The 138,027-nt window shown below is 27.4% G+C and overlaps 9 protein-coding genes across 16 annotated transcripts; 3 read left to right on the forward strand and 6 right to left on the reverse strand.

The window, feature by feature from the left end:
• The first annotated feature begins 21,053 nt into the window (after window positions 1-21,053).
• LOC119610839 (farnesol dehydrogenase-like) lies at window positions 21,054-22,056 on the forward strand. Its single transcript, XM_037966226.1, has 2 exons — window positions 21,054-21,669; window positions 21,731-22,056. Exons 1-2 carry the CDS (start codon window positions 21,097-21,099, stop codon window positions 21,902-21,904), a joined length of 747 nt encoding a protein of 248 aa, XP_037822154.1. The 5' UTR covers window positions 21,054-21,096; the 3' UTR covers window positions 21,905-22,056.
• An 8,773-nt stretch (window positions 22,057-30,829) lies between these two features.
• Window positions 30,830-31,831, reverse strand: LOC119610836 (farnesol dehydrogenase-like). Its single transcript, XM_037966223.1, has 2 exons — window positions 31,205-31,831; window positions 30,830-31,138 (listed from the first exon to the last, which is right to left on the reverse strand). The coding sequence occupies exons 1-2, from the start codon at window positions 31,775-31,777 to the stop codon at window positions 30,962-30,964; spliced, it is 750 nt and encodes a 249-aa protein (XP_037822151.1). The 5' UTR covers window positions 31,778-31,831; the 3' UTR covers window positions 30,830-30,961.
• Window positions 31,832-34,596: 2,765 nt separating this feature from the next.
• Window positions 34,597-36,194, reverse strand: LOC119610838 (farnesol dehydrogenase-like). The gene is made up of 2 exons (XM_037966225.1): window positions 34,976-36,194; window positions 34,597-34,912 (listed from the first exon to the last, which is right to left on the reverse strand). Exons 1-2 carry the CDS (start codon window positions 35,546-35,548, stop codon window positions 34,736-34,738), a joined length of 750 nt encoding a protein of 249 aa, XP_037822153.1. The 5' UTR covers window positions 35,549-36,194; the 3' UTR covers window positions 34,597-34,735.
• A 1,897-nt stretch (window positions 36,195-38,091) lies between these two features.
• On the reverse strand, window positions 38,092-39,082 carry LOC119610834 (farnesol dehydrogenase-like). The gene is made up of 2 exons (XM_037966221.1): window positions 38,398-39,082; window positions 38,092-38,336 (listed from the first exon to the last, which is right to left on the reverse strand). Exons 1-2 carry the CDS (start codon window positions 38,968-38,970, stop codon window positions 38,160-38,162), a joined length of 750 nt encoding a protein of 249 aa, XP_037822149.1. The 5' UTR covers window positions 38,971-39,082; the 3' UTR covers window positions 38,092-38,159.
• Window positions 39,083-41,772: 2,690 nt separating this feature from the next.
• Window positions 41,773-42,714, forward strand: LOC119610832 (farnesol dehydrogenase-like). The gene is made up of 2 exons (XM_037966218.1): window positions 41,773-42,397; window positions 42,462-42,714. Exons 1-2 carry the CDS (start codon window positions 41,822-41,824, stop codon window positions 42,636-42,638), a joined length of 753 nt encoding a protein of 250 aa, XP_037822146.1. The 5' UTR covers window positions 41,773-41,821; the 3' UTR covers window positions 42,639-42,714.
• Window positions 42,715-44,697: 1,983 nt separating this feature from the next.
• LOC119610835 (farnesol dehydrogenase-like) lies at window positions 44,698-46,105 on the reverse strand. Its single transcript, XM_037966222.1, has 3 exons — window positions 46,034-46,105; window positions 44,985-45,941; window positions 44,698-44,917 (listed from the first exon to the last, which is right to left on the reverse strand). The coding sequence occupies exons 2-3, from the start codon at window positions 45,552-45,554 to the stop codon at window positions 44,741-44,743; spliced, it is 747 nt and encodes a 248-aa protein (XP_037822150.1). The 5' UTR covers window positions 45,555-45,941; window positions 46,034-46,105; the 3' UTR covers window positions 44,698-44,740.
• A 2,509-nt stretch (window positions 46,106-48,614) lies between these two features.
• LOC119610833 (farnesol dehydrogenase-like) lies at window positions 48,615-49,646 on the reverse strand. The gene is made up of 2 exons (XM_037966220.1): window positions 48,913-49,646; window positions 48,615-48,851 (listed from the first exon to the last, which is right to left on the reverse strand). The coding sequence occupies exons 1-2, from the start codon at window positions 49,486-49,488 to the stop codon at window positions 48,675-48,677; spliced, it is 753 nt and encodes a 250-aa protein (XP_037822148.1). The 5' UTR covers window positions 49,489-49,646; the 3' UTR covers window positions 48,615-48,674.
• Window positions 49,647-59,549: 9,903 nt separating this feature from the next.
• On the reverse strand, window positions 59,550-62,741 carry LOC119610837 (BTB/POZ domain-containing protein 9). The gene is made up of 5 exons (XM_037966224.1): window positions 62,329-62,741; window positions 61,763-62,247; window positions 61,595-61,702; window positions 60,575-61,337; window positions 59,550-60,509 (listed from the first exon to the last, which is right to left on the reverse strand). Exons 1-5 carry the CDS (start codon window positions 62,405-62,407, stop codon window positions 60,058-60,060), a joined length of 1,887 nt encoding a protein of 628 aa, XP_037822152.1. The 5' UTR covers window positions 62,408-62,741; the 3' UTR covers window positions 59,550-60,057.
• A 1,065-nt stretch (window positions 62,742-63,806) lies between these two features.
• Window positions 63,807-98,620, forward strand: LOC119610841 (protein yippee-like CG15309). Of its 8 annotated transcripts, none has more exons than XM_037966228.1 (6): window positions 63,807-65,032; window positions 85,970-86,284; window positions 86,605-87,159; window positions 89,012-89,628; window positions 90,548-90,619; window positions 92,538-98,620. In XM_037966228.1, exon 6 carries the CDS (start codon window positions 92,589-92,591, stop codon window positions 92,931-92,933), a length of 345 nt encoding a protein of 114 aa, XP_037822156.1. In that variant the 5' UTR covers window positions 63,807-65,032; window positions 85,970-86,284; window positions 86,605-87,159; window positions 89,012-89,628; window positions 90,548-90,619; window positions 92,538-92,588; the 3' UTR covers window positions 92,934-98,620. The 8 variants fall into 8 exon arrangements, with proteins under 8 accessions (XP_037822156.1, XP_037822157.1, XP_037822158.1 ...); XM_037966229.1 differs by lacking the exon at window positions 85,970-86,284 and having other exon boundaries at window positions 63,807-64,306; window positions 64,757-65,032; XM_037966230.1 differs by lacking the exon at window positions 85,970-86,284 and having other exon boundaries at window positions 63,807-64,306; window positions 64,851-65,032.
• The last annotated feature ends 39,407 nt before the right edge of the window (window positions 98,621-138,027 follow it).

Below are 138,027 nucleotides of genomic sequence, written 5' to 3' on the forward strand. Positions count from 1 at the left end.
ATAATTTTTATATAAAAAAAAATATTTTTTTTTGTTATTGAACAATTAACCTTAAGTAATTGCAAGGATAATGTTATTTTATATCAAATCATAAAAAAACTATATTTACTTTATAACCCTCATTAGGGGGTACTCTCTACTTGACAGAGTTTTTTTAAAATATTAAAACAACTAACAAACGTTACTTGTTTCTTAGCTCTTTACTCGATTATTTTCCAAAATAAAACAAACTTCATAAAAACAAATATTTATTTGCTGAAATCATCTATATTTATATAAACTTAACAACTTACTTATATCACCGATTTTTAAGGAAAATATTAGTTTGCAGTTCACTAACCCCTTTTGACCATGTTAACCCATTTTATTGTTTATATTTATTTAAGATTTGTATTGGCATCATATTACTTGGTTTCTAAACGAATTGAAAGATTTTTCTTATGATTGCTAACCTAATGTTAGTCTTCATAACAAGTAGAGAGAAAAAAGCTGATCAAGCGTACAATTGCATTTTGAAAAACTTATTCAAGCACAAATTCTAATAAAACAAATATTTTTCGTATTTTTCTACAAAAAACAGATGGCTTTGAGTAAGTGATTATGGCTGTAAAAGGAATTTAAAGAAAAAATTCTTTAAAAATAAAACTTCAATGAAAAGAAAATTTGCTTTCAAAAAAAAAAAAAAAAAACAATACATGTAAAAATTTAACGAAAATTTTCTATGAAAAGAAATTTTAACGAAAATTTTCTATGAAAAGAAAATTTAACGAAAATTTTCTATAAAAAGAAAATTTAACGAAAATTTTCTATAAAGAAAATTTAACGAAAATTTTCTAGAAAAAGAAAATTTTTTATTAAAAAAAAATTTAACGAAAATTTTCTATAAAAATAAAGTTTAACGAAAATTTTCTATAAAAAAAAATTTAACGAAAATTTTCTATAAAAAGAAAATTCAACGAAAATTTTCTATAAAAAGAAAATTTAACGAAAATTTCTATAAAAAGAAAATTTAACGAAAATTTTCTATAAAAAGAAAATTTAACGAAAATTTCTATAAAAAGAAAATTAACGAAAATTTTCTATAAAAAGAAAATTTAACGAAAATTTTCTATAAAAATAAAGTTTAACGAAAATTTTCTATAAAAAGAAAATTTACGAAAAATTTTCTATAAAAGAAAATTTAACGAAAATTTTCTATAAAAAGAAAATTTAACAAAAATTTTCTATAAAAAGAAAATTCAACGAAAATTTTCTATAAAAGAAAATTTTCTATAAAAAGAAAATTTAACGAAATTTTCTATAGAAAGAAAATTTAACGAACATTTTCTATAAAAAGAAAATTTACGAAAATTTTCTATAAAAAGAAAATTTAACGAGAAATTTCTATAAAAAGAAAATTTAACGAACATTTTCTATAAAAAAAATTTAACGAAAATTGTCTATAAAAAGAAAATTTTTATAGAAAGAAAATTTAACTAAAATTTTCTATAAAAAGAAAACTGAACAAAGATTTCTATAAAAAGAGAACTGAACGAACATTTTCTATAATTTTAACGAAAATTTTCTATAAAAAGAAAATATAACATAAATTTTCTATAAAAAAAAATAAAAAGAAAATTTAACGAAAATTTTCGATAAAAAGAAAATTTAACGAAAATTTTCGATAAAAGAAAATTTAACGAAAATTTTCGATAAAAAGAAAATTTAACGAAAATTTTCGATAAAAAGAAAATTTATCGAAAATTTTCTATAAAAAGAAAATTTACGAAAATTTTCTATAAAAGAAAATTTAACGAAAATTTTCTATGAAAAAATTTATTAAAAAAATTTCTTAATATGTATGTATGTATATCAGTGCAAACTTTCGTTATTAGTCAGTAAAATGTTTTGGCAATAAAAACATCAATACTTAGTTCAAAACTGTTTAAATAAGTGAAGGAAAAAAACATTGACCGAAGGGCAATTTAAACCCTTTTATTTAATCAAGAGATTTTCAGAAATAGTGTTGTAAGCATGACTAACCATAAAGTATTAAAATAAGTAGATTTAGCAGATGTACTCTATTTAACTTAAGGAAATATTTAGTATAAATGTACATATATAAATATTTTGCACCTAAGCGTATAAATATTTTTTAACATTAATATTCCTCATACGCTCAGTATTTCAAACAGTAAAATCTTTTAAAAGATTTTTCTTTTAATTTTTTGTAATTTTATCAAAACTTGTGTTTCAATTTTCGACTGCATTACCAACAACATGATGAACAAACAATGCCAGTAAACGTACATATAACCAAATATACCTCCCGGGTTAGTAAAATGCAGTCATGTGAGAATTTTCCAAAATGAACACACACTCGCTTACATTCTCATAACACAAACTATGATAAGAATACAGAATTTTTTTTTTCTGTTTCGTTCGTTCGTATTTTCACATATCCTGAGGAGTTGAACAAAGATAATTTCAAATGTGTGTAGCAACTAAGATTTTTTCTCTTTTGTTTTTGACATTGAGTGTTAATAAAATCACTCATACGCCATGTGGTGTCATTAAATTATTTTTCGATTCTGTTTTTAGTTTGTGAGCAACATTTTTGGGAAGAAATGGTCACTAATATAATATAAACGAAATTTAAAGGAAGGGAAATATGAAAAGGTTGTGAAAGAATCAAAATGTTTGGCTGGTTTGGTGTTTAAATTAATGCTTCAATGAAACTGTAACGAAATTTAATAGAAAATTTTCAATAAATTCTCTTTTATAGAAAATTTTCGATAAACCCTCTATTTATAGAAAATGTTCGATAAATTCTCTTTTTATAGAAAATTTTCGATAAATTTTTTTTCTTTTTGTAGAAAATTTTCGATAAATTTTCTTTTGTAGAAAATTTTCGATAAATTTTCTTTTTGTAGAAAATTTTCGATAAACCCTCTATTTATAGAAAATTTTCGTTTTATGGAACGTTTTCGATAAATTCTCTTTTAACAGAAAGTTTTCGATATATTCTCTTTTTATAGAAAATTTTCGATAAATTCTCTTTTTATACAAAATTTTCGATAAATTCTATTTTTATAGAAAATTTTCGATAAATTCTTTTTATAGAAAATTTTCGATAAATTCTATTTTTATAGAAAATTTTCGATAAATCCTATTTTTATAGAAAATTTTCGATAAATTCTCTATTTTATAGAAAATTTTCGATAAATTCTCTATTTTATAGAAAATGAAAATTTTTTTTATAGAAAATTTTCGATAAATTCTCTATTTTATAGAAAATTTTCGATAAATTCTCTATTTTATAGAAAATTTTCGATAAATTCTCTATTTTATAGAAAATTTTCGATAAATTCTCTATTTTATAGAAAATTTTTGATAAATTCTCTATTTTATAGAAAATTTTCGATAAATTCTCTATTTTATAGAAAATTTTCGATAAATTCTCTATTTTATAGAAAATTTTCGATAAATTCTCTATTTTATAGAAAGAAAATTTTAGAAAAATTCTCTTTTTATAAAAAGAAAATTTTAGAAAAATTCTCTTTTTATAGAAAGAAAATTTTAGAAAAATTATTTTTTATAGAAAATTTTCGAAAAATACTCTTTTTATAGAAAATTTTCGATAAACCCTCTATTTTCTCTTTATGGAACGTTTTCGATAAATTCTCTTTTAACGGAAAGTTTTCGATAAATCTCTTTTTATAGAAAATTTTCGATAAATTCTCTTTATATGGAAAATTTTCGATAAATTCTCTTTTATAGAAAATTTTCGATAAATTCTATTTTTATAGAGAATTTTCGATAAATTCTCTATTTTATAGAAAATTGTCGATAAACCCTCTATTTATAGAAAATTTTCTCTTTATGGAACGTTTTCGATAAATTCTTTTTATAGATAATGTCCGATACAATTCTCTTTTATAGGTAATTTCCGATAAAATTCCCGATAAATTAAATTTTTATAGAAAATTTTCGATAAATTCTCTCTTTAAAAAAATTTTCAATGTATTCTCTTTTTATAGAAAATTTTCGATAAATTCCCATTTATGGAAAATGTTCGATAAATTTTCTCTTTATAGAAAGAATAATTCTCTTTTCATAGAACATTTTCTATAAATTCTCTTTTTATTTCGAAAATTTTCTAAAAATTTTCATTTAATGGAAACTCGATAAATTTTTATTTCTTTGAAAACTTTCGATACATTTTCATTCAATATAAAACTTTGATAAATTTGTTTACTTCTGATAGACATTTCCAAAAACTTGAAAAATATATTCTTTACTTTGAAATTATTTCAACTAATCCTTGAAAACAGAAATTTACGCTGGATTAAGCTAAAATGCCAATCAGCTTATCTACTTAACAAACAAACAAAAAAAATTCTTCATCTCTATCCTTGTTTATACTTCGTAAGTAAAAATATGTGACTTTTATTTTTTCCTGCCACATTGTTTGAAATAATTGTGACCCTTTTTTCTCAAAAACTGTCTCAATTTCTAAGTGGGTGTTGTTGGGTTTAGTTTAGTAAAATCCTTGGTATTTTATTAGCTATAAGTAAAACATCAAGCAACCCATTTTCTTAGGTCTTAAACAGTTTCATAGAATTGCACAAAAAAGAGGCTAGTAAATGTAATGAATGTGCTTTTTTAACTTTAGTTTCCTTTAAAGGAAGTTTTGAAAAAACACGTTTTTTTCAATTTCTTATTATTCCTTTTGGTATTGGCATTGATTAACAATTGAATAATGTTTGTTAGCTGTGAGTGTGTTTTAGAGGTTTTCATTCCGGTTCGCCATCATTTGGTATGCGAAGTATACTTCTTTTTTCTAGTTTTATTTCTGCCGCAGTTTTCTTTAGGCCATTTCTATAGCGTTTCTTGTCATTTACAAAAAATAAAAAAAAAAATTTTGCATAAATTTTGTTTTTTTTGTTTTCTCCCTCCTTTAATGTGTCTGAGGGTTAAAGCGTGAATATTTTGCCGAAATTTTATTTATATGCATGCTAAAGAAATTTTCATGTTTAGTGTTGATTTAAAGAATTCTTTTTATAAATTTCCTACGTTTATTTTCTTTTTTTATGAAAAAATAACTTAACAAAATAAATATTTGCATAAATAAATAAACCCTTTTAATGGTTTTTATTCTAATGAATTTTTGTCAATTCTATTTTGTTTAGAATTTCACGCGTTAAAGTTAATTCGTTTTTTTATAAATGGTTTGGGGCTGTCTTGAAATGTCATTATATTGATTTGAAAATTAATGGCTTAATTATATTTTATTTTAGAACCTTTTAATTGTTAAAGGAAGTTTTTTATTGCTTTTGAATGTGTTCAGAAATCTATTGAGTATAAATTATGGCCGGATTTGTTAAGATTTTTAAAACAAATTATTTGGTTATTAATCAAAAGACAATAAATAAATGGACGTTTATAAATATTGATATTTGTAAAGGAATTTTTTTTAATATAGCCGAAGGGGTTTTGGTAATATTTGCTTATATTTAGACAAACAATAAAGGATTGCACAGTAGGGCTGAGTGATATTTTCATCCATGAAAACTATATAGTTATCTATAGTCCAGACTATCAATATCCAGTAAAATGGTATATAATCCAGACTGATTTATGTACAGTCCTTATTATACCGATTTATAGTCCAGACTATAAACTAATCTATAGTCCATGAAGACTATATACTAGTCTGTAGTTCAGATAGTTGATCTATAGATCAGACTATAGAAAAATAATAAATATTTCACAGTAGGACAGAATGAGATTGATATCCACGATGACTATATTAGTAACCCATAGTTCAGACTATAGACTTATCTATAGGTCAGTATATAGATTGATCAATAGGTCAGACTATAGGCTGATCTATAGTCAAGTCTATATATGATCTATAGTTCATACTATTGACTGATATATAATCAAACTATAGTCTGATCTATATTCCAGACTATAAAATGAAATATAGTCAAGACTGATCTATAAATCAGACTACAAACTGATCTGTAGTCAAGATTATATACTATTATAGACTGATATATAGTCCAGACTATAGACTGATATATAGTCCAGACTATAGACAGATCTATAGTCCATATTATTAACTGATCTATAGTCCAGACTATAGACTGATCTATAGTCATATTATTAACTGATCTATAGTCCAGGACTATAGACTGATCTATAGTGGACTATAGATCAGTCTATAGTCTGGACTATAGATCAGTCTATAGTCTGGACTATAGATCAGTCTATAGTCTGGACTATAGATCAGTCTATAGTCTGGACTATAGATCAGTCTATAGTCTGGACTATAGATCAGTCTATAGTCTGGACTATAGATCAGTCTATAGTCTGGACTATAGATCAGTCTATAGTCTGGACTATAGATCAGTCTATAGTCTGGACTATAGGTCAGTCAATAGTCTGGACTATAGATCAATCTATAGTCTGGACTATAGATCAGTCTATAGTCTGGACTATAGATCAGTCTATAGTCTGGACTATAGATCAGTCTATAGTCTGGACTATAGATCAGTTAATAATATGGACTATAGATCAGTCTATAGTCTGGACTATAGATCAGTTAATAATATGGACTATAGATCTGTCTATAGTCTGGACTATATATCAGTCTATAGTCTGGACTATATATCAGTCTATAATATAGTATATAATCTTGACTACAGATCAGTTTGTAGTCTGATTTATAGATCAGTCTTGACTATATTTCATTTTATAGTCTGGAATATAGATCAGACTATAGTTTGATTATATATCAGTCAATAGTATGAACTATAGATCAGTATATAGACTTGACTATAGATCAGCCTATAGTCTGACCTATTGATCAATCTATATACTGACCTATAGATAAGTCTATAGTCTGAACTATGGGTTACTAATATAGTCATCGTGGATATCAATCTCATTCTGTCCTACTGTGAAATATTTTATTATTTTTCTATAGTCTGATCTATAGATCAACTATCTGAACTACAGACTAGTATATAGTCTTCATGGACTATAGATTAGTTTATAGTCTGGACTATAAATCGGTATAATAAGGACTGTACATAAATCAGTCTGGATTATATACCATTTTACTGGATATTGATAGTCTGGACTATAGATAACTATATAGTTTTCATGGATGAAAATATCACTCAGCCCTACTGTGCAATCCTTTATTGTTTGTCTAAATATAAAGCAAATATTACCAAAACCCCTTCGGCTATATTAAAAAAAAATTCCTTTACAAATATCAATATTTATAAACGTCCATTTATTTATTGTCTTTTGATTAATAACCAAATAATTTGTTTTAAAAAATCTTAACAAATCCGGCCATAATTTATACTCAATAGATTTCTGAACACATTCAAAAGCAATAAAAAACTTCCTTTAACAATTAAAAGGTTCTAAAATAAAATATAATTAAGCCATTAATTTTCAAATCAATATAATGACATTTCAAGACAGCCCCAAACCATTTATAAAAAAAACGAATTAACTTTAACGCGTGAAATTCTAAACAAAATAGAATTGACAAAAATTCATTAGAATAAAAACCATTAAAAGGGTTTATTTATTTATGCAAATATTTATTTTTGTTAAGTTATTTTTTCATAAAAAAAGAAAATAAAACGTAGGAAATTTATAAAAAAGAATTCTTTAAATCAACACTAAACATGAAAATTTCTTTAGCATGCATAATAAATAAAATTTCGGCAAAAATATTCACGCTTTAACCCTCAGACACACATTAAAGGAGGGGAGAAAACAAAAAAAACAAAATTTATGCAAAAATTTTTTTTTTTATTTTTTGTAAATGACAAGAAACGCTATAGAAATGGCCTAAAGAAAACTGCGGCAGAAATAAAACTAGAAAAAAGAAGTATACTTCGCATACCAAATGATGGCGAACCGGAATGAAAACCTCTAAAACACACTCACAGCTAACAAACATTATTCAATTGTTAATCAATGCCAATACCAAAAGGAATAATAAGAAATTGAAAAAAACGTGTTTTTTCAAAAACTTCCTTTAAAGGAAACTAAAGTTAAAAAAGCACATTCATTACATTTACTAGCCTCTTTTTTGTGCAATTCTATGAAACTGTTTAAGACCTAAGAGAAAATGGGTTGCTTGATGTTTTACTTATAGCTAATAAAATACCAAGGATTTTACTAAACTAAACCCAACAACACCCACTTAGAAATTGAGACAGTTTTTGAGAAAAAAGGGTCACAATTTATATTCAAACAATGTGGCAGGAAAAAATAAAAGTCACATATTTTTACTTACGAAGTATAAACAAGGATAGAGATGAAGAATTTTTTTTGTTTGTTTGTTAAGTAGATAAGCTGATTGGCATTTTAGCTTAATCCAGCGTAAATTTCTGTTTTCAAGGATTAGTTGAAATAATTTCAAAGTAAAGAATATATTTTTCAAGTTTTTGGAAATGTCTATCAGAAGTAAACAAATTTATCAAAGTTTTATATTGAATGAAAATGTATCGAAAGTTTTCAAAGAAATAAAAATTTATCGAGTTTCCATTAAATGAAAATTTTTAGAAAATTTTCGAAATAAAAAGAGAATTTATAGAAAATGTTCTATGAAAAGAGAAATTATTCTTTCTATAAAGAGAAAATTTATCGAACATTTTCCATAAATGGGAATTTATCGAAAATTTTCTATAAAAAGAGAATACATTGAAAATTTTTTTAAAGAGAGAATTTATCGAAAATTTTCTATAAAAATTTAATTTATCGGGAATTTTATCGGAAATTACCTATAAAAAGAGAATTGTATCGGACATTATCTATAAAAAGAGAATTTATCGAAAACGTTCCATAAAGAGAAAATTTTCTATAAATAGAGGGTTTATCGACAATTTTCTATAAAATAGAGAATTTATCGAAAATTCTCTATAAAAATAGAATTTATCGAAAATTTTCTATAAAAAGAGAATTTATCGAAAATTTTCCATATAAAGAGAATTTATCGAAAATTTTCTATAAAAAGAGAATTTATCGAAAACTTTCCGTTAAAAGAGAATTTATCGAAAACGTTCCATAAAGAGAAAATAGAGGGTTTATCGAAAATTTTCTATAAAAAGAGTATTTTTCGAAAATTTTCTATAAAAAAATAATTTTTCTAAAATTTTCTTTCTATAAAAAGAGAATTTTTCTAAAATTTTCTTTTTATAAAAAGAGAATTTTTCTAAAATTTTCTTTCTATAAAATAGAGAATTTATCGAAAATTTTCTATAAAATAGAGAATTTATCGAAAATTTTCTATAAAATAGAGAATTTATCGAAAATTTTCTATAAAATAGAGAATTTATCAAAAATTTTCTATAAAATAGAGAATTTATCGAAAATTTTCTATAAAATAGAGAATTTATCGAAAATTTTCTATAAAATAGAGAATTTATCGAAAATTTTCTATAAAATAGAGAATTTATCGAAAATTTTCTATAAAATAGAGAATTTATCAAAAATTTTCTATAAAATAGAGAATTTATCGAAAATTTTCTATAAAATAGAGAATTTATCGAAAATTTTCTATAAAAATAGGATTTATCGAAAATTTTCTATAAAAATAGAATTTATCGAAAATTTTCTATAAAAATAGAATTTATCGAAAATTTTCTATAAAAATAGAATTTATCGAAAATTTTGTATAAAAAGAGAATTTATCGAAAATTTTCTATAAAAAGAGAATATATCGAAAACTTTCTGTTAAAAGAGAATTTATCGAAAACGTTCCATAAAACGAAAATTTTCTATAAATAGAGGGTTTATCGAAAATTTTCTACAAAAAGAAAATTTATCGAAAATTTTCTACAAAAAGAAAATTTATCGAAAATTTTCTACAAAAAGAAAAAAAATTTATCGAAAATTTTCTATAAAAAGAGAATTTATCGAACATTTTCTATAAATAGAGGGTTTATCGAAAATTTTCTATAAAAAGAGAATTTATTGAAAATTTTCTATTAAATTTCGTTACAGTTTCATTGAAGCATTAATTTAAACACCAAACCAGCCAAACATTTTGATTCTTTCACAACCTTTTCATATTTCCCTTCCTTTAAATTTCGTTTATATTATATTAGTGACCATTTCTTTCCCAAAAATGTTGCTCACAAACTAAAAACAGAATAGAAAATAATTTAATGACACCACATGGCGTATGAGTGATTTTATTAACACTCAATGTCAAAAACAAAAGAGAAAAAATCTTAGTTGCTACACACATTTGAAATTATCTTTGTTCAACTCCTCAGGATATGTGAAAATCGAACGAACGAAACAGAAAAAAAAATTCTGTATTCTTATCATAGTTTGTGTTATGAGAATGTAAGCGAGTGTGTGTTCATTTTGGAAAAATTCTCACATGACTGCATTTTACTAACCCGGGAGGTATATTTGGTTATATGTACGTTTACTGGCATTGTTTGTTCATCATGTTGTTGGTAATGCAGTCGAAAATTGAACACAAGTTTTGATAAAATTACAAAAAATTAAAAGAAAAATCTTTTAAAAGATTTTACTGTTTGAAATACTGAGCGTATGAGGAATATTAAATGTTAAAAAATATTTATACGCTTAGGTGCAAAATATTTATATATGTACATTTATACTAAATATTTCCTTAAGTTAAATAGAGTACATCTGCTAAATCTACTTATTTTAATACTTTATGGTTAGTCATGCTTACAACACTATTTTCTGAAAAATCTCTTGATTAAATAAAAGGGTTTAAATTGCCCTTCGGTCAATGTTTTTTCCTTCACTTATTTAAACAGTTTTGAACTAAGTATTGATGTTTTTATTGCCAAAACATTTTACTGACTAATAACGAAAGTTTGCACTGATATACATACATACATATTAAAGAACATTTTTTTAATAAATTTTTTCATAGAAAATTTTCGTTAAATTTTCTTTTTATAGAAAATTTTCGTTAAATTTTCTTTTTATAGAAAATTTTCGATAAATTTTCTTTTTATCGAAAATTTTCGTTAAATTTTCTTTTTATCGAAAATTTTCGTTAAATTTTCTTTTTATCGAAAATTTTCGTTAAATTTTCTTTTTATCGAAAATTTTCGTTAAATTTTCTTTTTATTTTTTTTTATAGAAAATTTATGTTATATTTTCTTTTTATAGAAAATTTTCGTTAAAATTTATAGAAAATGTTCGTTCAGTTCTCTTTTTATAGAAAATCTTTGTTCAGTTTTCTTTTTATAGAAAATTTTAGTTAAATTTTCTTTCTATAAAAAATTTTCTTTTTATAGACAATTTTCGTTAAATTTTTTTTATAGAAAATGTTCGTTAAATTTTCTTTTTATAGAAATTTCTCGTTAAATTTTCTTTTTATAGAAAATTTTCGTTAAATTTTCTTTTTATAGAAAATGTTCGTTAAATTTTCTTTCTATAGAAAATTTTCGTTAAATTTTCTTTTTATAGAAAATTTTCTTTTTATAGAAAATTTTCGTTGAATTTTCTTTTTATAGAAAATTTTTGTTAAATTTTCTTTTTATAGAAAATTTTCGTTAAATTTTCTTTTTATAGAAAATTTTCGTTAAATTTTCTTTTTATAGAAAATTTTCGTTAAACTTTATTTTTATAGAAAATTTTCGTTAAATTTTCTTTTTATAGAAAATTTTCGTTAAATTTTCTTTTTATAGAAAATTTTCGTTAAATTTTCTTTTTATAGAAAATTTTCGTTAAATTTTCTTTTTATAGAAAATTTTCGTTAAATTTTCTTTTTATAGAAAATTTTCGTTGAATTTTCTTTTTATAGAAAATTTTCGTTAAATTTTTTTTTATAGAAAATTTTCGTTAAACTTTATTTTTATAGAAAATTTTCGTTAAATTTTTTTTTAATAAAAAATTTTCTTTTTCTAGAAAATTTTCGTTAAATTTTCTTTGTATAGAAAATTTTCGTTAAATTTTCTTTTTATAGAAAATTTTCGTTAAATTTTCTTTTCATAGAAAATTTTCGTTAAAATTTCTTTTCATAGAAAATTTTCGTTAAATTTTTACATGTATTGTTTTTTTTTTTTTTTTTTGAAAGCAAATTTTCTTTTCATTGAAGTTTTATTTTTAAAGAATTTTTTCTTTAAATTCCTTTTACAGCCATAATCACTTACTCAAAGCCATCTGTTTTTTGTAGAAAAATACGAAAAATATTTGTTTTATTAGAATTTGTGCTTGAATAAGTTTTTCAAAATGCAATTGTACGCTTGATCAGCTTTTTTCTCTCTACTTGTTATGAAGACTAACATTAGGTTAGCAATCATAAGAAAAATCTTTCAATTCGTTTAGAAACCAAGTAATATGATGCCAATACAAATCTTAAATAAATAAATAAACAATAAAATGGGTTAACATGGTCAAAAGGGGTTAGTGAACTGCAAACTAATATTTTCCTTAAAAAAATCGGTGATATAAGTAAGTTGTTAAGTTTATATAAATATAGATGATTTCAGCAAATAAATATTTGTTTTTATGAAGTTTGTTTTATTTTGGAAAATAATCGAGTAAAGAGCTAAGAAACAAGTAACGTTTGTTAGTTGTTTTAATATTTTAAAAAAACTCTGTCAAGTAGAGAGTACCCCCTAATGAGGGTTATAAAGTAAATATAGTTTTTTATGATTTGATATAAAATAACATTATCCTTGCAATTACTTAAGGTTAATTGTTCAATAACAAAAAAAAATATTTTTTTTTATATAAAAAATATATAAAACTATAAAAACATACACCGAAGGTAAAATTATATGTTAAATAATAAAAAATAGGATGTGGTTACACGTTTTTACATTAGATGCGCCTTACGATATGCAATACTCATTTACATTATTTTCAAACAAATCTTAACTCATAGCTACGATCATGCTCTAAATTAATTCTCTTTTAACTCTTAACTAACTTAAAATTAATCTAATAAAATAAATTAGAACAAAAAAAATGGCACCGAATTAAAATCTAGAACATTAAAGCTGTTAATCATTTTGACTTCTAATGATTTAATGTTCCAGACAAAAAAAAAATAATTTAAATAAATTTACCATACTCATACAAACTCACTCTCACCAAGGACGAAAGAATAAAATAATCAACAAACAAACTTATTGTGTGATAATAAACACTTTATTATCATTATTCTACTTAGTAATCACAACTTCTCCCTCTCTTGCCTTTATCCCTCACGCTACATCTATGTCTTTTGTATGTTATCTATTTCACTGCAAACACATTTTTTTCGCTTTTCCTATGTCTTGTGCTGTGAGGATTTTTTTTTTTTTTTTTTGTATTTAGGTCATTTCAAGTAATTTGACATTAAAATTTTAATGCGTACATAATACAGTGATTAACGAGAACGTGACAGATTATTTTTACAAATGAAAATAGAAAAAGAAAATAAAATATATACAAAAAGAATTATTACAACAAATAACAATAGTTGAAGAGAGTGGAATGAATAGAGATGACTGGATACAATAAAGAATTGTAAATATGAAAAAGAAAGTAAGAAATTATAGCCACGTTTTAGTACAAAAAAATATAAAATATTTATACGCTTAGTTGCGTATGGAATAATACCCGGGAGTTTTGGGAGATGATTGTTGTTAAATTTTATACTTAAACAAAATTTTCGATAAAATTTTTTTATTACGAGATTGATTGGTTAGGAACTTGAACAATTTTCCTTTAAAAAAATTTGGATTGAATTTTAATTTTTTCGTTTTTACTAGTACGTTGCATATTTTTGTTTTATGAGCTTTTGACATATTTAATACTTAGAAAAGATTTTCGATAAATTTTCTTTTTATAGAAAATTCATACGCCACTAAGCGTATAGAAAATTTTTGATAGATTTCTTTCTTTTTATAGAAAATTTTCGATAAATTTTCTTTTATAAATTTTTTAAAATTTACGATAAATTTCCTTTTTATAGAAAATTTACGATAAATTTTTATAGAAAATTTTCATTAAATTTTCTTTTAATAGAAAATTTTCTATAAATTTTCTTTTTATAGAAAATTTTCGATCAAATTTTCTTTTTATAGAAAATTTTCGATCAAATTTTCTTTTTATAGAAAATTTTCGATAAAATTTTCTTTTTATAGAAAATTTTCGATAAAATTTTCTTTTTATAGAAAATTTTCGATAAAATTTTCTTTTTATAGAAAATTTTCGATAAAATTTTCTTTTATAGAAAGTTTTCGAAAAAATTTTCTTTTTATAGAAAGTTTTCGATAAAATTTTCTTTTTATAGAAAGTTTTCGATAAAATTTTCTTTTTGTAGAAAGATTTCGATAAATTTTCTTTTTATAGAAAGATTTCGATAAATTTTCTTTTTATAGAAAGATTTCGATAAATTTTCTTTTTATAGAAAGATTTCGATAAATTTTCTTTTTATAGAAAGATTTCGATAAATTTTCTTTTTATAGAAAGATTTCGATAAATTTTCTTTTTATAGAAAGTTCTCAATAAATTTTCTTTTTATAGAAGGACTTCGATAAACTTTCTTTTTATAGAAAATTTTCGATAAATTCTCTTATTAATGAAAATTTTCGATAAATATTATTTTTATAGAAAATTTTCGATAAATTCTCTTTTTAATGAATTTTTATAAAAAATTTTCGATAAATTCTCTTTTTAGAAAATTTTGGATAAATTTGTTTTTATAGTTATTTTCGGGTAAATTTAGTTTTTTAACAAAAATTCGGATAAATTAGTTTCTTTTAGAAAGTTTTGGATAAATTTTCCAATGAAAGAAATTTTGACAACATTGTCTTGTTCTTATCCTCTCGTTTCTTAATTCATAGTGTGTTAATGTGCATAATAAAAAACAAGTAAGAAATTATAGTCCGGCGAGGCCGACCATATAATACTTAAGCCATTTATTGTTGAATAAAATCGTGGACAGTTAGTCAAATTTTGGAGAGGGCTTTGTGTAGGAGCTAGGGTCAAATGAGGTCATATAATTATAATATTCATTAAGGCTAGTATAGAACTTGGTTTTGCAGCTTTTTGTCGAGATACGAGTATATTAAACATAACTATGAACTTAAATGCCCAATTTGGGGGCGACCTGTAGTTTGATTACAAAGTTTACAGGCCCTAATCAGGGGTTCAGTTGTATGAGGGCTAGGTGAAATAATGGACCGATCATAATAACCCCTTTCAATAGGCTTCATTTCTAGTGCTATAGAAGATAATTTACCAAATTTTATTGAATTATCTTCAAAATTGCGACCTTTAGTTTGAGTACAAGGTTTACATGGACGGACGGACAGACGGACATAGCTAAATCGACTTAGAAAATTATTCTAAGCCGATTGGTACACTTTATGGAGGGTATAGGACCAGTATTATTGTGCGTTACAAACATCAACAGAAACCCAATATACCCTCCCCACTAAAGTGGTGTAGGGTATAATAAAAATCATTTATTAAGGCGTTAAGACAATCAAAAAAATGTTAAAATTGTTTAAAATTCCTAACGAAACCATAAAATTGATAAATCTTCAAAGATGTTAAATCATATCTAAATTGGAATAATCACAAGAAAAAAAGAGAAAACATTTATTAAAATCTTTTTATTTTATTTATATACAAAAATGTTAAATGTTCTCTTTTTTCGCCAGCCAATTATTATTAAGACTGCCCCAACTCCTTAGCAAAAATACGCATAATTTATGTTGATTTATTTCAGTTTTTCTTTATCTGTCTGCAAGTCTGTACTTTTATAACATCTTCAACTTAATTTTTATAATCGTAATATTTTGTACTGTCCAAAAGTCAGTTAAAAGCAAAAAAAAAAAACGGAACGGAATAAAAATACAAGAAACTAATGGTGTATTACAATGTTATATTATTCTTGGAACATGAGAATTGTAAAGATATGCTGAAAAAAAGTGAAAACAAAATGGAAAAAAGTATGATTACAAGCATTATTTCATGGTCTCATTAATGAAGCTTCATTAACTTTAAACTGTTTTTTTCTTCTACGTTTTTGTTTTCTTTGTACTTCTAGTTTTTGTTTTTAATAAAAAAATTTTTCGTATTCTTTGAATCACTTTAGAAGTGAAATTATTTTTATAAAAAGTTATAAAAGAAAGTGGAAGGATTCCTTTACTTATGAAAAAGAAATTTCAAAGGGAATAGAAATCGTGAAGCTTAACATAAAGCCCAAATAGATTTTAAAGTCGTAAACAAGTTCGATGATCTCACCATCTAGGGAATACTATCTAAATGTTCAAAGCTAATTCTAGCTTACTTCCCCTCAACCTTCTCCTGAGAGAACAGGAACTATTAAATTATTGTGTATGAAAATATATGTGTGATATACCATAATCTTCTACTCTCAACAATATCCTTGAACTTTATTTAAAATACAAAATTCATTTCATCACAAGTAAAAGTAGAAAAAACGACTTGAATTCTTAAAATTCTTTGTTTGAATGCAGTAAAAATCAACAGCAACATATACAACTTCGCTATTTTACGCTTTAAGCTCTTTTATACTAAAACATGATTTTAACAAGTGATGGCTGCAGTTGCATCAGTTTCAGCAACAAAAGCCACCGCATTCACTACCACAAGAACGACAACAGTAAAATAAGTAACATTATTACAAGTTAGTTTCTGTTACTTATTTTTAAACTGTTTTCGTTGTTTATTTTTCGCGTTTTTTTTTTCTCTTGGTTGCGGTTACTTTAGTTTTAAAAGTTTTAACCCATTTTTTCACAAAAACACATGAGTAATTTTAACTGAAACAATTTTATTATTGTTTCGTTAAAGTGCACGAGAAGATAAAAAAGACCTTAAATTATTTTGTTAAGTTTATTTTTTAACAACAATGGAACAAAACAAACAGAAAGACAGACGTACAAAAATTAACGCTTTAGAAAATTTACTTAAAGTTGCTGACGTTGATGACTTTAGTGTTTGTAGTTGTTTTTCTTCCTGTTCAGTACCACTAAAGTTAATGTGTATTTTTATGCCCCTACATCACAAAAAAGGGTCTCAATTACCATTTATCTAAAATTTTCTATAGACTAAAACTCAATCGAAAATTTTCCATTAAAAAGTTAAATTATTGAAAAATTCTTTACAAAAAAGAAAATCGTCTACAAAAAAGACAAAAAATCAAAAATTTTAGGCAAAAAAAATTTAACAATTTTATCTATAAGAAAAAAAATTCAAAAATTACATTGCTAAACACTTCTATAAGAAAAAAAAATATCGACAATTTATCAAATATTTTCTATAGAAAAGAAAATTTATCGAATATTTTATATAAAAAACAAAGTTTATCAAAATGTCTTTACAAAAAGAAAATTTATTGAAATTCTTTGTAGATTTATCGTAAATTGTCTATAAAAAGGAAAATTTATCTAAAATTTTTCTATAAAAAAATAAATTTATCGAAAAATGTCTATAAAAAAAGAAATTTATCGAATATTTGCTGTAAAAAAAAGGAATTTTATCGAATATTTTGTAAAAAAAAAAGGAAATCTATCGAAAATTTGTCATAAAAAATTGAATTTATCGAATATTTTCTGTGAAAAAAGGAATTTTGGCGAATATTTTCTATGAAAAAGGGAAATTTATCGAAAAATTTTATATCAAAAATGGAAATTTATCGAAAATTTTCTATAAAAAAATGCACTTTATCGAAAATTTCTATAAAAAATAAATTTATCGAAAATTTTCTATAAAAAGAGAATTTATCGGAAATTTTCTATAAAAAGAGAATTTATCGAAGATTTTCAAAAAAAACGGAATTTATCGAAAATTTTCTATAAAAAGAGAATTCATCGAAGATTTTCTATAAAAAGAGAATTTATCGAAGATTTTTTATAAAAAGAGAATTCATCGAAGATTTTCTATAAAAAGAGAAATTTTCAAGGATTTTCTTTAAAAAGAGAATTTATCAAGGATTTTCTATAAAAAGAGAATTCATTGAAGATTTTCTTTAAAAAGAGAATTTATCGACAATTTTGTATAAAAAGAGAATTTATCGACAATTTTGTAGAAAAAGAGAATTTGTCGAAAATTTTCTATAAAAAGAGAATTTGTCGAAAATTTTCTATAAAAAGAGAATTTATCGAAAATTTTCTATAAAAAAAGAATTTATCGAAAATTTTCTATAAAAAGAGAATTTATCGAAAATTTTCTATAAAAAGAGAATTTATCGAAAATTTTCTATAAAAGAGAATTATATTGTATAAAAAGATAATTTATCGAAAATTTTGTATAATAAGATAATTTATCGCAAATTTTGTACAAAAATAGAATTTATCGCAAATTTTGTACAAAAATAGAATTTATCGAAAATTTTCTATAAAAAGAGAATTTATCGAAAATTTTCTATGAAAAGAGAATTTATCGAAAATTTTCTATAAAAAGAGAATTTATCGAAAATTTTCTATAAAAAGAGAATTTATCGAAAATTTTCTATAAAAAGAGAATTTATCGAAAATTTTCTATAAAAAGAGAATTTATCGAAAATTTTATATCAAAAGAAAACTCATCGAAAATTTTATATCAAAAGAAAACTCATCGAAAATTTTCTATCAAAAGAAAACTTATCGAAAATTTTCCATAAGAAGAAAATTTATCGAAAATTTTCTATAAGAAGAAAATTTATCGAAAATTTTCTTGAAAAGAAAATTTATAGAAAATTTTTATAAAATAAAATAAAAAAATAAATATAAAAAAATTTCCTTTAAAAAGAAAATTTATCGAAAATTTTCTGTAAAAAGAAAACTTATCAAAAATTTTTATGGAAAATTTTCCATTATTTTTTTTGTCATAAGTATCTACGAATCAAATCATTACATTATCCTGCGTATTTAGAACATTGCTGTAAGATACTCTGTGATCGGTCACGACCCTCTTTTACTACTTACTTGTTATTCAATTTTTTTCTAATTTTTATGGTGTTACATTTCGTAGTTTTTTTTTTCGTTTTTCATCTTCATCCCGGGGAAAAACATCTAAACATTTTATAACATTGTTGTCATTGTTGGAAGAGGATTCTGCTGACATCCTTCCTTCTACGTGCGTAAATACACTCATTAAATTATAAAAAAAAAACTAAAATTAAACAGAAATGTAAAAAATATATTAACTATAGAAAACCATAAAAAGGATTAGGGGTTAATATGATTAAGGATCGTGGTCATTTAATAAAAAAAACTTCACTTTTAATTTAAAACATTCCAATTTATTTCATATAAAATTTTGTAAATTTTTCCAAGTGCATCCTCAACAATTCACTAATGCAATGCTTATAAATTAAGAGGGCGTGTATTTGGCCACTATTCATTCCCAAGCTATTCATCGTTAAGGTAAATAAAGATAAATAATGTTGTCTTGTTTCTTAAGTTTCCTGTTGAAAAAGATGGCAAATGTGCCAGCCATTGTTTAGTTTTGTTGGACGGATGCAAACAACGACAACACTGACATCCACACAGCAGTTGCACTTAACTAATGTTACAGATAGATGGACAGACAGACCGACATACACAAAACATAAATTAACGTAAAAAATAATTAAATTTCTTTTTTTTTTTTGCTAAACATACAACAACTGAGTTTTAATGAAATTGAAATTTAGAATTGAAAAGAAAAACAAACCATGAGAGATATGGTTTTTTGCAACACAACCACAAGACGCCACATACAACTTGTTACTGAACACTTAATGCAATTAGAAGTTTTTCTTTCTATTTTTCAATTTAATTTAAAAGAGTAAAAAAAAGTAAGAAGATGAATAGATAAACTTTTGATAGTATTAAGTTTCTATATCTCAAAATTTGTTTAAGTTTCATAAACAGAAATTTTTTTTAATTTCTTTCATAAATACAGTTAAACACAAATGTTAGAAGAATATTCCTCGAAAATTTTCTATAAAAAGAAAATAATTCGAAAATTTTCTACCAAATGAAAATTAATCGAAAATTTTCTTTAAAAGTATATACCTCAAAAATTTTCTATAAAACTAAATTCCTCGAAAATTTTCTATAAAAAGAAAATTACTCGAAAATTTCCAATAAAAAGAAAATTCCTCGAAAATTTCCTATAAAAAGAAAATTCCTCGAAAATTTCTATAAAAAGAACATTTATCGAAAATTTTCTATAAAAAAAAATTACTCGAAAATTTCCAATAAAAAGAAAATTCCTCGAAAATTTCCTATAAAAAGAAAATTCATCGAAAATTTTAGTTTAGTTTATTCATTCTTATACAGAATCCTAGCCAAAGGCCATAATCGGATCCAATAACACTACTTAATTAGACAACATTCAATTTTAATAAAATAACAATAATAATAAAAGTAAATAAATAAAGAATATAAATTAAAGTTAAAAAAATGTAAAAAAAATAATTATAATAATAATATAGGACATTTTAGCATATAATGAGATGAGCTGAATGAAGTATATGTAAATTTTATATTTAATGGTGTATATAAATAAAATCTAACAAGCAGTCTTTTTTAAAGCAAAAAAAAAAAAAATACTAAATTTAAAGTTAATACAAATAGAAATCAACAAGCATATGGACAAGGTATCATTTAAACAAGTTATTCAACGCATATATATCAATAATTATAGAGTTTTAAGTATTTGAAAACAATTACCAACAAAAAAATTTAAATCACTCAGTTAAATATCATTAACAAATTACTCCTTATTAACAAATCATTTCAACATTAAAAAAAAAAAAAATTACAATAAATTACCTATAAATGCTATTCTATAAAAAGAAAATTAATCAAAATTTTCTATAAAAAGAAAAGTAATCGAAAATTTTCTATAAAAAAAAATTTATTTATGTTCTATAAAAAGAATATTTATAATACTTTATACAAACATATGTATGTACGTATGTACCTGCACAATTATAATCAAAAGTACCTTATCTTTAAGAATACTTTCATGACCTACAGATAAGTAATAAACAAATGAAATAATAAAAATAATATAATATTTTGTAAAAATACTTAAAATTCGACAGTATTAAAAAAACGTTCAAACTATTAATAACTAAAAAAATAAATCATGGAACGTTGGCAAAATAAAGTGGCAGTAGTTACAGGAGCCAGTTCAGGTATAGGAGCTGCTATTGTTAGAGATCTCGTCAAAAACGGTTTACAAGTTGTGGGTCTGGCTCGAAGAGTTGAGAGAGTAAACGATATAAAACAACAATTGCCCGTAAATTTACAATCCAAACTAACGGCTTTACAATGTGATGTATCCAGTTGGAAATCGGTTAATAAAGCTTTCGATCAAATCATCTCCCTTTATGGTGGAGTTGATATTTTAGTCAATAATGCTGGCTGCATGAGTAAGGGAAAATTATCTACAGGAAATCCTGAAGAAATACAAAAAGTTTTACAAACCAATGTTATGGGTGTAGTATATTGCACCCAGAGAGCTTTTAAATCAATGAAGGAACGCAATTTTGATGGTCATGTTATATTGCTTAATAGTATATCGGGACATCGTGTTAGATGTTTACCCAATTACTTACCCGACAATAATATATATGCACCTTCTAAGTTTGCCATCACAGCCATAACAGAAATTTACAGGCAGGAATTTAAGGGATTGGGTACTAGAATAAAAATAACTGTAAGTTCAGTTAAAGATTTGTTTTTAAAATTCTTTATCGATTTGTATGGTTATTTTGTAGAGCATAAGTCCTGGTGCTACTGAAACTGAAATTATACCCGATAGCATGAAACATACTGTGGCAGCTATGTTAAAACCAGAGGATATAGCACAAGGAGTTGTATACGTGCTCTCCACACCACCTCATGTTCAAATACATGAAATGACTATTAAACCAGTTGGGGAAATGTTTTGATTTATAAATTCCTTACAAATACAAAATCAAATTATTATTATGTTTCCAATTTGTCATTAGTTTGTTAATCGTGGTTCAGTTAACTATTTTTTAAATTAAATAATATAGACAAATATAATCTATTATTTGAAAAATATATATTTTAAAAAGTTTCTTTTGTTTATATGTTCTTAGAATATTAACAAGCTGCTTTAATAAACGTTGCCGCCATTAAGCTTAACAGTAAACAAACCAAACGTAATGAAACTTGAAACGAACAAAATCCCCCGGTTACAAATAAATATGAAGTTTAAAAAAAAAAGTGAAATAAAAATGAGCAAATTTATTTTTACGTGAATTCATTGGGTATGATAATAAATTATCTAAGCTTTTTATTACAAATACATAAATGTTGTGTAACCCTACAGCATAGTTGTAAAATTGCATGTCGATAGGCGATTAAAAATAGTTATAGATAGATAGATAGATAGATAGATAGATAGATAGATAGATAGATAGATAGATAGATAGATAGATAGATAGATAGATAGATAGATAGATAGATAGATAGATAGATATATAGATAGATAGATAGATAGATAGATAGATAGATAGATAGATAGATAGATAGATAGATAGATAGATAGATAGATAGATCGATAAAGAACTCGATAGATAGATAGATCCTAGATAGATGATAGCTCCGCTCGCTCGCTCGCTCGCTCGCTCGCTAGCTCGCTCGCTCGCTCGCTCGCTCGCTCGCTCGCTCGCTCGCTCGCTCGCTCGCTCGCTCGCTCGCTCGCGCTCTCTCGCTCGCTCTCGCTCGCTCGCTCTCGCTCGCTCGCTCGCTCGCTCGCTCGCTCGCTCGCTCGCTCGCTCGCTCGCTCGCTCGCTCGCTCGCTCGCTCGCTCGCTCTCTCGCTGCTCGCTCGCTCGCTCGCTCGCTCCTCGCTCGCTCGCTCGCTGCTCGCTCGCTCGCTCGCTCGCTGCTCGCTCGCTCGCTTCTCGCTCCTCGCTCGCTCTCTCGCTCTCGCTGCTCGCTCGCTCGCTCGCTCGCTCGCTCGCTCGCTCGCTCGCTCGCTCGCTCGCTCGCTCGCTCGCTCGCTCGCTCGCCTCGCTCGCTCGCTCGCTCGCTCGCTCCTCGCTCGCTCGTCGCTCGCTCTCGCTCGCTCGCTCGCTCGCTCTCGCTCGCCTCTCGCTCTCGCTCTCGCTCGCTCGCTCGCTCGCTCCTCGCTCGTCGCTCGCTCGCTCGCTCGCTCGCTCGCTCGCTCGCCTCGCTCGCTCGCTCGCTCGCTCGCTCGCTCGCTCGCTCGCTCGCTCGCTCGCTCGCTGCTCGCTCGCTCTCTCGCTCGCTCGCTCGCTCGCTCGCTCGCTCGCTCGCTAGCTCGCTGCTCGCTCGCTCGCTCGCTCGCTCGCTCGCTCGCTCGCCTCGCTCGCTCGCTCGCCTCGCTCGCTCGCTCGCTCGCTCGCTCGCTCGCTCGCTCGCTCGCTCTCCTCGCTCGCTCGCTCGCATCGCTCGATAGATCGGGTCGCTATTCGGTTGTGCTAAGAGGTTCCCTTTTTCCATAATCTCCGAACATCTGCTTTTCGGAAAACTGAATCGGTCACCAAAATCATCTATCTCTGTCTTTATGCACCAATTATTAGCAACATATTCGACTTATGCCTTCAAATCTTGCATCTCTAGAAAAATACCACCAACAATGGAAACTAAACAAATATAACTTGTAAAGTGATATAAAACAAAATATTATATGAAAAAAAGAAATGTATAACAATAAGGAAACGGCAACAAACATTTGTTAACACAATTATATTGTGGCTGTGATTAGGGACCCCGCATTTATTTAAAATTCACCAAGTCAGGCCATTTAAATCTATGTCAGAGTGAATATTGTTGATGCTTAGCAGCCCGTACTACCATTAACGAAAATATGTAAGTCTGGTGGTGTATTTTACAAAGAAACCAAAAAAACATAAAAAGTAAACGCGAAAGATTACTTTAAAAGAAAGTATAGGAAGTAAAAGCGAATTTTAAAATGAATATAAAATGTACATAAACAAGCTTTATTTATATATGCCGTCATTCAAATTTACTTGAATACATATACTTAATAATATGTTCTTTTTTTTTTGGTTTTTGCAATGTGTGCAGAAAATGTAATGTATTTTTCCTTTAAATGTCAAACAAACATATTGTCAAAAAAATTTACAAAAACAAAAAATGAAATAAAATGAAATGAAAACGTTTATGAAGAAAGGGGCGTTAAAATTTAAGACGTCTTTACAAACAACTGAAAATAACAAACATGATGTGCGTTATTGTTAAGGGAATATTATTTACAACTTAAATATTATTTTATAACTTAAATAAATTCAAATTACTATCGATTATGGAAATGTGTTATACTAAAACGAAAATGACAGCAAATATACGAAAGAAGACGAAAATAATAACATGTTGATATCTTGTAAACCATATTAGTATTATAGCTCATATTAAGTTTAAAATATGTAAACCAATTGGAAAAACTTTCATGGTTAAATTAAAACTCAATCCAAAATGTTGGAAATCTGGACTGATGCTATCTAAACAGGATGTTAAGTTTTTAAATGTCAAAGGTACCAAAATCCTTCAAGTTTCTCTAAAAGACTTCAGAAACTTAAAATTCCTCTCAAGACTTAAATAGTTATTTAACACTCGTACATACAAAGTACAGATAAATTGCTTACATTTTGTTGTTTTTTCATTAAGTATATCATTATTATGGCACATTTGGCAACGGAAATTATTTATACATAAGTTAGAAAAAAACAATAAATTGCAAATAGGATCTTAGAAAAGGACATACATTCTTAGAGGCTTCCACATACTTATTACAATGTAAACCATAATTTCTAATGAAAGAAACAATAAAAATGTCCTTTAATTTTACTCAACACACACATACACTAACAATTTGACACTCCTCTTTATGTGTACATCTCTAGTTGTATGTATATCCGGTTGTCACACATGTTGTGGCATTTCTTAAGCATTTAACAGGAAAAAGGTTCTTTTGGAAAAAAGCTTAAATATGCTACAGAAAATATTTTATTTTCGGTTTTTGCTTCTTGATTTTACTTCTTCTTATACGTATTATTATAGTTATTATATTCGGCCATACTTTCGGGTTAATTTAGGAAATCATTGCTTTAGATGACATTTAATAAAGTCGTTTTCTAGCAACAATAAACAGTGGGACTTAAAAAGCAATAATTTATAAACAAGTAAAAGTATTACCAGATCTAAGTATATTGTTCAGTTCTAGGTTAGTTCTAATTTAGTTCTAGTTCAGTTCTGGTTCAGTTCTAGTTCAGTTCTAGTTCAGTTCTAGTTCAGTTCTAGTTCAGTTCTAGTTCAGTTCTAGTTCAGTTCTAGTTCAGTTCTAGTTCAGTTCTAGTTCAGTTCTAGTTCAGTTCTAGTTCAGTTCTAGTTCAGTTCTAGTTCAGTTCTAGTTCAGTTCTAGTTCAGTTCTAGTTCAGTTCTAGTTCAGTTCTAGTTCAGTTCTAGTTCAGTTCTAGTTCAGTTCTAGTTCAGTTCTAGTTCAGTTTCTAGTTCAGTTCTAGTTCAGTTCTAGTTCAGTTCTAGTTCAGTTCTAGTTCAGTTCTAGTTCAGTTCTAGTTCTGTTCTAGTTCAGTTCTAGTTCAGTTCTAGTTCAGTTCTAGTTCAGATCTAGTTCAGTTCAGTTCAGTTCTAGTTCAGTTCTAGTTCAGTTCTAGTTCAGTTCTAGTTCAGTTCTAGTTCAGTTTCTAGTTCAGTTCTAGTTCAGTTCTAGTTCAGTTCTAGTTCAGTTCTAGTTCAGTTTCTAGTTCAGTTCTAGTTCAGTTCTAGTTCAGTTCTAGTTCAGTTCTAGTTCAGTTCTAGTTCAGTTCTAGTTCAGTTCTAGTTCAGTTCTAGTTCAGTTCTAGTTCAGTTCTAGTTCAGTTCTAGTTTCAGTTCTAGTTTAAGTTCTAGTTCAGTTCTAGTTCAGTTTCTAGTTCAGTTCTAGTTCAGTTCTAGTTCATTTCTAGTTCAGTTCTAGTTCAGTTCTAGTTCAGTTCTAGTTCAGTTCTAGTTCAGTTCTAGTTCAGTTCTAGTTCAGTTCTAGTTCAGTTCTAGTTCAGTTCTAGTTCAGTTATAGGTTCAGTTTAGTTCAGTTCTAGTTCAGTTTCTAGTTCAGTTCTAGTTATTCTAGTTCAGTTCTAGTTCAGTTCTAGTTCAGTTCTAGTTCAGTTCTAGTTCAGTTCTAGTTCAGTTCTAGTTCAGTTCTAGTTCAGTTCTAGTTCAGTTCTAGTTCAGTTCTAGTTCAGTTCTAGTTCAGTTCTAGTTCAGTTCTAGTTCAGTTCTAGTTCAGTTCTAGTTCAGTTCTAGTTCAGTTCTAGTTCAGTTCTAGTTCAGTTCTAGTAATTATAAAATCATAACTGCTCCAGCCCCTATCATTTCGAAATACTTTTTCGATACCACTGTCCTCCACATAAGAATGCCATCTGAAAATAATAACAACTGTCCAACATAAATACACTTATACACATTCGTACTCACATCTAAATATTTTTTGTATGTATGTGCGTATGTAACTGTAAATGTATTTATAAGGTTTACCAATAAAATGCAGGACCCATCTATTGTACAACGAATACTCAGATTGTATTGTATTAAAATTGTAAGAAATCGTAAATTTTTCCCATGTACTTGTGAGACCTCAAGTGGGAGTTGGCGGGGGTGATTTTTGGTATTGTGAATGTATATGCGACCAATAATAATAGACTCTTTAGAAATTTATGTGGAAGTTAATATTTTCTGAAACATTTATGGTCGAAAGCTTAGACAATAAAATATCAAACAATACAAAAGAATGTGTCGTAACGTTATTTTCCTTTGACTTTTTTTCTCGTAACAATTGTCCTCGGCCTGGGCTGGTTAATCAATAAAAAATACTTGATGCATTATTTGCTTTACGAATTTGGCAAATAATTGTTTTTGGTCACTAGAGTTGTAGTAATAAAATCAAGTAGAAATTCAAGTCATAAATACGTTTCTAGAATGTATTTCTTAAACGTTTCATAAGTGCATTTAAGTGTGGGGTTTGACTAATGGGCGTGCTCATATGTGTACGGAAAATCTGTATTTAATTGCTGGGAAATATTGTTAAGTTTTGTTAACAAAATAGCTATTATGTAGGTTATGTTAATAAATTACTAAAACTAAATTTAGTAAAATAACACCATAAATAAAATCGTGCTAATTCATATATCAAATATAATGAAAATTCATATATCAAAATTAATATAAAATTAGTATAGAAAATATTTCTAACAAAATTTTAATATTTGCTAATTAATATACAGATTTATTATTCCATCTATGAGTATATTTAAAGTTATTTTCGTAACTCTCAACTATATATCTGCACAATTGTTGCTGTTACAATTATGGTCATGTTAAGTTTAAAAGGACTTCCAAAGAAATATACCTTGACCGCTGTACGCCATATTATGGCCACTGTTTAACTGTCCTATCTACATGCTCAATATTCCTCTGATCCTGTGTTTTCTCCCAGAGTACGTATCATTATATTAACCTTGGACTTTCTCATACTGAGAGGGCCTTTCATCCTCCTCCGTTTGGGACATCTCAGTTTAGCGGTCGACTATACCCCGATTTTTGTGCATAATCGTCCACCTTTTATATTAACTTTGAAAACGAAATCCACATGACTCCCATAACTTGTCTTCATATCTCTCACTTACCTGAAACATCAAAGACATTTTATACTAATTAAAAACTTCACTCAAATTTCTTTAATCAATGCAAAAATTTCATCCTTTGCTAAATAATTTTCCTCAAATAGACCATAAATAACTATAACAACAATTCAATGTTATTTAGTTACTTTAAAAGGATTCTATGTCCTGTTAAATGAAATTTATTTTTAAGTAGTTCTTTAATATATTAAACTTAATTTTAAAATGAAAATCAAGAGAAATTTCAAATATTTTGTTCAAATAACCATGATACACACAAGTATTTAGCAAAATAAAGAAGAAACTAAATACATTCACATTAAATATAAACTTTATACATACAAACATATTTAAGCAAACTGAAATAACATTTTCAATATACTTACTCGTTTATACTTAGATAAAATAGCAAATATTTTCCTTATAAACATAAATAAATAAATATTTTAGAGTTGAGTAGAAAATAAATTCATGTCGAAGTTAGGTGGGCACCAACAATGGTTGTTGAGCGTTATCAATTAATACTTCACTTTATAGACATTACCCGATTTATTCAAGATTTCCTGGAATACTTTATCTCTAGATTATTCTTAAATATTAAAAACCTTAAATCCTTTTACTTTCAACTAATGCAGTCACCCTATTGTGCGTATGAAAATATGTATATTGGTATGTGTTTGATTATTTTTTTCTTACCCCCATTTTCAACCCAAGGTCAGTCGGTAGTCTCTAGTCACCATAACACACTGGTACCCAATATAAATACTTTAGGGAAAAATCTAGTTAAATGCTTGAATGAGTAAATATGCAAAAAATAAATAAACTAATATCGCTCATTTATTACAATAATGTATTAAATCGAAAAATTAGAAATTAATTTTATAGAACAGTTCTAGTTCAGTTCTAGTTCAGTTCTTGTTCAGTCTAGTTCTAGTTCTAGTTCAGTTCTGTTCAGTTCTAGTTCATTCTTCAGTTCTAGTTCAAGTTCTAGTTCAGTTCTAGTTCAGTTCTAGTTCAGTTCTAGTTCAGTTCTAGTTCAGTTCTTAGTTTTCGTTCTAGTTACATTCTAGTCAGTTACTATTTCAGTTCTATTTCAGTTCTATTCAGTCAGTTCAGTCCTAGTTCAGTTCTAGTTCAGTTCTAGTTCAGTTCTAGTTCAGTTCTAGTTCAGTTCTAGTTCAGTTCTAGTTCAGTTCTAGTTCAGTTCTAGTTCAGTTCTAGTTCAGTCTAGTTCAGTTCTAGTTCAGTTCTAGTTCAGTTCTAGTTCAGTTCTAGTTCAGTTCTGTTCAGTTTCTAGTTCAGTTCTAGTTCAGTTCTAGTTCAGTTCTAGTTCAGTTCTAGTTCAGTTCTAGTTCAGTTCTAGTCAGTTCTAGTTCAGGTTCAGTTCAGTTCTAGTTCAGTTCTAGTAATTCTAGTTCAGTTCTAGTTCAGTTCTAGTTAGTTCTAGTTCAGTTCTAGTTCAGTTCTAGTTCAGTTCTAGTTCAGTTCAGTTCGTTCTAGTTCAGTTCTAGTTCAGTTCTAGTTCAGTTCTAGTTCAGTTCTAGTTCAGTTCTAGTTCAGTTCTAGTTCAGTTCTAGTCAGTCTAGTTTCAGTTCAGTTCAGTTCTAGTTCAGTTCTAGTTCAGTTCTAGTTCAGTTCTAGTTCAGTTCTAGTTCAGTTCTAGTTCAGTTCTAGTTCAGTTCTAGTTCAGTTTCTAGTTCAGTTCTAGTTCAGTTCTAGTTCAGTTCTAGTTCAGTTCTAGTTCAGTTCTAGTTCAGTTCTAGTTCAGTTCTAGTTCAGTTCTAGTTCAGTTCTAGTTCAGTTCTAGTTCAGTTCTAGTTCAGTTCTAGTTCAGTTCTAGTTCAGTTCTAGTTCAGTTCTAGTTCAGTTCTAGTTTTTTTCAGTTCTAGTTCAGTTCGTTCAGTTCTAGATCAGTTCTAGTTCAGTTCTAGTTTAGTTCTAGTTCAGTTCTAGTTCAGTTCAGTTTCTAGTTCAGTTCTAGTTCAGTTCTAGTTCAGTTCTAGTTCAGTTCTAGTTCAGTTCTAGTTCAGTTCTAGTTCAGTTCTAGTTCAGTTCTAGTTCAGTTCTAGTTCAGTTCTAGTTCAGTTCTAGTTCAGTTCTAGTTCAGTTCTAGTTCAGTTCTAGTTCAGTTCTTGTTCAGTTCTTGTTCAGTTCTAGTTCAGTTCTAGTTCAGTTCTAGTTCAGTTCTAGTTCAGTTCTAGTTCAGTTCTAGTTCAGTTCTAGTTCAGTTCTAGTACAATTCTAGTTCAGTTCTAGTTCAGTTCTATTTCAGTTCTAGTTCAGTTCTAGTTCAGTTCTAGTTCAGTTCTACTTCAGTTCTAGTTCAGTTCTATTTCAGTTCTAGTTCAGTTCTAGTTCAGTTCTAGTTCAGTTCTAGTTCAGTTCTAGTTCAGTTCTAGTTCAGTTCTAGTTCAGTTCTAGTTCAGTTCTAGTTCAGTTCTAGTTCAGTTCTAGTTCAGTTCTAGTTCAGTTCTAGTTCAGTTCTAGTTCAGTTCTAGTTCAGTTCTAGTTCAGTTCTAGTTCAGTTCTAGTTCAGTTCTAGTTCAGTTCTAGTTCAGTTCTAGTTCAGTTCTAGTTCAGTTCTAGTTCAGTTCTAGTTCAGTTCTAGTTCAGTTCTAGTTCAGTTCTAGTTCAGTTCTAGTTCAGTTCTAGTTCAGTTCTAGTTCAGTTCTAGTTCAGTTCTAGTTCAGTTCTAGTTCAGTTCTAGTTCAGTTCTAGTTCAGTTCTAGTTCAGTTCTAGTTCAGTTCTAGTTCAGTTCTAGTTCAGTTCTAGTTCAGTTCTAGTTCAGTTCTAGTTCAGTTCTAGTTCAGTTCAGTTTTAGTTCAGTAGATTTCTAGCTTTGTTCAAATTCAGTTCTAAATTAGTTCTAGTTTATTTCTAATTCTGTTCTAATTCTACTTAGTATAATTGTAATATGTATTGTTGTTTTAAGTTTTATAATTCTCTTTAATAAATCCGAATTTTGAATTAGGACAAGATTGAAGTAGATGAACAATATTACAATACTAATATGTTATTAGTTTTTTTTATAAGTACATAAGTAAGAAGGATAAATAATAAATTATTCTTTACTTTACATAAATAAAAACTAAAAATGCAATTTTGTGTTTTGCAGATTTAGATATTTTCTACTTAAAAAATTTTAAATATTTAAAATCAATAACATTTATAAATCATATGGGAAGTAGTCCCATACATAGCTTTGATCAAAAAAAGTGAATCCATATTCTTTGCTTTTTTTATTTATTATTAAGAGCAATATACTGCAAATTATCTAAACTTAATACATTTAAAAAAATTTTACTAATTCTCTTAAAATAATTCACCCACTGGTTTTATAGTCATTTCATGAATTTGAACATGGGGTGGTGTAGAAATGGCATACAAAACACCAGCAGAAATATCTTCAGCTTTAAGTAAGCATTCACCTAGAAACTCTTTAATATTATCGGGAACAATTTCAGTGTCAACAGCACCGGGACTAACACTCTAGAAAAATAGAACAAAAATAATTCAAGAAAAATGTTATTTAAAATAGAAAACCTTTAAACTTACCGTTACTTTAATCTTAGTGCCTAAACCTTTAAATTCTTGACGATAGATTTCTGTTATGGCGGTAATAGCATATTTACTAGGAGAATAAATATTACCATCTGGTGCTTGATCTCCTAAAGCTATCACATTATGACCGGCAATACTATTGATTAAAACAACATGACCATCAAAATTACGCTCTTTCATCGATTTAAAAGCACGCTGAGTACAATAAACTACGCCCATGACATTTGTCTGTAAAACCTGTTGTATCTTATCAACATCAGCTGTACACAGCTGACCACTTGTTAAACAACCAGCATTATTTACTAATATATCAACACCACCAAAGAGCGAGATGATTTTATCGAATGCGTCATTAACAGATTTCACATCGGAAACGTCACATTTAATAGCGGTTAATTTTGATTGTAGTTTAACTGGTAATTGTGCTTTTATATCCTCAACTCTATCCACACGTCTTGCCAGACCAACAACTTGTAAACCATTGTTGATAAGATCTTTAACTATGGCTGAACCAATGCCTGAACTGGCCCCGGTTACAACAGCTACTTTATTTTGCCAGCGTTCCATTATATTTTATTTTAAAGTTTTATTAATATTATATACGTTCTTTACACCTTGACGTCTGATTAAATACTACTGAATTTTTTATAAAAACTACTCTCTTTTTTATAAACACAAATAATTTTGTTAGAAAAAATTACTATAATGACTACATACTTTATTTGCCAGTCATACTGACGGACCCGCTATTAGATAAAAAAAAACAAAACCAATACATTTTAGTTAAACGAATATAAAATTTGGTATAATTTTGTTTAGTTTGAAGTTTATTGATTATTTTGTTGTAAACTTAATCGTCATAGTTGGTTTTCATTATCTAAAGATAAGCAATAAATACAATTCATTATATCAATAAATATTAAGGTAGTACTTCATATTCCGAATACTGTGAAGATGACCCGCAAATTTCGAAATTAAAAGATCCATATCTATATAAATAGTTGACACAAATGAATTGTTTAATTATTTTTAAAACAACCTAGCAAAAGTTTAAATTTTCGTAATAAGTAATATACCCAGTAAAAACTTTCATTACCATGTAAGGGATTAAAATGCTAAAATTCACTTACACAATAGCATTTTAAGTCATTATTTTAACATTGTCATGTCATTGGAGGCAAGTACTTACCACAAACGATTACAAGTAATTAGAAATAGTAGTCATTGTAAATCGCATGAAAAAAACGTATACAGCTTCTATATCTTTACTGGCAAGATTACTACTGAATTATAAATTACTTATATAACACATTATTAGTAAGACATTATCAGACTACTTCTATGTAATCCAAACGATATCTAGTAGTCATTGAAAAGTATATTGATAGGTAAGTAATTACAACTGAAAGCCATTACCCAGTTTTTGCTGGGTAGTTATTTGAAATAACTACTTATCTATCTATCTATCTATCTATCTATCTATCTATCTATCTATCTATCTATCTATCTATCTATCTATCTATCTATCTATCTATCTATCTATCTATCTATCTATCTATCTATCTATCTATCTATCTATCTATCTATCTATCTATCTATCTATCTATCTATCTATCTATCTATCTATCTATCTATCTATCTATCTATCTATCTATCTATCTATCTATCTATCTATCTATCTATCTATCTATCTATCTATCTATCTATCTATCTATCTATCTATCTATCTATCTATCTATCTATCTATCTATCTATCTATCTATCTATCTATCTATCTATCTATCTATCTATCTATCTATCTATCTATCTATCTATCTATCTATCTATCTATCTATCTATCTATCTATCTATCTATCTATCTATCTATCTATCTATCTATCTATCTATCTATCTATCTATCTATCTATCTATCTATCTATCTATCTATCTATCTATCTATCTATCTATCTATCTATCTATCTATCTATCTATCTATCTACTATCTATCTATCTATCTATCTATCTATCTATCTATCTATCTATCTATCTATCTATCTATCTATCTATCTATCTATCTATCTATCTATCTATCTATCTATCTATCTATCTATCTATCTATCTATCTATCTATCTATCTATCTATCTATCTATCTTCTATCTATCTATCTATCTATCTATCTATCTATCTATCTATCTATCTATCTATCTATCTATCTATCTATCTATCTATCTATCTATCTATCTATCTATCTATCTATCTATCTATCTATCTATCTATCTATCTATCTATCTATCTATCTATCTATCTATCTATCTATCTATCTATCTATCTATCTATCTATCTATCTATCTATCTATCTATCTATCTATCTATCTATCTATCTATCTATCTATCTATCTATCTATCTATCTATCTATCTATCTTCTATCTATCTATCTATCTATCTATATCTATCTATTATCTATCTATCTATCTATCTATCTATCTATCTATCTACTATCTATCTATCTATCTATCTATCTATCTATCTATCTATCTATCTATCTATCTATCTATCTATCTATCTATCTATCTATCTATCTATCTATCTATCTATCTATCTATCTATCTATCTATCTATCTATCTATCTATCTATCTATCTTATCTATCTATCTTCTATCTATCTATCTATCTATCTATCTATCTATCTATCTATCTATCTATCTTATCTATCTATCTATCTATCTATCTATCTATCTATCTTCTATCTATCTATCTATCATCTATCTATCTATCTATCTATCTATCTATCTATCTATCTATCTATCTATCTATCTATCTATCTACTATCTATCTATCTATCTATCTATCTATCTATCTTATCTTACTATCTAGCTATCTATCTATCTATCTATCTATCTATCTATCTATCTTCTATCTATCTATCTATCATCATCTATCTATCTATCTATCTATCTATCTATCTCTATCTATCTATCTATCTATCTATCTATCTATCTATCTATCTATCTATCTATCTATCTTATCTCTATCTATCTATCTATCTATCTATCTATCATCTATCTATCTATCTATCCTATCTATCTATCTATCTATCTATCTATCTATCTATCTATCTATCTATCTATCTATCTTCTATCTATCTATCTATCTATCTATCTATCTATCTATCTATCTATCTATCTATCTATCTATCTATCTATCTATCTATCTATCTTATCTATCTATCTATCTATCTATCTATCTATCTATCTATCTATCTATCTTCTATCTATCTTCTATCATCTATCTAGCTATCTATCTATCTATCTATCTTACTAACTAACTCAAAAATCTACGAATTTAACCTTTCACGATATAAATATTTGACCTTAGCTTCTTCGTCAAAAAAAAAACTGGTAGCAGTTTTGAAAATAAATCCATTAATTTTATTATACAATTTATCCTGAATTCAAAATCATTGAAAACACATTTTTAAATTTTGAAATATGTAAACGAATTAATACCAATATTTACAAATATTAATTACAAAAACTAGATCCTCTTAAAAGATTTCACCCACTGGCTTAATAGTCATTTCATGAATTTGAACATGTGGTGGTGTGGAAATGGCAAACACAACTCCTTGAGAAATATCTTCAGGTTTTAAAAAAGTATCACCAATTAACTGCTTAATATCATCGGGAATAAGTTCGGTATTAACAGCGCCAGGACTAACACTCTATTAAAATAAAATAATGACAGTCAACTAAAATTCCTTATTTAAGAAATCTTCCAAACTTACCGTAATTTTTATCTTAGTGCCAAATCCCTTAAATTCTTGTCTATAAATCTCTGTTATAGCGGTAATAGCAAATTTACTGGGTGCATAAATATTATTATCGGGAGCTGCATTTCCAACATTTTTAACCCTATGACCGGCAATGCTGTTAATTAATATTATATGACCATCAAAATTACGTTCTTTCATGGATTTAAAAACTCTTTGGGTACAATACACCACACCCATGACATTTGTTTGTAAAACTTGTTCGATATCCTTGAGATTTCCGGCACATAATTTACCATTTTTCATGCAACCAGCATTATTTACTAAAATATCTACACCACCAAATTGTGAAATGATTTTATCGAATGCATCGTTAACCGATTTCAAATTGGACACATCACATTTAAGAGCAGTTAATTTCGACTGTAATTTGACGGGTAATTGTGCCTTAAGTTCTTCAACACGCTCTACACGTCGTGCCAAACCCACAACTTGTAAACCATTGTTGAGAAGATCCTTAACAATGGCCGAACCAATACCCGAACTGGCTCCTGTAACAACTGCTAGTTTATTTTGCCAACGTTCCATTTAATAGCTTGTTATAGAACTCTACCTAACACCTGAACGTTTTCGTAAAAACTATTCAATATTTTGAAAATTTCTATTTATTTATGCAGTTACCCTGACTCACTATTTGATAACTAAAACTACATTTTATTTATATAAATATTGTAACATTTGATTATTACATAATTTCTATACTTTAAATTTATTTGAAAATAAACTACATATTGTGGGCTTCCAATATCTATAGATAAGAACTACTTAAGAATCATTATAAATAAATATGTAGGGAAGTAGTAAGTCACTCTGTCAGCTCATGATCTAAACTTATATTCCGAATAAAACTAAACTTTAACTACTTATAGAAAGTTTTTCGAAAGGTCAAAAATATGAACTACATTTATAGTTCACATGTTCTAGTGCGTGGCTTATATAGGGAAGCCAACCTACAGACCCCTCTAAAGTAAAACAACTCGAAAATACCTTAGCTCCGAAAGTATAACATTTCGTTACGATATGTTTAAAAATTCACGAAATATCGTTTTATTTTCAGAAAACCACGTTTTTAAACCACAGTGCAACAGCTATTTTATTTTGCAAACATTGCATTTCAGTTTTTAATTCTTTTTTTTTTTCAACTAAAGATAATTTGGGTCTTAACACCTTAACGTTTTTATAAACACTATATCGTTTGTGAAAATTTTTTTATTTTAAATAATGATTAGATTGCAGTTACACTGACCCACTATTAGATAAAAAAACTACATTTATTATATTTTTATAAATATTTACTTTACTTTTAATTTATTTGATTACTAAACATACTATATTGTTTACATACATTCGTGCATTTTAATTATATTTGTTTTTTAAAAGTGTGCGGTACATTGAGTCATATTTAACTCAAGAGCCTCCACATACATCATGTCCGTCTGTCTGACTAGCTGTCCATGTAAAATCTGGTGTGAAAGGTACAGATCCGAATCGGTCCGTCATTTTACCCATAAAAACGGACCCACGAATATAGCTTTATAGCTAGTCTCTGTACCAAAATCGGCAGAAAAAAATCTTAAATAATCATAGGCTTCATTCCACCTTAACTACCATAGAAATTCGCCCCACTCAGAAAATGACTTAAAAGTATTTACCTCATAATTAAACAACAGTATTACGATCAAATTCAGTATAACTTTTATATAAACATAAATGCCTCCACCAAATTTTATTTGAATCGGACCATATTTGACTCTAGCCCTCATGCATATAAAGCCTCTTTCAGAAAAAACAGTTTTTCGAATTTTTCGAATTTATTAAATACAAAATTCAACTAGTATATACTTAGACTAGGCGATAAACTAGTTCATTGAATACCCAGTCGACTAGTCCATAGACTAGATTTGCTATAGATAATCAATCGGTCAATTGCTAGATTCGTAGAGTAGTTAATAAACTTGTCAATAAACTACGGCAATACTGTACTCCATAGACTAGTGTTAGGAGTATTCAATAAACAAGTCAATAAACTTGTCAGTAACCCAGTCCCTAAAATAATAATTGGTAAACTTCATAGAATAGTCAGTAAACTAAAATAGTCGAATCCTTTTCGCAAAATGGACGTAAGCAACAGATTTTCGTTTTTTTTTTTTATCGATAATTTATTTTTATGCTATGTATAGATAATTTATTAATTATTATAAATAATTAAAAAAATAATCTCTTGTAAAATTCAGCATAATTAACTTTTATATAAACATAAATTCCCCCACCAAATTTTATTTGAATCGGACCATATTTGACCTTAGCTGCTAGTCTATTCGATTTCGAGATAGACCTTTTCGCCAAATAAACGTTAGCAACATGATTTTCGTTTTTTATAGAAATCGATAACATAAGTCCTAAGATAATTAAAAAAAATACAGACCTGTAAAATTTAGTTTTTGTCGCTTGCGTATTTTTTGCGAAAAGGGGTCGATATATAATAAATGTATGTGTGTATGGGGAATTTCATGTCAAGTGACTCAACTTAAAAATCGATTGTGAAGAAATGAAAGGTTAGTGCTATTGGATAGTAGTTCAAACACAAATTTTCACATCTATCGGTTAAGAACGGCCGGACTTAGAGGGAGTCAATGTTGGTCATTTTGGTCACACAGGGTTTTATTCAAATGAGTGTAACTTTTAACCTATTGGCCCTAGCAAAAATTGTCCAAAGGAGTTCAGATAGCTATTTCTGCATTCTGACTCCCTCTGACTCCGGCAGTTCTTGGTCGAAAATTTGTGTCTGGCCTACTATCCAATAGTACTAACATTGGTGCAAATTTCATTCAAATCGAAAGACATCGATTTTTAAAGTTGGGTTACTTGACACGAAATTACCCATATTTATGTATGTATTACTTGTTTCAATTCAAGAGTTTCATTAAAATGTGATATCCATCATTCCCTCAGTTAGATATAAGAGTAAAGTTTTAGAACTATGTATATCAGTATGGTTTTATGAAGACACCAGATATGTTCTGAATACAAATCTTGGACTTGAAACCAATAGAAATCAATCAAAATCGATATAAAATAGTTTGACTTATTTATTTAAAACAATTAATATAAAATATTTACAAATTATAAATTTTTTTTCTTAAAACATTTCACCCACTGGCTTAATAGTCATTTCATGAATTTGAACATGTGGTGGCGTAGAAATGGCATACAAAACACCTTGAGAAATATCTTCCGATTTTAAGAAAGCATCACCAATTAATTCTTTAATTTTATCGGGAATAATTTCCGTGTCAACAGCACCAGGACTTACACTCTATAAAAAGAAACATATATTTTAAAAAAATACCATATTAATTAAGTAATTTTAAACTTACCGTAATTTTAATCTTAGTACCCAAACCCTTAAATTCTTGTCTATAAATCTCTGTTATAGCGGTAATGGCATATTTGCTAGGTGAATAAATGTTATGATCTGGTACCTCATTACCCACAGCTATGACTTTATGACCGGCAATGCTATTAATTAATATAATATGACCAGCAAAATTACGTTCCTTCATGGATTTAAAAGCTCTCTGGGTACAATACACCACACCCATAACATTGGTTTGTAAAACCTGTTCAATATCCGCTAGATTTCCCTGGCATAGTTGGCCATTTTTCATGCAACCCGCATTATTTACTAAAATATCTACACCACCAAATTTTGATATAATTTTATCGAATGCTTCATTAACCGATTTCAAATTGGAAACATCACATTTAAGGGCGGTTAATTTTGATTGTAATTTAACGGGTAATTGCTTTTTAAGTTCCTCAACACGCTCCACACGCCGGGCCAGACCCACAACTTGTAAACCATTATTGATGAGATCCTTAACAATGGCTGAACCAATACCCGAACTGGCTCCTGTCACAACAGCTACTTTATTTTGCCAACGTTCCATTTTATTTTATTTTTTTTTTATAACTTGAGATAACTAGTTTGGATCTTAACACCTTAAGGTTTTTATTAACACTATATATAGTTAGTTGGCAATTTTATTTTTATTTAAAATATAAAATGTTTAGATTGCAGTTACACTGACCTACTAGTAGATAAAAACTACAATTTATTTGTATAAATATTGTAAAAATTTTATTATTAGTTTAATACTTAAAATTTATTCGAAAATGATTTAAACGTTTTAATTACATATTTTTTAATTGTCATTGTTTTCTTTCAATATCAAGAGATAAGAAAATAGAAATCATTATAAATAAATAGGGTGGCATTTGTTAAAAAAAAATTTAAATTAATTGTTGATTACACTCACTACCCTTTTAGGAAGTTGTTAACCCACCATGATAATAAAGTTTCATTTATAATTTTGCCAATTCATCAATATTTAACATACATATAAATAAAAATTTAATATTTCAATCTTTTAATAAAATAATAAGTGCAAAGTATATATTTTTTTAAAGAATCACTGCGACTTGCACTACCCTAATCTATAGTCATCATGACTAAGATTTTGTTATTTCATTAAAGTTTATTGATTCTTTCAAATAAATTGTTTAGAAAATTTTAAATTCTCACATACAATTTCCATTAAAATATTAAAAATTTTGTTCTAGATTTATTTACTCATCCGTACGTCCGTTGAACTTCAAGGCAGAAGTCCGAGCAATAACGAAATGTGTAAATTTGATTAGAATAAAAATGGCGCCCACGGCCCTTAATATATTCACCGACTGCCAGAAGGCAATTAGGGCGATATCAGGTGATAGAATTAAATCGGTATTGGATTGTAAGAAAGCTTTAATTGAATACTCTCCCACAGGTAAGATTTATATCTTATGGGTACCAGGACACTCGGGAGTAGTCGACAACGAAAGGGCGAATGTAATAGCTCGAAGTAGTTAAAAAAGCTGAATTAAATATATGGGTGAGAGAATCCCATAAGGCCTCTCGAAATAATGAAACGGTGGGTAGAACCACAAAGATCCTATTGGGTGACCCTGATGAGAACAAGACGAGTAATCTCCTCAAAATGAGCAAGTCTGAAGTTAGTATGATGGTACGTATACTGAGTGGACACACAGGATTACGAGCACATCTATACAAAATTGGCCGTGCGGATTCAGACGAATGTAGAGCATGTGGAGAGGACAGTGAAACTCTGGAGCACTTTCATTGCCACTGTCAAGCATTCGTCGAAGTTAGATCCAAGCAACTTGGAAGTGATGTTATTCCGGAAATAACATTCCTGACTAACACTGATTAGAAAATTCTTAGGAATTACGTCCAGGAAACTGAGTTTCTGAACATTGAAAAATAATATACACAGTGAACAAAATTTTTTTTCATGAAAAGGAGCGCACAACAGGCCCGATAGTGGCCTAGGTGTATTTCTTCAGATTTGATGTACTATACAATCCACTATCAACCTAAACTAACCTAACTGAACTGAGTAGTAAAAAACCTGCCCTAATGAGGATTAATCCACAATTAACCCTAGTCCCCATATAACCATTTATACAGAAAATCGATTAATTTTCAACAGAACTGTAAATGAACCATTATTTTTATGCCCCTCACCTTCGTGAGAATGGTATATATAAGTTTATCATTCCGTTTGTAATTTCCACAATATAATTTTCCGACCCTATAAAATATGTTTATATATTCTGGATCCTTATAGATAGCGGAGTCAATTAAGCCATGTTCGTCTGTCTGTTGGAATCAATTTTCTGAAGGCCCCAGGTATTATCGGGATCCAAATATTCAATAATTGTGTCAGAAATACTTTCGAGAAGTTTCCTATTTAAAATCAGCAAAATTCGTCCATAAATAACGGAGATATGAGTAAAAAACAATAAACCATTTATTGCATGCTTTGACAAAAAAAGCAACAACAACAAACGTATGTTTGGATGTGTGTTAGTTTAATTGCTTTGCGTATTCTGTTTCGTTTGGCGTTGTTGTTGTTAGTTTGTTTTGATTAGTTATTGCTAAAGTAATGATAGAGTCGGAAAAATGAAATAAGTTCAAATTTTATAAAATTGTTTTTTTTTAAACACTATTGTAAAGGGTATATAAGATTCGTCAAAGACGAATATAGACTTTGATTTTAATTCGTTACGAATTTCACAACAAAAAAGAAAAGGCTTGAAATTTTAAATAATTCAAACGAATTAGGGAGAAGTGAAGTTCAATTCATTTCCAATTCAAAAGAATTTGTAAAAATTAGTTGCAATTCGTTTTCCATACAAGTGAATCTGTAAAATGAGATTGCAATTTGTTTCCAATTCAAATGAATTTGTTGAAGTAAATTGCAATTAATTTCCAATTCGTTCGAATTGGTTTTGAATTAATTCAAATGAATTAAAACAATGAATTGCAATTCAAATGAATGAAATCAATGATGAGTTGCAATCAGTCCAATTCAAGAGCAGATCCGATGGTGGATGTATTGAAAATAAAATCTGTCTAGTTAATATTATTTCGTCAAAATAAACATTATCATTTCACCATTAAACACTTGTTTTTACTTGATTTAATAATTTTGCTAATTGAGCAAAATAAAAATAAATATTAAAAAAAGCCGGTCAAACTAACAACAATACGAACATAAATCTAGACTACCAATCATTATCTAATCTCTTTATCAATTTTCCTATATAAGATAACTTAACAATAAATAACACTCAGTATAAGAGAAATTTTACAAAAAAAAAACTCAATTCAAAAAATCATATAAATAAAACCACACTCCACTAAACACAACAGTCATTCAACCGTAAACTTTGAAAATGGAACGTTGGCAAAATAAAATCGCAGTTGTTACCGGTGCCAGTTCGGGTATAGGTTCTGCCATTGTTATAGATCTGCTTAAGGCAGGCGTACAGGTAGTAGGTTTAGCCAGACGTAAAGAACGTGTTGAAGAACTAAAAGAAAGTTTGCCGGCTGAACAAAAATCTCGGCTGACTGCCATTAAGTGTGATGTTTCCAATCAGCAATCGGTTAATGAGGCTTTCGATGAAATAATTGCCAAATTTGGTGGTGTTGATATACTTGTCAATAATGCTGGTTGTGCTAAAATTGGCCAATTGGTTTCAATGGATGTTCAAGACATACAAAATGTATTGCAAACAAATGTCATGGGTATTGTCTATTGTACACAAAGAGCTTTTAAATCGATGAAGGAACGCAGTGTTGATGGTCATGTTGTACTTATTAATAGTGTAGCTGGTCATAATGTTTTTCCGGGAGCAATGAGTAATGTGCCCACTACAAATATTTACTCACCCTCGAAATTTGCTGTAACAGCAATAACTGAAATCTATAGACAGGAGTTTAAAGGTTTGGGTACAAAGGTTAAAGTTACGGTAAGTGTTTTTTATCAAAAGAAAATAATTAGGATTTAATTAATTATTTTTTTTTAATTTATAGAGCGTTAGTCCCGGTTTAGTGGATACCGAAATTGTTAGTGACCCCTTTAAGCAGGCCATGAAAGATTGTATTTTAAATGCTCATGATATTTCAAATGCTGTTTTATACACCCTCTCCACACCGCCTCATGTACAAATTCACGAAATTACTATAAAACCAGTTGGAGAAATATTTTAATTACGCTTTTATTGAAATAGTTAAAAAATATTATATACTTTAAAATTATTTATAAATAAAATTGTTTACTACCTCGTTTTAATTGTTTCCGTAATTAGCCGCTAGATTTTTAATAACTTTAATTGTTGTTACCTTAATTGAGATATTGCATAAATCAGTAGAAAGTTGTTTGCCAATATCCTCAGTAATTTAAATCTGTCAAGAATCTACATATATGTATGTATATTTAAAAGTTTACGTTACTTACATAGTAATTGATTCATCAACGCACACCCTATACGTCTAAAACTAAAAAGTAGTAATTTCTTAGGAAAAAAGCTTGAGTAATTAATTTAGAAGCACAAGTTGGTGTCTGAAAAATTTTTGAAATTCAGCAATTTTAGGGAGAAAATCGGTACGAAGCAGGGATGAAAAACTAGGTATTATTGTACTTTTTGGCATCGCATAATTCAGTCAATAGAGTAGTCCATAATCAATAGGAAAGTCCGCTCCGGTAAGTTTTCAAAATACTATAGACTAGACTATAGACTAGACTATAGACTAGACTATAGACTACACTATAGACTAGACTATAGACTAGACTATAGACTAGACTATAGACTAGACTATAGACTAGACTATAGACTAGACTATAGACTAGACTATAGACTAGACTATAGACTAGACTGTAGACTAGACTGTAGACTAGACTAGACTATAGACTATAGACTAGACTATAGACTAGACTATAGACTAGACTAGACTAGACTATAGACTAGACTATAGACTAGACTATAGACTAGACTATAGACTAGACTATAGACTAGACTATAGACTAGACTATGACTAGACTATAGACTAGACTATAGACTAGACTATAGACTAGACTATAGACTAGACTATAGACTAGACTATAGACTAGACTATAGACTAGACTATATGACTAGACTATAGACTAGACTATAGACTAGACTATAGACTAGACTATAGACTAGACTAGACTACTATAGACTAGACTATAGACTAGACTATAGACTAGACTATAGACTAGACTATAGACTAGACTATAGACTAGACTAAGACTAACTATAGACTAGACTATAGACTAGACTATACTAGACTATAGACTAGACTATAGACTAGACTATAGACTAGACTATAGACTAGACTATAGATAGACTAGACTAGACTATAGACTGATATGACTAGACTATAGACAGACTATAGACTAGACTATACTAGACTATACTAGACTATAGACTAGACTATAGACTAGACTATAGACTAGACTATAGACTAGACTAGACTATACTATAGACAACTATGACTAGACTATAGACTATAGACTATAGACTAGACTATAGACTAGACTATAGACTAGACTATAGACTAGACTATAGACTAGACTATAGACTAGACTATAGACTAGACTATAGACTAGACTATAGACTAGACTATAGACTAGACTATAGACTAGACTATAGACTAGACTATAGACTAGACTATAGACTAGACTATAGACTAGACTATAGACTAGACTATAGACTAGACTATAGACTAGACTATAGACTAGACTATAGACTAGACTATAGACTAGACTATAGACTAGACTATAGACTATACTAGAAATTTAAAATTGATCTAAATTCTCAAATCTGGGATCGAAAAATGGAGAAAAATTTTAGAAATCCAAATTTTGTCATTTTCAGTTAAATTTTGGGAATTACAGGATTTCATGTGCCTCTTTAGACTTTCAGAAAATATACAAATGTTTTAAATGGGATGGAAAATTTTCATTCTTTTAAAAAGTTATATTTTTAAAATGTAGATGTCAAATTACACTCCAGTCGGACCAGACGTTTAGAAATTACCGAATTATTTAAAAAAAAAAAAAAAAAAAACAATTCTGTCCACAGTGCTGCATAGCTATTCCCATTAATTCGTCTAGTGAAAGCACAATAAGCCTACAGGGAAATTAATGAAATTATGCACAGATATTCTCTTTTGATTAGAAATGTTTGGTGTAGGTCGAATCTGTATGTTAAACATCCAAAATATTTGCTTTATATACAAACATCATATTATAAAATTAAATTATTATTTTATTACTTAATGAAATACACTTAAAAACTTTCTCCAACTGGCTTAATAATCATCTCATGAATTTGTACATGAGGTGGCGTGGAAATGGCATACAAAACACCCGACGAAACATCCTCAGCTTTAAGAATCGTACCATCCAAAGCAGTTTTAATATCATCATTTAGAATTTCAGTATCAACAGCACCCGGACTAATGCTCTAGTATAAAAAAAAAAATAAAAATTTCTAAAATTTATTCTTTACACTGTTAAATTTTGCAACTTACAGTAACTTTTATCTTTGTACCCAATCCTTTAAACTCCTGTCTATAGATTTCCGTAATGGCAGTTATGGCAAATTTACTTGCCGGATAAATATTATATTCCGGTATTTGAACACCACTTATAACTTTATGACCAGCTATACTATTGATAAGCACAACATGACCATTAAAATTACGTTCTTTCATAGATTTGAAAGCACGTTGTGTACAATAGACGACACCCATGACATTTGTTTGCAACACTTGTTCCACATCAGCCACATTCATGGTGGATAATTTTCCTAGTTTCAGACAACCAGCATTATTTACCAAAATATCTATGCCACCAAAATGCGAGACAATTTTATCAAATGTCTCATTTACCGATTTTAAGCTGGAAACATCACATTTCAAAGCTGTCAATTTTATTTGCAAATTTTTGGGCAATTCCTTTTTAATATCCTCAACACGTTCAACACGTCTAGCTAAACCCACTACTTGCAGGCCGTTTTTAAGCAGATCCTTAACAATGGCTACACCAATACCAGAACTGGCACCTGTTACCACAGCGATTTTATTTTGCCAACGTTCCATATTATTTCTTATGTTTTTTTTTTTTGTATTAATATTTAATAAAATATTGCAATTTAAGCTTATCTTGTTATTTGTGAATTTTTTAAAATTTTTTTGCTAGCACGTTTGTTAGGTTTAAAGGTTTTTACTAGACTAATAGCATTTCTCTTTGCGTAAAATGATTTAATAATTTAAATTTGAAAAGGTAGACGAGAGCCAGTGAGATTAAAATGTATAATAGACTTTTTTGCTAATATTTATAATATTTTGTTTGCAATTTTTTATATAGATAATTATTATTTATTTCTACGTGCCAGCCAGACTTTTTTAAAGTTATTTGTAATTTTAGATTCCAAAGTAGAAACGGTTTTATACGGCTGAGCCGAATTTAATATACCTTCCCATCATCTAAACAAACAATAATTAAAAATTTTATATCGTCAAATTTACTAAATATTTTGATCCAAAACCCATTTTAAAATATTTTCTATTATAAATACCTATTATAAAAGATCGCCCTGTTTTTTTATCTCTTCAAAACTGATACACTTTGCTTCCTCTAATCTCAGTCACTAAAAACGTACTAACAAACAAATTATTAATTGAAACTTATTATCTGAAATTTTATTAAATTTCTAAAATTGAGAATATTGGCGAATTAAATTCACACTTAGAATATATTCCAATCAAAAAAAATAATTAAAAATTTCAAAACAAAAATTCAAATTTCCTCTAACATTAACTTGTTAAACAATCAATTAATTATACCTTTCAACTGCTGCTAATAACAAAATTGATTGCCTTAAAATGCAACCTTACGAACTAAGCCTAATTTATAGAATCTAATATTTCATATATGTATAATAAAACGTATAAATTATAATTATTACACTCATATTAAAGGCAAAAAACAACAACATTACTGATATTCTTGTTACTAAAGTAGGTAATGGTCATTTACTTGTGTACTAACTTATACAGTTAATGCCCTTCAGTTTAGTACGATGATGGAGGGTGACTTCTTTGTCTGCTCTCAACAGCTCAACATTCTACACTTGCCTTTTGCATCAATGGATAAAGGCAATCTTTGGTGGTAATGTTGTCTTGATTAATGGCTTCTAATATACTGACCCCATTAATATGAATGTTTTATAAAAAAAAAAGTCTAACGCAAATAATTATATATGTAGTCAGTAAGTGAATACTTTGTAGAGATTAATAGAATTAAAATAAGAGAATTTATGGGTCTGGTTTTTAAGTTACAAATTTAATAGCGATTAAATGTTTTTATGAATTAATTAGTGCTTGTTTTGGCTCTTTGGGTTTTATAAGATTTCTATAAGGGGTTATAGGAATAATTGCAAAAATATGTATATAGTGGGACCTTAAAAATAACGATGCCAAGAATTAGTTCATAGACTAGAACGTAGACGATCATATGGGATTATCCGTTAGTTAGTTAGTGAGTTAGTTAATTAGATAGTTAAGTGAGTGGGTTAGTTAGTTAGTTAGTAAGTTAGTTAGTTAGTTAGTTAGTTAGTTAGTTAGTTAGTTAGTTAGTTAGTTAGTTAGTTAGTTAGTTAGTTAGTTAGTTAGTTAGTTAGTTAGTTAGTTAGTTAGTTAGTTAGTTAGTTAGTTAGTTAGTTAGTTAGTTAGTTAGTTAGTTAGTTAGTTAGTTAGTTAGTTAGTTAGTTAGTTAGTTAGTTAGTTAGTTAGTTAGTTAGTTAGTTAGTTAGTTAGTTAGTTAGTTAGTTAGTTAGTTAGTTAGTTAGTTAGTTAGTTAGTTAGTTAGTTAGTTAGTTAGTTAGTTAGTTAGTTAGTTAGTTAGTTAGTTAGTTAGTTAGTTAGTTAGTTAGTTAGTTAGTTAGTTAGTTAGTTAGTTAGTTAGTTAGTTAGTTAGTTAGTTAGTTAGTTAGTTAGTTAGTTAGTTAGTTAGTTAGTTAGTTAGTTAGTTAGTTAGTTAGTTAGTTAGTTAGTTAGTTAGTTAGTTAGTTAGTTAGTTAGTTAGTTAGTTAGTTAGTTAGTTAGTTAGTTAGTTAGTTAGTTAGTTAGTTAGTTAGTTAGTTAGTTAGTTAGTTAGTTAGTTAGTTAGTTAGTTAGTTAGTTAGTTAGTTAGTTAGTTAGTTAGTTAGTTAGTTAGTTAGTTAGTTAGTTAGTTAGTTAGTTAGTAGTTAGTTAGTTAGTTAGTTAGTTAGTTAGTTAGTTAGTTAGTTAGTTAGTTAGTTAGTTAGTTAGTTAGTTAGTTAGTTAGTTAGTTAGTTAGTTAGTTAGTTAGTTAGTTAGTTAGTTAGTTAGTTAGTTAGTTAGTTAGTTAGTTAGTTAGTTAGTAGTTAGTTAGTTAGTTAGTTAGTTAGTTAGTTAGTTAGTTAGTTAGTTAGTTAGTTAGTTAGTTAGTTAGTTAGTTAGTTAGTTAGTTAGTTAGTTAGTTAGTTAGTTAGTTAGTTAGTTAGTTAGTTAGTTAGTTAGTTAGTTAGTTAGTTAGTTAGTTAGTTAGTTAGTTAGTTAGTTAGTTAGTTAGTTAGTTAGTTAGTTAGTTAGTTAGTTAGTTAGTTAGTTAGTTAGTTAGTTAGTTAGTTAGTTAGTTAGTTAGTTAGTTAGTTAGTTAGTTAGTTAGTTAGTAGTTAGTTAGTTAGTTAGTTAGTTAGTTAGTTAGTTAGTTAGTTAGTTAGTTAGTTAGTTAGTTAGTTAGTAGTTAGTTAGTTAGTTAGTTAGTTAGTTAGTTAGTTAGTTAGTTAGTTAGTTAGTTAGTTAGTTAGTTAGTTAGTTAGTTAGTTAGTTAGTTAGTTAGTTAGTTAGTTAGTTAGTTAGTTAGTTAGTTAGTTAGTTAGTTAGTTAGTAGTTAGTTAGTTAGTTAGTTAGTTAGTTAGTTAGTTAGTTAGTTAGTTATAGTTAGTTAGTTAGTTAGTTAGTTAGTTAGTTAGTTAGTTAGTTAGTTAGTTAGTTAGTTAGTTAGTTAGTTAGTTAGTTAGTTAGTTAGTTAGTTAGTTAGTTAGTTGTATTGTGTAAATAAATTTTTGCATTTTAACTCCTTACTTTTCAATGTAAGTTTTTGCTGGGAAGTCATTAAATTCGACGAATTTCTTGGATTTTAAAAATATATTTTTATTTCATTTGAATTTCATAAAGAGTTAAAAAATCCACTTAAAACCTTTCACCCACTGGTTTAATGATCATTTCGTGAATCTGTACATGAGGTGGCGTGGAAATAGCATACAAAACGCCGGAAGCAATATCCTCCGATTTCAAAATAGTGCCTTGTAAAATAGATTTGAAATTATCATCTATAATCTCAGTATCCACAGCACCAGGACTAATGCTCTATAAACAATAAACAATGTTAAATACATACATATTCATAATAACTACTCTTCCAACTTACAGTAACTTTAATCTTTGTTCCCAATCCTTTAAACTCCTGTCTATAGATTTCCGTAATGGCGGTTATGGCAAATTTACTTGGTGGATAGATATTAAATTGTGGTGCTTGACCATCAATACTACTAACAACATTATGACCAGCTATACTATTGATGAGCACTACATGACCATTAAAATTACGTTCTTTCATCGATTTGAACGCACGCTGAGTACAATATACAACACCCATGACATTTGTTTGCAAAACTTGTTCCACATCAGCGACATTCATGGTGGATAATTGTCCCAGTTTCATGCAACCAGCATTATTAACTAGAATATCTACGCCACCAAAATGCGAGACAATTTTATCGAATGCTTCATTTACCGATTTCAAACTGGAAACATCACATTTTAGGGCTGTCAATCTGGTTTGCAAATTTTTCGGCAATTCCTTTTTAATATCCTCAACACGTTCGACACGTCTAGCTAAACCCACTACTTGCAGGCCATTTTTGAGAAGATCCTTAACAATGGCTACACCAATACCCGAACTGGCACCTGTCACCACAGCGATTTTATTTTGCCAGCGTTCCATATTATTTTGAGTTTTTTTTTGCAATATTAATTTAATAAATGAAATATTTAACTTTTCTTATTATTATTCAAATTTAGCGACAGATTTTTAATATTTTTATTCGCACGTTTGTTCTGTTTAAAGTTTTTTGCAATACTATTAGAAAAACTGTGGCTGTGAAATTATTTTAAAGTTTTCCGTTTGTTATTGTAACTATAGTTAGTTAGTAATTTGAAATTAATAATTTAATTATAGGTGTGTAATATTCGTTCGTGTATGTCTGGTTGTGCTTTTTTAATTCAATTATTATTTACAAGTTGTTGAAACAATTTAGTTTTGTAGATATGTATGATTTGGTAATTACTACTACTATTTGTTTTATTATTTTTATATATATTAGAGATTTTAGTAAAAATCTGATTTTGCAAGTCATTATTTTTTTAGTTTGTAAAGACCTACACTAACTTTTTGATGACAGATAATACTGATTGTTCAATTTGTTTAAAAAATTACATGATCAAGCATGATAAGGTATTTATATTATGAATATTAAAAATTGACAAATAAGGATGATTATTTTGTCCGTAAAATTAGCAAATAATATAATGCTTTTCGGGCATGCCTAAAGTTAGGAAATAGTGATCTTTAATGACCTTATATATCGGGATCTAACGTGAAAGCTAGGTCCTTTAATAAGACGATCCTCAAAGACTTCAACAAAATTTTTAAGAATCTGATTTCAGTTACCCAAGGAACAAAATTTTCTGGCCAACATTTCATAATTCCATAGAACTAATTCTTATCTTCCAAAAATATCAAACTCCTTGAAATATTTAATGAGTTTAAGTTAAAAGAAAAACTTCTATACAAATACCTAAACCTCCTAAAACATGTTAAAGGCAAAAACGAAGTAACTTACATTTAATTACATTCACTTTCAACTTTTTGCAATCATTTACACTCATTCGAAAAATAAACCTTTACACAAAAGTACATAAAATGATGGAACAATTGAAATTCTCATCATTTGAAAATCTGTTTAAAATTAGTTTTATTTCAAAGTTTATTTAAAAACTAAATATGTAATTTTTCGTAGTAAAAGTTGAAGGTTTTTGTTTTCTCACGTTTCTATAATATGGTAGTTGGTTAGTTGCTTCGTTCCGTATGTACTATAAGTAGCTATCTGTGTTTAACAAATACTGCACTTTACTTCCTGTGAAAACAACTGAACATTTTTTTAAATTCTAACGATTATACCAAAACTTTGACTATTATTTACACAAGTGTTGTCGTTTTTTCATCTTTACGAGATTTTCTTTTTTTTGCAATTTTTTTGTTCATTTTTTTCGTTATTTTATGTTTGAAACTTAACAATGATTTCCATTTTTTGTGTGAACACCTTAAAGTACAATCGTTTTTATGCAATGTTGAATATTTTGAATTTCTTTTGCATTATTTTTCTTACACTCACACAATGATTGCAATGGTCTTGGAAAGGATAAGGAGAAAAATGTGCCTTACGAACTGGTTTTTCTTGCCAATTTAAATACAGGATCTTTACAATGTAAAGGTTATTTTTAAAAACATTTTTAAAAAATAAAACTTTATTTAAAAAGAAAAATTTTAAGAAAATTTATATAAAAATAAAATTTTTCGATAATTTTGTCAAAAAAGAAAGTTTATTAAAAATTTCCTATTAAAAGAAACATGAATGAAAATTTTTGTGTTAAAAAAAAATGTATCGAAAAATTTTCTATAAAAGGTAAATTTAACGAAAATTTTCCTAAAATGAGATTATCTATTGAAAATTTTCTATAAAAAAGAATTTAACGAAAATTTTCTATAAAAAGAGAATTTATCGAATATTTTCTATAAAAAAAAATTTATCGAAAATTTTCTATAAAAAGAGAATTTATCGAAAATTTTCTATAAAAAGAGAATTTATCGAATATTTTCTATAAAAAGAGAATTTATCGAAAATTTTCTATAAAAAGAGAATTTATAGAAAATTTTTTATAAAAAAGAGAATTTATTGAAAATTTTCTATAAAAGAGAATTTATTGAAAATTTTTTATAAAAAGAGAATTTATCGAAAATTTTCTATAAAAAGAGAATTTATCGAAGATTTTCTATAAAAAGAGAATTTATCGAAGATTTTCTATAAAAAGAGAATTTATCGAAGATTTTCTATAAAAAGAGAATCTATCGAAAATTTTCTATATAAAGAGAATTTATCGAAAATTTTCTGTAAAAAGAGAATTTATCGAAAATTTTCTATAAAAAGAGAATTTATCGAAAATTTTCTATAAAAAGAGAATTTATCGAAAAATTTTCTATAAAAAGAGAATTTATCGAAAATTTTCTATAAAAAGAGAATTTATCGAAAAATTTTCTATAAAAAGAGAATTTATCGAAAAATTTTCTATAAAAAGAGAATTTATCGAAAAATTTTCTACAAAAAGAGAATTTATCGAAAAATTTTCTATAAAAAGAGAATTTATCAAAAAATTTTCTATAAAAAGAGAATTTATCGAAAAATTTCTATAAAAAGAGAATTTATCGAAAATTTTCTATAAAAAGAGAATTTATCGAAAATTTACTATAAAAAGAGAATTTATCGAAAAATTTTTATAAAAAGAGAATTTATCGAAAAATTTTCTATAAAAAGGAAATTTATCGAAAAATTTCTATAAAAAGAGAATTTATCGAAAAATTTCTATAAAAAGAGAATTTATCGAAAAATTTCTATAAAAAGAGAATTTATCGAAAATTCTTCATAAAAAGAAAATTTATCGAAAATTTTCTATAAAAAGAGAATTTATAGAAATTTTTTTATAAAAAAGAGAATTTATTGAAAATTTTTTATAAAAAGAGAATTTATCGAACATTTTCTATAAAAAGAGAATTTATCGAACATTTTCTATAAAAAGAGAATTTATCGAAAATTTTCTATAAAAAGAGAATTTATCGAAAATTTTCTATAAAAAGAGAATTTATCGAAAATTTTCTATAAAAAGAGAATTTATCGAAAATTTACTATAAAAAGAGAATTTATCGAAAAATGTTTATAAAAAGAGAATTTATCGAAAATTTTTTATAAAAAGAGAATTTATCGAAAATTTTCTATAAAAAGAGAATTTATCGAAAATTTTCTATAAAAAGAGAATTTATCGAAAATTTTCTATAAAAACAGAATTTATCGAAAATTTTCTATAAAAAGAAAATTTATCGAAAATTTTCTATAAAAAGAGAATTTATCGAAAATTTTCTATAAAAAGAGAATTTATCGAAAATTTTCTATAAAAAGAGAATTTATCGAAAATTTACTATAAAAAGAGAATTTATCGAAAAATTTTCTATAAAAAGAGAATTTATCGAAAAATTTCTATAAAAAGAGAATTTATCGAAAATTTACTATAAAAAGAAAATTTATCGAAAATTTTCTATAAGAAGAGAATTTATCGAAAATTTTCTATAAGAAGAGAATTTATCGAAAATTTTATATAAGAAGAGAATTTATCGAAAATTTTCTATAAAAAGAGAATTTATCGAAAATTTTCTATAAAAAGAGAATTTATCGAAAATTTTCTATAAAAAGAGAATTTATCGAAAATTTTCTATAAAAAGAGAATTTATCGAAAATTTTCTATAAAAAGAGAATTTATCGAAAATTTTCTATAAAAAGAGAATTTATCGAAAATTTTCTTTAAAAAGAGAATTTATCGAAAATTTTCTATAAAAAGAAAATTCTTTACAAAAATATTCTATAAGAAGAAAATTTGTGGAAAATTTTCTATAAAAAGAAAATTCTTTACAAAAATATTCTATAAGAAGAAAATTTGTGGAAAATTTTCTATAACAAAAAATTTGTGAAAATTTTCTACAATAGAAAATGTATATAAAATTTTTTATAAAAAGAAAACTTATAGGATTTTCTTTTATAAAAAGAAAATTTATAGAATTTTTTTATAAAAGGAAAATTTGTGGAAAATTTTCTATAAAAAGAAAACTTGTGTAAAACTCGCTATAAAAAGAAAATTTGTGGAAAAATTTTTATAATAAAAAAATTATTGAAAATTTTTTATAAAAAGAAAATTTGTGGATAATTTTCTATAAAAAGACAAAAACAAAAATTAACTTTGAATTTTTTAGTAGAAAATTTAAAGGGTTTTCTTAGAAAAGAAAATTTATCGAAAATTTTTTTGAATTTCCCAAAAATTTTTTTAGAAATTTAGTTTTAACCTTTTTTAAAACAGTTCATCTCAAAGAACCCTTTCTCACAAATTAAAGTAGAATTGGCCTAGTATTTGTATTACACAGCTACACACATATGTATGTTTGTAGTTTAGGAATAGTCTTTTGTTCAGTTTGCCTTTAACATCACTTTCCTTTAGTGTGTGACTATCTGACGTTTGGGCGTTTGGACCGCCTGTCCGTCCGTCAGTCTATCTATCAGCTACATTGTCTGCATTTGCTAACTAACACATTGGCTTACTTCCTTCCGATAATTCGGGTTACATTTTGGTAACTACTTGTATTATGTGTGTGACTTGGTGTGTAAGCATTAGTGCAAGTCTACTGCAACATCCAGTTCAAAATGTAAAGTGACTTTCTGTTTGCCTTTCCGATGTACCATGTTAAATGTGTAGAGTTATTCGTGCATATGCATGTGTATGCAAGATGTCTTGTAAAATGTACATGTTCGTTTAAGTCCCACAAAAAGAGAAAAAGACTTTAACTTAATAATCACTTTAAGTATTATTCTGTCGGTTAAGATTTCTATTTTTAGATTTAAAGATTTAAATCAAGATTAAATTGTTCAATTTTACACAAAACAAATGTAAATTGTTTAAGACATTTGAAGAAGAAAAAGACTGAAAAAAAGGATTAAGGTTAAAAACAAAATGGTTTCAGAAATCTAAGTAAAGTTATTTAAAATGTGTCTTATTAAAATAATACTAAATCTACCACTTAAAATTTTTCTTTATTCCCTCGTTTACTTTAAAGTTCAAAAAAATGCGCAAGGAAAATTTATAACAAACATTAAACGGAAATGGTATTCAACTGAAATGTTCTACTAAAAACTCCATAAACTCATACACACACTCACTTGCCATAAAACTCTGAAATAATTTTCCACATTTTGAACTTTGGCAGGCAGCAGCAAAATAAATACATACAATCCCCAAACATATGCTACATTCATTTATTATAAACGGAAATTAAAGGTGTGAATACAAGTTTAGAACACTCAAAACATTGCGACGAATATAATGGCAAAGCAAACAATGGTGAGAAGTAAAAAAGTGCACTTTTAAATGCACAAAACATGAGCAACCCAAAAATAAATTACAAAAATCATAAATATAACAGCACATATAGTAATTTTATAAAATGGTGCAATAATAGAATCAACTGAAATAATCACAAGGAAATTAAATTAATGTTAAATAAACCTGACACATGTTTATTTAATTAAAGTTGCTCTTTTGTTCAATTAAAGTTGCTCTTTTGTTGAATGCGTACGTATTTCACTAATAACTAAAAATTGTTTGTGGTTAAACCTGAAAATAGTATTTGAAAAAAATTTTGCTTCTTTTTGTAACAATCTCAGAAATTTTGTATAAATTCATGTAAAATCTGAAGTTTCTGAAAATTTCCTATTTATTTTTGATAATTTTTCTTTTAATAGAAAATTTTCGATAAATTTTCTTTCTTTGGAAAATTTTCGATAAATTTTCTTTCTTTGGAAAATTTTCGATAAATTTTCTTTCTTTGGAACATTTTCGATAAATTTTCTTTCTTTGGAAAATTTTCGATAAATTTTCTTTCTTTGGAAAATTTTCGATAAATTTTCTTTCTTTGGAAAATTTTTGATAAATTTTCTTTCTTTCGAAAATTTTCGATAAATTTTCTTTCTTTCGAAAATTTTCGATAAATTTTCTTTCTTTAGAAAATTTTCGATAAATTTTCTTTCTTTAAAAAATTTTCGATAAATTTGCTTTCTTTAGAAAATTTTCGATAAATCTGCTTTCTTATAGAAAATTTTCGATAAATTTGCGTTCTTATAGAAAATTTTTTATAAACTTGCTTTTTGAAAATTTTCGATAAATTTTCTTTCTTTAGAAAATTTTCCATCAATTTTCTTTCTTTAGAAAATTTTCCATCAATTTTCTTTCTTTAGAAAATTTTTGACAAATTTTCTTTCTTTAGAAAATTTTCGACAAATTTTCTTTCTTTAGAAAATTTTCCATCAAATTTCTTTCTTTAGAAAATTTTCCATCAAATTTCTTTCTTTAGAAAATTTTCCATCAAATTTCTTTCTTTAGAAAATTTTCCATCAAATTTCTTTCTCTAGAAAATTTTCCATCAAATTTCTTTCTTTAGAAAATTTTCCATCAAATTTCTTCCTTTAGAAAATTTTCCATCAAATTTCTTTCTTTAGAAAATTTTCCATCAAATTTCTTTTTTTAGAAAATTTTCCATCAAATTTCTTTCTTTAGAAAATTTTCCATCAAATTTTCTTCCTATAGAAAATTTTCGATAAATTTTCTTCCTATAGAAAATTTTCGATAAATTTTCTTCCTATAGAAAATTAAAATTGAAGACAAATTTCTTTTCATAGAATATTTAAGATAAATTTTCTTTTCTATAGAAAATTTTCTTATTTATAAAAAATATTTTCATCTTTTTTAAAGAAAGTTTTCCAAACATGTTCTTTTTATAGAAAAATTTCGATTGAAATCTTTTTGATAAAAAAAATCTCAATATTTTTTATAGAAAATTTTGGTAAAATTTTTTTTAAGGAATATTTTTTTGTTTGTTTGAATGCGTGCGTATTTCACTAATAACTAAAAATTGTTTGTGGTTAAACCTGAAAATAGAAAAGTATTTGAAAAAAAATTTGCTTCTTTTTGTAACAATCTCAGAAATTTTGTATAAATTCATGTAAAATCTGAAGTTTCTGAAAATTTCCTATTTATTTTTGATAATTTTTCTTTTAATAGAAAATTCTTGATAATTTTTCTTTCTTAGGAAAAATTTTCGATAAATTTTCTTTCTTTGGAAAATTTTCGATAAATTTTCTTTCTTTGGAACATTTTCGATAAATTTTTTTTCTTTGGAAAATTTTCGATAAATTTTCTTTCTTTGGAACATTTTCGATAAATTTTCTTTCTTTGGAAAATTTTCGATAAATATTCTTTCTTTGGAAAATTTTTGATAAATTTTCTTTCTTTGGAAAATTTTCGATAAATTTTCTTTCTTTGGAACATTTTCGATAAATTTTTTTTCTTTGGAAAATTTTCGATAAATTTTCTTTCTTTGGAACATTTTCGATAAATTTTCTTTCTTTGGAAAATTTTCGATAAATATTCTTTCTTTGGAAAATTTTCGATAAATTTTCTTTCTTTGGAAAATTTTCGATAAATTTTCTTTCTTTGGATAATTTTTGATAAATTTTCTTTCTTTAGAAAATTTTCGATAAATTTTCTTTCTTTAGAAAATTTTCGATAAATTTTCTTTCTTTAGAAAATTTTCGATAAATTTTCTTTCTTTAAAAAATTTTCGATAAATTAGCTTTCTTTAGAAAATTTTCGATAAATCTGCTTTCTTATAGAAAATTTTCGATAAATTTGCGTTCTTATAGAAAATTTTTTATAAACTTGCTTTTTGAAAATTTTCGATAAATTTTCTTTCTTTAGAAAATTTTCCATCAATTTTCTTTCTTTATAAATTTTCTTTCTTTAGAAAATTTTTGACAAATTTTCTTTCTTTAGAAAATTTTCGACAAATTTTCTTTCTTTAGAAAATTTTCCATCAAATTTCTTTCTTTAGAAAATTTTCCATCAAATTTCTTTCTTTAGAAAATTTTCCATCAAATTTCTTTCTCTAGAAAATTTTCCATCAAATTTCTTTCTTTAGAAAATTTTCCATCAAATTTCTTCCTTTAGAAAATTTTCCATCAAATTTCTTTCTTTAGAAAATTTTCCATCAAATTTCTTTTTTTAGAAAATTTTCCATCAAATTTCTTTCTTTAGAAAATTTTCCATCAAATTTTCTTCCTATAGAAAATTTTCGATAAATTTTCTTCCTATAGAAAATTAAAATTGAAGACAAATTTCTTTTCATAGAATATTTAAGATAAATTTTCTTTTCTATAGAAAATTTTCTTATTTATAAAAAATATTTTCATCTTTTTTAAAGAAAGTTTTCGAAAAATTTCGATTAAAATCTTTTTGATAAAAAAAATCTCAATATTTTTTATAGAAAATTTTGGTAAAATTTTTTTTTAAGGAATATTATTTGTTTTATGATAAATTTATTTCTTTAATTAAAAAAATCTAAAAATTCTGTTTAGCTAGAGAATTTTCGATAAATTTTCGGATATTGTAATTGAGTTGTTGTGTTTATAGCCCTTATTTGCAAATATTGTTTAAGTGTTATTACTGATAATGAAAATCCATTAATTATAAACATTCAAAATAATGTATAATTATCACTTTTATCGTTTAAATTTTTTTCGAAATCACAAAGATAAACATATTTCATAATTTTCAACTTAATAGCTTTTATTGTAATTTTAGCATTTTTTCATGATTTGCACCTATTTAAGATATAGCAGATATGAAACAGTTAAAACTTTTGACATATTCACCTTAGGGTTCACAACCAAATTCTTTCGTACCCTATAAAATTTCATACAAAACACTCTTTGCATATTTAATAAGCATATCCATTGAGTTTATAGGCCATAAAATAATATCCAAGTGGATATGTATGGAGGTGAGTGTATATTATAAATGATTAGCCTTAAGCCAAGTAGATACAAAAAAGCCTACCTCAACATTTATGCAGCTGAACGAACAAATTTATTTACACCTAGAATTTTCATTGTATAAGTTTAAGTTAATGTGAGTTTTTCAACTGTTCACTGAATGTGTTAGAAGGTTAATAACGCCCACTTTTACTTTTTTTCTTCCCTTAGTTTCTGTAGTTTCTATGTGGTAAAATAAACACCAAATGGTTAGTGAAAAGGTAAAACTGTATTGTATATTAAATTATCAAGATTAACCTAAATCATTTTCTATTACAATGAAAAACTTATTCACTACGTGAGTTTATTTTTGTGTTCTGAATAATAGCAAACAGAGTAAAAACTGAATATTTTTGAGGTTTATCATTTCAAAATGTAAATGAATTAGCATATGTATGGATATTTTTCCACATATCCTGGCGCGATGATAAATTACTTATATGATTAATTTTTATATAATTTTCTTATTCTTCTCCTTGTTATTTTAACTTTGAATTTAGTAGAACATTTATCATTTTGAAGAATATTCTCATACTTAGATAGAAATTTTTTATAATATTTACGAAGTGCTTTAACCAATCTGTGTAAATATTGACTTTCGATTTTGCTACAATATGTAGAAGAAAAGAAGATAGCGTGAAAAGACCAAAAAGCAATCACACTCTTAAATTTTTCTATGTTTATTTATGTATCCCCCAAAGATGTTGTTTGTTTTTAAATGGAACACACATATTGTACGTCAAACTAACCATAGAGTGAGGTCAAGTAAATAGTTTTCCTTGAGCTATCAAGCGCGTAAATAAAAACTGACACAAAAATAAAGCAAAAAACAAAAAAGTTATCGTTTTGCGTGTGTTTTTAAGCAAACTAGGATGAGACACCAGCTGTGCCATTTAAGGTAAGTTTGTGTACAGAACACAATTGCCTTGAAATAGATTTGCTCATATGTAGTATGTTACAATTTAATGAAACGATATTTTATACACAAAATAGAATTGATGATAATAGTCAAATAGCATTGAGAGTAATATTAATTGATCTTTAATTAAGATCAGAATAGTAGTATTTTTATTCACCAAAATTTTATTAAGAACAAAAATGGATAACTGGTTAAAAGTGTTTGTTTAGAGTAAAATGTACTCGTAAACTTAATATTGGAGTCTTAAAAATCAACTTTTAGCCACAATATTCAGCTAAAACTCTAGATTAGACGTCCTTAATACCTAAAAAAAATATACACAGACATTAAATACATATTTCATAAAAATTTTGTTTATTTTTAGCAAAAAAAAAAAAAGAACTGTGTAAATGGGTTAATTTATAATGTTTAATAATAATATAAATTAAGCAAAATATAATATTTTTTAAGTGTGAATGTTAAAGAATTATTAGCTTTACACAATAAGCAATAATGATAAGCATGCAAACAAGTGTATTTATCAAATTTGTACCTTTTACAACAAAATCAGAGAAAACATTTAATCTAACAGTTTAACTGCTAGACAAAATTGATTTTGAAAAATTTACATCTTAAATGTCAATTATTTTTTAATTTAAATCGAGCGTCCATTAGAAAACAAAAAAAATATTGCTTTAATTAATTTTGTAAATCATGCTGACAAAAATTTACAAATACTATTGCTTAAGATTTGATTCTTTTAAATATATAAACTTTATAAACAAGCTAATTACTAAAATAAAATCTTTTTGGAGATATTATTTGGTATTTTTATATTCGTATTTCTTCATTTTTAATGTTCACGTAATAATAATACTTAGTTGTTTTCTTCTAAATAACTATTGTCAAGTTGGACGAGTACACCTTCTTCTACTTGCGGCGCTTGGTCTAAATTTAAATTCAGGCGTGGCGTATTTTCTCTGCTTGAACTGGGTTGATTATCGGCAAGTTTATGTTGTTGTTTACGTTCTTCTACAGCACGTTGTTTTTCTTTTTCAATAAGTATAAAATTCGGATCCTGTGACGGACATTCCAAGTGGACACAATGAAAGATTTCATTGGCGGTATTACGTGTACCCACTATGCGTATAAATACGACTGGTAGGGGATTAAATGAAAAGTTTTGCCATGATCGGGCTTTTTCATTACGTTTATCTACTACCATAACCCAATCTTTGCGATTTGTTGAAGTTTCAATATAAAAACTGTAGTTGCGATCATCACAATCCCATAGCAATAAACGCATTGAACCAATTATATAGGGTTGTCCTTTAAAAAGTTAACAAAAGTTATTTAATATTTAAATTATTTAAATATAGCACACATTAACATACCCAAACGCACTAAAATTTCACCGCTATCCAGTTGATGACAAGTATAACCCGAATCCCAATCATAGTCAATATAATTGCCATTAATTAAAGCATTCCTAGTGCGGCTAACACCATCCACCACTACTGCACTCATTTCAATGGTGGCCACATTTGCTGTGGGCGCAACAATGCCATTAATTACTTTCGGTAGATTTGTAGTGTACATGGCCTCTAAAGCCACCACATGAAATACTTTATTTACGGTATTATGTGTGCCCACCAATTTAATATAACGCACCGGCCGAGCTTGAAAATATAAAAATTGCCATGAACGGCAGTGATATTGGGAATAGTCAATAACACGATCCCATTGTATTTGATTGGCAGAAACTTCAATGAAATATGAATAAGCACGATTATCACGATCCCAAAGCAGTATCTTGATGTGATTTATTATACAAGCAGTGCCCAGTTCTACAGTAATACCGCTATCGTTGGTATCTGTAATGCAGTGACGTGTATAACCCTTTTCCATGTCATATGTGGTAACATCGCCATTTAGAAGCTCTGCACGGCATTCTCCCTGTATGGTACGTGATACAAATTTTGCAGTCGCTACATTTTCCTCCGGCCACAAGGCAGCCCGATAAGGTAAATATTTTGATGTATTTTGTTCTTCTATGGCGTCTAGAAGCTTATCGGGTTCTAAGATGCCTGATGGACGTACAACTTGTAGTAGATGTTCGAGATTCATGAGTGGTAGGCGTACATAAGATACGACAGACTGAAAAATTATAAAAAAATGTATATTTTTTTAGATAAATTCGAACATTTTTTTGTAGAAAATTTTCGTTTAAATTTCCTTTTTATAGAAATTTTCGTTAAATTATCTCTTTATAGAAAATTTTTGTTAAATTTCCTTTTTCTGGAAACTATTCCTAAAATTTTCTTTTTATATAAAATTTTTGTTAAATTTTCTTTGTATAAAAAAATGTTTCGAACAATTTTCTTTAAATTGCCTTTTTGTAAAAATCCACTTACCTGTATATCAACATTTTTATTGTGCTTGCACCACTCCCATACGGCTACAAATATCTGTACTTCGGGAGCAAAAAAAGAATCGCGTCTCAATACCTCTTCTAGAGATTCCTAAAACAAATACAAACAACAATTAAAAATAAACAAAACTATTAACTGTGAAATTCATACTTTTGATAAATTCTTAAAAGATTCATGTTGTAATATATCGGCAGCATTACGATCCATAAATGTCAAACAAACTCTGGTCAATTTCTCTAAATTATAAAGACGTGCAGCATCCAAAATAGCACAAACATTTGACAAGGCCAAATATTGGCGCAAATAATCAGATATAGCCAATTCCAATTCGGAGAGACCATATTGATTGGCCAAACCCAATGTATCTAATATGTTATCTTCATCCATTTGTGTTAGCGACAAGTGACCGGAGTAAATATAACGCAGTAAAGCCTTAAAAGCATCTACAGGCACCTTAAGATGTATTTCCGACTGTTTCGATTCAGAGAGGCCACCATACAAAAGGGCACGAAAGTATTCACTGCGAGCAGCCAACATTACGCGATGGGCGGGCAGCCTTTGATTTTCCACAATAAAGGCGACATCAGAGTAATCGTCATTTAAGCAAAGTTGAGCCATTTGGGCGGAAAAAAGTTCTAGAAGAAAAACAACCAGACACACAGAGCGCAATGAAAAAATGTATACAAGAAAATGTATTTGTTTAGCTGTGACATTACCTGTAAGTTCTATTTCATCAGTTCGTGGTTTATTTGGCAAACGTATGCCAGACATTTTACGATGACTTTGGCTACTCATGTCCAAAAATATTTCGTAAATTTAATTTTACCAACATGCAATTAAAATTTATTTTGTTTCGAATATGTTTTGCCTTAAATTTTTCTGTATTTTTTCTTATCTAATTTTCTTTTTGTTTTGTCTTTAGTTCTTCTTTTTTCTATACACTTCCCTGTTTTTGATGTTTGTTTTATTGTCTTTAGTTGTTTATGTAGTTTTCATAATCTTATTGTTTATTATTTATTAGGTTTTTAATAGATTTGGCCCGATTTTGATCAAAATTATTCCGGTAAAACTGTTTTTATCTAATTCTACCAATTTTTGCGCTGGAATGGAATTTGTAGAATTTTGCATTTTGTGTTTTATTGGAAAGTAAAAGATGTTGCCATAAAAAAATACTTATGGGAAATTGTTGCCAGATTAAAGAAATAGTTCTATTTACACTGTAAAAGAAAAAATTAAAAAAAATAAACATTCAAATATTATTTTTAAACGAAGAAAAATTTAATTTCTTTCCTAACTTAACTAACTAACTACTAACTAACTAACTAACTAACTAACTAACTAACTAACTAACTAACTAACTAACTAACTAACTAACTAACTAACTAACTAACTAACTAACTAACTAACTAACTAACTAACTAACTAACTAACTAACTAACTAACTAACTAACTAACTAACTAACTAACTAACTAACTAACTAACTAACTAACTAACTAACTAACTAACTAACTAACTAACTAACTAACTAACTAACTAACTAACTAACTAACTAACTAACTAACTAACTAACTAACTAACTAACTAACTAACTAACTAACTAACTAACTAACTAACTAACTAACTAACTAACTAACTAACTAACTAACTAACTAACTAACTAACTAACTAACTAACTAACTAACTAACTAACTAACTAACTAACTAACTAACTAACTAACTAACTAACTAACTAACTAACTAACTAACTAACTAACTAACTAACTAACTAACTAACTAACTAACTAACTAACTAACTAACTAACTAACTAACTAACTAACTAACTAACTAACGAACTAACTAACTAACTAACTAACTAACTAACTGACCTGACTGACTAACTAACTAACTAGTGGAAAAGTAAGAAAATTTATAAATTGCAATTAACGTGAAAGTTTAACAAGCAATATTTTTAAAACAATAACTACAACATATTTATCTGCTTTTCGTAGTTTACATGCACGGCATTATCAACTTAATATAAACACATATTTACGGCTAACCGGCATTGCCAACCTTCCTTATTTCATTCAATAAAAATGGAATGACAACAGCTGTTTCGCTGTTTTTGTATATACACTTTTTCTCTCTTTCTCTCGTACTAAATAAACAAAGGTATATATAGAAGCAAGGTAAATACAAACAGAAAGAATAAGAAGAAAAAAAAACAAAACAAAGAAGACATCCAAGAATATGCAAAAAAATAATAAATATTGAACACAAAATCAACTAGTTTTTTTGATACTATTTTTCAAACATCAACCATCCGTGGTCATTATGTGTTAAAGTGATTTGTTGTGTGTTTTCAAATTGAGAAAAAATAAGAACGAATGAGAAGAAAAAATTTGTAAAATTGTGCTTGACGTTGAGTTCTTGGCTTGTGTAATGTAAATTTTTATAAAATTAAAACAGGAAATTTAACGAAAATTTATAATAAAAATAAACATGCTATGGAAAACTAAACAATAATATTGCAGAAAGTGAAAAAATTCTAGAAGGATACCAAGAAAGTCAAAGCTCAGCACAACAAAAAATATACATTTTTTTGTTTCAAACAAAGTAAACTGCGTAATTATTGTTAAAGTACAATATTGTAAAAGGAAAAGAAATTTTGCTTTCAAAGGGAAATTCCAAGTGGAAAATTCAAATTGAAAAGGTATTTCAACATCTAATAAGATTTCTGTGGTATAGCAGACATAAATTACAAGTTTTTTTCGCGAAATTGTTTTTGGTGAAAAATCGAAGTGTTTAGAGAGAATTGCAACTAAAGCAACAACAATAACATCATATATTGCAGCTGGCTGCAGTTTTGCCCTTCATTGAGAAAAAAAGTATAAAAAAAGAACGAAATAAATTAATTTGTAGTTGTTGCTGATTTTTTCATTCTTCATTTTCTTCATTGATTCGCTTTTTAAAAGCTTTGTGTGTGTGTTTGCCAGTTAAGTGTGGGTCAAAAGAAGAACGTAAAAGAGAAAAAAGTAGAAACAGCAAACAAAATAATAAACCGTTTAAGTTTTACCCTTGATTTGGCTTAAAAATTAAAAAGAATAATTTAATATTTTATTTAAACATTTATATAAAATTCTTGTTAATATTCTCTACAAAGCAGTGAATTTAATTTTTAAAACAAAATCTCTCTCTTCTACTTTGCATTGAACTGTTAATTGCTGTGCTTGAATTAAAAAATATGTACAAAAAAGAGTGCAAATGTGTGGGTTTTCATTTCTAACGGTTTTGTCTCGTAGTTAATAATTAAAAACTGGATTTTTTACTGAACTAAAAAAATTTATTAAAACGTTAAACCAATAACAATAAATTCATCTATAACAAGAACAACAAGAGTAGTTGCATTAAAACAACAAAATCAGTTCAAGGTCTTTTGGTAAGTTAAAGTGTGGTACTATTTTTTTAAGAACATTTACAGTGTCTCTCATAATTATTCGAATTTGGGTAAACTATAAAAAGAAACCAAATTTAATAATATATTTTGTGTGCAAAACAAATAAATTAATTTGTTATATTGTCTAGATAGTGCTTATGTTTGATATCACGCTTTTTAAAACTTGAAAAATTTGCATTGACTTAAATTAATTGTGCTTTTTTAAAAAAAGTCCATGAAATTGCCTCACAAAAGTATACGAATTTTTTCTGTATTGCATATTTGATCATATTATACGCAACACAAATAGAATCGAATGGTTTTTATGCGTAATATTGTTTTAAGGGGTTACTATCCACGGAAAGGATATATTTTTGGCCCATTTGGTCCACAATTTTGGGGAATTTGTACCCTCTTTTCATGTAATAGCATTAAAATGGCGATTTTTGGCCATAATTTTAAATTTTTCTCCTTTTTTCCAGAGATAAAAGAAAAATTTGATATTGGGACTTAAAAGACCCCTTGGGTTATCTAAAAATAATATTTTTTGTTACAAGAATCTGTATTTAAACGTTCCAAGATAAATTATTCGGATCATTCTTCTGTCGCTAATTCAATATATTGGAACTTAAGTCCATTTTTATAATACTAGGATCAACTGTTATCGGGGAAAGTTTTCTGGTATATATTCTTTTAGATATCAGCTTTTATACATTTTAAGTTTTCAATGTGTTGTGGAAGTGTACAACTCCAAAACATGTCGCGAAGAAACACCATTCAAAATAGTAAAATCATTATTTTTATATACCAATGGCCTCCATGCTGCATGGCACGATATCATCATGATCTAACTCAAAAATGTTGATATGTGTTTAAATATTATTTACTATGATCAAATTAAAACCAAAATTTTGGACTTACAGTGTTATTGTAACGGGCAACACAAGCGTGAAAGTTACGAGTAGTAAAAATTGAAATCTATTATATAGGATGACGTTTTGTTAAGGCATGTTTTGGGGTTGTATACCGCTATAATGTATTGAAAATTTAAATATATTAGTGCCAATATGTACATGAATATACACTAGACAACTTTGTCGGAAAATATCGTCCCCAGAGGTACGAAAAGGGATTTATGATGCAGATAATTCAATTAGAAACTGAAAAACGATACCTAAAATACATCTTGGAACGTTTAAGTACAGATCTTTATAACAAAAAATATTATTTTTAGATACCCTATGGGTTCTATTAAATTCCAATATTAAATTTTGGTTTTATCTCTGGAAAAAGGGTGAAAACATTACAAATATAGCCAAAAATCGCCATTTTAATGATATTACATGAAAAGAGGGTACAAATCCCCCAAAATTGTGGACCAAATGGGTCAAAAATATATCCATGCGGTTGATAGTAATCCCTTAAAACAATATTAAGCATAAAACCATGCGATTCTAGAATTTGTGTATCGTATAATATGATCAAATATGAAATACAGAAAAAATTCGCATACTTTTGTGAAGTAGTTTCATGGACTTTTTTTAAAAAAAGCATAACTAATTTAAGTAAATGTAAAGTTTTCAAGTTTTAAGGGGCGTGATATCAAAACTAAGGACTATCTAGACAATATAACAAATTAATTTATTTATTTTCCACACAAAATATATTATTAAACTTGGTTTCTTTTCATAGTTTACCTAAATTCGAATACTTATGAGAGACACTGTATGTTGTTTTATTTGTTTTTGCAAAAATTACATTCTCTATTGCCAACAATTGAATCGATTTTATTTACTATATCCATTTCTGGTTCCGTGACTTCCGTGACGAGCAAAATATTTCTGCAAAACTTATCTGATAAGGTAGCATCTTTAGATAAGGGAAAGTATATACAACTTTTTATCCCTGTGAATTGATTCCAAGGATACTCTAACAATGCCGACTTGGGAGCCCAGGTACCCTACAGGCTGACATCAAAAATATTTCAGCCTGAAAAACAATACAGTTGTTGGGATGGTGAGATGTACTAACCCCAAATTCTTCACAGAAGACACCTTGGCGTGTCCCTATGTTCTTTCGCATGAGTTAAGCCTCGCTGCGTTGCATGCAGATATGGCCATTATATGAAGATCTACATATAGTTAGGATTTGCAATGTAGTGTTCAGAACTTTTGAAGGACTAGTTCTAAGAGCACCTATTATCCCAATGCATGCTGATCTATAAACTTTGTATAGGTAGCTGATCTACAAACAAAATGTATATAAGAATAGGACGTACTATAACTGTACATATCCATTTAACTATGTTGGGACTAAGTCCCTATTTTATCCCAAACATCTTACGACAGGTATAATATGCGTCCGTTGCCTTCTTGACTCTGTTGGATGTTACGTTTCCATGATAGTTTGGAGTCTAGAATAATTCCTAGATATTTGGCATTTTCATAAGGGGATTTCGTAGTTCTTTAACAGCGGCAAGTTTAAGCTTGGAATCTTTGATGCACTTTGTAATATCATTGGCAAAATACCATCGGATCCTGGTGATTAGAATGGGGAAAAACTATCAATCGCCCAAGAGATCATTTTACGGGCAATGATATTATTATTGATTCCCAAAAGGCTATTCCATATTACAATTTTCATAAGAGAGAAAATACATTTATTTTCTCTGTTGTATTTATATTGCTAATGAAAACATTTATTTCCTTAATATTTTTCGTTTATTTTTAATTCATCTGAATTCCTATTATTTTTCGTAATACACGCAAAATTATCACCTTTTTCTCAAATTATTTATTCGTTTTGCAGACATTTATTTACATTAATTTATTATTATTTTTTTATATTTATTTTTATAAAAATCTTTTATATAGTATACATTTTTCATGTTTTTTGTACTTTTTTTGTAATTTGCTTCTGTTCTATAACAGAGATGGAAAAAGTAGTAAAAGAATATATGATTCCTTAAATATATAATGAAGATAATAAAATTAAATCCGAATCTAGCATTTACCAAGTATAAAGTAAAACAAAATACTTTTAGAGTTCGAAAACAACCAGCCTAGTGTAGAAAGGAATGTATGAAAAAATTAAATCATTGTTATTGTTGGTATTTTGTCAAAACTTTAATATTTTGTAAAAGATGCGTTTTGAATTCTTCTTGAGTTTAAAATAATTCTTTCATAAGATATTTCTAGTTTTCCTAAAATATTGAGAAAGGTTTCCTAATGAGGTGGCTTAAGAAACCGGCGAAAGGCGCATAGGAAATAACTTTGACACCATTAATACATTACAGTGAATTTATTTAAAAGTTAAAAAACTCTTTAACTTATTTGAGAATTTTTAAGATTTTTAGGAAAATAAAATAATAAAAAAACTTTTAAAAGTTCTTCTATATTGAAAACCAAATTTCCAATTTATATAAATTTGACAAGTTTTTGTACGATTTTCCATTCCTGTTCTGTGTTCTTCTAGCGTTTAGTTCACGTAGTTTAAATTCTTGTATGGTCATGTACTTATTTTGGCGTATGGCAAATGAATAACAATGAACGCAAATTTGTATTTAAAACACGGGTGGTCAACAAAAGTTTTAATTCCGCTAAATTAGATTTAAAAGTTATGTACATATTCATAGGAAGAAATCGATCTATCTCTTAATATTTACAAGGTTCTTGTGAAAAAAAATTAGTAAAAATGTGATGAAAATTTTTCATCAAAAGAATATTTACCGAAATTTTTTATATAATTAAAACTTATCGAAATTTTCCATAAAATTAAAACTTATCTAAAATTTTCTATAAAAAGAAAATTTATCGAAAATTTACTATAAAAGGAACATGTATCTAAAAATGTTCTATAAAAAGAAAACGTATCTAAAAATTTTCTATAAAAAGGAAATTTTGCGAAAATTTTATATTAAAAAGAAAATGTATCGAAAATGTTATACGAAAAGAAAATGTATCGAAAATGTTATACAAAAAGAAAATATATTGAAAATAGAAAAAAAAATTTCGAAAATATTCCATATAAAAAGAAAATTTATGGAAAAAAGGAAAATTTACCGAAAATTTTCTATATAAAAAGAAAATTTATTAAAAATTTTATATATAAAAAGAAAATTTTCTATATAAAAAGAAAATTTATCAAAAATATTCAATATAAAAAGAAAATTAATCGAAAACTTTCTATATAAAAAGAAAATTTATATAAAATTTTCTATATAAAAAGAAAATTTATCGAAAATCTTATATATAAAAAGAAAATTTATCGAAAATCTTCAATTATAAAAAGAACATTTAATGAAAATTTTCTATATAAAAAGAAAATGTTCTATATAAAAAGAAATTTTATTAAAAATTTCCTATAAAAAGAAAATTTGTCAAAAATTTTCTATAAAAAGAAAATTTATCGAAAATGTTCTATAAAAAGAAAATTTATCGAAAATGTTCTATAAAAAGAAAATTTATCGAAAATGTTCAATAAAAAGAAAATTTATCGAAAATTTTCTATAAAAAGAAAATTTATCGAAAATTTTCTATAAAAAGAAACTTTAACGAAAATTTTCCTAAAAAAAGAAAATTTATCGAAAATTTTCTATAAAAAGAAAATTTAACAAAAATTTTTTATAAAAAGAAAATTTATCGAAAATTTTCTATAAAAAGAAAATTTCAAGAAAATTTTCCTATAAAAAGATAATTTATCGAAAATTTTCTATAAAAAGAATATTTAACGAAAATTTTTTATAAAAAGAAAATTTATCGAAAATTTTCTATAAAAAAATTCAACGAAAAATTTCTATAAAAAGGCAATTCTATGAAAATTTTCTATAAAAAGAAAATACTACGAAAATTTTCTTTAAAAAGAAAAATTTAACGAAAATTTTCTAAAAAAAAAGATTTAACAAAAATTTTCAACAAAAAGTAAAATTTAACGATCATTTTCTACAAAAAGAAAATTTAACGAAAATTTTCTACAAAAAGAAAATTCATCGAAAATTTTCTACAAAAAGAAAATATTTTAAAAAGGAAAATTTTTTTAAAAAATTTAAAAAAATAAAAAATTTTCTTAAAAGCAAATATTTATAGAAAATATTTTATAAAATCGATTTTTTTCTATAAAAAGAAAATTTTTCGAAAATTGTCTTTAAAAAGAAAATTAAGGCAAAATTTTGTATTATTAAACCAAATGCTAAATTTTATAGGAAGGGTAGGTACATAGTTTTCTTTGCACAAAAGCGTAAAATGTAAAAATTGCTCATCAAAACATTTGTTTTGTTTATAATTTATACTGATATTTTGTGTTGCGCACTTTATAAATATCAATTAACACTAATAGCTAAAAAAAATCAAAAGAAAGAATGAAAATAAAAAGAAAATTATAGAAATTAGCACAACATAAACAAATGATAAGAGCCAAACAAAACAAATGTTATTATTTATTTTTACATACATAAGTGTGTGGTGCATTCGACGATCGATCCCCCCATTAAGAAAAGTAAATACGTTTTTTTTTTATTTTAATGTGTAGAATAATATTATCAAAACAAAACACACACTTATTATAAATGTCTGTATGTTTAAGTGTGTATACATTTTATTTTACTTTATTAAAAAAAAGTACCTATCTTCAAAAGAAAATCAAAAACATATGATTAATATTTGTGCAAAAAATGTGAGAAAACAAAGAAAAAAAGTGAGAGAAAACGAGCAAAAAATGTCAATACAAAAAGTGTTGTCAATACAATAGTGATTTGCATATAGTATGTTTTTGGAAATAAATTAAAGTGTAACTTTTGTTTCTAAATCTTTAATGTCAATTTATTGAAATTTTATTTATTTATTATTTAAACGTTTACTTTATACTTTAATAATTTTTTCGAAAATAATATGTTTATAATTTTTAAATTGGTTTTTATTGACATCACTGCTATTTAATACTTAATACTTAACTAAAAGTTTATTGCTCTTTTCGAGTAGCAGCTATTAATATTTAGTAGTTTTTTATGTTAATATAAAATTGAAGAAATTATTGTGCTGGTCAGAACACACATGAATGCAAGATATTCAGCTAACTGAATTGGCATTCTAAGACCTATTTTTAGATATTCTTATATTTTCATAAAATTTTCTAGATTTTAACCATATTCAGCTACATGACAATAATTTTTAATCTAAATTCGAAAATTAGTTACAGATTTATTTTCGTTTTATTTTTTGCAAATTTCCTAATTTCGCAATGTTAGAAATTAAAAGAATTTTTTTCCAAAACTTTTCTCACTGCTAAAATAATTATTTTAAATCATCTTTTTTTTAAAAAACAATTCTCATACATTTGCTAAATTGTCATTTGTCATAAACGAGGAAATAATGCCAAATTTAAACCAAATAAAAATAAACATTTGTTTATTTTTAAAATAAAAAAAATCACATTGCATTTAATTTAAAAAAGAAATCATCATAAAAAACCAAACCGTAGCATACATACATTATACTTGTTTTTGTTTTGATTCAATTGTAGAGTGTATTGACATTTTAATCGCAAAATGTTTTAAAAATAAAATTAAAAAAAAAAAAATAAAATATTCTGGTTTTGTTTACTTTTTTATACCCCTAACCTCATTTTGCAAAATTCAATGCATTAAAAAACGAATGCGCAAATGTCTCATACATTCGCACGATTTTAAAATTCTAATTTTTATTAAACAAGTAGTATTTTTGGTTTTAATTAAAAAAAATTTATTAAATTTTCCTTAAAATAAACTTTAAGTTAAAGGAAATATAGTTCCTTATCTTCTTATTCTGTATATAATAAAGACAAGGTCATTGCTCTACGTTGCACCTAAACCACAAACCAAATAAATACCACAAAGCGTTTTAGTTAACAATAGATTGCAAAACAAGTTCAACAGTTTTTTTCCTCCATCTCTATAGCAATACTAAACCCGGTACCATAAAGTCTATTGTCTATAATCAGAAGCATTCTATGATGCAAGATTTTTACAAAACATGTAACCGGAGCTGAAAACTAGATATAACAAGAGAAAAAAAAAGCGTGGAAAAACCAAAAGAATTCTTGTTTGGTGTTGGTTGAACTGGTGGTGTCTTTGTTAAAATATGTATTTGAAACCAATAAATAACCAGCTCTCTCACAAAGAAAACCCCAAAAAAGCACATCTTTTTTCCATAAAATCGTTTTTTTCATCCGCATCGTCATCCATTGTTAGACAAACAAACAGACATTCTTTAGCAGATATTTTTTTTCTTAGATTTTGCGTGTTTCTGGTTTTTGTGAACAGTATTTTGCGTGAGTTTATAAAAAAATTTAGTTTGAAATTGTGTAAGTTTAATACAGAAATTTTTTATTAAGAGAATCGGAGATGTAACATGGGATCACACATAACAAATGGCAATATTAGGGGCCTAATAGAATAACCTTCAGAGTTGCGATTATGAAAATTGTATTTTCCACAGTTTTGTTCAAAAATGTGGACTACATAGTCAGAGATTAAGTAAAATGAATATGACCAGTTTGATAGCAGTTTAATTAAAATATTATTCAGCTAGCTGAATACGTTCAAAATCTTAACAATAAATTAAAAAATACAATTTTTTTAAGATATTTGTTATAAAATGCTATAGCTGAGCTTAATATGGCTAAAATCATTTGCAAATGACATTTTTATGAAAATTATTTAAAAATTTATTGTAAATGTAATTTGTGTAAAAATTACGATTAACAGTCTAATTCAGCTAGCTGAATATTTTCTCCACATGATAGATAATTTGAAAATGTAAAAATTCTCAAAAATTAGTTTCAAAGAGCCAGTTTGAAATATGAGAATTGAATAATGTTTTGTGAAAATTTGTCTCAAATAAACTTATCTTGTGAAAATTTGATTAAAAATATTGTTCAGCTAGCTGAATATGGCCAAGTCTTAACAATAAATTAACTAATAGAATATTTTTTGGATATTTGTTAGAAAATGCTAATTCAGCAAGCTGAATATGGCTAAAATCATGTGCAAATTTTTGCAAATGAAATTTGTATGAAAATTATTTAAAAAATAGATAATTCAGCTAGCTGAATATGGCTACAAGGACGTGTATGAGCTTGTAAATGTAATTTGTATGAATATTACGCTTAACAGTCTAATTCAGCTAGATGAATGATTCCTCCACATTATAAATTATTCTATTAATTCTTGCGTTATAGAAAATTATGCATAAATTATCGATTTATGGAATATTTTTGTTAAATTTACTATAAATTCTTTTATATAAAATTTTTGATAAATTCTCTTTTTACAGAACATTTTCGATAATATCTCTTTTTATAGAACATTTTCGATAAATTTTGCTTTTATAAAAATTGTTGATAAATTTTCTTTTTATAGAAAATTTTTGATAAATTTTCCTTTTATAGAATATTTTTGATAAATTTTCTTTTTATAGAAAATTTATGTTATATTTTATTTTTATAGAAAATTTTCGATAAATTTTCTTTTTATAGAAAATTTTCGATAAATTTTCTTTTTATAGAAAATTTTCGATAAATTTTCTTTTTATAGAAAGTTTTTGATAAATTTTCTTTATATATAAAATTTTCAATAAATTTTCTTTCTATAGAAAATTTTCGATAAATTTTCTTTTTATAGCACATTTTCGATAAATTTTTCCTTTCTATAGAAAATTTTCTATAAATTTTTTTTATAGGAAGTTTTCGATAAATTTTCTTTTTATAGGTAATTTTCGATAAATTTTTTATTACAGGTAATTTTCAATAAATTTTCTTTTTATAAGTAATTTTCGATAGATTTTCTTTTTATAGGAAATGTTGGATAAATATTCATTTTATAGGAAGTTTTCGATAAATTTTAGTAAGTTTTTGATAAATTCTTTTTTTATGGGAAATTTTGGATAAAATCTCTATTTATAGGAAATTTTTCTTAAATTCTCTTTATAGGAAATTTTCGATAAACTCTCTTTTTATAGGAAATTTTTGATAAACTCTCTTTTTATAGAAAATTTTGATAAATCCTCTTCTTATAGGAAATTTTCGATAAATTCTGTTATGGAAAATTTTCGATAATTTCTTTTCTAATAGAATATTTTCAATAGAACATTTTCGATAATTTCTCTTTTTATAGAACATTTTCGATAAGTTTTATATATAAAATATTTTCGATAAGTTTTATTTATAATATATTTATGATTTTATTTTATAGAAAATTTGAGATAAATTCTCGATTTATACAAATTTCCGATAAATTCTCGATTTATAGAAAATTTGTCATAAGTTGTGTCGTAAAGATTTTGTTAAGTGTTGGTGGTAGTGTTACAAGAGGAAAAGTACTATTTGAATTGTACCAAAATGAAGTAAAAATATTCGGTTCATCTCTGATGCGGATTATATAGGAAATATTTTGTGTATATTATTTTCGTTTCTTTATGTGGATGTATTTTCATTGTTGCACCGTTACGTGGGGGAAATTCCTCTGACATACAAATTTTTTTTAACGAATATATACGGAAGATGCGCATACATATACATAGATATGAGTAAATATATGAGAACATACCTACAACATTTAGACGGCTAATAACCTTTTGGGGAAAAAGTTTTGTTCTTTTTCCTTATAATAAAAAAACTGATAACTTTTGCTGAAGACAATTCTTAACAAAGAATAAAAAAAAGTATGTATATGGAAAAAATAAAGTATCTTCCGTTATTGTAAGTAGTCATGTATAAAATTTAAATGTTTGAAAAACTTCTATAGACAAAAGAAGTGATTACACAAAAGTTTTGAAAGAAATTTTGAAGGTTTAACAGATGTTGCTAAAGACAACAAAGGCGGAAGTATTGTTTTGTGTATTTCGGTATATAATTAACCACTTCCAAAACATTAAAAGTTTATAATGTGAAAAAATGGTTAAGAGAAATGAAAATAATGAATGGAGCAGACGATTTGGGCTTCACATTTAAATTTTTTTCGTTATACATATATAAATTTTTATAAGGAATAGCTAATTCTATAATACGCCAATATATGACTATTGTAATTTCTGAGCTTTTCTTCTAAAAACCTACAATGAAAGTAAAATTGTTCTTATTATACTCCAGCCATCAACAATGACACCATAAACAATGTACACATTTCTCTTTTAACACATGTTCAAGTTCAAATTTATCTCTATGGAATACTTAGACTACAATTTCAATTTTACTTACTAAATAATGAATATGCATTTTATACATATTTTAAACATACAGGACCCTTTTTTCTTTGTCCAATATGATGTTGTAGTAATATTTTCTATTCGTCTTTTAAGCAATAAATAAATTCATAGATGTTGAATCCCAAATGAGTATGAATGCTGACAATAATTGCATGCTAAGTAAAACATTGTCCCCATAAATAATTCTTAATCAAACATATTGTATGTCTGCTATGCTGGTTGAGCTTTTGCAATTACAAACTCTATCGTTTGTGTATTACGTTCGTGCTCAGGCAGATCATTAACATTTGTGTCATTTTACGACTCCCAGACAAGTAACTAAGCATGGAGCAAATATGGAGCTATTCGAATGTAGATTTCGTTTTATTGCATTGCTATTGTTAGTGAAGTACCTTACTTTTGGTGAAGATGAGTGTGATTGCAATATGAGAATCCTATTTTTTGATAAGTCTATAAATAAGAAACTAACTATCAACAATTTGCAATTTTTCGATAAATTTTCTTTTCTATAGAAAACTTTCGATAAATTTTCTTTTTTATAGAACATTTTTGATAAATTTTCTTTTATAGAAAATTTTCGATACATTTTTTCTTTATAGAAAATTTTCGATACATTTTTTCTATCTAGAAAACATTCGATAAATTTTCTTTTTATAGGAATTTTTCTATAAATTTTCTTTTTATAGGAAATTTTCGATAAATTTTCTTTCTATAGAAAATTTTTCTTTCTATAGAAAATTTTCTTTCTATAGAAAATCTTTCTATAGAAAATCTTTCTATAGAAAATTTTCTTTCTATAGAAAATTTTCGATAAATTTTCTTTCTATAGAAAATGTTCCTTAAGTTTTCTTTCTATAGAAAATGTTCAATAAATTTTCTTTCTATAGAAAATGTTCCATAAATTTTCTTTCTATAGAAAATGTTCCATAAATTTTCTTTCTATAGAAAATGTTCCATAAATTTTCTTTCTATAGAAAATGTTCCATAAATTTTCTTTCTATAGAAAATGTTCCATAAATTTTCTTTCTATAGAAAATGTTCCATAAATTTTCTTTCTATAGAAAATTTTCGATAAATTTTCTTTCTATAGAAAATGTTCCATAAATTTTCTTTCTATAGAAAATGTTCCATAAATTTTCTTTCTATAGAAAATGTTCCATAAATTTTCTTTCTATAGAAAATGTTCCATAAATTTTCTTTCTATGGAAAATGTTCCATAAATTTTCTTTCTATAGAAAATGTTCCATAAATTATCTTTCTATAGAAAATGTTCCATAAATTTTCTTTCTATAGAAAGTGTTCCATAAATTTTCTATCTATAGAAAATGTTCCATAAATTTTCTTTCTATAGAAAATTTTCGATAAATTATGTTTTTATCGAAAATTTTCGTTAAATTATGTTTTAATAGAAAATTTTCGATAAATTTTCTTTTTATAAAAAATTTTCGATAAATTTTTTTTTAATAGAAAATTTTCGATACATTTTCTTTTTTATAAAAATGTTTGATAAATTTTCATCTTTATAGATAAGTTTCGAATGACTTTTCTTTTTTATAGAAACCGTCGAAAAAACTGAGAATTTATTTTATAAATTTTCTATTCAGAGAAAATTTCCGATAATAATGTAATAGTGACACAACAATTCGTTGTAATGGTATGTTTTCCAAAATTAAAATTACATTTTCTTCTAATCATAAAACAACAAACATGAAGAACCAAGGCAACCAATGCAACATCAATCCATGCAACAAACGACCCATTACAGCAATGCGCTGGTGTTAATGACGACAACGATGATGTACAACAAACATATCAAGAAATCATCAACTCCTTCTATATCTGCTCATTTGAGTTTGTCGCTACTGTTGTTTTTGTTTGTTGCTAATATTTTGCTGTTATATTGCTAACGACTTTTTAAGGTTTTTTATTCATTCCTTGTTGATACATTAATTTGTATGAAAAGACTGTGTACGACTTCTAGCTGCTGCTGCTGTGTTGTTGATTTCTTTATACCAGTTGCTTTGTTGCTTCTTGTTGATTTTATTTAAATTTTTTTTCATGCTGTTGTTGATATTTTACTTGACTTGAATCTACTACAACCGACTGTTGTCAGCCAGCATTCACTACAACATTATGATGTTGACTGTAAAAACCAACAACTTTTCCAAAACAATTCATACAGAAAAATACTGAACAGAGCAGAAGAAGTAAATATGTATAAAAAAAAAATGAATGGAAATGAAAAACCTGCCAAGCAACGAACCAAAGTATCCACCATCCAAACAACCAACTAACAATTGTAAACTAAACAGTACAAGTTGAGACGTTCTCGAGTGCAGTTGATTTTTATATAAATTTTAAAATTCTCGTGGAACATAAGGAAAAATGGTGTAAAAAATAATTTACATAAATTATTATTATAAAGAAAACGTTTCATATTTTTTTTTAATTTTTTGCAAATTTGTTGTGTGTTATTTTCCCTTCAAAAAAAAGGTAATTAAATTTTAATTACTTTTTACTTTGCCACTGTGTATTAAAGTAACAATTTATGCCGGTTGACTGGTTTTCTTGAAAAACATTTTTTTTCTGATTTATTAATTTAAATTGTTCTTTGTGTTGCTGTTGATTTAATTAACTGTAAAAGATTTAAATTAATTAATATTTGCTGCTTTTGTCTGAAGATTTTTTTGATTTGTTTTCTGAGTAAAGTGTATAAATAAGCCTCTTTTTTTGTCTTTTCATTTTACTTCCTTTTATTATTTTGTTTATTTACATTTGTATTTGTATACTTCTGTTTTTTTTTTTGTTTTTGGCAAAATGTCAAAGAACTTTTTAGTTGTTGTTTTTGTTGTATTATTGGTGGGATGGTTGGTTGTCTTTGGTTTCCTTTTATAATCTTTTCTACTTTTGATTATTTATATTATAAATTTTTCATATTTTTTCTTTTGGCTGTCATTACAATCAAAACAATGACATGAAATCGCTGTCATGGCTAGCTATTGTCATAACCAGGGTAACCACAAAACAATTGAGTATTATATTTTATTCAATTTGAATACTTTTGGCAGCGATTTGTTAAAATATGTATGTATATGTTTGCTTACATCGCTCCCTATAGTATATATTTAATTATTTTTATTATGTCTCTCAAAATTTCGTTGTCCTTCTTCTGATCCTGTTTGCAACTCTATTACAAATTTGTATTGAAAAGTTTTAAAACAAATTTATAATTTTTTCGGTTAACCTGTTCATTATCTTCAAGTTTAGCTGGTAAAGAAAGAACCAACCATTAATAGAAAACAAAATCATCATCTTGGTTGTCATTTGGTTTCAGGCTCTGTTCGTTCATTTCTTCATTAATCACACAAGTCAGTTATTAGTTCAACGAACCTATTTTTTATTAAATTATTTGACTAAATAAACGGATTCTTTTATTTTTGTAAAGTAACAATTTCTTGTGGATTCTCGGTATATGTGGGTTTTTTGTTTATCGATAAGGTAAACATTTTGTTTGTCAAAATGCATACAAATTTTGTGACCCCCTGTAAATCCGGCAGTTCTTGACCGATATAGCTGAACATTATTGTCTGACCTACTATCCAATAGTACTAACTGGACGTGAAATTCCCCATATACATAAGTTTCTCATTCCGTGTGCAACACCAAAAAATATTCATCTAAGACCCAACAAAGTATATATATTCTGGGTCGTTGTGAAATTCTGAGTCGATTTAGCTATGTCAGTCTGTCTATGTAGAACACGCTTAAGTTAAAACTAAGCAAAGAATATTAATCAAATTCACCCAATATATTCACTATTGTCCTAAGCAGTTTGGTATTGAAAATCAGCATAATCGGTTCACAACTTATAAAGTTATGAGTAAAAATATCTAAATTGGTCTAAAATTGGTCATAACGCCCATATAAGGTCCAAACATATTTCATTATTAAATAAAGCTATCGTGATTCGACATGAATATGTTTTGTATGTATATATAAATCACTCTACGAAATTTTTTCTGTATCGCCCATAATTAGTCATATCTGCCATATAAGATCCAATTACGAAAATCAATTAAAAGCACAAATACATACATATATGTATGTATGTCGTAGATGAATAAGGCTATCGACATGAATATGTTTTGTGTATTTTTAACTCATTCCGCGAAAGTTTTTACGTATCAGTTCACAATTAGTTATTGCTCCCACATAAGGTCCACTTCTGAAAATCACTTAAGCGCACATATTTCATTGATAAATAAAGTTATCGAAATAAAATTGACATGAATGTGTTTTTGTATAGATTAATCATTATACGGAATTCTTTACGGATTGGTCCATAAGTGGTCATAGTTCTCAAATAGGTTCAATTCTGAAAATTGCTTAATATATATAACATAATTCATTAATTAGATTATTATATCCGGATAAAATTCGCCATGAGTATGTTCTGTGTAGAGATAAATCACTCTGCTTTGTGACGGATTCTTTTTCGAATTGGCTCCATCACTTCATGAGAAAATAATCTTTATCATTATTTTACATGCAACGTACTTTAACCCGAACCTCTGACATATTCTTTGTTGTTGTTCTTAAGCCATTTTAACATGAATTCCTTTTTCCTTATTCATTATACTAATTTATTACAACATACATACGTATGTATACTACTTACTATTTATGTTGTATGTACTAAATATGTACAATACTGTGACTTTAAGACCTTTTGTGTTTTTTGTTTACATACATAAATATTCTTTTAGTATTGTCGTTGTTGTACGTAAACAATGCTGCATACTCTCAAACAAATATACATATTCGCTAACAACTAACTCTCGCACTAAAGTTCATTAAACGTTCGTTGTTGTTGTTATTGTCACTGTAAAAGGCAACCAACCAAACAAACAACAACCCACCAAACAACCCATTTCGAAATCATAACAAAGAGCAACAGCTGTTTTGCAAAAAAAAAAAAAAAATAGAGAATAAAAACAAAAACAAACTTGTCTGTTTGTACATGTGTGTATAGTTGTTGTTCCCTTACAAAATAATTGTTGTTGAGGGGGGGTTTGTTTTTGCTATTTATTTTATTTTGTTTTGTTTTTTTTTTATTTTATTTGCAAATACATACACTGTTTTTTCTTTTCTATGAGTAAAAAAACACAAAACTCATGGGTTTTTTCTCAAATATTTTTTTTTGGTAAATCAACGTCATTTTCTTTTATTTTTAATTTATCTGTTTATTGTTAAATGTTATAAATTAAAATAAATAAAATTCCTTTCAAATTGTGTTTTCCGCTTGTTAGAAAATATTTTGTTTATTTTTTTATTCTTGTTGTGCAAAATTTATTTTCTTAAAATTGTTTATTTTAAAAATTTTTATACGTAGATTACACTGTGTGACTGCAAAAAATTTGAGATATGAGATTTGTAGGTCTAGTTGTGTATATTACCATAACATAGTTATTTAGAATTTTTAATATACCCCGAAAATCGGGAGTTATCCCAAAGAACGGATTTTTAATTGCTGTCAGACTTCAACATTTTTATCTGATTTTATTTCTTTAAACGATGATTTTTTTAACTTTTTCGTTTTTTATGAAAGTCCATATTGGATTTTTTGAAATAACAGTTGAAAATAAAAGATTTATAAAATAAAATATCTAACATAGGTACATTTTAAAGCTAACGTGATCTAAAAAATTATAATTTGTTGGACCAGGATAAACTGTGTATAGGTACGTTTTTTCTGATTCACTCCTCATGTATCTACTCTACACATTCTTTGTTGTCAGTTAAAATTGTTTCTTGTCTAGGTACCTTTTATATCATCTCTTATTTTTCTACTCTTTTTTGGTTTATGTTTTAATTTTTACAGTTTATTTTATGTATATTTTTCTTATATTTCGTTTATTTTACATTTTTTCTACATATTTTCCGCCATTGTGTCTGCTTGCAATCTGTTAATGCGATTCCGTATATTTATTTTACTTATTTTTTCTTGCATTTAGACGCCACCACAGTCTGTTTTATTGCAAATTGAAAAATTTTGTATATGTTGCATTTTGGTTAGACAAACAAAAATACCAACAAAATCTTGTTCTGATATCTGTTTTCTATAGATTTTTCCCTTTCCAAAAAATTAAGATATTTATAAGATACATATTTGTTGTATTTCAAGTTAGACACGAAATATTAAAAGTTTGAATATGTTTACTTAAGACTTGTGCATGGGTATATTTGCATATAGGTATTTGTTTGTTTTAATATGAGATAAGAATTGCGAAATTATTTGTTAAAAGAGTTATAGAAAAATCTGACCTACAATGGATTAAACTATAGTACAGACTGGTCTATAGACTAGAGTGCAGTTTCATCTATAGACTACAGTGTAATCTCATCTATAGGCTGGAGTGTAGTCTCATCTGTAGACTAGAGTGTAGTGTCATCTATAGACTAGAGTGTAGTCTCATCTATTGGCTAGAAGGTAGTCTCTTCTATAGACTAGAGTGTAGTCTCATCTATAGACTACAGTGTAGTCTCATCTTTAGACTAGAGTGTAGTCTCATCTACAGACTAGAGTGTAGTCTCATCTACAGACTAGAGTGTAGTCTCCTCTATAGACTAGAGTGTTTAGAGGACCAGTTTAGACCAGACCAGAGTGTTTAGAGGACCAGTTTAGACCAGACCAGACTGTAGTCTCGTCTATAGACCAGAAAAGACTGTAGTCTTGTCTATAGACCAGACCAGACTGTAGTCTCGTCTATAGACCAGACCAGGCTGTAGTGTCGTCTATAGACCAGACCAGATTGTAGTCTCCTCTATAGTCCAGACCAGACTGTAGTCTCGTCTATAGACCAGACTGTAGTGTCGTCTATAGATCAGACTGTAGTCTCGTCTATAGACCAGACTGTAGTCTCGTCTATAGACCAGACCAGATTGTAGTCTCCTCTATAGTCCAGACCAGACTGAAGTCTCGTCTATAGACCAGACTGTAGTGTCGTCTATAGATCAGACTGTAGTCTCGTCTAGACCAGACTGTAGTCTCGTCTATAGACCAGACTGTAGTTTCGTCTATAGACCAGACTGTAGTTTCGTCTATAGACCAGACTGTAGTCTCGTCTATAGACCAGACTGTAGTCTCGTCTATAGACCAGACTGTAGTCTCGTTTATAGACCACACTTTAGTCTCGTCTATAGACCAGACTGTAGTTTCGTCTATAGATTAGACTGACTGTAGACTCGTCTATAAATCAGACAGACTGTAGTTTCGTCTATAACTTAAACAAGCATAGAAAGATTTATACTATTGTTTATACTTTAAGCTATAGTTCAAGCTGAAGCTATAGTTTAGATAATATTTTAGACTAATGTTTGGATCAGGCATGGAAATTTGAAATTATGTACTAAATTTGTACTAAAGAAATTCTAAATTACTTTTCGGCTTTATCTATTGTCTAATCTACTGGACTAATCTATTTACTAGTTTATTCAATAGAATATGAACTTTACTGATTACTCTATAAACTAGTCCTTTGACCATCTATGGGCTACTCTTTTCACTAGTCCATTGACTAGTCTTTTGACTAATCTATGGGCTAGTCTATTGACTAAAAACATGTTTTTTGATTAGTCTGTGAATGAGTCTTTCGTCTACTCTATAGACTGCTCTTTTCACTAGTCACTTGATATGGACTATATGTATATGGACTATAGAATACTGTTCCGACTAGTCTATTGACTACTCTATAAAATTATCATTGGACCAGTCAATAGAGTACTCTATGGACTAGTTTATGTTGTAGTCTATTAGCAAATTCAATGAATACTATACAATTTGTAAATACATATGTCGGTATTTTTTGTTGTGATAAAGTATTGAAAAAAGATATAATAATCTACATTTTCCAGCCCTGGTGTAGACAATGGTGTGCACCATACATAAATTCCATAAAAATGCAACTTTACTTTAACATTTTCTTTAGTTTTACTTTAAAAATAAATTCTGTGGTTTTTAGTTGATAAACTGTTTCTTGCAGTTTCATTTCTATCGATTTCTTTGGCACTCTCAATACCAAATGATGTGGTTAAAATGTTTACACCAACCACATCACATGAAACATCCACAACAGACCGCATCCGACACCAACTCTCAATAACGTCTTAAAAATAGTATACTTCATCAATTTTATGGTTTTTATATGAGTATGAACGTACAAAAGAAGAGTTTGTCTGTTGCAATTGATACTTTAAAGAAAAAGTTTATTTAAACATTGGGTTTTTTTATAAACCACATTCTATGATGTATAGGAACTTGGCCATTTCTTTTCTTTTAAGGAAATATAGTTTTTCTCTCAATATCTCACTGCCACTGTTTGTCTTTGTGTGACATTATCTTAAGGATTTGAAGTCATTTTTTAAAATTCCTCTTCTTCTTAATGTGAGGGCACAATACATCAATGCAATTTTTTGTTAAATTTCTTTTTTAGTTGGTTTTATTACATCTGCGGAATTGTTTTAAATGTACATAAAGTTCATAAAGGGAATTCTGAATGTTTAATGATAAAATTATCTGGTAGTGGGAAAGGATTCAACCGCAATCACTTTGTAATTGAGGGTATTAAGCATATTTGTATTTATTGGTATAATAGGCCAATAAATACAAATATGAATTTTGTCCCAATTCAAGTTTAAATTACAGATCATTTATTTAATAACTTTTAATTTAATAAATTTTAAAAATAGCTTTATTCGCATTTTGTTCTATTTCTGATTGAGTTTAACGTTCAATGTACGACTTTTAATTTTATTGTATTCATAAATTTTTCTTAAGCGTTATTTTTTCATTGTTGTTTCATATTTGGGCTTGTATTGTGTGTTGTTGCTGCTGCAGTTTGTTCTCCATTTATGTTCATTGGACATGTTTAAAATGCAAACATGGTTCTTGATTTTTTCAATGTTCAATAGGTTTTTTTATTCTCTACAACTATTATTATAATTCATTGTATTGTATGTATGAAAAAAACCCGACTTAACATTGACAGCATATAAATTCTAGATTGGGGTAATCAATTATGCATATTTTATTTGTAAGAGAGTTTAGAATAAAATCCGATTAAACAAATTTGCACTTTAGACTGCATTTGCACTAAGTTTTTTGCATAAATGAAAAATTTTCTAGAAGGAAATTTGTCGAAATTTTTTTATAAGAAAATGTATGGCAAATACTCGAAATTTATCGAAAGTTTTCTATTAAAAGAATATTTATTTATTTTATAGAAATTTTCCTATAACATGAAAAATTTTCAACAATTTTCATAAAAATTAAATTTATCGCAAATTTTCTATAAAAAGAAAATTTATCGTAAATTTTCTATAAAAAGAAAATTTATCGTAAATTTTCTATAAAAAGAAAATTTATCGTAAATTTTCTATAAAAAGAAAATTTATCGTAAATTTTCTATAAAAAGAAAATTTATCGTAAATTTTCTACGAAAGGAAAATTTATCGTACTTATTAAAATTTATTAAAAATTTTCTTTAAAAGAAAATTTCCTATAAAAAAGAATATTTAACCGAAAATTTCTATAAAAAAAATTATCGAACATTTTCTATTAAACGAAAATTTATCGAATGTTTTCTATAAAAAAATTATCGAACATTTTCTATAAAAGAAAATTTAATAACATTTTTCTATAAAAAGAAATTTGAACGAAAATTTTCTATAAAAAGAAAGTTAACGAAAATTTTCTATAAAAAGAAAATTTAACGAAAATTGTCTATAAAACGGAAATGTATAGTAAATGTTCTATAAAAGGAAAAGTTATAGAAAAATTTATATAAATGACAATATATCGTAAAATTTCTGAAAAAAGAAAATTTATCGTAAATTTTCTATAAAAAGGAAATTTATCGTAAATTTATGGTAAATTTTCTATAAAAAGAAAATTTATGGTAAATTTTCTATAAAAAGAAAATTTATGGTAAATTTTCTATAAAAAGAAAATTTATGGTAAATTTTCTATAAAAAGAAAATTTCTCGTAAATTTTCTATAAAAAAATAATTATCGTAAATTTTCTATAAAAAGAAATTTTATCGTAAATTTTCCATAAAAAGAAAATTTATCGTAAATTTTCTATAAAAATAAAATGTATCGTAAATTTTCTATAAAAATAAAATGTATCGTAAATTTTCTATAAAAAGAAAATTTATCGTAAATATTTTATAAAAAGAAAATTTATCGTAAATATTCTATAAAAAGAAAATTTATCGTAACTTTTCTATAAAAAGAAAATTTATCATAAATTTTCTACAAAAAGAAAATTTATCGTAAATTTTTTATAAAAAGAAAATTTATCTTAAATTTTTTATAAAAAGAAAATTTATCGTAAATTTTCTACAAAAAGAAAATTCATCGTAAATGTTCTATAGAAAGAAAAGTTATCGTAAATGTTCTATAGAAAGAAAAGTTATCGTAAAATTTTCTATAAAAAGAAAATTTATCGAAAATTTTCTATAAATTTTTCGAAAATTTTTTATAAAAAGAATATTTATCTTAATTTTTTTACAAAAATAAATTTTATCGTAATTTTTTTACAAATAGAAAGTAAAATTTATCGAGACCGAAAAAATTATTTTATATCGATTTAGTCTGACTCAATCAACTATAATTTCTTACTTGATTTTCATTGAATATTTATAGAGAACTTACGATTCGTTGTAAAGGAAAGCAAATACAAAAAAGTGAAAACAAAAATGTAAAATACATTATCGACATAATAATTGATAATGAAAATGCGTAAAAGGAAAATACAGCGAAATCATTAATGGCGGCAGCAATTCTTTTCCCACAATATAAAATCAAATAATAATCGATTCAAACTGTCAGCGAATAAAATCGTTCCATCCTTTACAACTCTATAGTCTCGAAATCGAAAACAAAGAAAACCAGATGCAACAATTGCATTTTTTTAAATCATCAACTGATTATCGTTGTTGTTGTTGCTTTTGGTTGAACGTGAGTATACACCATATATAGTGTAAAATCAATTAAAAAATATACAACAAAATTAACATAACAGATACGTGAGACCCACCGACAGACGTACTGACAGTCAGACAGATTTGCATACATGTGTACGACTTAAAACAGACCTTAAAATTGCAAACACTGTCTTGTAAAACTCTATTGTTGTTGTTATTTTTTTTCTCATTTTGTTGTTGTAGTCTTTGGCATATATTGATTATAACATTATTATATTCACATTGTAATCTCTTTGTCTTGAGTTTCTATATATTCATTCTTTCGTTTTTTTATAATTTTCTGCTACGTTTCAGGAAATTCAATATTTAAACAGTGCAGGAGAGTGAAAAAGAGATACTGAGAATAAAATACACCAAGCAGTTTTTATATTAAAAACGAAAAAATAACACAAATAATCAGTTTATTGTGGTATATTGTTGTACTTTGAAAGTGGAACGACGACTGTAAAATCTAAAAGAGATACAAAAACATCGCAAAAATACAAAGACACATTTTTGTTGATGGTATTTTCTGTTTATTTAAGGAGTTGATTTCAACAAACACTTCCACAACTCATACCGTCATATAGACAGATACTAACTAAGCAACCAACCATTCAACCAAGTTACCATCACCATCAACACCACCACCAACCACTAGCACTAACAACCAACCAATATCAATATCAAGCGCACTAGAGCGAAATCATCATTTTGTTTTATTACAAAAACTAGCGGCAGACGGTTATTTACCCTTTAATGAAAAAAATTTAAAATAAAAATATAAAAAAATTGTACAAGCTGTAAAACGAAACGATCTTTAGCAAAAAATTACAACACAAAGAAAGACGCTGACAGCAAAAAATCTGAGTAAGTTTTATTTTTTTAGTTTTCATTAAGACAACTCTATTGTCTGGGGTCTAGGTTGCACCATTTCCAGGAATATTTGAAAGAATATGTTTCTTCCATAAGGAAATAAAAAGCAACATTTTATCTGAACCATTGTTTAGGTATCAATTATTTGTCGTAAATTTTCTATAAAAAAAATGTATCGCAAATTTTGATATAAAAAGAAAATTTATCGTATTTTTCTATACAAAGAAAATTTATCGTAAATTTTTTATTTATAACAAGAAAATGTATCGTAAATTTTCTACAAAAATAAAAGAAATTTATCGTAAATTTTCTATAAAAATCCAATTTGCCGTAAATTTTCTATAAAAAGAAAATTTATCGTAAATTTCCTATAAAAAGAGAATTTATAGTAAATTTCTATAAAAAGAGAATTTATCGTAAATTTTCTATAAAAAGAAAATTTATCGTACATTTTCTATAAAAAGAAAATTGATCGTTAATTTTCTATAAAAAAAATTTATCGTAAAGTTTCTATAAAAAGAAAATTTATCGTAAATTTTCTATAAAAAGAAAATTTATAGTAAATTTTCTATAAAAAGAAAATTTATCGTAAATTTTCTATAAAAAGAAAATTTATCGTAAATTTTCTATAAAAAGAAAATTTATAAATAAAATTTTCTATAAAAAGAAAATTTATAAATAAAATTTTCTATAAAAAGAAAATTTATCGTAAATTTTCTATAAAAAGAAAATTTATCTTAAATTTTCTATAAAAAGAAAATTTATCGTAAATTTTTTATAAAAAGAAAATTTATCGTAATTTCTATAGAATGAAAATTTATCGTAAATTTTCTATAAAAGTAAAATTTATCGTTAATTTTCTATTAAAGTAAAATTTATCGTACATTTTCTATAAAAGTAAAATTTTATCGTAAATTTTCTGTAAAAGTAAAATTTATCGTAAATTTTCTATAAAAGTAAAATTTATCGTAAATTTTCTATAAAAGTAAAATTTATCGTAAATTGTCTATAAAAGTAAAATTTATCGTAAATTTTCTATAAAAGTAAAATTTATCGTAAATTTTCCATAAAATTAAATTTACCGTGAATTTTCTATAAAAGTAAAATTTATCGTAAATTTTCTATAAAAGTAAAATTTTATCGTAAATTTTCTGTAAAAGTAAAATTTATCGTAAATTTTCTATAAAAGTAAAATTTATCGTAAATTTTCTATAAAAGTAAAATTTATCGTAAATTTTCTATAAAAGTAAAATTTATCGTAAATTTAAAAAGAAAATTTATCGTAAATTTAAAAAGAAAATTTATCGTAAATTTTCTATAAAAAAAAATTTATCGTAAATTTTCTATAAAAAGAAAATTTATCGTAAATATTCTATAAAAAAAAATTTTTCGTAAATTTTCTATCAAAAGAAAATTAATCGTAAATTTTCTATAAAAAGAAAATTTATCGTAAATTTTCTATAAAAAGAAAATTTATCGTAAATTTTCTATAAAAAGAAAATTTATCGTAAATCTTCTATAAAAAGAACATTTATCGTAAATTTGCTATAAAGGAGGATTTAAAAAGAAGATTTATCGTAAATTTTATATAAGAAAAAAATCTCAAGAAATTTAAAAAAAAATAATTTATTAAAAATTTTCTTTCAAATAGAACATGATTTGGAAATTTTCTTTGGAAAATGCAAATTTAATGAGTTTTCAGTATTTGAAAAAATATGATTTTTACAGAAATGGTGTAAAATAGCAATCTCTTGAAAAAAATACTATAAAACACAATATACTCTGTGTTTAATACATGGCAGGAGGTAAATAAAAAGTTTCTGTTTTTTCTTCCATATACTTTTAGTTCTCAGACTTGATGGTAAATGGCTTAACACTATAGAAAACATTTGCAAACATTCTTGTTAAAATTTATGGAACAATTTTTGTCAGACGGTAAAAAAAGCTGCTGCTGTTGGACAAAGAAAATAAACTAGAGTTAAAACAGCTGCAACTACAGCAACAATAATAAGTACAACAAACGACAGTCTACAGCAACAAGAGTGGGTGCAGTTATAGACCAGACTATTAAAAAAAAAAAAACAATCCTAACAACAATTATCAGCAATTTGTATAATGTTTGCATTGTATTTTAACTAGAAAAAATATATTAAACGACTACATCAACAATAATAACAATAATAGTATCTCCAACTGATTGTGAGTAATACTATAGACAACAACAACACATTGCTGCCATTTAATATAATAAAATAAAGAAGCAACAACAACAACAATAGCAGCAATTGCAACAACACAAGTATTATTAAAAAAATAAACATTTAAACGTAATAAAGCAAAAATAAATTAAAAAAAGAAACGTGCTAAAAACAGCTGTTACGGTTTTCAACGCCACCGCCGGACCGACTCTGCTGCTGTCACTACATTTTGCAGGAGTGTGTATGAACTAAAGTAAACATATATGTACGTAAATATGTAGTATACAAACCAATAAACTTTCATTAAAGATCTCTTCTATAAAACCATACCTAGACATCGAATCACATACATTTGTATATACAAATATATATAAAGTATTCATTATTTTGTCCATATACATTAGTGTGAACGTGTGTAATTACACATTGTATCTACAACTCGAATAATGCCTGCCCATTCTATCTACAATCTGTCTAAGTAACTGACTGAACTGCTGCTGCTGCTGTTGTTGTCTCTGGTATCTATGTATTTTTTGAATTGCTGCTTGCAATTCACTCACCTAAAACCAAAACAACAAAAAAAAGTTCAGTCTACCATCTGAGTTTGCGTTATTTAGTTTGTTACGAGTCGTTTCGAAGTCTGCAAAGTGAACTGAACTGAATATTGAAGAAAACAAAATATAAAGCGATCGTTATATTACAAAAAGAAAAAAAAAAAAAAAAACGCAAAATTTTAAATAAAAACAACCATATTTTTTGTATTTATCATCAGCTTGTTTAATTCTCGTGCGGATTTTTACAATTTTATTATTTTGTTGTTGTTGTTTCGTTTTAATTTGTTTAAAATTTCCAGTGCTTGATTGGTTTTTGCTCTAATTATTTTTGTTTGCGCGGAAGACTTCAGTTTAGTTTTCGTTTCTTTTTTAAAACATATTGTAAAAAAAAAGATTGAAAAAAAACTCTTAAAATTGTTTCAATAGAAAAAAAGTAGTTCGAGTGCTAAATACATACATAAATTTCATTTACATTTAATTTTTTTCTTTTAAAATTTCAAGTTGCAAACAAAAAAGTGAGTGTTGTGCAATTAACGCTTTTAAATCTAAATTATTTCAAAATTATTTATTTAGACATACATGTTTTTAACACTTTTTTTATATGTTTCTTTTTTATTTTTACCATTTTAGATATTCAAAGTTTTTTAACGCGCTAAAAATTAATTTGCAAGTGAAAGAAACATTTTCTTAAATAAACAAAGAGTGAGTATTCAAAAAAAAAAAAAAAAAAACTGTTGACTGTTGTAAACATTTAAAATGTGTGTTTACATTTGTAAATTATTTATTAGCAAAATGTTTATTATATCTTTGGGTGATTAAATGTTTCAGTTTAAATTATTTCAATTTTTATTAATGTGAAAATTTGATAAATAAAAAAATTTTAATAAAATTTTATCTAAATTTTCAATTTCTATATAAATAAAAATTAACAAAAATGTGTATAAAAATCTAACGATATTTCTATAAAAAGAGAATTTAGCAAAAATTTTCTATAAAAAAATTTAAGAAAATTTGTATACAAAGAAATTTTTTCTATAAAAAGAAATTTAACAAAATTTTTCTATAAAAAGAAAATTTAACAAAATTTTTCTATAAAAAGAAAATTTAACAAAATTTTTCTATAAAAAGAAAATTTAACAAAATTTCTCTATAAAAAGAAAATTTAACAACATTTTTCTATGAAAAGAAAATTTTTTTTAAATTTTCTATAAAAAGAAAATTTATTAAAAATTTTCTATAAAAAGAAAATTTATTGAAAATTTCCTATAAAAAGAAAATTTATTGAAAATTTCCTATAAAAAGAAAATTTATTGAAAATTTCCTATAAAAAGAAAATTTATTAAAAATTTTCGATAAAAAGAAAATTTATTAAAAATTTTCTATAAAAAGAAAATTTATTAAAAATTTTCTATAAAAAGAAAATTTATTAAAATTTTCTATAAAAAGAAAATTTATTGAAAATTTTCTATAAAAAGAAAATTTATTGAAAATTTTCTATAAAAAGAAAATTTATTGCGAATTTTCTATAAAAAGAAAATTTATTGAGAATTTTCTATAAAAAGAAAATTTATTGAGAATTTTCTATAAAAAGAAAATTTATTGACAATTTTTTATAAAAAGAAAATTTGTTGAACATTTTCTATAAAACGAAAATTTGTTGAAAATTTTCTATAAAAAGAATATTTGTTGAAAATTTTCTATAAAAAAAAATTATTGAGAATTTTCTATAAAAAGAAAAATTATCGAAAATTTTCTATAAAAAGAAAATTTATTGAAAACTTCCTATAAAAAGAAAATTTATTGAAAACTTCCTATAAAAAGAAAATTTTTTGAAAACTTTTTATAAAAAGAAAATTTAGTGAAAATTTCCTATAAAAAGAAAATTTAGTGAAAATTTCCTATAAAAAGAAAATTTATTGAAAATTTCCTATAAAAAGAAAATTTATTGCGAATTTTCTATAAAAAGAAAATTTATTGCGAATTTTCTATAAAAAGAAAATTTATTGCGAATTTTCTATAAAAAGAAATTTTTTGCGAATTTTCTATAAAAATAAATTTATTGCAAATTTTCTATAAAAAGAAAATTTATTGAAAATTTTTTATAAAAAGAAAATTTATTGAAAATTTCCTATAAAAAGAAAATTTATTGAAAATTTCCTATAAAAAGAAAATTTATTGAATATTTCCTATAAAAAGAAAATTTATTGAAAATTTCCTATAAAAAGAAAATTTATTGAAAATTTCCTATAAAAAGAAAATTTATTGAAAATTTCCTATAAAAAGAAAATTTATTGAAAATTTTCTATAAAAAGAATATTTATTGAAAATTTTCTATAAAAAGAAAATTTATTGAAAATTTTCTATAAAACAAAAATTTATTGAAAATTTTCTATAAAAAGAAAATTTATTGCGAATTTTCTATAAAAAGAAAATTTATTGCGAATTTTCTATAAAAAGAAATTTATTGCGAATTTTCTATAAAAAGAAAATTTATTGAAAATTTCCTAAATTTATCAAATTTTTTATAAATGGTCAAAAATTTATTAATTTTTTAACTTAATAAAAATTTTTTTTAAAATTTTTAAAAAATTACTAATTTTTCCTTTTTCCTAAATTTCAGCTTTTACAAAAACAACAACCACAAACCAACAGCAACTAACAAACAAACAACATGGTTAAAACATTTCAATCTTATTTACCGTCCACCAATCGGACCTACTCATGTGTTCACTGTCGAGCTCATTTAGCCTCACACGATGAGCTTATCTCAAAATCATTTCAGGGCAGTCAAGGACCAGCCTATCTCTTTAATTCTGTAGTTAATGTGGCTTGTGGTCAGACAGAAGAAAGAGTACTGCTAACCGGACTGCATGCAGTCGCTGACATCTATTGTGAGTGCTGTAAAACACCGTTGGGTTGGAAATATGAACATGCCTATGAATCGAGTCAAAAATATAAAGAGGGTAAATACATCATAGAATTAGCACATATGATTAAGGAAAATGGCTGGGATTGAACGTAGTGAATTGCTAATAGAAAAAAAAAGTTTGATACTTTTAAGAACAAACAAAAAAAGGCAAAGAACTACTACTGAGCTACGGTGAGACGTGATACAATTTTTATATATGACAGCAAGAAAAAAATACTACTTTCTTTTTTGTTGAGCTGCTGGTCCTAAGGGAGAAATAGTGGCTGGGAGTTTAGTATAAGAACATCTACATCAGCTTCAACAAAATAATTATTTCAAACAAATACGTATTATTACAAAAACAACAAAGAAAACACAAATCATGCATGGGACTTATAAGTCTGATCACAACTGGAAAAGAGTAAAAGCACAAATGCATTCTGTGTATTAGGCCAGAAATGAAGATTTGTTTTGCAAATATCTTGGTTTAAAAAAGAGGTTTGATTTAAGTGTGTCTATTTGTGTGTTTTACTACTTTATATACATATATATGTACGAGTATTTTATAAGTAGCTATAATTTTAATGAAAAAACAAAATATGAAAATATATAAAATTCTAGTTAATTTTTAATTAATACTGAAGATGTAAAGAGTATTAACTTAGAAACACAACATTTAGTTAAAAAATTTCAATAACAACAACATCACCCACCTAAAAAAACAACACAAATCAAACAAAAGTTAAACAACTACACACACTCACATTTTCATAACTTCTTTTTATGAATATTAGATTTCGTTGTATTTATGAATTATGAAACTTCTTCTAAACACTCTGCCTCTAAATCTCCCTTATGAAAACATCATGTTTTTTGGACCAAATTTGTAAAAAAAAAAAACAAACAAAAAATCGTAAAAACTTAAACAGAAAGCATACTTTTATAAAAAATTTGAATATTTTTTATAATAAAAAGTGAAAAAATGCTTGCTTTAAATGGCTTTTCTTAAGAAAAAGCTTTGATTTTTAAATGTATTACAAAAATAAAAAAAACGAAAATTAACATTGTTGTACAATAAAAAGAAAAACTTGAAATTTAACTTCAATTTACACAATTTTTCATTTTAACATTTTCTTCAAATACTCGTAGTATTTCCTTACATTTTAAACAATTTTGTTATAATTTGTTTTTGGTTTTATTTAAGGGCCTTTTCATTAATGTTTTTGTTTTAATAATAACTGCTTTGCTAAATTCAGTTCTTATCATTGTTATCTTTTTTTTTTAATAATTTATTGACTTTTCCTGCTTTTATTGCTTAAAGTTAGGTAAACCTTTAAAAGGTTATTGCAAAAAATTTGCTCAATTGATAATGTATTACTATTTTTATATGCATTACTGTTTTTTTTAAATTCATTTTAAATATGTTTTTATAATCTCATTTTATGTTTATCATAAATTAAACATTTTCTTTTTTAAATGTTTCATATTATCAGTTTTTCAACAGTTTTAAAATGTTTAAATTTTTTTTAAATGTTGTAATTGCATTTTGTAATAGATTATGTTTTGAAAAAATATTCATAGAAATTTTCAAAATTTTCCCAATAATTTTGTAATTAATTTATTGCTGAGGTCTGACAAATGACCTAAGATACTCTACAATTAGTTCTAGTATTTTAGGATCATTCACCGACCTTTTGAAGATCTTATAAATATCAGATAAGATGTTGCGAACCTGTTCTACCTAGTACTACGACCTTCTTATCGCCCTATAGACAACCTATAAAACAGCACATTCTTATTGTATACAGTTTTAAGAACAATCACATAGTTTTTCACATTCGTTCCCATTTTGAAGATGTGAACCAGGCACGTAAAATTCAGTATTATAATCTTTTTTTCAGTTTTATTGAAAAAGAAATATACTGCAGTACCGCAGCAAATATTTTAAATAGATTTTTCTGTAAACGTTTGCTAATTTGTCCAAAGGCTGGTATGTAGATTACTAAATCAATAGACTAGTGCAAGGACTAATCTAATAGACTAGTGCAAGGCTTAATCAGCAGGCTAGCCCACAGATTAGTTCAGAGACTAGTCCAAAAAATAGTCCACAGAACAGTCAATAGACTAGTCTATAGACTATTGGATAGACTGGTCCATTATAGATTAATCCTTTGACTAGTCCAATAGATTAGCGAATAATCAATGGATTAGTGCAAAGACTAGTCAGCGGACAAGTTCATAGACTAGTCCATAGATAATTCAATAGACTAGTTCATAAATTAACCAATAGATTGGTCCATAGATAAGTCAATAAATTAGTATATGGATTAGTGTGTAACTAGTCAGTAGATTAGTTTATATAAAAGTCTATAGACTTGTTAATAGACTAATTCATAGACTAGTTAATAGACTAGTCCAGAGACTAATCGTAAGTTGATAGACTGGCCATAGAATTGTGCACTGCACTAGTTCATTGACTAGTTCATAAACTAGTCCATTGACTATTGCGTAGACGAGTCCATAGAATAGTCAACAAACTTCTTAGCGGTAGACTGGTCAATAAACTAGTCCATTGACTAGTAGATAGATTAATCCGTTGACTAGTCCATAGTCTACTTAGTAGACAAGTCAATAGACCGGTCCATTGACTAGTACATAGACTAGCACATAGAATAGGCAATAGTTTAGTCCGGTCAAAAGACTAGACCATAGATTAAAATGCCGAAAAGTAATTTGAAATGCCTGGTGTGAAACCCAAACTCATTATAAATAAAGTTCTTATTGTAGATTAAACGGCTCATAGTCGAAAATTGAGCTTTGCAGGCTTTGAATACATGTCCGAGCTTTTGAAAATAATGTTTTAAATAATTTTTCAAAATTATCTATTACAAATGAATTACTAATTCTTGTCTTATTCTATCTCTTTAAATATCTTTCTTCAACAAAAAAAAAAGAACACATACAATCAATACATTTCATATACACAAATACACTAAATGCCCATTAGTTATTTAAACTATAAAAAAAACTTAGTAATTTATTTATAAAAAAATTAATAAAACTATAAATTTAATAAATAGTTAAAACAAATTCTAACGTTTAACAAATTTTTTTAATAAATAATGTATTATAAATTAGTAATAACACAATTAGCAAGCAGTTTTTTTTCCGTTTTGTGTAAACCACCCTCGCTCCCAAATAAAAAAAAACACAAATTGTTTTAAATGAAATGAAATAAAACAGAAGAAAATTGAAAATAAAAAATTGTACTTATTTAAAAGAAAACTTCTTGAATAAAAAAGGCAAAGAATGCAAATTTCTAAAGAAAATATTAATAAATTTAAAAACTGCTTGCGAGGCGGTTCAAAATATGAAAATTTTAATAATGTGTAATTGGTATTAAAGAAATAAAATTAAAGTTTAAGGTTAAAAATACAATAAAACTTAAAAAATCTTAAACTTGTTATATGCATATCGTTAGCAAAACTACAAATTTGAATAAATTTGTAGTAAAATTTTCTTTAAATATACAAAAGTAAGAAAAACTATTAAAAAATTACATATAAAATCAAACTGTGATGCATTTTTGCTAACGATATGTTATAAATTACTTCCGTTCTGGAATTTGAAATATCTAGATTCTGCTTTTATGGAAAGAAATTTTACTAAATGTATTTTTACTAAAAGTAAATTTTATTGAATTTCTACATAAAAACCGGAATGAAGTTGTCAAATTATTTTTAACAAATTGGAAAGAAAAACTTCACTAAATGACTACTTTTTCGTATACTATAATATTTTTTGATCTCATTATTTTATAATTTATATATTTTTGTTTAATCAAAATTTCATGTTTAACCTTAAACTTTAATTTTTAAGTAAACAACTGTTAACATCAAATCTAAACAGGCTGCTGCTAGCTTGACTTTAAAAAAAAAGGCTGAAACAGTTTAAAAGCAGTAACAAAAAATTTTAATAAAATAATTAAAAAAAAACAACAAAAATTTGTTAATAAAAATATTAAACATTTAAAATTATGTAAAATCTAAGCTACTGTTTATGTGAAACAAACGTGATTGCATAGTAATGTTCTGGGAAATGTGTACGGAAAGGAATAAAAGGAGAATTAAGTTATTAAATTGTGGGAGTTTTAAAAGTAATTGCTCAAGACAAATTCTTTAAAGATTTTTCCATTTTATCAATAAATTAAAGTTTCACAAACGACTCACTAAATGTTTTAATCTCTAACAAGATGATTACTATTCCCCTGTTCAATTCCAATAATATTCTGAGTGCTACAAAAAGCTGTACGGAAGTTTTTTTTTTATATTACCAAAATTGGACAACAAAAACGTTTAAATTTTTCACATGCACGAAGTTGAGTTAACGTGGCGGTTGGAAGGTCAACCACACTTTCTTTTAAGTCTTTCGCAGTTTGATTAAACTTAAGATTTGTGAGCTTCTGACCACGCTATGTGTTGATCTATGAGATCCACACATAGCAACATATTCTCTCTAGACGTACGTGGTTTTATTGAATTCAAACTAACCGTTTAGAAACTGGATCAGAAACACAAAGATGCGATCGTTTTCAATTTATCACATAACGTTTCATTTGTGAACTTCTGACCCCGCTAGTTGCGATCGTTTTCAATTTATCATATAACGTTCTATTTGTGAACTTTTGACTCGGTTATCTGTTGATCTATAAGATCCAAACTCTAAGCCTTAACTCAGCAAGACGTCCTTTCTAGGCATACGCAGTTTTATTGATTTCAAATTAACCGTTTAGAAATTGGATCACAAACACAAAGTTACGATCGTTTTCAATTTGTCACATAACGTTCCATTTGTGAACTTCTGACCCCGCTAGTCGCGATCGTTTTCAATTTATCATATAACGTTCCATTTGTGAACTTTTGGCTTAGTTATCAGTTGATCTATGAGATCCAAATTCTAAGCCTTAACTCAGCAACACGTCCTTTCTAGGCACACAAACACAAAGTTGCGATCGTTTTCAATTTATCAAATAACGTTCCATTTGTGAACTTCTGACATCGCTATCTGTAGGTATATGAGATCCAAATTCTAATACGTCCTCCTTAGACTACGTACGTCTAGGGAGGACGTATTAGAATTTATTATACTCAGACCAACTGTTTAGAAACTAGATCAAAAACACAAAGTTGTAACAGATGATCTGATCACTCTATATGAAGATCTATGAGATCCAAAATCAACTCTGAAATACTTTTTTTCTAGTCTTATACAGACTAAACGTTTAGAAACTGGATCAAAAACGCAAAGTACGTTTTAACTTTTTCATTTATCGCAGGTTATTCAATATGTGAACTTCTAACCTTGTAGATCTAGGAGATCGAAATTCTTAGTATTAAATGACCAACACTATCTTTCTATCTTTCTAGGCTTATGTACACATTTTTATTAAATCACAAACTCAATATTGGGATCGTTTTTAATCCCATATTTTTGAATTTTTCTTTATAAACAAAATTTATATTGTTTTTCATAAACAGCTGCTTAGAAAATAACTCTTATATCATACAACTTTAGGTAATTGGATAAAAATCTATTCAAAATTTAATTTATAAATCCCTTATTAAAATATATATTTTCCCAAAACACATTTTCTTTCTAAACCAATTGGTATTAAAACATTTATGATAATAAATTATTAACTATAACCACTACTGCTTATTATAGTTTTAGCCTTGATAACAAATGAAAATATTAATTTAATAATTAATTAAAAATTAAAGCAAAACAAAAAAAAATCATATAAAAAAGCATTATAACTGCCAAGAACTTTAAATTGTTTAATGTTCTCTAAATGTTAGTTAAATATTAAAAAAAAAAAAATTAAACAAATTCAATAAAAACAACAAAAAAATATTAGAGTATTAAAAAAAAATTCATATAAAAAACGTGCAATTATAGCAACAATAATAAAACACACATAAATTAAATGTTGCAAAGTGTTTAAATATATGATAATAATTATTGCAATTTTTTTTAAAGATTTTCTAATTAACTTTTTGTTGTTCAATTTTGTTTTTTTACTATTTTGCTATAAATAACGTAAAATTACACATGAGCTTAAATAATATAAAAAAATATTTAAAAATAAAAAAACATTTTACTTACAAAATAAAATTCTTAACAAAATCAAAATATTTATTCGTTTTTGCAAGTTTGTAATAAATTAAAATTTTAATTTTGTAAAAGTAAATATTTGCAAAAATTTGATAAGTAAAAACCCCAATAGGCGTTTTGATATTTAAACAAAAAATAATTTATAGAAAATTTAAAAAAATTAAATAGTTTCTACATAAAGTAATAATAATAATAATAGTACATACTGCCCAAGGTGTATAAAACTGAAAAAAAACTTAATTGATTTTGCATAAAATTAGGTTTTAATTAAACTGCAGATTAAGTGAAAATAAACAGATAAACAAAGTAGAAGGAAATTAAACAAAAAATTTTAAATAGTTAATTAGTTTGTTTAAAAAGAAAATTTGTGAAGTTTAAGTTTTTAAAAATCTTTGATTCAAATTGCAAAAGGAAATTTTGTCTAGTTTAGCCTCCAGTAAATCTTTGTGATCACAATTCTATGCGTTTATTCAATACTCGCTCTCTAGATGTACGCAGTTATATCCCTACAGTTCGATAAAGAGTCATGGTATCCGAAAATGACAGTGATTTCCACTAACGTCTAACCACCTGGCTGGCTTTAATTTGTCTTTCGTCACGGATGTACTCTTTGTAAACGGGGGTGAAGATAATCGTCACTTTAGTGTCCCTTTTGTAAGCGAGAGAGGGGACACTTAAAAAGCACTTATCTGCCTCTTCGTAACTTATGGGGTGACAATTGACATCCTCGTAGGACAAGCACATGTTGAAATAGCTAGTCACCTGGGCAGTTGGTGGCAAGGTGTAACCATATGTGGTAGGGAGTTCGGGACTGTCCGACCGAACTGCTGGGATTAAAACTTAGACTAACCGTTCAGAAACTAGATCATAAAAACAAAGTTGCGATAGTTTTTTTTTCACATACCGCAGATGCTTCACTTTGAGAACTTCCGGCGTCGTCCTCTGTAAATCTATGAGAACGAAATTCAAAACTATAACTTAGCAATGCTTCTTTGGATTAACGCAATTTTATTAAAATCGGAATTTGAACCATTTGGACATATAATATCAAATACAATTTACCAATCGACCCATGTCCTTTACTTTGGCATAGTTAGACTCCGCTACTTTAAGATCTATAAGATCCAAATTCATAACTGTAACTCAGCAACATTTCCTGTTTAGAATAACCATTTAGAAAAGTATCACAAAACACAAAATTGTGATGGTTTTCTCAGATGTTCTATTTTAGGAACTTCTGAACCCGCCCTGTAAAGATCTATGATCTTATAACGATCCAAATTCAAATCTTAAGCTCAGCAACATTTTCATTTTAAACATGTTAAGTTTTATTTAAATCGAACTAAACATTTAGAAATCGAAAGGTAATACTTTTGAATTCCCTTTTATCCCATTATTTTCGATTGGAGTTTAAAGAATACCTTCCGTATTCATAAACGGTTGATAAAAATATTGATGGTTTATTATAGGAATTTTGTATGGAACAAGTGCTTAATAAATCATAAATAAACGATTAAAAGCTTTATGAATACGGGATTAGAAATCGATTTTTTAATACCTGTTTATTTTACGCTGCAGTTTAAAATTTATATAAAATGCACTTGATAATGAATTGCACGTTTTATTTCTTTTTCCAAAAGAAAATTAAAATACCAATAACTACTACTAAAGAAAACAATGCAAAATAAAACCAGAGAAACAAATATTTACAAAAATAAAATGCAAATTATAATAAAAACTATAAACCCTTGCAATTTCAAACTATAATTTAAAGAAATCTTATTGAGTTGAAAATTAAAAACTTTGAAATAAAACAAACTGAAATTATTAAAATTTTAAAATAATTCAAAAATAATTATTAAAAAAAACCCTGATTTCAAAACATTCCTCATATTTAAAAAATAATTTCCATTAAAAAAAATTGTCATTTTACAATATTGAAATAATTATTTGAATTATTTTAAAAATTTTAAAGAAAAAACAAAAAAAATCTTTAAAAAATATAAAAAACAAGTTCTTAAAAAAACTAAATTGAGAAAAATACATTAAGAAAACAAACGATTTCAAAAATCTGTAACCTATATTCTGTTTTAATTTATTATTTAAGCAATTAATAACTCTATATATATGTTTAAATTTAAAACAAAACAAAAAAAAAAAAAACTGTATTTAACAACAAAATATATCTATATATTTAAATTTAAAACAAAAAATATTTAAAATAAAATGTCTATTTTCTCTACGCTGAAACAAAACAAACAAAAAAGTACCCCTTAAAACAAACTATAAAACTATTTAATATTTAAAAAAACCCCAAAAAAATATATAGATAAAATATATTTTAGTATTAAATTAAAAAATAAAGAAAATTCAAACAATAAATTAAAAACAAGTGCAACCTACCAATCAACACAACCCACTTCATATTCATACTTTAAAGCAAAAAAAAAAAAAAAAAACTTACAAATCTCAAACAAAAATTCGTCTGATAAACTATAAAACGTCTATAAAGAAATCTAAAAAATACATAACATTTTATACATTCATTATGGTAATTATTTTTAAATTTAAATTTTACACTTGATTATACATACATATTTATATTTTATTAATTTGTTTAGATTTTAATTATTTTTTTAAAAAACATTAGTTTTAAAACAAAATCATATACATTTATACATTATACATCAATTTATCTATCTATCGATCTTAACATGTAAACTTAGATAACGAATTGCATATTTTTTATGTCGTACATCATATTATAATTAAATTTAAACATTATAAAATTTCATATTTAAATACCATACAAACATACATACATGAAAAACAAAAAAACAAAACATACCCATGAACTACTTTTATGGCTAATATATAAGAGCAAAGTGATATAAATTATAAATTAATTAAATTTAATAAAAATAAATAAATATTTAAAAATAATTTTGTAGTTGTTTATTGTTTTAATTATGTAAGAAAAAACTTTTTATAGATTAGTTTTTGTTAGATAAATATATAATTTAATATAAATTGTATGAAGCCTCAATTGGTTTGATCAAAAAAACGAGAATTAAATTTGTAATTCCTAATCGCAGTATTCATAAATGCATAATAAAGTTGTTAATGGTTTATTGTAGGAATTTTGTATGGAAAATGTGCATAATAAAAATTAATGATTAGTATCTTTATTAATACGGGGTTAAATGTTTAGTATAACATTTTATTAAAATTTTCAAGCCTAGAGTAAATATGCTTTTGAATTTTAGACCTACAGGAAGCTTGGTGAGGAATGCCTAAAGATCAACCATAAATTAATAAAACAGATTAAACTTTCAGATGATATAACAAAATGGGTTTATTCAGTCTGTTAGTTACTTATTTATGTAGTTAGTTAATTAGTTAGTTAGTTAGTTAGTTAGTTAGTCAGTTAGTTAGTTAGTTAGTTAGTTAGATAGATAGTTAGTTAGTTAGTTAGTTAGTTAGTCAGTTAGTTAGTTAGTTAGTTAGTTAGTTAGTTAGTTAGTTAGTTAGTTAGTTAGTTAGTTAGTTAGTTAGTTAGTTAGTTAGTTAGTTAGTAAGTTAGTTAGATAGATAGATAGTTAGTTAGTTTGTTAGTTAGTTAGTTAGTTAGTTAGTTAGTTAGTTAGATAGATAGTTAGTTTGTTAGTTAGTTAGTTAGTTAGTTAGTTAGTTAGTTAGTTAGTTAGTTAGTTAGTTAGTTAGTAGTTAGTTAGTTAGTAGTTAGTTAGTTAGTTAGTTAGTTAGTTAGTAGTTAGTTAGATAGTTAGTTAGTAGTTAGTTAGTTGTTAGTTAGTTAGTTAGTTAGTTAGTTAGTTGTTAGTTAGTTAGTTAGTTATTAGTTAGTTAGTTAGTTAGTTAGTTAGTTAGTCAGTTAGTTAGTTAGTTAGTTAGTTAGTTAGTTAGTTAGTTAGTCAGTTAGTTAGTTAGTTAGTTAGTTAGTTAGTTAGTTAGATAGATAGATAGATAGATAGTTAGTTAGTTAGTTAGTTAGTTAGTTAGTAGTTAGTTAGTTAGTTAGTTGTTTGTTAGTTAGTTAGTTAGTAGTTAGTTAGTTAGTTAGTTAGTTAGTTAGTTAGTTAGTTAGTTAGTAGTTAGTTAGTTAGTTAGTTAGTTAGTTAGTTAGTTAGTAGTTAGTAGTTAGTAGTTAGTTAGTTAGTTAGTTAGTTAGTTAGTTAGTTAGTAGTTAGTTAGTTAGTTAGTTTAGTAGTTAGTAGTTAGTAGTTAGTTAGTTAGTTAGTTAGTTAGTTAGTAGTTAGTTAGTTAGTTAGTTAGTTAGTTAGTTAGTTAGTTAGTTAGTTAGTTAGTTAGTTAGTAGTTAGTTAGTTAGTTAGTAGTTAGTTAGTAGTTAGATAGTTAGATAGTTGGTTAGTTAGTTAGTTAGTTAGTTAGTTAGTTAGTTAGTTAGTAGTAGTTAGTTAGTTAGTTAGTTAGTTAGTTAGTTAGTTAGTAGTTAGTTAGTTAGTAGTTAGTTAGTTAGTTAGTTAGTTAGTTAGTTAGTTAGTTAGTTAGTAGTTAGTTAGTTAGTTAGTTAGTTAGTTAGTCAGTTAGTTAGTTAGTCACTTAGTTAGTTAGTTAGTTTGTTAGTTAGTTAGTTAGTTAGTTAGTTAGTTAGTTAGTTAGTTAGTTAGTTTGTTTGTTTGTTTGTTTGTTTGTTTGTTTGTTTGTTTGTTTGTTTGTTTGTTTGTTTGTTTGTTTGTTTGTTTGTTTGTTTGTTTGTTTGTTTGTTTGTTTGTTTGTTGTTTGTTTGTTTGTTTGTTTGTTTGTTTGTTTGTTTGTTTGTTTGTTTGTTGTTTGTTTGTTTGTTTGTTTGTTTGTTTGTTTGTTTGTTTGTTTGTTTGTTTGTTTGTTTGTTTGTTTGTTGTTTGTTTGTTTGTTTGTTTGTTTGTTTGTTTGTTTGTTTGTTTGTTTGTTTGTTGTTTGTTTGTTTGTTTGTTTGTTTGTTTGTTTGTTTGTTTGTTTGTTTGTTTGTTTGTTTGTTTGTTTGTTTGTTTGTTTGTTTGTTTGTTTGTTTGTTTGTTTGTTTGTTTGTTTGTTTGTTTGTTTGTTTGTTTGTTTGTTTGTTTGTTTGTTTGTTTGTTTGTTTGTTTGTTTGTTGTTTGTTTGTTTGTTTGTTTGTTTGTTTGTTTGTTTGTTTGTTTGTTTGTTTGTTTGTTTGTTTGTTTGTTTGTTTGTTTGTTTGTTTGTTTGTTTGTGAAAAACTTTGTAGAAATTTCAAAGTGCTAATAGAGTGATTTCCCAACCGTTCAAAGTAAGCCTGCAAAAATATTGGAGTACATGATCCAACTACTCCCTTGTTAATATTATTGGGGTACATAATCCGTTTACTAGTCCTATTTAATGCAGCCATGATTCATGTTTATTTTTGTGAAAACAACATGGTCCGTATCCTGCATTACATAGGAACATGTTGTGCATCGTGTATATATGTACTCCCATAATTTTAACAAGGTAGTAGTTTTGGGATTACTCTTATGTAATACGTGAATAGATTACGTGGCCCTCATCTAGGACGTGACAATGTTAAATGGAGTAGTAGTAGACCAGTCCTAGTCCTTTGTGGAGTACACTTAACACACGTGTGAGGTGTACTCTCAATTTTTGCAGAGAAACTCTATTTTGGTATGTCAGACAGGTCGACAGTCGGCCATAAAGTTCAATTTGCAAAAACAAATTACAAGTAACGCAACGCTCAGTGGCTTTTGGTTGGTTAGTGTTCTAGTCTGGTAGACCGGAGGTGGTGGATCGATTCCCCCCTGAGGCACTGGTTAAGGAGCGCACATCAGGCCCGATAGAGGCCTAGGTGTATTTCTTTTGATTTGATGTATATACATCCTCCTTTCAACCTAACTAAAGAAACGCTCAACGCATTAATTTAGGTTAAGCCGTTAAGAGCTTACAGTTGTGCTTCACACAACTCAGTGGTACCTTCACAGCCACTGGTTTATTTGATAGACGACTCACAACCGCCCTTTCTGTTTATAATACGCAGATGGCAATGTTTGTACATTGTTCTGCCAGTCCATGTACATTGTACAACTTAGCGTCAGCAGAATTTTCTTACCCTACCACGCGTGCTAGGAAACTTCAATAAACACCGTCGCTGATGTACAAGCAGTGCACTCAAGTACTCGAGCTATCTAATCTTTTGAATATTGCCGCTCCATTGCCTAACTTCTAAGATGTAAAAACAGTTGCCGTGTTGGCCTTTTCACAATGGTACTTTCACAGCCACTGGTAGATCTCTTAAAAGACTTCTGAGATGCAAAAACACTTTCAATGCAAAAGCCTTTTCACAATGGTACTTTCACAGCCACTCCATTATTCGGGTTATTTAATCTCTTGAATATTGCCGCTGCAAAAACATCATACATTCATTCATAAAGAGATCCGATTCGACGGGGTATCTGTTGTCTCGGCAACAGCATCGATCTTATCCTGAAATATAGACTGTGGGTTATCGTTTTCCGTGACACCACCAGACTAGAGGTAATGGATTGCAATCGCACCAAGATGGGGAAAATCATCATGACGTAGACATTTCTTTCAGTTCCAGCAGTTTGGCGATATGTTGCCATACATGACAATCAGATTGAAATTTTAAGGGGATCGCACAATTGCGCCACTTTGAGTGTCAACATATGTATGTAATCCAATTGCAGCCGCTTGTATGCGGCAGATTACAAAGGTTTTATTCAAATTCCAAAATTTCGTTACTAATTGACATACATACATATTATATACATAAATAACTAACCGGCATTATTGGAAACTCCTAATTTTAGATAACCCATCCGGGCTGCTCCCGTGTGCATTAGAAGAAAAACTAACGTATTTTTTAAATCTTATACACTCTAATTTAACAATTAGTTCAATTTAAATATTACAATTTCTTAAAAAAATAACAAATTATGTTTTATTTACTTTAATTTATTCTCTCCTTTTTACCTCATTCTTCTTATTTACTTTAAATTTTGCATTCTCCTTGTTGATCAGCTTGACATTAACTAGTTGTCCATTAACCTTCGACTGAAGTAAACGTGTGTTAAAGTGTCGGTCTAATTAAAATCGTGTGGTAATAAGTAAAAAATGCTTTTATTTAAATAAATAATTAGAAAAACATTAAATAAAGTGTTAATTGTTGTGTTTATTAAATATTTTTGTTAAAAAATCCAATAATATTTGTTTAAAAAAGTGTTAAAAGTTGTAAATTATAAAAAGAAAAAAATGTAATGCAAAAAATTTAGCGTGGTTTTTTTTGTTGTTTTTCTTTTCTTTTTTAAAGTAAAGCTTTTTTTGTTAGTGTTTTGTTGTTGTTTAATGAGAGTGCATTGGAATAAAAGAAGGAGAAGTAATGAGATTAACCGTTACTTGTTTACACACTTTTTTTGGAAGTTGGGTAAGTGTTGCTTTTTTTTCATTGATAAAATTAATAATCATATTAATAATAATGATAAATAAAATAGGAGAGTAAAAATTGGAGATTAAAAATTGGAGAGTAAATAAAAGCTAATAAGCAGAAGTTTTAAAAAATGTTCCACTAGAAGACAGAAATGTTGTTAGTTTTTTGGTTAATTTGAATAGTTGTTTGTTTTTTTGTTGCTCCTAGGTTTTTGTAAAGTATTTTTTTTGTTTATTAATGAAGAACTAAAATTGTAGAAAAGCAAGAAGTGAAGGCAAGAAAACAATGATAACAATTACCTATTTGTTTTGTGTCAAATTAACATGTTTTCCTCTATTTTTTTTTGCAAAATCAAAACAAAATTAAGATAAACAATTGATAAGAATTGTTAAAAACAAATCTAAAGAAAATAAAAAATGAATTTTAATTACATGCATGTGTACATACATATGTAGGTATACCTATCATAAGCCACCAGTGATCTCTAGGAATTTATTAAGCTCCATATTTACCTCTTATCTGGATGACACTAAATGCTGAGTTGTTAAGATATAGGTAGGTATTCATGCATATACCTATCTCTTAACGATTTACGATTTCTATCTAAAATCTATAGTGATAGAAATACATAGTCACTTATAGTCACAGATTTATGAAATACCAAAAATTTGCTGTAGTTCCTTAGAAGCTTTAAATCGAGAAAATAATAATGATTATACGATTTCTATCAAAAATCTATTTTTATAAGAAAAACCTAAAATCGGTTGTTATACCATAGACATTCACAAAATGAATTAATAGGTTGATAGGATGGTAGATAGTACACTTCCTGGAATTGTTCCACGTTTAGGAATTTCTCGCTAAATATAGCGGTTTAAACAGTTAAGAAACGCTTAACAATTTATAACTTTTCTAATAAAATTTCTTATTATTTTATTAAAAAAATTGTAAAAATTAAAAAAGTTAATTTAATAAAAATAGCTGAAAAATTAAAATTAAAAAACCTAGGTATTAATTTCGAAATTAAATTATGTAATTCTGATTTGGGGCCCTTGATGTCGGGGGGCCTGGGCACGTGCCCCAAGCACCCTTATAGTAAAGACGGCACTGCCTGAGGGATGTAATAACATCGCTACCAAAATATTTGTCTTCCAGAGATTCTTTGTCCTCTGAGTATGTTTTACATTCGTTCGAATCTGTTCGTGAAATTTTGTATAGTTGTGCCCGTAATCCAATATATTCACTCGAAATATGGGAAATTTAGATAGTAAGTTTTATATACCTATGTACATCATATATACATCAAATCCGAAGAAATACACCTAGGCCTCTATCGGGCCTGTTGTGCGCTCCTTTACCAGTGCCTCAGGTGGGTGGCACTGGTTAAGTTAGTTAGACCTCCGGTCTACCAGACTAGAACACTAAACACTAACCTACCGGAGGCCAGATAAACCTCACATTATATGGACTTTTAAATCATTTTGTACTCATAATAGACCATAAAATCACATAATTTAATACCGTGATTTACTCATTCGTAAACATTAACCGTTTTTCTGAAGAAATATTAAAGGGGTTAATTAAGGACTGATCCTAATTACCGTCAATATAGAATCTATATTAAGGCTACATACATACGTCAATAATTAATTAATATTGAAAGTTTTATGTTGCATTAACATAAAAAGTTTGGTAGTCTCAATGACACTATAAAATATATATATATAAAAAACTTATTTGACCTGAATCGTAATAAACGTAATTTTCTTAACTATAATGTAAAACTTGATATCATTAACGAAACTTTTCGTTACATTAACGTAAAAGTTTCATTCAAGTTACGAAGTGTTGTTCTTTTAGTGACATCTAGGTTCAAACCATACTTTATAACCATACTACATTACATGATTTGTGGCTACTTTCGTATGAAATTAATTAGTAATTCCTACATGGTTAGACAGCTTTTAAAGAGAAAGTACTGTTGAGTTAGAGTTTTGAACAGTCCTCAATTTCTAACTAAATCCTTTTACAAAGTACATAGCAAAAAATGTCCATATTTGCTAATGTCGTGAGTTTTTCTTAGCTACAACAAATTGGCAGCTTTTACATTTTAACAACATTTCAAACATGTTTTAAATATCAAATATTACTCAGTATTAACAGTGTGTAGTAATATTAAATCACTATTGACAAACGGTTGTAAATCATTGTCGCTAAAAAAAATACTGATAATAAACAATATTCTAAATATTGTTATACTAGCAGCTTAAGGCATTTATTTGTTTATTGATAACAAAAATGTGATTCCTAAAAAAAATTTTTACTATCACTACAAGTATTTATATTTTATTCTATTTTTTTCTATGTAAATTCTGTTTTTGACCCAGTAAAATAGTTTTTTTGTTGTGCATTTTTGCAAATTGAAACTAACATTCATAAGCGGAAAGTCCACACATGAGAAGTCAGTCATTTAGTCAGCTGTCATTCTATTCTATAATATTTAATTGTTATTGTTGTTACACTCACTTATATTTAAGTATGTAAATTTAACGCAAACATCAAAAAATGTCAACAACAATAATAAAGTCATAAAACCTTTATATGTATGTGAAATAAATTACAAAAAAAAACATTGTAAAAAAAAGAGTGAACTTATCATTGATAATAATTGTAGCAAAAAAAAAAAACATAATAAAAAATAAAATAAATAAACAACAAAAAAGTAATAACAAAGGCAATTTTGTAAATATAAACAAAAACACTCAATGTTTACTTAAGTTTTGTTTTTGTAGTTTTTAGTATATATTGTTGTTGTTCAGAAAAAAAAAAACAGCAACACAAATACATGTGTGAAAATAACAAAACATCGCACATTTCTTAACTGTATTCGGAATATTCGACCATCAGATACCCTATATTATAGGGGTTACAATATATTAAAAATTTTTAATTTCAAATAATAAAGCGATAAAGTTCTATATTTCGAAATATGCTTCTTTTTCCAATTTAAATTTGTTTTAACGAAGTGGCGGGTCACATGAAGCAATTGTCGATTTTATATGAGAGAGAAGAAGATTGATGCATCGTGCTTCTCTCTTAAGTGGCGTGTCATAATGTCCAAGAAATCGATTTTAGAATGAATGAGCGATTTTAGTTTTTCTTTTAGGCTTTTTAACCAAGAAGCTTGTTTTTTTAACGAAGTTTAAAGCATTATCAGGTTTTGGACAAGTTAAAAGCGACTGTTAAGTTAGATTAGGTTGAATGGAGGATGCACTTCAGGTTCGAAAAAGCTAATAGAAAATGTTGAAAGAAAAAAACTTATATACCGATCTATGAAAGGAATTGTCGTCCAATGTTTAGAAACTAATTTTCTTGGACGTAGATCCTTAGAATGTTTCAATCGGTGTAGCTTGGGAATGGTATATCTGGAATGACATTGCTACTCAGATATTTGGATTTAATTTCGACGAAAGCTTGGTAATATAACATAAAGTGTTGCATAGAAAGCGTATCACTATGTTCAATGCAATCCCTGTATTCTCCTGAATCCATTCGTCGTGTAAGTTCACTGCGAATACGTACAAACTTCGGACTAATTTTCTCATTGTGGTCACCCATGTTTTTAATTCAGCCGCACTTGCGTCGATTGATTTTGCATTTATCAGGTTAACTTTCTCAAGTACCCTCTCTTTATAGGAAATTCGTGCTTTCTTTACAAGCGATTGTAGTATATATTTAAAATTCTACATTAAGTGAACATTTCTTGTCCGAGAAGTTCAAACAGTGGGATTGTCAACATAGCTAGAACACCAAGACTTGAATATGTTCAACTTTTATCGATTGTTTTACAATTTTAAAATAGGCGAGAGACCTTAACTTCTGAATGTTACAAACTTTGGCACAAACATATAATACTCTCTCAATCGTCGGTGATGTAGGGTGTAATAAACTCATTTAAAATGCGTTTAAATTTAATTAAATCAAACTCAACAGGTTATACAATGACTAGCCAAAGTGTATGTTTGTATAAATGCCGTACTTATGCTTGTTTTTGTATATATTTTTTTTGTATTTATGATACTAATTATAATTATATTGTATAAGGTCAGTAACTGATAAGTAAAGTTTTTGTTTATTTTTTTTTTATTTTATTTTTTTCTTTAATATTTTATTTTGTTTATCATTACAGTATAATTGATTCAAAAGAACTTCTGATTTATTATAATTTTTTTCTGCGTAATTTATTATTAAAGAAAAGTAAATTTTGCAAAATACTTCGAAATAAAGTTAAATTATAAGACGCATTTCAAATCACGTAGCTCGTGTTTTTATTTTTGCTTTCTTTAAATGAGCAACATTGTTTTCTATTTAATTTTTGTTATAAATACGAATTTCTATTTGTGTGAGTGAGTGTGTTAAATAAAAGGTTAAGAACATTTCTGTTGTTGCTAATTTAGATTAGATAAATTATAAATAGGTTTTATGAGGCACTAATTAAAATAAAACTAAATATTAAAGTGCAATAAAATTATTAAGAAATACTTTTTTTTAGTAAAAATGTTTGTGTTTTTAAGGTAATTATAAAATTCTTTGAAATATCGGTGACAGGATCCGCAAGTTATAAGAATTTTCTTTAGGGTTCCGACCGAAAATTGAAGAAGCTATAATAACGAAATATGTTTTAATGAAGTAGTTAGCGATTTTAGGTTTTCGACTAAAAATGGAAAAATTTTGTCCGGTTAATCGAACAATTTTTATTATCCAATTACTAACTAATTAAGTTCACTAAAAAAATATATTTAATGGGTCCTCCTAAGCCGATTTTGCTTAATCCTCCTGTCCCGTGAAGATGTGAAAAATCAAATTTTTATTGAACACGAATGTTTTGCATTGTACTCATAGTCTAAACAAGTAGGAAAGTATAGTCGGGCATGGCCGACCATATAATACCCTACACCATGAGTATATTTTAAAAATTTTTATTTTTCACAAAGAAACTTTTATGTTGAATTTTAACTTAATTCCAAAGTATTTAAGCAATTTATTGATAAAAACTAATTTTCTAAATGAGGCTTTATATAGGTCAAACATGGGCCGATCCTCATTAAATTTGGGAAAAGGATATATTTTTAAATAATAGTTAATTATGTTGAGTTTCATTGCGATACAAATGGTTACAAGTCAATTTTAGACGTTTAAGATATTTTTTGAAGGGGGGTTTGTATGGGGGCTAGGGTCAAATAAGGGCCGATCATTACGAAAATCTGCAGTGTCATTTATACTTATATAAAACTAATTTGTGCCAATTTTTAGAGAGATAATAGCATATTTGACGTAATTATGGCATAAAAAGCCCAAATCGGGAGGTACGGTTGTATGGGGGCTAGGTGAAATAATGGACCGATTTCAACCATTTTCAATAGGCTTCGTCCTTGTGCCAAAAAACATGCTTGGTCCAAATTTCATCAAATTATCTTGAAAATTGAAATTGCCAGCCGGACAGACGGACGGACGGACATGTCTTAATCGACTCAAAATGTGATTTTGAGTCGATTGGTATATGTACTTAAAGGTGGGTGTAGGACCAATATTTTTGTGTGTTACAAACATCAGCACAAACGTATAATACCCTCCCCACTATAGTGTGTAGGATATAATAATAGTAATACTGGGAAGACTTCAAAGAAGTGGGAATTATATTTCAATCCTTTGCGAACCATCGAGGGGGTTTTGACAACTTAGTTATGACTGTTGGTCTCATCGATAAGTTAAAGATCCTATGGTTCAAAACTCTTGTTTCTGACAAGTTCATTTAGGTCCGATATGATTGTGGGATTAACATTCAATATACAAGAAAACAACAAGATATGCTGATATGAAAAATCTATGAGAAACTCTTGTTTCTGACAAGTTCATTTAGGTTCAATATGATCGTGGCATTAACATTCAATATTCAAGAAAACAACAAGATATACTGATGTGAAAAATAAATGTTGGCATTGAATTCTAAGTTTCGATAGTCTTTAAATCCAGCAGTTCGAGTTGCAGAAGTAACGATTATGTGCATAGAAAGAATTCAGAGAAATGGAGGTAATATTTCCATTCTTTACTATCTCCCAGATAAACAGCTAGTTATGATGATTGCTTCCGTCGAAGAGTTAGAGAACCTACCGTTCAGAACCGTGTTTACTGCCATATCCATTTATATTCTTTGTGATCGTGGGATTAACATTTATTAAGGGTTCTTCTATAGTATATAGTATGTTCTAAGATGAAGATTAATAACATAGGTCGATGAAATTCAAAACCCGGGAACTAAATTGTACCTTTCTAAAGGGCTCAGCTATGCTAAATTCTATTCTGAACTTAGAATTTATCCATCAAATCATGAAGGTCCTATCTATTGGCAAGTTCCAAGGTCAGATTCGGCACTAATCTTTAAAAAGTTTATTCTGGTCTCTGGATTAAAAAATTATCAAGCTATTAAAAAGGTCTGTTATTATTAATAGTCGACGATGTCTCAGGTAAACAAGAAATAATGTTACCTTGCGTTCTCCAATCCGTGTTCGTTCTATTTCATAAGGGCCTTTGTGAGTTTATTATTTAAATATTTAATTCTCAAAATTATTAAATTGAAACTCTTGACCCCAAAGTACACCATAGGGTTAATGTAAAGTATTTAAAGTTAGTTTAAAATGTTTCCAAATTTAAAACCAAACCCTGCCGCTGCTTGTTTTAGACTTGTCTAATATATTTTGGATTATTTAAGTTTAAATGTATCCCTTATTAAAAAATAATTTCACTTTAAATAATCTTATTCCTTCAAACCGCATCACAGAAATTAATATGACTGAAATAGTTGTACGATCAGTCTGTCTGCCAGTTGTTTCGGGCAGATAAAAGCTACACGGGAATTACTATTATTTTCATACATTTAACCACATGAATGACAGGTTAAACTGTTAACAACATGTGTACAATGTGAACTACAACTAAGTGTGGTTAACAAAACCTCTCTAACCGACTACTGGCGGCAGGTAAAGTTAAGTAACTTTAAAACCGTTTTGTACTCTAACCAACTGACTTTTGGACAACTGTTAATAATGTTGTAATAATTAATTTAAAATGTTGTAATATATATGTATGTATATCCATAATAAATTGAAATTAAAAATTACATCAGCCACCCGGTTAACATATAAGGATACGATTAAAACTTTAATATTTTGCTTAAATTTATTAAATGTTCTTTCTCTCTACGTTCGTTTTCAGTTGCCTGTTGTTTTTTGTATTTTTATTAATTAACATATTTTTATAAAAATATTTATTGGTTTTACTAGTTATTATAATCAGGGAAATCAAAAAATATGCTTTAAGAAAAGTGTTTTAAGCGCATTAAGTAAAAATAAAAAAATATATATTTTGAAAAAAATCTAAATATTGAAAAATGAAAAAAATAATGAATAAAATAAAAGGGTCAAATATTCTCCAAAAACTAAAAAATATGCCTTAATTATGATATTTAAATCAATTTATAAAAAAATAGGCTCTATGGGTAAAATATCCAATAATATGCGCTAACAAATCGATATCAAAATTCTTAAATTGTTCTGAAACGTATAATTATCTTATGCATGAGTCCATACGACGCACCATAAAAATATGCATTCGCATATTTTGGTTTACCTGTTTATAATATATGGTGGTATTTTGAATGAAATGGAAAAGTAAACATTTAAAAATATTTATAAAAAAAGTAAATCATATGCAATTTTAATGATGAAATTACAAAACATAAATTATATTATTATTAAACATTTTTATATTTATAAATAACTCAACAAATTAATAATAATATTGAAATGTTATGGTTAATAAAATATATGATTTCTCTATATTGTAAATATAAACATTTTAATTATTTATAGCGTTGAAAGCATGTATTTCATAAAACTGAACATTCATTTAACCACAAGTGTTAAATGATTTATTTCAATTGTGTTCATTTATAAGAATTATATAAAAACTTAGAGTTAGTTTTAACTGTGACCCGATCTATAAGAGTATATAACACTTCCATGGGTGACATTTTCTAACAAAAATCATTGATGAAAAAACTAGTTCCACTATTCTCTTTAACGTTTCCAAAGAAACAATTCTGGGAGTATCATTTTCGAATAGATATCGTTGATGAAAGAACTAGTGTTTTTATTGTATACACTTGTATGTTGCACAACCGACCAACTCCAAAAATTTAGGTTTCTTTCTTCCGTTAAAATGCCTTTGAGAAAAGAATGTTTTTAAAAACTGGATTTTTAACAATTCAAAACCAAAAATTCGAACAAATTTTTGATTTTTGTAGTTATTTAAATAATAATATTCGTTCAACAAGTTGATTTAACTTTAATCCTCAACTAAATAATTTCAACAAAACTTAATGATTCCTTTTTTTCTAAATTTAAATTTTGCGTAAAGCTATACAAATAACTATTAAATGAATTTTAAAACATCCACACACACATATACACAACAAACTGCTATGACATTATATGATTTTAAATCCTTAAAATGTAAATAAATTTTAAGTGTGTGTTGAACAATTTACCATTGAGCAGAGAACATTTTCAAAAATAGAATCGTATTAAATATGTAAAAAGCTGGTGGTACTCTATAAGAGTTACACAGAGGAAAAACTGAAAACGGAACTGGAAACACAACTACCAATACCGTCATTCTCAGACACTATACACTAATTCTAACGGTTGAGTATATGTACATACATACATATGTATGTATGTATATAAGTGGCCAATATCAAACGCTAACTAAATGCAAACAGTTTGAAAACAAATGATGTTCATGGCCAGTGAATTGCATAATTTTACTCAAGAGACCCAGAATAGAGATGTTGCAATGTGAGTGTATATAAAACACGCCATGTAATATATACATATGTATGTATGTCAGTATCTGCATGTAAATATTAAGGTGTATGGGTGTCTGTTTTTTAAAGTGGGCTGGTGTTGGAGAGAATGGTTTTTTGAATGGAAAGAAATTTTGTAGTTTGGAAGTACATCCAACAAATTAAATATTATTACTTTCTAGTGTAACCAACAAACAACCCACTCGTTTATACATTCACTCACTTAGTCACACTCGCACATCCCTTCTAACAAGAAATTTTTTATTTCCAACTCCTACGTTAAGACAGAACCTAACAACTACATTTTAAATATTTCACAAGTTTAAATGTAGTGTGTTCCTTTTTTTTTTTCTAAGTTAGATTCAAAATAGCAGAAAGAGAAAACAATTTTGAAATGAACATTATTTATAACGAAGAAATACATTCTTGTAGGAAGAAAACAAAAATGTTGAAAGTATGCTAAATAGAAGCAGAAAAAACTTTGTAGTTTTCTTTAACAAAATACTACAAACAATACAAGCAAAAATTCTTGTATGCTCTTTTATACACCAACGCATTGTGTACAGAGTTTTTTTTAGGAAAGGAGAAACTTTAAATTATTGGGGTTGTGGTGAAAGCTGAGGTGAAGAAATGCTATAAACATTATTTACTCACTATGGTAAAGGCTACAGACTAGACTATAGACTGGAATATAGACTAGACTTTAGACTAGACTATAGACTAGACTATAGACTAGACTATAGACTAGACTATAGACTATAGACTAGACTAGACTATAGACTAGACTATAGACTAGACTATAGACTAGACTATAGACTAGACTATAGACTAGACTATAGACTAGACTATAGACTAGACTATATACTAGACTATAACTAGACCATATAATAGACCATATAATAGACTATAGACTAGACTATATACTAGACTATATACTAGACCATATAATAGACTAGACTATAGACTAGACTATAGACTAGACTATAGACTAGACTATAGACTAGACTATAGACTAGACTATAGACTAGACTATAGACTAGACTATAGACTAGACTATAGACACTAGACTAGACTAGACTATAGACTATAGACTAGACTATAGACTAGACTATAGACTAGACTTAGACTAGACTATAGACTAGACTATAGACTAGACTATAGACTAGACTATAGACTAGACTATAGACTAGACTATAGACTAGACTATAGACTAGACTATAGACTAGACTATAGACTAGACTATAGACTAGACTATAGACTAGACTATAGACTAGACTATAGACTAGACTATAGACTAGACTATAGACTAGACTATAGACTAGACTATAGACTAGACTATAGACTAGACTATAGACTAGACTATAGACTAGACTATAGACTAGACTATAGACTAGACTATAGACTAGATTAGACTAGACTTTAGACTAGACTATAGACTAGACTATAGACTAGACTATAGACTAGACTATAGACTAGACTATAGACTAGACTATAGACTAGACTATAGACTAGACTATAGACTAGACTATAGACTAGACTATAGACTAGACTATAGACTAGACTATAGACTAGACTATAGACTAGACTATAGACTAGACTATAGACTAGACTATAGACTAGACTATAGACTAGACTATAGACTAGACTATAGACTAGATAGACTATAGACTAGACTATAGACTAGACTATAGACTAGACTATAGACTAGACTATAGACTAGACTATAGACTAGACTATAGATAGACTATAGACTATAGACTAGACTAGACTAGACTATAACTAGACTATAGACTAGACTATAGACTAGACTATAGACTAGACTGTAGACTAGACTATAGACTAGACTATAGACTAGACTATAGACTAGACTATAGACTAGACTATAGACTAGACTATAGACTAGACTATAGACTAGACTATAGACTAGACTATAGACTAGACTATAGACTAGACTATAGACTAGACTATAGACTAGACTATAGACTAGACTATAGACTAGACTAGACTAGACTATAGACTAGACTATAGACTAGACTATAGACTAGACTATAGACTAGACTATAGACTAGACTATAGACTAGACTATAGACTAGACTATAGACTAGACTATAGACTAGACTATAGACTAGACTATAGACTAGACTATAGACTAGACTATAGACTAGACTATAGACTAGACTATAGACTAGACTATAGACTAGACTATAGACTAGACTATAGACTAGACTATAGACTAGACTATAGACTAGACTATAGACTAGACTATAGACTAGACTATAGACTAGACTATAGACTAGACTATAGACTAGACTATAGACTAGACTATAGACTAGACTATAGACTAGACTATAGACTAGACTATAGACTAGACTATAGACTAGACTATAGACTAGACTATAGACTAGACTATAGACTAGACTATAGACTAGACTATAGACTAGACTATAGACTAGACTATAGACTAGACTATAGACTAGACTATAGACTAGACTATAGACTAGACTATAGACTAGACTATAGACTAGACTATAGACTAGACTATAGACTAGACTATAGACTAGACTATAGACTAGACTATAGACTAGACTATAGACTAGACTATAGACTAGACTATAGTCTAGACTATAGACTAGACTATAGACTAGACTATAGACTAGACTATAGACTAGACTATAGACTAGACTATAGACTAGACTGTAGACTAGACTATAGACTAGACTGTAGACTAGACTGTAGACTGGACTATAGACTAGACTATAGACTGGACTATAGACTAGACTATAGACGAGACTATGGACTAGACTATAGAATAGACTATAGACTAGACTATAGACTAGACTATAGACTAGACTATAGACTAGACTATAGACTAGACTATAGACTAGACTATGGACTAGACTATAGACTACACTATAAATAGATTTAACATTGGATCACAAGATTGAGCTTAACAAGTATCTTTTGGTTCGTATAAAGAGCAAACAATTTTTTTCACCTACCCAATATATCTTCAACAATATGTTTACTACATAAACGCTATTTGTTGAAAGTACGAAGAAACATTACTAATTGCCTGACGAAAAAGAAGAAATGGAATAACAACAAAAACTTGTTGAAAATACTTTAAATCTTCGTATATACGTATGTATGTATATTTAGCGAGTATTTGTGGGTGCATTGGAGCAAATTGTTCAACTCTTAAAGGCGTGAATTTCAATGTCTGTATGAATTTTATGAACGATGTTAAAACACATACAGACACTGCAGTGAAAAATTAAAAACTTTCCAAAAAATAAAACATATGTATGCATAATTGAAACAAATGTACGATGAGTTTGCTACCAACATTGAAGAAAATACTTCCACACACACCATAATACTAATGTGTCAGAGAAGTTTAATGTGGATAACACGTATTAATGAATTTTGAGAAATAGTACTTTTTGGAAAAAACTAAATTAAAATATCTTTTTTAAGATATTAATTTAATACTATTTTTATATTAATGTTAACAAATACGTTCTTTTCAGTTAAAATTTAACTCCAGTGTGATAATAGGTACTTAATTTTGGTACTAAAAGGGAACTTTTTCTTTTAACTGAAAATTGGAAATACGAATAATTGTTTTTGTCAACTAATGCTTTTTTACTTAATTTAGTTTTACATTTTAATAAAACGTAGTTTTCAATTGCTAAAAAAAGTACTTTATTTTTATCACTGCATGAAATTATATACACCATGCAGTATGAGTAACAAATATGTGTTTGCCAATTAAACACGCAGAAGTATTAAGCATACGCCCTCATACTCATTTAACTTCATGCTCAACATATGCGAAAAGTTGGAAAATTGTTTCAAAATATATTTGTTTTGTTGTTGTTTTTCAGGCTTAAATATACGTTTTCTAAATAGAAAATGTTAAAGCAATTCATATTAGTTTTAATTTAAAGCAAAATTTCATTTGTAGTTTTATCGAAGCAACAACATTTGGTGACATTCGTGCAAGGCCAACATTTTGTTGCCCCCAATTTAACACAACATTTTGTGGGTTTTATCGTGTTGTAGTTACTATTGCTGGCGGACAAATGTATGTAACAAATGTTGGTTAAAGGGAAATGTTACGGGGAAAATAAAACAACAACAATAACAACAACACAAAATTCAACACAAAACATGTCTCAAGGGTTCCACATTCATTCCATTTACATACAACACACTCATTCATTCATTCATGCAATTCATACAACATTTTCATTTTCTAAAGCTGAAACTAATGATACAAAAGTTTATATAGAATTTTAGTTATTCGTTATTTTTGTTGCCTTTTTTGCACTCTAATAATATGTTTAACTGTGAAAAAGACCAAAATCGTTGAATGAAAGTAAATTCTATGATTTTCAGTATAAAAAAATTTAATACAAAATTTAATTCTCAAATGTAAAATAAATTTAGTGTTGAACATTTTACTTATTTGTAATAATTTCTATACAAATTATAAAATTGTAAAGCAACTACAAGTGTAACTGGGGGATTGTAATGCGAAAGGTGAAAATTTGCTGATAATAGATGAGAAGAAAAGTTATTGAAATTTTGTTTAAGTTTAATTTGGTGATTTAAAATGTTTAAAGTTTTTTTGGAGAACAAATTAAATTTTTAAGTTTGAAATTGGAGGAAACATGGATAAAGTTAGACATGAAGGTTTAGTGATGTTGTCAACTTCATAAGATGATACAAATTTGTCCGTCCATCTGTTCTTTGATATTTGGGGTCTTTAGAAAATTAATTTCAACAAACTTACAGACTGATAGACGGACATAGCTTACAAACGAAATGACAATCTTCCTACCCTCACCCTCCCCACAAAGGTGAGGATATAAAACTGTGATGAGTTCCGTAGGTTCAAAATAAGCACAAAAGTTACCCAATCAAGACATGATGATTCAGGAAAATGGTAAAACTATATGTCTTTTCAAATCTCCTTAGGACTATAAGGGTCGAATCGATGTGTATGAAATTTTCCCACAAAAAAATGTTTATCTAACGTCTTTGGTATTAAATTGCGTATCTTTGCAAAATATTCTTGTTTGACTAAGTTATTTTTTAATTAATTAAACTTTAGCCTCGTTATTACAAACTCTCCAGTTTAATATAAATATTGACTTATTTTCATTTAATATTTCTTCTATTATTTTACAATAATATTGTTTTTTTCTCCGTACAAAGTCAAACACATTGAACTAACTTCAATTCTTCAAACTTAACAAACATAATCTTACTCCTTAAAGTATGCTAAGTTTTTTTAAAATGATTTCAAATAAATTAATATTTTCTTAAAAAATTCCGATAGCATAATTTAAGAAGTTGTTTAAAAATATAAACAAATAAGAAAGTATGGTCGGGCATGGTCTTTATGTCGATGCCCTACATCATTTATGTTTATATTTCTGTTGAATGAAGAGACTCTAGAATAGTTAACATAATTGTGTAGGAACATAATTAATCGATTTCAAATATTTGCAATAGGTTTTGTCCTTGATGCAATAGATGATCATTTGTTAAGAACCATTGAAGTTCAATGACAAAGTTTTCATAAACAGACGGAATTTGATTCTCAGTCGATTGGTATACTTTAAATTGTATGTATGACCAATATTTTGTACCGTTACAAATATTATTACATACTTTAGTGTTGTAGGGTATAATAAGAAAAACTTTCTTTTAAACTTAATAATTTTATGAATGTGTTTGTAAAAGAGAAATTTCTTCAAATAGCAAACAGAATATGAAAATAAATAGTTTTTCATATAGATTTTAAATAAAATAATAAAAGTTCACCCTTGTTTCCCAAGAGATTTATTTCAAAACTAGCTAATTTGATACCCGGCGTTGTCAAGGTTTTGATGGAATGAAAAAGTTATTGTGTATAAAATTTACTGAAATGTTTAGTTTCGCATAGATAAAATGGTAAAAAATTGATTCCAGACTGTACTTTAATAGATTTAGAATTTTCATTGATTTTATGTGCAAAAAATCACAAATGTTCATTATTTTCACATATTATTAAGTGATCGCAGATTTTATAAACTGAAGATATCACAGATTTTCATTTTTTTTTTTTGTTCGGGCATCTATTGGAATCAGCATACTTTTAGGACGTATAGATTTTTTAAGGAAAAGTTCAATTTTGTTGGTAATTAGAATGAAAGATGAAACTTATCTCTAAAAATTAGTTATTTTGACTTTAAATGTTCGGTTCTTCCTTCGATTGCTTTATTGAGGCCTGCTTCTGTGTCAAGGGTGGCTTTTGATGGTATCTCCTACTGCAGGAAGCGTATGATTCATATTGAGCTATAATTACCCAATACCGTCAAGAGTTCATGACTCTTCAGTTGTGTATCGTTGTCATACTGTAATCGTGGCTTTCCAGAATCAAATGTAAAACATCTTCAAATGATAACAACAACACCTACATTCCTCTGACCAACAAGTATGAAGTATAGAGGAAGGTAGAACAGATGGTTGACAATATAGGCAAGCTATCGAACACATAAACGGCTATATGGTACACAGAGGAGAAAGAAGACTCTCCAAGTCAAGCTTAGTACACTCTTTTTAAACCTCTGAGGTAGAGAGAATCTGATTTCCCAATGAGTTGAAAACTGAAGATAATGCCAAGAAGGAAAAGAGCATCTTGTTCAGAGGATCAGTATGGTAGTTAAAGTGGAATACCTGGTCAGCAATATAATAATGGATTATCTAATTGCTGTCACTTCTGCCAATCATTGCTGTTTCATAAATTAGAGGTTTGTTTAAGGAACTACAACTGATTTAGGTTTTAATACTCTTCATCTACGTGAGAAAGGTATATAAGTTTGTCTGTTGTTATTTCTCCGTATGTTTGTTTAAATCAAGTTAATGAAGATATTTAAAATAAGCGAATTCGACTCATAAATAACGGATATAGCGAAATTCAAAACAAGTGATGGTGGTATTCAATTTAGATCTACTATTGTATATAGGTTTCCAAATCTTAGACATTCATTAGCTCAGTTGTTTTCACATGAAAATGTAACAAACAAACACACATAAAGACAATCAAATTTATATACGATATTTTCTTCTTTTGCATATTAGTCTGGTAGTATGCCGGTTTAAGTTTGCATAAAACAAATAAAATTCAGACGCATTTAAAGCAATAACCTCAATAAGCCAAGAAAGCAATTGTGAAAAAGGCAAGATATATGTATATATGTATGTGTGTTAAGGTTTATACATATATAAATGTATTGTGTGTGTGAAGTTAAATTCGAATTTAACTAGCAAAGACACAAACCAGATTTGTTAACAGTGCTCATTTTGCAGCTAACAGAGTGCTGTTAATCACTTAACAGAATATTGTAATTGAATTAGGAGAAGGAAAACTGACCATTTTGGAAGCAGGATGAAGGTTCCACACATCCAACTATATGGAAATGGTGGTCCAAAGGCTACTTAATGGAACTGTGTATGTAGATATTTTGCATATTTATAGTATTTATAGTAAACCTACTTAAGCATTCAACTTTGTTTACAAGTATTCTGGACAGGATTACTGGAACTGAGTGAAAGTTACACATGTCCCACTATATGAAAATGGTAGTCTAAGGGGTACCTAATGGAACTATATAGGTTGAATATCTGAAATAATCGTGGGACTCCCACAGAATGAATTTTGATTTTGTTTGAAAAATAGTACATTTTTTGAAAATTTCTGGAGAGGATTAGTGGAACTGAGTGGAAGTTACATATATCCCACTATATGAAAAATATAGTCTAAGGGGTACCTAATGGAACTATATAGGTTGAATATCTGAAATAATCGTGGGAATCCCACAGAATAAATTTTGATTTTGTTTGAAAAATAGTATATTTTTTGAAAATTTCTGGAGAGGATTAGTGGAACTGAGTGGAAGTTACATATATCCCACTATATGGACATATTAGTATAAAGGGTACCTAATGGAACTATATAGGTTGAATATCTGAAATAATCGTGGGACTCCCACAGTATGAATTTTGATTTTGTTTGAAAAATAGTACATTTTTTGAAAATTTCTGGAGAGGATTAGTGGAACTGAGTGGAAGTTACATATATCCCACTATATGGAAAATTTAGTCTAAGGGGTACCTAATAGAACTATATAGGTTGAATATCTGAAATAATCGTGGGACTCCCACAGTATGAATTTTGATTTTGTTTGAAAAATAGTACATTTTTGGAAATTTCTGGAGAGGATTAGTGGAACTGAGTGGAAGTTACATATATCCCACTATATGGAAAATCTAGTGTAAGGGGTACCTAATGGAACTATATAGGTTGAATATCTGAAATAATCGTGGGACTCCCACAGTATGAATTTTGATTTTGTTTGAAAAATAGTGCATTTTTTGAAAATTTCTGGAGAGGATTAGTGGAACTGAGTGGAAGTTACATATATCCCACTATATGGAAAATTTAGTATAAAGGGTACCTAATAGAACTATATAGGTTGAATATCTGAAATAATCGTGGGACTCCCACAGTATGAATTTTAATTTTGTTTGAAAAATAGTACATTTTTTGAAAATTTCTGGAGAGGATTAGTGGAACTGAGTGGAAGTTACATATATCCCACTATATGGAAAAATTAGTATTAAGGGTACCTAATAGAACTATATAGGTTGAATATCTGAAATAATCGTGGGACTCCCACAGTATGAATTTTAATTTTGTTTGAAAAATAGTACATTTTTTGAAAATTTCTGGAGAGGATTAGTGGAACTGAGTGGAAGTTACATATATCCCCCTATATGGAAAATTTAGTATAAAGGGTACCTAATAGAACTATATAGGTTGAATATCTGAAATAATCGTGGGACTCCCACAGTATGAATTTTAATTTTGTTTGAAAAATAGTACATTTTTTGAAAATTTCTGGAGAGGATTAGTGGAACTGAGTGGAAGTTACATATATCCCACTATATGGAAATTTTAGTATAAAGGGTACCTAATGGAACCATATAGGTTGAATATCTGAAATAATCGTGGGACTCCCACAGTATGAATTTTGATTCTGTTTGAAAAATAGTAAATTTTTTGAAAATTTCTGGAGGGGATTAGTGGAACTGAGTGAAAGTTACACATGTACCACTATATGGAAATTTTAGTCTAAGGAGAACCTAATGGAACTATATAGGTTGAATATCTGAAATAATCGTGGGACTCCCGCAGAATGAATTTTGATTTTATTTGAAAAATAGTAAATTTTTTGAAAATTTCTGGAGAGGATTACTGGAACTGAGTGAAAGTTACACATGTACCACTATATGGAAATTTTAGTCTAAGGAGAACCTAATAGAACTATATTGGTTGAATATCTGAAATAATCGTGGGACTCCCACAGTATGAATTTAAATTTTGTTTGAAAAAGCACATTTTTTGGAAATTTCTGGAGAGGATTAGTGGAACTGAGTGGAAGTTACATATATCCCACTATATGGAAAATCTAGTGTAAGGGGTACCTAATGGAACTATATAGGTTGAATATCTGAAATAATCGTGGGAATCCCACAGAATGAATTTTGATTTTGTTTGAAAAATAGTATATTTTTTGAAAATTTCTGGAGAGGATTAGTGGAACTGAGTGGAAGTTACATATATCCCACTATATGGAAATTTTAGTATAAAGGGTACCTAATGGAACCATATAGGTTGAATATCTGAAATAATCGTGGGACTCCCACAGTATGAATTTTAATTTTGTTTGAAAAATAGTACATTCTTTGAAAATTTCTGGAGAGGATTAGTGGAACTGAGTGGAAGTTACATATATCCCACTATATGGAAAATTTAGTATAAAGGGTACCTAATAGAACTATATAGGTTGAATATCTGAAATAATCGTGGGACTCCCACAGTATGAATTTTAATTTTGTTTGAAAAATAGTACATTTTTTGAAAATTTCTGGAGAGGATTAGTGGAACTGAGTGGAAGTTACATATATCCCACTATATGGAAAATTTAGTATAAAGGGTACCTAATAGAACTATATAGGTTGAATATCTGAAATAATCGTGGGACTCCCACAGTATGAATTTTAATTTTGTTTGAAAAATAGTACATTTTTTGAAAATTTCTGGAGAGGATTAGTGGAACTGAGTGGAAGTTACATATATCCCACTATATGGAAAATTTAGTCTAAGGGGTACCTAATGGAACTATATAGGTTGAATATCTGAAATAATCGTGGGACTCCCACAGTATGAATTTTAATTTTGTTTGAAAAAGTACGTTTTTTGGAAATTTCTGGAGAGGATTAGTGGAACTGAGTGGAAGTTACATATATCCCACTATATGGAAAATCTAGTGTAAGGGGTACCTAATGGAACTATATAGGTTGAATATCTGAAATAATCGTGGGACTCCCTCAGTATGAATTTTGATTCTGTTTGAAAAATAGTGCATTTTTTGAAAATTTCTGGAGAGGATTAGTGGAACTGAGTGGAAGTTATATATATCCAACTATATGGAAATTTTAGTATAAAAGGTACCTAATGGAACTATATAGGTTGAATATCTGAAATAATCGTGGGACTTACACAGAATGAATTTTGATTCTGTTTGAAAATAGTAAATTTTTTGAAAATTTCTGGAGGGGATTAGTGGAACTGAGTGAAAGTTACACATGTACCACTATATGGAAATTTTATTCTTAGGAGAACCTAATGGAACTATATAGGTTGAATATCTGAAATAATCGTGGGACTCCCGCAGAATGAATTTTGATTTATTTGAAAAATAGTAAATTTTTTGAAAATTTCTGGAGAGGATTACTGGAAACTGAGTGAAAGTTACACATGTACCACTATATGGAAATTTTAGTCTAAGGAGAACCTAATAGAACTATATAGGTTGAATATCTGAAATAATCGTGGGACTCCACAGTATGAATTTAATTTTGTTTGAAAAAGCACATTTTTTGGAAATTTCTGGAGAGGATTAGTGGAACTGAGTGGAAGTTACATATATCCCACTATATGGAAATTTTAGTATAAAGGGTACCTAATGGAACCATATAGGTTGAATATCTGAAATAATCGTGGGAATCCCACAGAATGAATTTTGATTTTGTTTGAAAAATAGTATATTTTTTGAAAACTTCTGGAGAGATTAGTGACTGAGTGGAAGTTACATATATCCACTTCGATGGGGTGGAAGTTACATATATCCCACTATATGGAAATATTAGTATAAAGGGTACCTAATGGAACTATATAGGTTGAATATCTGAAATAATCGTGGGACTCCCACAGTATGAATTTTAATTTTGTTTGAAAAATAGTACATTTTTTGAAAATTCTGGAGAGGATTAGTGGAACTGAGTGGAAGTTACATATGTCCCACTATATGGAAAATTTAGTATAAAGGGTACCTAATAGAACTATATAGGTTGAATATCTGAAATAATCGTGGGACTCCCACAGTATGAATTTTAATTTTGTTTGAAAAATAGTACATTTTTGAAAATTTCTGGAGAGGATTAGTGGAACTGAGTGGAAGTTACATATATCCCACTATATGGAAAATTTAGTATAAAGGGTACCTAATAGAACTATATAGGTTGAATATCTGAATAATCGTGGGACTCCCACAGTATGAATTTTGATTTTGTTTGAAAAATAGTACATTTTTTGAAAATTTCTGGAGAGGATTAGTGGAACTGAGTGGAAGTTGTATATATCCAACTATATGGAAATTTAGTATAAAGCGTACCTAATGGAACTATATAGGTTGAATATCTGAAATAATCGTGGGACCCCCACAGTATGAATTTTGATTTTGTTTGAAAAAAATAGTAAAATAGTACATTTTTTGAAAATTTCTGGAGAGGATTAGTGGAACTGAGTGGAAGTTACATATATCCCACTATATGAAAAATTAGTCTAAGGGTACCTAATGGAACTATATAGGTTCAATATCTGAAATAATCGTGGGACTCCCACAGTATGAATTTTAATTTAGTTTGAGAAAGTACATTTTTTGGAAATTTCTGGAGAGGATTAGTGGAACTGAGTGGAAGTAACATATATCCCACTATATGGAAAATTTAGTCTAAGGGTTACCTAATGGAACTATATAGGTTGAATATCTGAAATAATCGTGGGGACTCCCACAGTATGAATTTTGATTTTGTTTGAACAAAATAGTGCATTTTTGAAATTTCTGGAGAGGATTAGTGGAACTGAGTGGAGTTACTATATCCCACTATATGGAAAATCTAGTGTAAGGGGTACTAATGGAACTATATAGGTTGAATATCTGAAATAATCGGTGGGACTCCCACAGTATGAAATTTTGATTTTGTTTGAAAAATAGTATTGTTTTGAAAATTTCTGGAGAGGATTAGTGGAACTGAGTGGAAGTTACATATATCCCACTATATGGAAAATCTAGTGTAAGGGGGTACCTAATGGAACTATATAGGTTGAATATCTGAAATAATCGTGGGACTTCCCACAGTATGAATTTGATTTTGTTTGAAAAAATAGTGCATTTTTGAAAATTTCTGGAGAGATTAGTGGAACTGAGTGGAAGTTACATATATCCTACTATATGAAAAATTTAGTCTAAGGGTATCTAATGGAACTATATAGGTTGAATATCTGAAATAATTGTGGGACTTCCACAGAATGAATTTTGATTTTGTTCGAAAAATAGTACATTTTTGAACATTTCTGGAGAGGATTAGTGGAACTGAGTGAAAGTTTACATATATCCCACTATATGGAAATATTAGTATAAAGGGTACCTAATGGAACTATATAGGTTGAATATCTGAAATAATCGTGGGACTCCCACAGAATGAATTTTGATTTTTGTTTGAAAATAGTATATTTTTTGAAAATTTCTGGAGAGGATTAGTGGAACTGAGTGGAAGTTACATACAGTGGCGGCCATGAGGTTAGCACATTTGGTATCTGTTAAATATAAAATCAAATATTTCCTATAGTTCTTAACTTTTTTAACAAATTCTTTTTTATGCGTAACACATTCCTTCGAGGATCACGACACATTACATTTTGTTCCACTACTTTGTTGCATATAGATTTTTTTCTTTCCAAAGTACATCTACCCCCAAAAAAATCTGGACATAAGTTTAGCACAAATAAAAAAAATCATTAAAAAATTAAAAATAAAGCAAAGAAACCGATAATTTATGTAATTGCACTTAAAATTTTATATTTTGTAGAATAGTTGCACATTTTGATAACATAATTTTCTTCTCCTGGACATAATCTTCACCAGTACACACTAGAAATTTCATGACATAAATTTTAACTTTCAGCCCATAAATAGGCAAAATTCTTAGGAATTTGTGTTTTATTTGTTGCACCCATTTCGTTTAATATGTTCCCTATTGGATTGGGATCTAGAAATTATTCTGGGCGCTGCAAACATGTCAATCTCGCTCGCTTCCAAGAAGCTCCTCTCTGTACTTTTAACATATTTTGGGTCATTGTCGACCAAAAAAACGCCATTTAACTGGAACTTTTGTCCACTAATTTTTTTACTAAAATATTTAACAGTCTATTTTGATAGTCATACTGATCCATTTGTGCATCCACCTTGCGTATAAAACATCCCACTACGCCCGGAAAACCGCCTCCGAATTCGTCATATTTCACCCATTGTGTTTTATGGTTTTAAATGTACACTTTGGTTGTTGCTGCATGTTTTGGAGTACAGCATAATTACATTTTTCCATCAAATTTGATCCTATTAATCTTCAACTAGTATCCTCCAATCATTGCAGATAAAGCTAAGTGTTCCAGAGAAATCATATATCACAATAGGGGAAATTTCATGGTATTCATTGCATTTTCTTGGCGTGCTGTTGGTCCTATATTGATGTTGGATGCAGAATGGATCCGTATGACTATCAAAATAGGATCTTAAATACTTTATTAAAAAAAATCGGAGGACAAAGATGGCGTTTTTTGGTCGACATCGACCGTAAATATGCTAAAGTGCTGAGATGAGCTGCTTGGAAGCGAGCGGGATTGTCATGTTTGCAGTGCCCAGTATATTTTCTCGATTCCAATTCAATAGAGAACCTATAACATGATATGGACCAACAAATAAAAGCAGAAATCACCAAGAATTTGCCAATTTATGGGCTTGAAAGTTAATATTATGTCATGAAATTCTAGAGGGTTCTGGTGAAGATTATGTCCAGGAGTAGAAAGATATTATCAAAATCTGCAACTATTCCACAAAATATAAAATTTTAAGTGCAATAAGATAAATCTAGCCGGTTGTTTTGTTTTATTTTTAATTTTTTAATGATTTTTTAATTTTGTGCTAAATTTATGTCCATATTTTTTTGGGGTAGATGTACTTTGGAAAGAAAAAAATCTATATGCAACAAAGTAGTGGAACAAAATGTAATGTGTCGTTGATCATCGAGGACATGTTGTTACGCATAAAAAATAATTTGTTTAAAAAGTTAAGAACTATAGGAATATTTTATGTATAGGCAACATATACCAAGTGTGCTAAAATCGTAGCCACCACTGTATTTCCACTATATGGAAATATTAGTATAAAGGGTACCTAATGGAACTATATAGGTTCAATATCTAAAATAATCGTGGGACTCCCACAGTATGAATTTTAATTTAGTTTGAGAAAGTACATTTTTTCGGAAATTTCTGGAGAGGATTAGTGGAACTGAGTGGAAGTTACATATATCCCACTATATATGGAAAATTTAGTCTAAGGGGTACCTAATGGAACTATATAGGTTGAATATCTGAAATAATCGTGGGACTCCCACAGTATGAATTTTAATTTTGTTTGAAAAATAGTACATTTTTTGAAAATTTCTGGAGGGATTAGTGGAACTGAGTTCTCTTTAGACTAAATTTTCCATATAGTGGAATATCTCTAACTTCCACTCAGTTCCACTAATCCTCTCCAGAAATTTTCAAAAAAATTTACTATTTGTCAAAATCTAATTTCATTCTGTGGGAGTCCCACGATATTTCAGATATTCAACCTATATAGTTCCATTAGGTACCCCCTTAGACTAAATTTTCCATATAGTGGGATATATGTAACTTCCACTCAGTTCCACTAATCCTCTCCAGAAATTTCCAAAAAATGTGCTTTTTCAAACAAAATTAAATTCATACTGTGGGAGTCCCACGATTATTTCAGATATTCAACCTATATAGTTCCATTAGGTACCCCTTACAACTATATTTTCCATATAGTGGGATATATGTAACTTCCACTCAGTTCCACTAATCCTCTCCAGAAATTTTCAAAAAATGTACTATTTTTCAAACAAAATTAAAATTCATACTGTGGGAGTCCCACGATTATTTCAGATATTCAACCTATATAGTTCCATTAGGTACCCCTTAGACTAAATTTTCCATATAGTGGGATATATGTAAACTTCCACTCAGTTCCACTAATCCTCTCCAGAAATTTTCAAAAAATGTGCTTTTTCAAACAAAATTAAAATTCATACTGTGGGAGTCCCACGATTATTTTAGATATTGAACCTATATAGTTCCATTAGGTACCCTTTATACTAATATTCCATATAGTGGGAATATATGTAACTTCCACTCAGTTCCACTAATCTTCTCCAGAAATTTTCAAAAAAATATACTATTTTTCAAACAAATCAAAATTCATTCTGTGGGAGTCCCACGATTATTTCAGATATTCAACCTATATAGTTCCATTAGGTACCCTTTATACTAATATTTCCATATAGTGGGATATATGTAACTTCCTCACTCAGTTCCACTAATCCTCTCCAGAAATGTTCAAAAAATGTACTATTTTTCGAACAAAATCAAAATTCATTCTGTGGAAGTTCCACAATTATTTCAGATATTCACCTATATAGTTCCATTAGGTACCCTTTATGCTAATATTTCCATATAGTGGGATATATGTAACTTCACTCAGTTCCACTAATCCTCTCCAGAAATTTTCAAAAAATGCACTATTTTTCAAACAAAATCAAAATTCATACTGTGGGAGTCCCACGATTATTTCAGATATTCAACCTATATAGTTCCATTAGGTACCCCTTACACTATATTTTCCATATAGTGGGGATATATGTAACTTTCCACTCAGTTCCACTAATCCTCTCCAGAAATTTTCAAAAATGTACTATTTTTCAAACAAAATTAAAATTCATACTGTGGGAGTCCCACGATTATTTCAGATATTCAACCTATATAGTTCCATTAGGTACCCCTTAGACTAAATTTTCATATAGTGGGATATATGTAACTTCCACTCGTTCCACTAATCCTCTCCAGAAATTTTCAAAAAATGTACTATTTTTCAAACAAAATCAAAATTCATTCTGTGGGAGTCCCACGATTATTTCAGATATTCAAACCTATATAGTTCCATTAGGTACCCCTTAGACTACCATTTCCATATAGTGGGACATGTGTAACTTTCACTCAGTTACAGTAATCCTGTCCAGAATACTGGTAAACAAAGTTGAATGTTAAGTAGGTTACTATAAATACAGATATATTACATACACGTTCCATTAAGTAGCCTTTGGACCACCATTCCATATAGTTGGATGTGTGGAACCTTCATCCTGCTTCCAAAATGGTCAGTTTTCCTTCTCCTAATTCAATTACAATATTCTGTTAAGTGATTAACAGCACTCTGTTAGCTGCAAAATGAGCACTGTTAAAAAAATGTACTATTTTCAAACAAAATCAAAATTCATACTGTGGGAGTCCCACGATTATTTCAGATATTCAACCTATATGGTTCCATTAGGTACCCTTTATACTAAAATTTCCATATAGTGGGATATATGTTAACTTCCACTCAGTTCCACTAATCCCTCCAGAAATTTCCAAAAAATGTGCTTTTTCAAACAAAATTAAAATTCATACTGTGGGAAGTCCAAGATTATATATAGATATATGTAACCTATATAGTTCTATTAGGTTCTCCTTAGACTAAAATTTCCATATAGTGGTACATGTGTAACTTTCACTCAGTTCCAGTAATCCTCTCCAGAAATTTTCAAAAAATTTACTATTTTTTCAAATAAATAAAATTCATTCTGTGGGAGTCCCACGATTATTTCAGATATTCAACCTATATAGTTCCATTAGGTCCTTAGACTAAAATTTCCATATAGTGGATACATGTGTAACTTCACTCAGTTCCACTAATCCCTCCAGAAATTTTCAAAAAATTACTATTTTTCAAACAAATCAAAATTCATCTGGTAAGTCCCACGATTATTTCAGATATTCAACCTATATAGTTCCATTAGGTACCCTTTATAAAATTTCCATATAGTGGATATATGTAACTTCCACTCAGTTCCACTAATCCTCTCCAGAAATTTTCAAAAAATGCACTATTTTTCAAAAAAATCAAAATTCTACTGTGGGAGTCCCACGATTATTTCAGATATTCAACCTATATAGTTCCATTAGGTACCCTTACTAGATTTTCCATATAGTGGGATATATGTAACTTCCACTCAGTTCCACTAATCCTCTCCAGAAATTTTCAAAAAATGTACTTTTTCAAACAAAATTAAAATTCATACTGTGGGAGTCCCACGATTATTTCAGATATTCAACCTATATAGTTCCATTAGGTACCCTTTATACTAAATTTCCATATAGTTGGATATATAACTTCCACTCAGTTCCACTAATCCTCTCCAGAAATTTTCAAAAAATGCACTATTTTTCAAACAAAATCAAAATTCATACTGTAGTCCCACGATTATTTCAGATATTCAACCTATATAGTTCCATTAGGTACCCCTTACTAGATTTTCCATATAGTGGGATATATGTAACTTCCACTCAGTTCCACTAATCCTCTCCAGAAATTTTCAAAAAATGTACTATTTTTCAAACAAAATCAAAATTCATACTGTGGGAGTCCCACGATTATTTCAGATATTCAACCTATATGGTTCCATTAGGTACCCTTTATACTAAATTTCCATATAGTGGGATATATGTAACTTCCACTCAGTTCCACTAATCCTCTCCAGAAATTTCAAAAAATGCTTTTTCAAACAAAATTAAAATTCATACTGTGGGAGTCCCACGATTATTTCAGATATTCAACCTATATAGTTATTAGGTTCCCTTAGACTAAATTTCCATATAGTGGTACATGTGTAACTTCACTCAGTTCCAGTAATCCTCTCCAGAAATTTTCAAAAAATATACTATTTTTCAAACAAAATCAAAATTCATTCTGTGGGAGTCCCACGATTATTTCAGATATTCAACCTATATAGTTCCATTAGGTACCCTTTATACTAATACCATATAGTGGGATATATGTAACTTCACTCAGTTCCACTAATCCTCTCCAGAAATGTTCAAAAAATGTACTATTTTTCGAACAAAATCAAAATTCATACTGTGGGAGTCCCACGATTATTTCAGATATTCAACCTATATAGTTCCATTAGGTACCCTTTATACTAAATTTCCATATAGTGGATATATATAACTTCCACTCAGTTCCACTAATCCTCTCCAGAAATTTTCAAAAAATGCACTATTTTTCAAACAAAATCAAAATTCATACTGTGGGAGTCCCACGATTATTTCAGATATTCAACCTATATAGTTCCATTAGGTACCCTTACACTAGATTTTCCATATAGTGGGATATATGTAACTTCCACTCAGTTCCACTAATCCTCTCCAGAAATTTCCGAAAAATGTACTTTCTCAAACTAAATTAAAATTCATACTGTGGGAGTCCCACGATTATTTTAGATATTGAACCTATATAGTTCCATTAGGTACCTTTATACTAATATTTCCATATAGTGGATATATGTAACTTCCACTCAGTTCCACTAATCTTCTCCAGAAATTTTCAAAAAATATACTATTTTTCAAACAAAATCAAAATTCATTCTGTGGGAGTCCCACGATTATTTCAGATATTCAACCTATATAGTTCTATTAGGTACCCTTTATACTAATATTTCCATATAGTGGGATATATGTAACTTTCACTCAGTTCCACTAATCCTCTCCAGAAATGTTCAAAAAATGTACTATTTTTCGAACAAAATCAAAATTCATTCTGTGGAAGTTCCACAATTATTTCAGATATTCAACCTATATAGTTCCATTAGGTACCCTTTATGATATTTCCATATAGTGGGATATATGTAACTTCCACTCAGTTCCACTAATCCTCTCCAGAAATTTTCAAAAAATGCACTATTTTTCAAACAAAATCAAAATTCATACTGTGGGAGTCCCACGATTATTTCAGATATTCAACCTATATAGTTCCATTAGGTACCCCTTACACTAGATTTTCCATATAGTGGGATATATGTAACTTCCACTCAGTTCCACTAATCCTCTCCAGAAATTTTCAAAAAAATACTATTTTTCAAACAAAATCAAAATTCATACTGTGGGAGTCCCACGATTATTTCAGATATTCAACCTATATAGTTCCATTAGGTACCCCTTACACTAGATTTTCCATATAGTGGGATATATGTAACTTCCACTCAGTTCCACTAATCCTCTCCAGAAATTTTCAAAAAATGTACTTTTTCAAACAAAATTAAAATTCATACTGTGGGAGTCCCACGATTATTTCAGATATTCAACCTATATAGTTCCATTAGGTACCCCTTACACTAGATTTTCCATATAGTGGGATATATGTAACTTCCACTCAGTTCCACTAATCCTCTCCAGAAATGTTCAAAAAATGTACTATTTTTCAAACAAAATCAAAATTCATTCTGTGGAAGTCCCACGATTATTTCAGATATTCAACCTATATAGTTCCATTAGGTACCCTTTAGACTAAATTTTCATATAGTGGGATATATGTAACTTCCACTCAGTTCCACTAATCCTCTCCAGAAATTTTCAAAAAATGTACTATTTTTCAAACAAAATCAAAATTCATACTGTGGGAGTCCCACGATTATTTCAGATATTCAACCTATATAGTTCCATTAGGTACCCTTTATACTAATATTTCCATATAGTGGGATATATGTAACTTCCACTCAGTTCCACTAATCCTCTCCAGAAATTTTCAAAAAATATACTATTTTTCAAACAAAATCAAAATTCATTCTGTGGGATTCCCACGATTATTTCATATATTCAACCTATATAGTTCCATTAGGTACCCCTTAGACTAAATTTTTCATATAGTGGGATATATGTAACTTCCACTCAGTTCCACTAATCCTCTCCAGAAATTTTCAAAAAATGTACTATTTTTCAAACAAAATCAAAATTCATTCTGTGGGAGTCCCACGATTATTTCAGATATTCAACCTATATAGTTCCATTAGGTACCCCTTAGACTACCATTTCCATATAGTGGGACATGTGTAACTTACACTCAGTTACAGTAATCCTGTCCAGAATACTGGTAAACAAAGTTGAATGTTTAAGTAGGTTTACTATAAATACAGATATATTACATACACAGTTCCATTAAGTAGCCTTTGGACCACCATTTCCATATAGTTGGATGTATGGAACCTTCATCCTGCTTCCAAAATGGTCAGTTTTCCTTCTCCTAATTCAATTACAATAGTTAAGTGATTAACAGCACTCTGTTAGCTGCAAAATGAGCACTGTTAACAAATCTGGTTTGTGTCTTTGCTAGTTAAATTCGAATTTAACTTCACACACACCATTGGTTTTCACATGGATACTTCTCATCCTGCATTTAGAAATATATAGAGAAAATGGCTTTGTTAATAACAAAAAAAAAAGACAGCAGGACTCAACTAAATTATTTAATTTAAATATTTTATTCCCTCAAGTGTAATATTTCGCAAAAAAACCAACAACAAGAACTTAATAATAGGAGTAATAAAATTTTCTGCAAAATTTTATTATTTTGCATAAACTAAACGGAGACACACAGTTTCCAAGAAGAAATCAAAGATACAATCAACTTTTCTATAAAAAGTTATGTTGATACAAGCAACTTTTTCTATGAAAAGTTGTGATGATTCGAGCAACTTTTTATATAAAAAAGTTGTCTTGACTCGAGCAACTTTTTCTACAAAAAGTTGTCTTGATTCGAGCAACTTTTTCTATATAAAAGTTGTCTTCATTCGAGCAATATTTTCTAGAAAAAAAGTTGTCTTGATTCAAGCTACATAAAAGTTGTCCTGATTCAAGAAACATTTTCTAAAGAAGTTGTTTTGATTGAAGCAACTTTTTGTACAGAAAAGTTTTCCTGATTCAAGCATCTTTTCCTGTAGAAAATTTGACATGATTCAAGCAACTTTTTCGACAGAAAAGTTGTTCTGATTCAAGTATCTTTTTCTATAGAAAATTTGACCTAATTCAAGCAACTTTTTCTACAGAAAAGTTGTCCTGATTCAAACAACTTTTTCTATAGAAAAGTTGTCCCGATTCAAGTAACATTTTCGGTAGAAAAGTTGTCTTGATTCAAATAACTTTTTTATAGAAAAGTTGCCCTGATTCAAGCATATTTTTCTACAGAAAAGTTGTTCAGATTCAAGAATCTTTTTCTATAGAAAAGTCGACCTGATTCAAGCAACTTTTCTTACAGAAAAGTTGTACTGATTGATGCAACTTTTTATGCAGGAAAGTTGTCCTGATATGAGCAAGTTTTTCTGATTCAAGGAACTTTTTCTACATAAAAGTTGTCTTGATCCAAGCATCTTTTTCAATAGAAAAGTTGTCTTGATTCAAGTAACTTTTTTTACAGAAAAGTTGTCCTGATTCATGCATCTTTTTCTACAGAAAAGTTGTCCCGATTCAAGCATCTTTTTCTACAGAAAAGTAATCCTGATTCAAACAACTTTTTCTATAGAAAGGTTGTGTTGATTCAAGCATCTTTTTCTATAGAAAAGTTTACCTAATCCAAGCAACTTTTTATACAGGAAAGTTGTCCTGATTCAAGCAACTTTTTCTACAGAAAAGTTGTCCTAATTTAAGCAACATTTTTTACAGAAAAGTTGCCCTGATTCAAGCAACTTTTTCTACAGGAAAGTTGTCTTGATTCAAGCTAATTTTTCTGTAGAAAAGTTGTCCTGATTCAGAAACTTTTTCTATACAAAAATATTATTGATTCAAGCTAATTTTTCTATGAAGAAGTTGACCTGATTCTAGCAACTTTTTCAAGCAAGATTTTTTACAGAAAAGTTGCCCTGATTCAAACAAATTTTTCTACAGAAAAGTTGTCCTGATTGATCTTTTAATAGAAAAGTTAAACTGATTCAAGCAATTGTTTCTACAGAAAAGTTGCACTGATTCAAGCAACTTTTTCTACAGAAAAGTTGTCCTGATTCAAGCAACTTTTTCCACAGAAAAGATGTTTTGATTCAAGCATCTTTTTCTATAGAAAAGTTGTTCTGATTCAAGCAAGTTTTTCTACTGAAAACTTGTCCTTATTCAAGCCTCTTCTTTTACAGATTCAAGCAAATTTTTCTTCAGAAAAATTGTCCTGATTCAAGTAACTTTTCCTAGACAAAAATTGTCTTGTTTCAAGCAACTTTTTCTGTAGAGAAGATTTTTCTTCACTTAAGCTACTCTTTCTAGAAAAAAGTTGACTTAAGTCAAGCAATATTTTATATAAAAAAGT

The sequence above is a fragment of the Lucilia sericata genome, unplaced genomic scaffold (genome assembly GCF_015586225.1).
Source record: "Lucilia sericata isolate MDLA Ls3-8-SP2 unplaced genomic scaffold, ASM1558622v1 Contig001286F_arrow, whole genome shotgun sequence".
Lineage (NCBI taxonomy): Eukaryota > Metazoa > Arthropoda > Insecta > Diptera > Calliphoridae > Lucilia > Lucilia sericata.

Coding starts and splice junctions, on each gene's coding strand:
- LOC119610839 (XM_037966226.1), top strand. CDS start 21,097: ATGGAACGTTGGCAAAATAAAGTGGCAGTAGTTACAGGAGCCAGTTCA. Junction 21,670..21,730: donor GTACTAGAATAAAAATAACT/GTAAGTTCAGTT, acceptor GTTATTTTGTAG/AGCATAAGTCCTGGTGCTAC.
- LOC119610838 (XM_037966225.1), bottom strand. CDS start 35,548: ATGGAACGTTGGCAAAATAAACTAGCAGTTGTTACAGGAGCCAGTTCG. Junction 34,913..34,975: donor GCACTAAGATAAAAATTACG/GTAAGTTTGGAA, acceptor TTATTTTAATAG/AGTGTTAGTCCTGGCGCTGT.
- LOC119610833 (XM_037966220.1), bottom strand. CDS start 49,488: ATGGAACGCTGGCAAAATAAAATCGCTGTGGTGACAGGTGCCAGTTCG. Junction 48,852..48,912: donor GAACAAAGATTAAAGTTACT/GTAAGTTGGAAG, acceptor TATTGTTTATAG/AGCATTAGTCCTGGTGCTGT.
- LOC119610834 (XM_037966221.1), bottom strand. CDS start 38,970: ATGGAACGTTGGCAAAATAAAGTAGCTGTTGTGACAGGAGCCAGTTCG. Junction 38,337..38,397: donor GTACTAAGATTAAAATTACG/GTAAGTTTAAAA, acceptor TTCTTTTTATAG/AGTGTAAGTCCTGGTGCTGT.
- LOC119610836 (XM_037966223.1), bottom strand. CDS start 31,777: ATGGAACGCTGGCAAAATAAAGTAGCTGTTGTAACCGGGGCCAGTTCA. Junction 31,139..31,204: donor GCACTAAGATTAAAGTAACG/GTAAGTTTAAAG, acceptor CTATTTTTCTAG/AGTGTTAGTCCCGGTGCTGT.
- LOC119610832 (XM_037966218.1), top strand. CDS start 41,822: ATGGAACGTTGGCAAAATAAAATCGCAGTTGTTACCGGTGCCAGTTCG. Junction 42,398..42,461: donor GTACAAAGGTTAAAGTTACG/GTAAGTGTTTTT, acceptor TTTAATTTATAG/AGCGTTAGTCCCGGTTTAGT.
- LOC119610841 (XM_037966228.1), top strand. CDS start 92,589: ATGGTTAAAACATTTCAATCTTATTTACCGTCCACCAATCGGACCTAC.
- LOC119610837 (XM_037966224.1), bottom strand. CDS start 62,407: ATGAGTAGCCAAAGTCATCGTAAAATGTCTGGCATACGTTTGCCAAAT. Junction 62,248..62,328: donor TGATGAAATAGAACTTACAG/GTAATGTCACAG, acceptor TTTTTCTTCTAG/AACTTTTTTCCGCCCAAATG. Junction 61,703..61,762: donor CTTTTAAGAATTTATCAAAA/GTATGAATTTCA, acceptor TATTTGTTTTAG/GAATCTCTAGAAGAGGTATT.
- LOC119610835 (XM_037966222.1), bottom strand. CDS start 45,554: ATGGAACGTTGGCAAAATAAAATCGCTGTGGTAACAGGTGCCAGTTCT. Junction 44,918..44,984: donor GTACAAAGATAAAAGTTACT/GTAAGTTGCAAA, acceptor TTTTTATACTAG/AGCATTAGTCCGGGTGCTGT.